Source organism: Callospermophilus lateralis, chromosome 18 (assembly GCF_048772815.1).
Source record: "Callospermophilus lateralis isolate mCalLat2 chromosome 18, mCalLat2.hap1, whole genome shotgun sequence".
Lineage (NCBI taxonomy): Eukaryota > Metazoa > Chordata > Mammalia > Rodentia > Sciuridae > Callospermophilus > Callospermophilus lateralis.
This window is the reverse complement of record NC_135322.1, coordinates 11,925,884-12,063,399: the sequence shown is the minus strand read 5'-3', so window position 1 is coordinate 12,063,399 and position 137,516 is coordinate 11,925,884. Positions and strand designations below refer to the sequence as shown.

The window sequence follows — 137,516 nt, the reverse complement described above, 5'->3', positions numbered from 1 at the left end:
CAGGCTGCATCCATCAGAAAGCTCCAGGGCAGGCTCTTTCCTTGCCTCTTCCAGCTTCCGGTGGCTCCAGGCATCCCTGGGCCTGTGGCTGACCCACTCTAACCTCATTGTCACATGGCCTTCTGCTCTTCTTCCGGTCCCTCTCCTCTGTTCTTTATCAGGACACGAATCAGGGTCTCTCCCTTCTCCCACTTTGCTTCCCAGCTCCCTGAACCTGGCAGTTTTCCTCTGCCACGCCCCTCTGCCACCGTGTTTCTGCCTTGGAGCAGGCGACCAAGGGCTGAAATCAGGAGCCAAAATAAACCCTTCCTCCTTTAAGTTGTTCTTTTCAGGTATTTTGGTCACAGCCATGAAAAGCTGACTAACATAGAAAATTGCTATCAATGGATTAATCACCGATGAGGTCAGAGCCCTCATGATCCAACTCCCTTCCCAAAGCCCCGCCTCTGGACATGTTCTCATTGGGGATCAAGCCTTTCATACGGGCCATCTTGGGGGATATTCCAGAGCCAAGCCAGAAGAGATCTTTTCCTAATAAGGTCATATTGGCAGATTCCAGGGTTAGGAAGCGTTCATAACTTTTGAGGAGGCCAACATAGCTGCTACAGGGGTGTCTGAGGCAGGCACCCTAAATTCCAAGTTTGGGTCTCTGATTTTTTTTTTAGTGTTGGGGATTAGTGGGTCTGATTATAGGGTTCCTAAAGTTTGGATTAGGATGACCGACACCTGATTTGGGGGTTCTTTTGACTTGCCTACTTTGATGGGTTACCATCAGGTTCTAATGGGATTCTAATGGGGTACCTGAAGTTTGGAGACCAGTGGGGGGTAGTCTGAAGATCACTGAGCTTCAGTGCCACTGAGTCCTAAATTTTGGGGGGTGTGTGAGTTGGGAAGCTAGATGCTGAATTTTGGGGTAATTTATTAAGTTCATAATTCATGAGTAGGAATCACTGAGGTAAAAGCTCAGATGTGGGGCTGGGGTTATGGCTCAGCAGTAGAGCGCTTACCTCATACGTGTGAGGCCCTGGGTTCAATCCTCAGCACCACATAAAAATAAATAAATAAAATATGGGGCTGGGTATATATCTTAGTTGGTAGAGTGCTTGTCTCACAAGCACAAGGCCCTGGGTTCAATCCCCAGCACCAAATAAATAAATAAAATAAAGATTGTGTCCATCTACAACTAAAAAATAAAAATAAAATTTAAAAAAAATCTCAGATATGAGGGCTGGGGTTATGGCTCAGTGGTTGAGTGCTCACCTAGCATGTGTGGGGCGCTGGGTTCCATCCTCAGCACCATATAAAAATAAAATAAAGGTATTGTGTCCAACTATAACTAAAAAATCCCCAAAGTATTAAACAAACAAACAAAAAAAGACCTAGATGACTAGTGTGAGGGAGGCTTGCTGGGGGGTTTCTGATCTTGGTTTAGTAGAAACAGACTGGGAGCCAGATGTCTAGTTTTGGGGAGACTTAAGCTGGGCGGGACCCAATTCCAATTTTGAATTGTCTGGACATCCAGTTGTCAAGCTTGAGGTCACTCAGTTTAAGGGTGACTGAGTTTCAATCCCATTTTCTAGTTTGAGAACAGAAGTCACATACTAAGTGGGGTGATGGGACCCATCTGTCCAGAACATGGACTATTTATCTTGAGGTCTTGATGTCCCTTTAGAGTTCAGTGAGGAACCTAGTTTAGCGGTGCCATCTTTGGGGCATCTGCTGCCTAATTTGGGGTTACTGCCTAGGTTAGGAGTGACTCATGAAGTTACTTGTACTTATTTTGAAATGGCTGAGTAAAGACCATTTCCGGTATCCTAAGGGTGTCTCGGCCTGGAGACCTTGTTTTGGGATGAATGGAACCAGAGTCCAGAATCTTCATCTGAGGGTACCTGGGGCGGGCTGGGGATACAGTCCTTGGGGTTTCTGAGTCTGGGTGTATTCATGTGACCCCAGTCGACCCAACTAGAAGCCCAGGCCTGATCTGACAGGATCCCGGGCTTTCCTATCCACGGGACTTCTGAGGGACAGTGCGGGTACACATGCCTGCTTTGTGGGTACCTAGACAGATGATTCCTTTAGGGAAACCTGATACTAGGACCCAGAGGTCCTTGAGACCTAGTACTTGCGCCTGGGTATGGTGTGGGAGGATTCTAGCTCCTGAACTGTCCAAGGCCAGGCTCCTCCTGGGGGTCGTCAGGGGAACTGGAATTTGGGGGTGACTCTGGGGGATCACACATCTGTAATTCGTGATCCTGGTGGGGATTGAGGGGGTCCGCACGGGTGAGGCGGGGACGCTGCGGCAGGGAGCAGGGCTGCGGCCCCGGGGGCTGGCTGCAGCGGAGGTTCCCGCGGGAAGCGGAGCGCGGCGGGGCAGCCGGCGGCGGGAGGGCGAGCGCCGGAGTGACAGGAGAGGAAGAAAAATGGGCAGAGAAATCAGAGTGGACGCGCGGGGGGCGCGAGTCCGGGAGCCAGCGGTGGCGGCGACTGGCGGGGGCCGCGCCTCTGCCTCGAGGGACGCTGCGGGCTCGCCTTCCCGGCCCCCGCCCCAGAGGCTGGCGGACGAGCCAACCCCCTCCCCAATCCCGATCCTGCGCCCCCCACCGTGTTCCAGGCCCCACCCTCATTCCAGAACCTCCGTCTCCTTCGGTAGCCCCCTCCGAGTTCCTTTTTCTCCAGGGAGTTCTATTTACTTTCCTCGGCTTCTGACCCCTCCCTGGGACGTTTTCTGCCCCCTCCGCCTGCGTTCTATCAGAGTCGCCTACGTTCTAAACTGTCTGGGCGCCCCAAGCCCTTCCTCTCCGCGCCCTCGGCCCCTCAACCAGTTCTAACTTCTCCAAGTCACCTTCCTGCAACTCCCCCCACCCCGGTTTCCCTTTAGGTGCCCCCCACCAAGTCCCTCGCTAAGGTTCGGAGCGGAAATGGGGCGCGCGGTGGCGGCGGGGGAGGGGTGGGGCGGGGGCGGCGGCCAATGGAGCGGGAAGCAGGACAAATGAGGCCCGGCCCGCGCGGCCGACAGGCCCCTCCATCTTCCCATTAGCGCCTAATGGCCCCCCCGCCGCCGCCTGATGAAGATTTATCGGCCCCGGAACCCCCGCCCCCGCCCCGGCCTCCCCGCGCCCGCGGCCGCCCCGCCCCCGCCGCGGACACCTGATGAAGCCGTCACCCGGCGGGAGGGGCGGCCCGACCCGCGAGGCCCGCAGACGGCGAGAGAAAGTTCTGAGAGCCGGAGGGAGCCCGGGCAACCCGGAGCCCCCGACAGGGTCGTCCTCAGCCCTGGGCCCCAGTGCCCGGGACGCGCGTGGGAGCGGGCTGTAGCCCAGGGTCGGGGTCTGGGTCGTGGCGCGAGGGGGACAAAGCTGGGCTCAAGAATTCGGGGCCTCGGCAGGAGGCTGGGGCCTGGGCCCGGGGTCCGAGGGAGGCGGGCTGGTCCTGCGGGGAAGGGAAGGCGGAGCCGGGACTCCTGGGCCCCAGGCCGGGAGCTGGTCAGGGGCGCGGGGCGGGGGAGCCGGGTTGGGAGCCCCTGATTGATTTCTGTTTACCGGCTGTCCCCGCAGGCGGAAGAGCGAATCGCGCCCCATCCATCAACAGGCTCGCAGCCTCCCTAATAAAAACATTTTACTCCTAAATGATCTCGAACTAATTAACTCAAAGTGTTAATTAAAGTTTGCGCAGACAGCATTGTCATCAGGGAGGGCGGTGGATCCATCTTCCTGAGAGAGAGACAGGGTTTGGGGGAGCATCTGAGAAGGGAGGGCTCCCCCTCTCCCTGCGGGCTGATCCCTGTCCACCACCCTGCCCCAGTGTCCACCCAGCTTCCCCTCGCTGCTGCTGTCTTTGCTTCTGCCCCTACTTTTTGAGTTTTCTCTTTTGTTCTTTATCAGTCTGTGTCTCTTAGGTCTCTGTCACTATGTCTTTCTATGGGTATGCTGTCACTGTCTCTGGCTTCTCTTGCCATTGTTCCTACCTCCCATTGACATGGAGCCTTTGTGTGTGCTCTGGGTTTTGAGTGGACACATGACTGTATGTCAGAGTTATATGTGGACACATGTCAGAGATATATGTGTCACAATTTGTGTGTGCACATGTGTGATTGAATCTAGGGTATTGGGACACACACACAAGCCCAGCAGTGTATGTGGACACATGTTGGCGTTGTGTGTGGGGTTTGTGTGGGCATAGGAATGTGAGCCCAGAGGTACCTGCATGGACATGCATGTGTCTGGATGTGGGTGACCAATGCCCACAAGCAGGGTATGGGACTCAACCTGTGAGGCCCCTTCTGTCTCCCTCCCAGCGTTGGCCTGGGGAAGTCAGGAGCATCAGCTGCAGATACACTAGATGAGTAAGCCTCCAAGTTCAAGTTCATGTGGCCCATCCCCTTCCCCCTCTACCACAGCCCACAGCCTGCAGGGCAAGGGAGCTGGGGCCAGGACAGGCCACTAGGCCATGGGCATCAGTGGGGTGGCTGGCTGGGCGGCCCCGGTGTGAGCTCATACATCAGGGCTGACAGGCTCCGAAAGCCCCGGAATTAAAACCTAAATCGAATATTGATCACCCGCTCCGGCCGTGGCGCCCACGATGCCCCCCCAGCTGCCTCGCGCTTGCTCCCTGCTCCCAGGCTCTCAGGCGTCACTGCTGTCCTGTCTTTCTCTCTGTCTTTCTCACCTCCTCTCTCCCCAGCGTCTTCCTACCCTGGCCTTCTGGTGACTCCTTCTCTGGCACCAGCAGATGCCCCGCTCAGCCAGAGACAGAGGAAGAGTCAGAGAGACCCACATGCACAGACTCTGACAAGGTAGTTAAAGACCTCTAAATAGACCCAAACAAGCAATGCAGAGACATAAACCCAGACAGACTGACAGACCCAGGCATGCGCAGTTGTACACGATCACACCCTGAAAGTCTCATTGATACAGACATCACATAAAAACCTACATAAGATGTACAGAGAGAAACTGACACTCAAGCAGGTGAGGTAGCGCACGCCAGTAATCCCAGCTAATCAGGAGGCTGAGGCAGGAGGACTGCAAGCTTGAGGCCAGCCAGGGCAACTTGGAACCTGTCTCAAGGAAAAAAAAAAAAAAAAAAAGGACTGGGGGTGTAGCTCAGTGGTAGAGCACTTGCTTAGCACACACAAGGCTCTGGGTTCCAGCCCCAGCCTACAAAAAAAAAAAAAAGAAAGAAAGAAAGAAAGTGAGACACAGAGAAAAACAGATACCCACAGGCCACAGAGTTACAGTCACACAAGATCACAAAGGCACAGAAGTAAAGACACAGGCAGTCACCAAGCAAGTTACACTCGCAAAGGCATGGAAAGACAGACAGAAATACACAGTCATCTATGCAGACAGACACACTGAGCTGAGCACAGAGGACGCACACTTCCTGTCCCCAGTCACACTCATCCTGACATGGTGGTCACCTCCCTCTGACTCATTCTCCAGGTACCACCCCTACTCCTGGGTTCCATAACCCAAAAAGACCCCCTGCACAGCGAGGAGGCTCCCAGACCTCACCCCCCAACGTTGGGCCCCTTCAATGCCCCCAAAGTCTCAGACTGGTCCAGGCAAAGAGCTAGAGAGGTGGACCCAGAGAGGGCCGCTAGGCTCATCATCCACAAGGAGGCAGGGACAGCACCAAGGTCATGCTGCACAGACTGGCCAGGAAGCTGGGGTGCCCTTCTTGGAGACCACCTGTGGGTAGAAGACAGGACTTCCCTGGGGGTGAGGTGAGGGCTGGGCTCAGCACAGTGGGCAGGGGTGCTACCCCAGCGCCACCCCCACCCCAGGCTTCCCGACTGGGGCGGGCAGCAGCGGAGGCGGGCAGTGGCGGCTGCCGGGGAGAAGATGAATCTTTCATGAGTGATTTGCGGCCGCCTCTTCTCGTCCCGTGTTGTTTAATGTTTCAATTTGGGCGAAAGCAAAACATTCAATCAGGCGGATTAAGTGCGTAATGCGTCTCATCGCTCAATCTGTCGCCTCCGCCGGGCAGCCCGCCGGGTGGGGGGGGTATTGGGCGGGGGTGGTAAGCAGAGACCCCAGCCCGGGGAGCCCTGTCCCCAGCTCTTCTCCCAAGCCTTGTCGCAGGAGCCCCTCAGCCTGGAGCCCCGCCAGGCCCCAGCCTGCTCCATCCAGGTCAGGCCTCACCCCATATATGGCTCCCTGCTGCATCTCTGGGTGTGCACTTGGCTTTGGCCCTGCTTCTCTGTGTCCCTCCGCCCACCTGCCTTGCTCTACCTGTCCCTCTGTGTCTGCTTGGCTCCACCTCTTGCCTTTCTTTTGGGGTTGGTCCATCTCTCTCCATGTCTGCCCTTCTCTGCCCTCCTGTACCTCCAGATCCCTGTCTGTCCTCTGATTCCTAGGTTTTTCTCTCTGTCTTCTTTTCTAGACCTATCCCTTAACCCTCTGTCACCCTAACTGTCCTGTCCACGTGACTCCCGTCTCTGTCTCCTACACTGTCTGCTCTGAGTCGCCCTAGCCCTGCCCCTGTCAGCCACCTCTATGGCCCTTACTCTCTGCCCAGCCCTGGGTGCTCCTCCTCTGCCCCGGGATTTCCCCTCCCTCTTTATGTCAGTCCAGGCGCCATGTCCTTGTCTGTCTCTCTTCTTTTTCCCCCAGGCTCTCAATCTTCTGTCTGACCCTGACTCTTTTCCCTATTCTCTGTTCCCTGTTCATCTCCGTCCCTGTGTCTTCCTGTCTCTCTGTCCGTTTCTCCCCATCCCTCTCCTCTCTCCATCCCTGGCTGCTGGTATCTGCTCCAACTTGGGTCAGTGCCTCTCAATTCCCTCCTGGGGTTCCTTGGCCCTGCCAGCTCCTTGTCCCTTGACTGGCCTGATCTCCATGACCGCTAGGGGGCAGCAGGTACAGGCTTTTCTGCTGGGGAGGCAGAGAGCGCTTGAGGGGCTTTCCTGCCACCACCTTTGCTTATGTGCAGACTACGCCATTCAGGCCACCTCCAGGCCCCAGTCCTCCTCCCTCAGACCCAGGGTCCAGGCCCCAGTCCTCCTCCCTCAGATCCAGGAGTCCTCTTCTGGAGCCTCCCTCCCCCCTCTCTCCTCTTCCCAGGCAGCCTGTGACCTGCTCAGGGATAAATGGAGATTTCAGCTGGGGGACTGACAGGCACTAACCAGAAATGTTGTCACCACTGGCTGCTGCTGAGGCCCATGGGGCTGCCAGGCCAGGGCCCCACAACTTGTGCATGCATGTGAATGGGACACACACACAGCCCAGTCAGGGTCCAGCAGCCCTGGATCAGACAGACTCCTCACCCTGCAGAGAAGCTGACAGACAGACAGACAGACACACACACACACACACACACACACACAGAGCACATGACTTTGGGGAAACAGAACAGGCAGGGCAGGAGGGTCTCTCCAGACCCCCAACTCTGCATTTGTCCTCAGCTCTGACCCCTGGGGCCTGGGGCCTCCTCCCTCCCTCTCCAGCCCTCTCTCTGTCCCCACCCCTTTCCTCTGGCCTTTCTCTCTTGTGGGGCTCGGGCACCCCTCAGTGTCCTCCCAGCACCCTCAGTTTCTCCTTCTTAGCCTCTGGCTCTCCTGTCTCTCCTGCCTCCTCTCCATCTGCCTCCTTCTCTGAATTCGTCTTTGTCCATTTCTGTGCACCTCTGTGGCAAGTCGCTCACATCCCGGTTTTTCTCTCTGAGACACTCATTTATCGCTGTGCTGCACAGAATCCGAGGTCTCTGTCTGTCTGTCTTATCTCTTGTCTCTGTCTCTGCCTCTCTGAATGTCTCTGTCTCCCTGTAACTCCAGGCTTCGCTGCCTCCAACTTTCTGCCTCCCTCTCCCCCTCCCTCCCCATCCCTGCCCTGCTCTCGGGGACCCTCTGTATCTCCCCGTCTCTGTCTCTCTGTCCATCCATCTCTTTCCCTCCCAGCCCCTCCCTCCCTCCCCCTCTCTCCCTCTCTGTCTCACTCTTCGCCTCTCTCTTTTCTCTCTCAAGTGTTTTCAATTTTATTCTGAGTGGAATTAACTACCCCTGATGTCAAATTGCCGCCGAAATCGATAATAATATCTTTACAAAAGAGGATATTCTTCTCTCGGAGAACGGCCTCTGAAAAATGGAAAATTTAGTCGAAATTGATTCATTACTTGACACTTTATAGAACGGCTGCGTATTGATCGCACCTGTCATGTCCCATCTCCCCTAATCGAAGCTGAAGGCCGGCTCCGATGCCTGCTATTTTTCATAATTCCACCGCAGCCGACAGCTCCACAAACACGGCCGCTCGCTCAGCCTCCGCCTCCCGAGCCGCCGCCACCGCGCGCCCCGGCCTGCCCCGGCCCCGCGGGCCGCGGAGCTGCGACCCTCCGTCCATCTGTCCACCAATTCCCGGGATGCCCTGTCTGTCCTCCCTCACCCAAGGCCACTCGCTCCTGCCATCTGTCTGTCCTCCCTGCCTCAACCCCCAGCCCTGTCTGTCTGTCCTTTCTCTGGGACCCCTCCCCATCTGTCTCATCTCCCTGACACCCTCACCCATCTTTCCCCTGGAGATGCCCCCCACGCACACTCCAGGCTTCCCTCTGTCCCAGTGGGCTGTCTGTCTGTCTTCCTCGAAGGAACTGCCCCCCCAGCCCCCCCACCATCTTCCAGGGGCCTCTCAGCCAGTCTCTTGGGCCCGGATGGGGGGGTGAGGGGGGTGAGGGGGATGCCCCTGCAGCTGCCCCACCCCCAGCAGACTCCACTCCCCCCTTCCCTCAAGTCCCCCCAACATCCATGGTCCAGCTTGGCCCACCCCTCACCCCACCCCAGGACCCCAGAGCTCTCTCCTCTCCTCCCTCCTCTCCTCCCTCCTCTCCTCCCTCCTGCCCTTGCTCTCTAGCACCCTCCTCCTCCCTCCCTGCTCCCCCCCCCCCCAGGCCCCGGTGGACCAGGCCTTGCCCTTGGTGGGGACTGAGAAGAGTCAGACACAGGCCCTGGCCTCGGGGAGCTCCCTGAGGTCAGACTCTGCTGGGGTGGGGTGGACCCTGTCCTGGGGTGGGGTGGACTCCGTCCTGGGGAGGGGTGGACTGTGTCCTGGGAGGTCGAGGCTGGAGGTGGTTTCCATCAGTGCAGGAATTGCAGAGCTGGTTCCTGTCGGGAGCCTGTGGCGTGAAGCTCCGGGGTGGGTGGGGTGGGGTGGGGGTCGGGCGTGCACAGCAGGTGGTGTACCTGGGTAGTTAAGGACACGGACCCTGCACCAGTCCACCCACTTCCAACACCAACTAGCTGTGTCGCAGTGAAAAAGTGACTTCTGTGCCTTGGTTTCCCCATTGGCAGAATGGGGACGCTAATAATGCCACCAACCTCCTAGGCTGTTGTGGGTTAAATCCTGCATGGTGTCCAGGCCAGTGCCGGCCAGGGATGCCAGGCAGTGCCCACGGGCGGCCCGCCCCCACCCTGTGCCTGTGTGGTTCCTGCAGCTGTAGGGGGATGGGGTTAGGCAGGGGGTCCTGGGGGTGAGAGGTCACCTCACCCCTTCCTAGCCTCACCCTCTATCTCTTTCGCGCTGTTCGCTACTCCTGGAGGCATCTTCCCAGGTATTAAAGGTACTCTTGGGGAGGCTGGCAGCCCTCACGAAGGGACCTCCCTCTCCCTGGGGGTTTGGATTCAAATGGATATTACAGACCCGAGATGTTGTCTCCTGCGTGGGTAATGAATTCAGTCCCTTGGGTGTTGCAGGCTGGTGAGGGTGTCTCCTTCCTCTCTTGCTCTCTCTCTTTCTCTCTTAGGGGGCATTAAATGCCCTGAGGGCGTCCTCTCTCCGCGGGGTATTAACTACAGTTTTCTGCTCCTGCAGCCTCCCTGGGGATGTTAAGTACAGCTTAATGATCCCCCTCCTGTGAGCCGCTTCCTTCAGTCAAGTGAGTGTTGGCAACACTGCTAACGAGTGAGCCTGCAATCCCCTCCCAAGAATGCTGCACAGCAAGAGCTCTTACTTTACTGAGCACCTACTATGTGCATTACAAGGCAGGATACACTCCAATATCTGCCTTTTCCTGCATCCTCTTGGCCCGAGGAGATTCAAAGAGGGAATGTAAATTGCCCAAAGGTGCACCGTGTGGAAGGTGCTACAAAAATCAAGCCCATGTGAGAGGCAACCAAGGGTATTCAGAACAATCAGATGGGCACTGGTCACACCCCTAGGTGTTGGTCACACCTGCACAAAGTACAGATTAATAAGTCTTGCCCCCAGGGCATCAGAGCGCTCCTTAGGGGTACCCCAGATGTGGGGTGGTAAGCTGCTTGAAGGTGCTCCATTCTGTTTCCAGCTCCCCCAGGGGTGGGGAGTTGACCTCTCGGGGGTGAAGGCTTAGGCACCGAGTGCTGAGCTCTTGACTGATGGTCTCCGCTGGGTATGGTGTCGCTAATATTCCAAAGGTGTTCTGCTTTCTGGAAGGGTGTGTGTACACTGTAATAAACTGTCTTCCCAGAGGGTGTTCTGTCTTACAGAAGGGTGTTATCTACAGTCAGACAGTGTTCTCTTTTCACATGCTTCTTCCCAGAGCGCAGTTCGTGGTCATAAAATACAGTCCAGCTGGTGCTCTGGCTGCCCTGATGGGGTCTCTAGCTTTTCTGAAGGGTGTAGACCGAGGAGTCACAGATACCCGGAGAGGCTATCTCTCTCCCCAAAGGTGTCTCTGTCCTACCCCACAGAGAGCATTCTAGAAGCTCTTCTGTGACATTCAGAGCCATGCCCTGGGAAGGTGCTGGGGGATACTGTCTAGCCATCTAGCTGGTGAGCTGTCTAAAAGGGCTGCTTACAGTCCAAGAGCTGGAACAGATACCCAGGGTCAGGGCTGCCCCGGTGTGGGGGCTTCCTGCTGGCTCCTAGAGTGTCCCAACCAGTCTAATGAGAAAAGGCAGAGGCAAGTGTCCAGATTCTTACTTTCCAGCAGAATTGCAGTGTCTCTAATGTGGTTATTTTGAAGTAGCAATGCCCGGGCAAAGGTGTACTAACTTGTGCTTGGTACCAACTGCTCCACACACGGTGTGCTGTTTTAGCCTCCCTGCAACTCTACCATGTACTTCTCATTGCTGCACCATTTTGCAGATGAGGAAACTGAGGCTCAGAGATGTCTAAGTAGGCGGTGAGTGGGAGCAGAGCTGGACGCCCCCTGTTCTGCAAGTTCTCTTCTAACTGCTCAGCACCCAGTGCCAGCGCCTGGGCCCTGTGGGGTTGGTGAGATCCCGCACAACTGTCCTGGCCAGGGCATATCCACTACTCGGGGGACTGCTGTCTTGCGGAGACAGACTTGCCCCTCCTGAGGCAGGTAGCTGCAGGGGCTGCCCCAGGGAGAAAGTCCCTACTCTGGAGGAAGTGGCACTGAAGCTCGTGGGTGGAGCCTGACCTGGCTGGGAATGGGAGAGCAAAGTGAGGGAGGGAGATGGAAAGGGGGATGGGGAGGAAGTGTGAGGGGAAAGGGGCAAAGGAGAGAGTGGGGTGGTGAACAGTGAGGGGCACGGTCAGGTTGGGCAAGGTTGGGCAAGGAGGTAGATGCGGAGGGGGGCAGCTCTCAGGGTCCAAAGGCCAGTCGATATTGACTTGTTATTTTAAGGGGAGCAAATCCAGCTGCGCTGTGCTAGGCCCTTCCCTGACACCATAGGTATGACTGTGAGTGGGCATATGAAAGGCGTATCAGTGTGCACGCCCTGGGTTCTGTGACAGTCGGTGTGTCAGTGGCATGTGTGGCCTGGGCTGGGGTGGGAAGGTGTATGTCACTGTGGATCTGTGTCCGTGCATCCAGTTGGTGGGGCAGTGGATCAGGAAGTGGTTGTGAGTCGAGGTAGATATGTGTGTGCAGGCTGTGTGTCCTGAGTGTGAATGGTCTCTGTGCTCAGCAGTGTCTTGATGCTTAGGTTGTTTTCGAATTCTTTATTAGCATGTCCGTGTGCACGGCCTGGATGGAGGGCAGGTCTGTGTATATGTGTGTCTGTGCCTGTCTACTGCGGGGAGCCCAGTGCGCTCACTAGGCGGTGTCCTGTGCGTGTGGCCGCACTGTGTCACTGAATCCATGCTCCCTACGACCTGTGCGTCTGCTATGCAGGTGGTGTGTCTGCGGTTCTCTGTTCCAGGTTGAGTCCAGCTTTGCGTGTCCAGCAGGGATCCTGGCCACATAGCTGCTACCTCAGCCTGGGGCCTGTCCTGTCCGTTTGTCCGCGCGTCCTCCTCGGCAGGGGTGGGGCGGGGGCGAAGGAGGGAGAAGCAAAGGGAGAGGAGGGGGTCTCCCGGCCTCCCCGCCCCCCACCCCCACTCGCTCAGTCCCGGGATCGAACCTTATTTAGAGTCGCGATTCGACATCTGTTTTCAAATTTGATCAGCTCTGAACTTTATTTTCCGAGTTTGAGGAAAATTATATTCCATCGATCGCGCTCCCGCCCCCTCCCCCGCACCGCCCGCCGCCGCCGCCGCCTCCATATATCTGCGCGCGGAGCCGGGCCGGGCGGCCGCGAGGGCGGGAGGCGCGCGGCGCGCCGCGGAGGAGCGAGGAGGAGGAGGAGGAGGAGGAGGAGGAGGAGGAGGAGGAAGAGGAGGAGGAGGCGGCGCAGGAGGTGGAGGAGGAGGCGCGGAGGCTGGGCCGCCCTCGCCCCGCGCCCCGCGCCGGCCCCGCCGGGTTCCCAGCTCCCCGCGTCTCCCTCTCTTTGCGCGTTTCGGTGGCGGCGTCTCTCTGTGCACCTCCCGGTCTCTGCTCGTCCCTGTTCTGCCTCCTTGACTCGGGGTCTCTCTCGGTTATGGTGTCTCAGTGACTCCCTGTCCTCCTCTCAGTCTCCCCCTGGCTCCGGGCATCTCCCCCACGCGGTCCCCGCCCGGGTGTCTCCTCCCCAGGACGCCGCGGGGCGATGGCTGCGGGATCCGAACTTTGAACACTTCTCCCCGGACGGAGCGGATGCGCAAGCCCCGGAAAGTGAGTGAGCGCCGCGGGACGGCGCAGGGGCGGGGAGGGGGCGGGGATTCCTGCCCGAGGCGGGGGCCGGGGCGCGGGAGGTGCTCCCCAGAGACCCCGGAGTCGGGCAGGGCAGCCCGAGGCGGGGCCGGCGGAGGGGGTCGCCAGCCGGGCACACTGCGCCTAACTCTGGGGAGGTGGGGGAGAGTGCAGGAGGTGCGGCCTCAGGACAGGGGTGCGACAATTCGGGCGCGGGAAGGAGGAGTGCGTGAGAGCGACTGAGATGGGGTAGGGAGAGACTGGGGTCTGAATGTTGGGGAGTAGGGGCTGGTGGGCAGGCCCGAGGGTGGGTCTGTATATTTGGGACTGAGGAGTCTGGATATTTGACGCTAGAGTCAGAGGGGGACTTAGGGGTCACCGTGAGGGCTTGACTATTTGGGACCTGGTGATTCCAAGGGAGGACCTAAATATTTGAAATTGGGAGCTGACTCTTTGGGGCTAGAGGTTAGGGCTGGGGGTGTGCATGTGTCCCGCTAAGGGTCAGAGTCAGGGTTTGCATTTAGGGGATCCATCGGGAGGTGTGAATTGGGGGCTGGAGTTCGAGGCTGAGGGGCTCCAGTTTGGGATATGGATACTTGGGGTCTGGATATTGGGCGTGGGGGGGCACAGGGTCTATAGGAAGGACATTTGGGACAATCCTGGGGTCTGCGCAGTTTGGGCAGGGAGTACAGGGGCCTGACCTTTGCCGGGGGCCTCTCTGGAAGGCTCCTTCAATCCACCGCTCCTTCCATCACAGTCACAGTGTCCCTGCTGGGCCACATCTGCCATCTCTTCTCTGGCTGGGTCTCTCCTTATTGTCTCTCTGTCTCTACCTCTGAACTCTCCCAGGATGTGTATCTCTGTCTCTGTCTTATCTCAGCATCTTTATCTCTTTGGGTTCAACTCTTAGACTATCTCTCCCCAAATCTCTGTGCCTGTCTCTCCTGTTATCTCTCTCTCTCCCTCATGAGCTCTCTGTCTTTCCGTCTCTGCCTCTCTGTCTCTTACTATCTCTGTCTCTGTCTCCCTCAGCATCTCTGTCTCTGTCTCCCCCTCGCTGGTTTCCGCTCAGATTAAGCCGGGGACCTAATTCCAGGCCCAGGATCGAATTTTCTGGCAACAAAGGGAAATAGCGAATCGATCGGTCGCTCCGGAGATTAAGAGACAAGCGGCGCGCGGATCTATCACGGCTAAACGGCCCCCCCGCCCGCTCCCCCCGCCCGGCCGGCCCGCCGAGGCCCAGACGCGCTCCGCATCGCCAAGCAGCCTCAGGAGCCCTGGCTGCCCCGCAGGCTGGGCCTCGCCAAGCCCAGAGCTTACTGCGTGCCCTGCCCAGGGCTGGAGCCATAGGAGGCACCTGAGAGCCGCAACTGGCTCCCAGGTCCGGGAGGAGAGGGGAGCAAGAGAAACTGAGGCAGCAAACAACCGGGCAGAGTCGGGCTGCACATACCTGTAGCCTCAGGTAACATCTTTTACCCACACCTATCAACACACCTGTCACATACATATTGCTCTTCATTTTCCGCATCTGGACTTTCAAATAGCATTAGTCTCAGGCCACCTGCCCTCTACAGGTAACACCTGTCCTCCACACCTGTTCCACTCACCTACTTCTGTAGGTAACACCCGTTTCCTCTCACCTGCCCTGCCAGGTAACATTTGTCCCCCTCAAACCTGCACCAGAGATGCTCGTAACATAATGTCTCTCAATTAATTCATATCCCCTCTTACCTGCCCCTCCAGGTAACATGTATTTTCCAAAATCTGCCCTTCCTCCTGAATCCCTGCATCTGTGTCATTTTTCATGTCACAATGTCCCCTTCATACCTGCACTGGCACCATCCCTCCTGTCCCCTAAAGCTCTAAATACATCTGTTTCTCATCCATTCATATTTTTACCTCTGCCTCCCTTTAAGCCGTACCTGTTCACACACACTCACACACACACACACGCGTGGGCACACACACCTTCCTTTGCACAGAACATTCACATGTGCAGCCTCCTAACCTGTGTCCCCCTGCCCACCCTCCTCAAGCACCCTCACACCTGTCTTCCAGCACACCTTGCCCTACGGGTGTTACCTGTGGCTGAGAAGCATATGTGCCTTCCACACCACTGGTTGTCAGTACCTCACACCCTCACACCCCACCCCCATCACTTTACACCAACACCTACTGCCACCTTAGTCCCCGTGCCTGTCTTTGCCACTTGTGGTCCCAGACTACATAGGCATGATTCCCACCTATCTCCTAGTTCCCAAAGCCACTGGAACGCTCATGCACACGGGTCCCAGCTATCACACATACACTCCTTCCTCAGGCCTGTGCCCTGCCACAGGGCCTCCCCCTAGAAGCTACACCTGTCCCACCTGCACACTTGCTGCTCACCTGCACCCCAACTCCTTCTGTGTCTCTTACCTCTGCCTTCTCCCAATCTCTCATAACATACAGCCCTTCACACTTACTCGCTTTTGTGGAGAGAATCTGTCCTTGGCCATGGGTATCCTCCTCACCTGAATACCTGGTCCTCACTCCTGTTCCTTTGGTACCACTTATCCATTTCCAATTTTTTACATTTCTCACTTCCTCTTCCCCTGCTGTACAAGTCACACCAGCTCCTCCATACATGTGCCTATTCCTTACCTGTTCACCTCAAGGATCACCTGCTCCAGCACCTTGAATGCAGGTCCTGTGATTTCAAGCCCCCCAATCTGTCCAGCACCTACTCACACTGATCTCTGCTATCCATCTCTTCCACTGGGTCTCTGCCACATTCCTGGTCTCCCCAACCTGTCCCCAAAGGGGACACCTACACCCTAACCCACAGACACACAAGTGGCTCCCCACCCTGGTCCCATGCCTCTCCTTTTCCTCCCCCTCATCTAGTAGCCCTCATCCCCTGCCGAACATGGTGAGCATCACGAACCCCCTGCACACCTCATTTTCGTCTTCACTACCTGCCCTAGGACCCGTGTCCACACCTTCAGGGACCAACCTTCAGGTCCCTTCTGCCTTCTCCAGCTGCCCCATCCCAGAGACGCCTGTCCCTTTTCATGGCACATATCTCCAAACAGCTGCCTCCTGGGAGACCATTATGCTGTGTTTCTTGGCACGTCAGCAGGGCCGGAAGCATTGGTTGGACACACAGCCCTGCTGTCTGTGCACCTCGCTCTCTGCACCCTTAAGTCTTTATGCATCAGACATTGGTCAGTGGGAGCCAATGTGTGAGCAGAGGGCTGCACCCAACACCTGACAGATTCCTGGGCCTCACACCAGGTTGGAGGAGCCGGCAGGTCTGCATTTCTAAGTCTCCAGGTACTGCTGCTGGTCCACCAGGTACCAGGCTTTGAGCAGCACTTATGCTTGTTCTCACCTATTTCATCTCACCTGCCCCCTCAGGCATAGTGATGGCCAGGATGATGATGATGATGATGATGATGATGATGATGATGATGATGGCAGCCACTGATTACTAAAGTCTCCTTGACATCCATTGTCTTCATTCATCATGGGGCCCTTAGGAGGTGGTTTCTTGACTCTTATCCCCATTTTACAGAAAAAAAAACTGAGCCCAGAAATAATTTCTTTGAGGCCCTAGATCCTGAAAACTATAGAACTGAGTCAAATAGAAGCCATCTGATTTCAGAGACTGCCCTTCTAGCAAGTGTCCTGCCTCCCACACCTGCCCATCAGGTGACCTCCTTCCTCCACAGACACACCTGTCTACCTGGTTGCCTTGGCAATACTGTTTCCCCACCTTCCCAGTCTTACCTGTGCCCCCTCCATGCCTACCCTCAGGTGAGCCCCTTTGCCCACACTCTTGGCTCCCACTGACCTTGACTCCAGAGGTCAAGGTTCCCGCATCCTCACCCCACTCCCCGCCCCGCACACACCTGCTGCCCCAGACACCCATTGGCATCCGGAACAACCCTTCTGCCTGCTCCTTTTTCAACATCTCCCTTTCATTTCCTTTCTCTGTGTCCACCTTTGTCTCCTTCTGCCCATTTCCCTGCCCTGTTGCCTTGGCCTCTCTCTGAGTCCAAGCCCCTGCCCGCCCTGTATGTAGCTCTGTCTCTGTTTCTTGGTCACTCTGTCCCTTTGTTCTCTATATTCCTCCATTTGTCTTTCTCCATGTGTCTGTATCTCTCCATACCTCTGTGTAGTCCTCTGACTCTGTGTCCTCCACTCTCTCTTTCTCTCTCTCCTCGTTTTTTAGGGGGCTCTATCTGTTTCTCTCTCCTCTGATAGTGGAGAGATTGAGGGGCTTGAAGTCACATGACCTGCATTCAAGTCTAGGCTTTGCCACTCACGGATGTGGGACTTTGGTAAAGTTGCTTTCCCTGTGTGAGCCTCAGTTTCCACATCTGTGAAATGGGCATCACGGCAGTTCCTACCTCACAGGTGGTGGTCAGGAGGAGGTACTGAGGAAAGTGAGGGTCTGGATCAGATAGGGGCTGGGCTTCTCACCACAGGTCCCCTTCTGGTACTGTCTCTTCCTTCCTTAGAACTGCCTTCTGGCCTGGCCACCAGCTGGAGTGAGTGTGTGGAGGGGAGAATGTGGGGGAGAGGTAGGCAGAGGCACCCCAGCCAGCGAGGCCTGGGCATGGGACCCGGTGTGGGGCTGGGGACAGGGATCGATCCGCCTCGGCGGCAGTGCGCGGGCCAGGATTGCATCTTGTCACAATAATTTATTGCTCTCATCCCGTCTGATCGATGGCGCTGAATTAGCACCGCGCCTGATGCCCCTGGAGCCCCGAGCCTCCTCCATCCCGGCCGGACCCTGCCCTCCTGGGATCCCCAGCAGCCAGGCACCCAGACCTAGCCGGCCCCGCCCCTCACCTCACCCAGGCATGGCCACTCTCCTCGTGCCTCTGGATCTCTCTCTCCGGTTCCACTCATTCGCCCTCCTGGGGCTTTGCCTCCGTTTCTCTCCTTGACCTCAGTCACCCACTTCTCCCCCTCTCCCTGTCCCTCTGGTGTTCTTGTGTCTAGTCCCTTTAACTCTCTGCTGTGTCCCTCATTCTTCCTCCCTCTGCCCTCTGTCCCTCTGCCCTTCCTGATCTCTGGCTTTGGGTCCTTCGACTCACCTCCCCCCACCCCATGCCCAGACCTTACTGCCTCAGCACAGACTCGGTGCAGGACACACTGAGCCCCTGGCCCCTGGTGACCCCTCTAGAAGGACACTCTCTTCAGCCTGTTCCTAACCCTCGGCCCTCCAGCACCACAGATGACAGCCTTTCCCCACAAGCCTGTCACTCTGTCTGCGCTGGAGACCAACAGGTCTAGCCAAGAAACCGGGCAGGGTCTGTTGGGGTGGAGCTGGGAAGAGGCTGGGGTTGAAGAGGTCCAGGTTGGAGCTGGGGACAGGGTGGATCAGATGGAGAGAGGTGAGGAGGAGGGTGGAGCCAGTTTGGGAGTTGGGGCACATCTGGCTCCCAGGGGACATCGACCCCCAGACTGAAGCAGACTGAAGTGGGCGACCATCCCAAGAGGCTGGGAATCTGCACTGCGCTGTGCCTCCTGGCTCCCCGCTGGCCGCCTGGCCTCTCTCATCCCCTCTTGCCTCTGCCCTAATCCCTCAATTTTCCGCATCTCTGCCCCCTCCTGCCTCCTCCCTGACCCGGGGTCCCCCACGACCTCCAGCTCTCTAATTTACTTTGTCTCTGCCTTTCTCCACTCACTCCCTCTTTCTGAATGTCTCTGATTCAGATCTCCCCCTGTCTTTGTCTCTTCCTTCTGTCCATGTCTGTCTGTCTCTTGCTCTCCTTCCTCTTCTCTTTGGGGACTCCCACTTTCTCTGGCCTAGGATCTCTGTCTCGCTCCATGCCATCCCCTGCATCTCCTCCCTCTCTGCATGCTTCCCCTTCCCCTCTCTGTTCTCCATCCCCCCACCCTCCCCTTCTGTGTTCCTCTCTCTGCCCTCCCCCTCCAGCCCCCCTCCCGGCCACCTTCATCTCTCTGGGTGTCTGCAGGGAGGGGCCGTGGGCGGGGAGCAGCGAGCTGGGGCGCAGGGCTGGTTGCCTCCCTTTCCCCTCCCCCAGAGCTGTTTGGTAGGCGGGGTGCGTGGCACTGCGGCTCCCACCTCCCCGGGGACGCTCCCTCCCCACCACCCCCACTGACACCGTTCCAAGCTCTGGCTGCAGCCCCAGGGACATCCGTGCAGAGACTGAGACCTAAGGAGAGACAGAGACATGGTCCCAGACAGAGACACCCAGTGAGAGGGGGACAGAGGAGGGAGGGGGTGGGTGTCCATCCCTGCCCTCCGCATCCACCGAGTCTCTGTGTCCCTGGCCTGTGCCTCCCAGCCACCCCAGACCTGGTCAGGCCCACTTCCTCCTGAACAGAAAGCCCTGCTCCTGTCCCTCTGTCTGTCCTGCCCAGTGCAGCCTTGGCAGGTGTTCCCACATGTGCTTCTGTGTGACTTGTGTCGCAGTGCGTGTAAACATGACGTGCATGTCCCCGGACACAAGGGGCTATGTGTGGGTGTGTGAGGCCATGAGCGTGTCTGTGGGTCGTGAGTGGCGCTCAGGTGTGCGTGTCTAGTGCAACTGTCAAGAAGTCCAGAGTTGTGCTGTGTCTGGTGTGTCCAGTCGTGTGGCCATGCAGGGTGTGCTGAGTGATTGAGTGACAGCTCCCTGTCCCAGGGCAAGGAGGAGAGGAGTCCAGGAGAAGCAAGGCGGAGGACCATGTAAGCACAAGCCGCGGGGCCCCAGGAGCCCAGCTGGGGACACACAGCCAGAAGGAGCCGTGGGAGGTGGCCAGTGAGCCCAAACCTCAGACACTGGCTGTGGGAGCTTGTGTGGCAGGGCGCTTGTGCTAAGGGCTTGCTGTGCCTCTCAGCCTGTGTCTGAGCCTGGGTTCAGGTGTGTGTGTGTGTGTGTGTGTGTGTGTGTGTGTGTGTACATGCACATGTGGTCACTTGGGGGAGCTGAATGGAGCAGGCTGGTGGAGTCTTGGCTCCTGGTGTGAGTGTGCACGACCACCCTGACCACCCTGAGGAACGGCGACGGCAGTGTGTACCTGTGATTCACGTGAGGCTGTCAGTGGCACACGTGTGTGCAACTTGCATGAATGTCCAGTTCCACGTGTGGGCTGTTTCTCTGATTACCTGTGAGCACTGATGTGTATTTGGTTCTTTGTGTGTTGTGTGGGCTGTGTGTGGTGGGGACTGTGCTTCCTGTGTTTTGTGTGTCCACGTGAGGATTACATGTGCAGCACTGAGAGAAGTAGCAAGGTGTGTGCAAGTGCATGTGGTGTGTGTTGTATGTGTGTGGTATCTGTGTGTGTGGTATGTGCTGGTGTGTGTGGCATGGCGTCGGTGTGGCATGGTGTCTATGTGGTATGAGTGTGGTGTGTGTGACATGTGTGATGTGTGGTATGCGTGTGATTTGGTGACTGTGTTGTGCAGTATGAACGTGGTGTGTATGTGACATGCAATGTAGTGTGTGGTGTTGTATGTGTGTCGGGGGGATGTGGTGTAGGTGTCTGTGTGGTGTGTGTACCCCAGCCACAGAATCACCCCCACCAGGGCAAGGCCAGAGCGTTTGGTTGATGTTGGCAGGGTGGGGACGGGGGTGACATCTGGGGTGAGGGTGGCAGGTACTGGCAGGAAAGCCCCTGTCCTGACCCCTTCCTCACCAGGACAGCCAAAGGGTCTCCTAGTGCCTGTGGTGGGACGGTCGCTGAGCCTGGCTGTGTGCACATGGACAAGGCCATAACCTGAAGGGACAGTGTGTGGGTACAGGCACTTGGTGTGTGACAGCAGGGAGTGGGGCCGTGTGCTTGGTGGGCAGCGTGCGTGGGCTTGTACTTGTGCAGACAGCGGGCCGGGCCGGGGCCTGGCCCCACAGCCAGGGGGTTGCCTGGCGTGGGTGCTGTGGGGCGTCCTGTGAGTCTCTGCTGTGTGCCCAGATGTGGCCTACATGGGTGCGTGGCATGGGAGGGTGTGTCCCCAGATTGTCTGGGCTTGTGGCCGTGGGTGCAGTCCGGGCATGTTGGGGGGGGCTGATGTGTGTGTGCACTGGTGTGTGTGTGTGCACTCGGGGGCAGTGGTGGGAGAAGGGTCTTGGGCCGCGTCCCTCTCCTCTTTAGACAGAGCCCTGGAGAAGATATGAAATTTAAAAAAAAAATCAATTTTCATTCCACTTGTGCAGATTGTGTTAAGGGGAGGTGGGGATGGGGGGGCCTGGGTGAGGGATGAAGGGGCTGGGGGGGGTGCGAGGCCCGAGGCAGCTCCCGAGGCGGCCAGCGCAGCTTAGAGAAATCAAAACAACTGGTTAAACCCCAGCCCAGGGGGCTGGGGTGATGGGGGCGAGGAGGCAGGAGGAGAGGCGGACAGAGCTGCCTGGAGACAGAGGGACAGACAGGAGCCCAGAGACACGAGAGAAGCAGAGACACTCTCGAAGATGGAGACATTTAGAGACAGAGGCATCAGAGAGACAAAGACCCTCAGTGAGAGACAGACAGACAGACACCGACACCCGGAGAGGTGCTGCAAGAGACAGAAGCAAGTCTGAGACAGTGCACATTTTACACAAACACACATGAGCGTGCAGGGTGTGCAAAAATATGCTTGAAAAGTCCACAGATGATGAATGGACAGATGGACAGGTGGCAGCAGGGGAGGCAGGGAGCCTGGGGTAGGTTACCTCTGAGCACACCTCCCCAAGCCAGCCTGTCCTGTGGGCTGAGTGTGATTGGGGCTGCAGCACAGGCTCCCTGCTGTGCGGGTCCTGAACTGTGATCTGTGTGTATGTGTGTGTGTGTGTGTGTGGTTGTGACTGTATCTGTGTGACTGTGTCTGTGAATGAACTGAGGCCACCAAGGTTGCTGTCTGGCTGTGGCTGTCTACTGGGGTGTGTGTGTCTGTCTCCATGCTTGACCAAGTGTGTGCATGTGTGGCCAGGGTCTCTGGTGCTGGCCTGTGACTCTGTGCTTTTGTGTCACTGGCTTGGCTGTGCTGCCATGTGTCTCCTGTGTCTCTGATTCTGTGTGACCTTATCTCAGTGTGATGGTGTGATTGTGAGTTTCTGTATGTGAGTGAGCCTAGATGTGTGATTACGTGTTTGTTAGTGTGTCCATCTGGGATTTGTGATTGTGTGTCTTTATTTCTGGGTGGGATTGAACTGATGTGTGCCATGTATGATTCTGTGTAAAACTGTGTCTGTTTCTGTGTAAATATGACTATGCTGATGTGTGTGTGATTGTGTCTGACTGTTTTGGTGTGTGTGACAGGCACCTAAATGATGTGAGTTGTTGGGGTGTGACAATGTGCCTGACTTTGTTGATGTGAGAATCTCTGTGATTGTGTTGTGTGACAGTGGGGGGACATCTGTGCGGCATGTGCCACTCTGTTGGTGTGTGTGTGTGTGTGTGTGTGTGCTGTGTCCTGTGTGAGGTGCCTGGGTAGGTGTGGGCTGTGCAGTTGTGCTTGGCAGGAGAGGAGGGAGCAGCCTCTGCCCGCCCAGCCCCACTGCACACAGCTGCCTCACACGCACACACTCGGTGCCATGGCTGCGGGCGGTAGAGATGGGGGCGAGGGGGGGTGGAGGAAGCAAAATAAAATTAAAAATTAAAGCTTGCCCGGAGTCCCCATCCGCACCATGCCGGCCGGCGGGGAGGGGCGGGGTTGGGGCTGCTGGCTGCTCCCCCTCTACAGCCACCAGGGCTGGGCGGTCTGTCCATCTGTCCAGCTGCCCTACCGGGCCCCTGCCTGCTCTACAGCCCCGGGGCCGCAGGCCCTGCTCCCTCCATGGGTCGATCAGCGATCAATGGGGCAGGGGGGCGCCAGGGGCAGGGCGAGATCAAAGGGGCCCCAAGAGAGGGACACTGGGACGAAACAGAGACGTAGAGATGGAGACGTGGAGACAGAGACATGGAGATGGAGTGTGGAGACAGAGACTAGGGGTCAGAGACAGAGACGTGGAGACCTGGACTTCGGAAGAAGTGGAGACAGAGACAGGGAGACAGAGAGGCAGAGAGGTGTGGAGACCCAGAGACGCGAGGACAGAGAGACAGAGAGAGACGTGGAGACCCAGAGATAAGAGACTGGGCAGAAACAGCAGGCTGGGCAGGCGGGCAGGGAAGGGGACCCAGCCGAGGGGTCAGGGGTCCAGGTCCCCAGGGACCTGACATGGGGCCGGGGGCGGGCCCAGAGACAGGGGGACGTGGCAGCAGAGACCTGGAGAAGGCAGAGACGAGGAGAGACGGCGGCGGGCGGGGGAGCGTGGGAGCAGGGCCCGGAGCGCCGATCCCACGGCTCCTCGTTATAACGTGTCCGGAGGAGGCGGCGGGGAGTTGAAAGCGTCGGGAAGAGAAATCAAAACCAACACGGAAATGAGAGGGGCCAATGGGGGGTGGGGCGGGGGAGGAGGGGGGCCCAGAGAGGCGGGAGCGAGTGGGGCGAGGTGGGCAGGGAGGGTGCGGGAGAGGGGCGTCCAGAGAGACGGGAGCGGGCGGTGGGGGCTGAGCGGAGAGGGCGAGGGTCGGATGCGGAGGGAGGAGGGAGGGAGGTGTGAGGTCTCTCAGAGACAGAGATGGACGCGGACCAGGGAGATAGAGGGAACGAGAAGAGGGCGCAGGGAGAGACGGGGAAAGAGAGGACGAGCGGGGCAGCAAGGAACCAAGAAAAGAGGGACAGAGGAAAGTGGTGGGGACCGAGGGAGGTGGCCAGGGCGACAGGGGGGACTCCAGGTGGAGGGGAGATGGAGGAGGGGTGTGGGGAGGGAGGCCGGGGGAGGAGACCGGGATGAGCTGTGAGAGGCAGAGGAATCAGGAGAGGGGCTGCAGGACAGGGAGACCCAGGAGGCAGGTGAGGGGGTGGTGGAGCTCAGGGGTCAGGATTGGGGCCTCTGGGGACATGGGTTATAGGAAACATCTTGCTCAGTGTCCAAGGGGTGAGGGGGCGCTCGTGGGGGAAGTGTCTGGGGTCTGAGGGGCTCCTGAGGGCACGGGGCTGCCTGAGAGCCATGGGTACCTGTGAGGGGTGGCCTGTCGGGTATCCAGGGGTGCGGTACCAGAGAGGGTGTCTAAGGAGGGAAAGGAGGACCAGAGGTGGGTCTGAGGGTGGGTGGGGTTCCTGAAAGTGCAGGATGTGTCCTGCCTGAGGGGGTGGTGTGTGCAGGGTGTGTGGGGAGCAGATGGTTGTGGATGTGGGGTGGGTGGCGAGGGGCCCGGGCTGAAGGGGAAAGTGTGAGGGAAAGAGGAGGGGATGGAGCATCTTAGGGCATGAGGCATCTGAAGGGGGCGTCTGGGGGGACGGGCCGAGGAGGAGGGGCCTGAGGGGGAGACTCAGTGGGAAAAGGTGTCTTTGGGGGGCTGAGGGGAGGCAGATCCAAGTGGCAAGAATCTTGGATGAGCAGCAGGTTTGAAGCAAGGGGGTCTTGGGATTCCTGGGGGCACCCTGTGCAGGGAGGGCAGGGGCTGGGCCAGCAGGTGCCCAGCTCTGCCAGCTCTGGGGTGACAGAGTGGGGGACAGCTGGCCCAGGTCAGCCAGGCAGGGCAAGTTTTGGAGCAAGATATATCTGGGGTAGCTGGAGAGACACAGAGGGAGAGGAGCCCCCCAAACGAAGGGACCAGCCCCAGAGGTCAGGCGAGAGACGGTGACAGGGACAGCAGCAGAGAAGGCACAGGCAGGCTGAGGGCGGGCGGGCTGGTGGGCTGCAAGAGCCAAGAGAGTGAGAGTGAGTGAGAGGCGCGGAGGGAGGAGGCTGAGCGGCTGGCGAGAGCTAGGCAGGGAGTGAGCGGGAGGCTGACGAAGGAGAGGCTGGCAGGGAAGGTCTGCGGTCCAGGCTGGAGGGGGTCTAGGGACAGAGGGACCTGTGGGAGGGAGCAGGAAGGGAAGAACTGGGGGGCAGAGGGGCGGGTACCAGGCAGATGCTGGGGACCTGGGAGAGGGAAAGCCCTGGCAGCACCCCGCTGCTGACCCCTGTCTGTCTCTCCCACTGTCCTCCATCCTGTCCCGTGTCTGTCCCAGACTCTGCAGGGTCAGCTCCGCCATGGACTGTAGCTGCGTCTCCGACCTTCTCTTCGCCCCGCCTGCCCTGCCGGCTCTCTGGACCCCTGGTAACTGGCCCGGACTTCTCCCACCCCACCCCCCAGCCCTCAGGCCTCCACGGGGCCACACCCCCTTCTGTCTCCCCCTCCTCTATCTGTGAGTCTGTCTCCCCTGGTTTCCATCGGAGTCCCCTGAATAAAACCCCTTATGAAAAACTTGGCTATAAACTTCGCAGCCAGCTTTCCCTGCCATCTGCCTGTGGGACGTGGGGGTCTTCTGGAGGGCAGGGGAAGCATGGGACGGGAGAGGGACGAGGTCCTGGAGTCTCTGCCCCGCACATCTCAGCCTGCACCTACCCGTGTGGCAGACAGCAGGCTGGGGGCTGGAGGAGAGGGACTAGGAGAGATGGGCAGAGGGCATGGCTCAGCCATCCAGAGCCCAGGGTGACAGGATAGCTTGCCCAGAAGCGGATGCTCAGACCTGAGGATGTGGACAGTGAGGCGGGCTCGGACCTGCATTTGAGCCCAAGTCACAGCCCCCCAGATGGCAGTGTGTGCCAGTGAGAGAGGGAGACTGAGGCTGTCTGGTTGTTTGAGGTCTCATTTGGAGTGTGTCCCTTTGTCACACTTCAGTGTTTCTGGAGAAAGTGGTCACACTAGGCAAGTGTCTGCATGCATCTCCCGTCTTTGTGTGAGCTTGGGTCCCTGCTTGTATGCACGTGGCGGAGGCCACCTCTGTCTCTGGACTGGCAGGCAGGTGGACATTTTAGGCTTGTGTGTGAGGGGGGCGTCTGCTGACCCGCCGAGTTGAGTGTCCCTCTGCCTCAGTGGGGTGAAGAGGCTTTGCCCATTTCCTGGGGTCTGTGGTATGCTCTGTGGCATTCCAGGGACATCTTGGTACATTTTGGGCTGTGTGGGTGGATGTGCCCCTGGGTCTATGTTCTGGCTGCGTCTCATTTTTAGCCCAGGGGTGTGTGTGACTGGATCCTGGGGTTGCCTGTCAGTGCATGTGCCTTTGACCACTGAGGTGGGATCCTCTAGCCATGTGTCATGTCTTGGTGGTGCATTGGAGGTTGCGGGTACAGGGCAGGTGGTCTTCGGGGTTGGGTTTTGCATTGTCATCTTGGGTTATATTGCTTCCCGGGTAGGATGTGCTCTGGTTGTGGAATGGGCTAGGGCTTTAGTCTTGACTGAGCCTGTCATCAAAGGTGACAAAGGAATTGGAAGGCCCCAAAAGAATTGGATAAAATTCTCCCCTCGGGGAGGGAGAAAAGTGCCTGGCCTTCCAGCAGGGGAGCCTCAGCCCCCATTTCAACACACCAGCCCCATGGGGCCCTGCTCCTCCTGCTTCCCGCCCTAGAACCTTAAGACAGCAAGAGCAAGGGTCTGCCCAGTGGCCACATAGCAAGTGGATAGGGGATCCGGTCTCGCAGCTTTGCAGGTTCCTGCCCCAACCCACAGGCCATTGCCCTCCCTCCCCAGCCTGCTCCTCCTTGCCTGGGTCTGGGGTCTCTGAGCAGAGAGGAAAGGGACAGAGAATACGGCATAGGAGTTGGCACAGAAGCTGGACTCAGGGCTTAGGACCTTCTGGTTGGGAGGTGAGATTTAGGGGTGGGCAAGAACCCCTCTTTGCACCCTTTCTGGGTGTATGTGGAGTGGGACCCAACCCCCGAGTGTGAGACCAGTGGCTCCGAGTGAGCTGTGGCAGGTGCTGACAGGTGGGTCCTGTGGGTGTGGGTTTGGAGGCTGCTCTGCTATGCAGTGTGGCTGTGTCCACCTGTCAGGCTGTGCATCTGAGGCCCCGGATGTCTTGATTCCATTTCCAACACTGCTTTTGTCATTGGGGCCTTTGGGTCCCTATGTCTCTTGTCACACGGTTGTTCGGGGGGTCCCAGTTCTGAGGCACCTGAGATGTGTAACTGTGTTGTGACAGGTGGGGTGTGCAGTGCTGGGTCGTTGGCATGACGCAGCCTTGTCTCGGGTAGCCATGTCTGGTGTGCCTGCATGGGTGGTCCTCGGCAGGAGTGTGGCACACTGGCGTGTCCACCTTCCCTGGTGTAGTGTATGTGATGTGCTGCAAGTGCGGGAACACACGGGCACACAAGATCACACAAGTGGACATGCAAGACCTGAGCATGGACACAGTGGGTGGGTGGGGACACAGGGACATGAAGAGTACACGCACTCAGGTAGGTGCAGAGACAGATATGCCAAGGCTTAGCCAGAGTGTGCCGGGAGCCTCGGGGAGTGGGGAGGAGCAGAGGGCAAGGGACTAGGCTACAGAAGACAGCAAGAGCTGAGCGCGTTTCAGGGTGCCAGAACGCCAGAAGCCTCCTGGGGCAGTAGGGAGAATGGCTACCACTGTGGAAGATGTCCGTCCCTGCTACTCCTCCCTGATCATGGAGGCAGGAAATCACATCCTTACCCCTTCCCCTGCTGAACCTGGGTAGTTGTGCCCAGGTAGAGGAGCAGGCTGGGAGGACCACTCAGGGCCCTCCCCCTTTGGGCAGCTGGGGGACTGGACACACCACCGGGGCAGGTCTGGAGGTGCCTGAGGCTGGGTGGCTGTTCCTTTGGCGTCAGAGCAGCACTGGTGGCCTCTCTGGTCGCTCAGTCCAGCCTGGAGCTTCTGACTTGGCGTCCCCATCCAGGCCACTCCCTGCCTCCCGTCCCCAGGGTTTGCCTTCCCGGATTGGGCCTACAAGCCGGAGTCATCCCCTGGCTCGAGGCAGATCCAGCTGTGGCACTTTATCCTGGAGCTGCTGCAGAAGGAGGAGTACCAGGGTGTCATCGCCTGGCAGGGGGACTACGGGGAGTTCGTCATCAAGGACCCTGATGAAGTGGCCCGGCTCTGGGGCATCCGCAAGTGCAAGCCCCACATGAATTATGACAAGCTGAGCCGGGCCCTGCGGTGAGGAGGGGCTGTGGGCCTGATTCCTATCTCACCAGCTTCTCCCCTCAATTTCCCTCAGGTCCCCACCCCCTGGGGGCTTTCCCTTCACATCCTGGGGCCAAATCCTGTTGGATCCCCAAATTCCTTGTGAGCAGAAGGGCAGCAAGGATCCCCAGCTCTGGACCCTGGAGCCATGCAGGACAAGATCCCAGCTCTGCCTCACCCTTCCTTGCCCCATGACCTTGGTTAGGGGACTTCTGTGAGCCTCAGTTTCTCCACTCTGTGGGCACAGAGCCTGTGCTAGAAAGCCCTAAAGGCCGCCTCCTCTCCCCACAGTTACTACTACAACAAGCGCATCCTCCACAAGACCAAAGGCAAGAGGTTCACCTACAAGTTCAACTTCAGCAAAGTCGTGCTAGTCAATTACCCACTGCTGGATGTAGCAGCTGCTGCCACTGGATCCCCACTCTTGTTGACCCCTGGTCCCTTTGCAGGGGGCCCTGGGCCAGATGCTCCTCCCCTCACCCCAGAGGTGAGTTTGGATAATGGGATCCCAGAACTGGAATGGGGATGTCTGGTGCCCCCTCTGCCATGAACCCCCTGGGAGGGGGCAGTCTGAGTGGTGCCACCTCCCCCTCCAGGCCCTGCAGACCCTCTTCTCTGCCCCACGCCTGGGAGAGCCGGGGGCTCGGACACCCCTGTTTACCCCAGAGACAGACAAACTGCGGCTGGACAGCCCTTTCCCGTTCCTGGGCTCTGGTAAGAGCCTCGGGGCCCTGGGGGAGATCTGCGCATGTATGAGGGAAGAGGAGCAAAGACCAGGAGAGCGGGTAGAGGGAGGAGGCGGGGGAGGCGGTGACAAGATAGGGGTCAAGGTGGGGGGAAAGGCTTCAGGGGTACTAAAGGGATGGGAAACAGTGCGAGAAGGGAGGAGGTGGAGAGGGAGGAAGCCTTGTGGAGTCAAGTGGGAGGACAAAAGCGAGAACGGGATGGATGTGGCGGGAAGTGGCACCCTTTACCAACTCCCATGCAGGCAGGCCCCAGGGGGAGTGGCCCGGCCTGACCCATCCCCTGTGCCCCCCAGGTACCACTGGCTATTCCAAGCCCCCCGGCCTGCTGGGTCCCTACAGCCGCGCCTTCCCTGAGTACCCCTGGAACTTTAACCCATACCTCACAGGCCCCTTCCCCAAGCTCTCCCCTTCTCTCTATCCCCCACATTTCTACCCCAACTCCCTGGCCAGTTCCCTGGGCCACCTGCCTTCCACAGGAGCAGGGGGAGGCCCCACAGCTGCACCCCTGCTGGCTGCGACTGGGGAGGGCCCGGGTCCTGAACGCCCCTCAGGGCTGGTGGCAGCCCCTCGCCTGGCACTGCCAGGAGCGGGGGGTCCAGAGACCACGCTGGGCAGAAAGGAAGACAGTGACTCAGAACTGGAGATTACTGATGTCAGCGGCTGCAGCTCTGACAGCGAGGGTGATGAGGGCCTCCAGGTGTCTCCCAAAGCCAAGGCAGGCAAAGGGGGGACCGGCAGCTGAGCCAGCGTGGGATGATGGATTCTGCCGAGGTGGGGACCAGGACAGCCACCCATGAAGCCTCTGCCATCTGGTCTGCCCTCGATGTCAGCCAAGGCCTAGGACCAGGCCCCGGCACCCTCCCAGAGCCCAGTCTCCCTCCCAACCCCAGAGTGGGGGTCTCGCCTTCCCCTCCATGGAGGGGGAGGGAAGAAAATGGCCTCCAGCCTCCTCCCCAGGCTCCAGTTTGAGGGGGGTCCCCGCCTGGCCCCACTCCCAAAGTGCAATACGGCGCCCAGCCTCCCCTGCCCACCCCTGTGCTGTGACCTGCGTGTTTGTGTGGCCGTGTCTCCAACCCCCTGTGCTGGCCCCCATCCTGATACCCTCACACAGGCCCCCCTGGGGACAGGGAGCTCAGAGCAATAACCCCGCCCCCAGCCCCTACCCAGGAGGGGCCCCCTCCCCACCAGCTCCCCATGACCTCCAGAGCCACCTACAGAGTTTACTACAAAAATAAAAGAACAGAGGGAGACCTGGGGTGCCCAGCATTCTGGATGAATGGGGGCTGGGAAGGGGGCAGGGGCCTTCCTCATATCGTGTGTGTGTGTGTGTGTGTGTGTGTATGAGAATTGTTAATGAGAAGGACTGAATGAACGACTCAAGGGCAGCAGGAGCCACGGCGGCGATGTGGTGGGTCAGACCCAGAAGTCGAGGTCGGAGGTCGGCAGTCACGGAGGGGCCCAGACGCTGCCACACTGGGCTCTGCCCACCCCTCACACGCACAGTTGTCTCCTTAGATAATATATATTAAAAAATAAACCTCCAATTCAGGATACAAAAACAGAGCAAAGGCACTTAGGGGTGGGGAATGGGGGGGTGGCCCCCACAGGCAATACTGAGATGGCCTGGGAAGTGGTGGGGGTCATGGTGGTGCCCCCAGAATGAAGCCCTGAGTCCCCTGACAAGGCAGGAGGGAGAGAAGGCCCAGGCCGGTGGGGAGACAGGGACCCCAGCCGGGCCCCTCCCAGGCATGGCTGGCAGCCCGCTCCCTCTCCTCAGGCCCTTGGGGGTGTGAGACGCTGCAGCAGCTGTGGGGTGGGCCCCCTCACGTCCTCTCCCCCATTCTCTCCTTCTTGCGAAAGGCCTGGGGGATGGAGGAGAAGGGAAACAGGGAGAGAATGGAGGGAGACAGCAAGAGATGGACAAAAGCAGAGGAGAGAAAAAGGGCTGAGCAAACAGAGAAGTAAACTGGGAGAAGTAGGGAGATGGAGGGGGTGGGAGGCGGAGGAGCAGGGAAGGGAGAGGAGACACTAGGGCTGCAGGGACCCCATGCTGCTCTAGCCCCTCTCAGGGTAGCACCCCGGCTCCGGGCTCCCCCGCTCACCTGCCTGGGCAGGGGCCTCAGGAGCAGCCAGGCTGGGGGACAGTATTCCCCCCGAGCTGAGACAGGAGAGGTCGCAGGCGGCACAGTTCCTCCTCCAATTCCTGAAGAAGGGTCGTCGGTGAAGGGGTGCCCTTCCTTCCCGAGCACACCCAGGTTCCCCCTCACCCGATGTACCTCTAGCTGCTTTATGGCCTCTTCCAGGCTGAGCAGGTTCTCTTGAATTTCCTGGGTCTGCGCTGGGTCCAGAGGGCTGCCACCTGGCACCTCATCCCCATTCCGAGGAGGCCCAGCCCCGTTGTCTTCCTCAGCAGGAAACAGGAGCTGCTTCAGGGACAGCACTGGAGCAGGGCCGGGGTGTGGGGGCACAGGGGACAGAGTCATGAGGGGCAGGGGCTCTGGGCTGAGCCTCAGGTGGGTGGGGAGGGCACAGGCCAAGGGCCTGCTGGGCTAAACAGATGGGGCTGGAGATTCAAGAGGGAACAGAGGTGAGGCTGGAGGTTGGGGCTGGAATGGGGTAGGAGGGTGCTGGGGAGGGAGCAGCTGAATTCAGGGTCAAGTGAGGATGGTGGCCTCAGGAGGACGAGGCACTCTGCCACCCAGGATGGTGGTGCAGGTTGGGTGGGTTGGTGCTTTTGTTTTCTAGCTGCTGGACATGGAAGAAATCTGAAAGGGGGAAGACTTTTTCTAGTTCCAACAGAGGTGCTATTCGGCTGGCTGGAGGCCACCCTGGAAAGGGCAGGGCTGGGCTACCTTTCTGAAGGGCTGTGGCAGCAAGCTGGCCCTCAGGGCCTGGTCGGCAGAAGGGCAGGAGGTCACTGAGGATTCTCTCAGTCCGGGCTGCGTGGGGGAAGGGAGGGTGTCAGACCCGGTCAGGCTCCCCTGGACACCTCCCATTACCCATGAAGCCCCTGGACACCTCCCATTACCCATGAAGCCCTGGTCTCACCGTCAGCTGGAGGCATCTCTCGGCTGCAGTTGCCATTCTCAGAGCTGCTGAGCAGGGGTTCCCGGGTGCTGTGGGGAGGAAGTACTGGGTGACCCCACACCCCTGTCCCTGGGGGGCAGCAGGGGCAGGGAACAGAAAGCTGAAGATGGGGAGGTCTGGAGATGGAGACAGAGAGACCTGGAAACAGGACACAGCCAGGTCGTGGCAGGACTGGTACACACATATGCACACTCGTACGCTCATGCTCGCACTTGCTGAGTCAGGGCTTGGGCCTGGGTTCTGGGGCTGCAAGGGAAGCCATTCTGTCCCTCCAGCTCCCTCTATGGCCCTCCTCACCTGCTTGGGCTGGGTCGGGGTTTAGGGCGGGAGGCAGGGGCAGGGACCTTCAGGGATCCAGCAGTCTCAGTAATGAGGGCACACCAGCTGGGGAGACAGGCCAAAGTCCAGGGCAGTCAGTGCCCCTAGACACTGAGCGATGCCTCCCATTCCCACACTGAACCCAGAGGCCCCCCTCTTACTTCTTCCGCTCTGACACGGTCTGTGCCACCAGCTCATATATTTGGGCCTCTCGGTCCCAGGTAAAAATGACGTAGAAGGCTTTGTGATCTGTAGGGGGGGAGGAGATAGGAGACAGTGCTCAGGGCCAGGGTCCCCATGTGCACCCCTCCCTCAGCACAGGCTGAAGGCTGGGAAGCCCTGTGCTGCAATGCACCCTCACTGTCCTGCAGATACCCAGGGCTACCCCCACCCTATCCCTTCGCTGTCCGCTGTCCCTAGCCCCTGATCTGACGCTGTGGCCGGTCCCTGGCCACTCCACCTATAGAAGCTCTCCAGCCACCCCTCAATCCTGCCACTCCCACCATCCAGGACCTCAGTGCAACTTCTTAGCAGTATATTTACAAATTCCTCCTCCCCGGGCTCCCTACAATTCCCATGCAGTCAGCCACAGTGTCTTGTCAAAATGCTGATCAGAGCGAGCGCACACGCCTGCGATCCCAGCAACTCAGGAGGCTAAAGCAAGAGAACTGTAAGTCCAAGGCCAGCTTCAGCAACTTCATGAGGCCCTAAGCAACTTAGTGAGAGCCTGTCTCTAAATAAAAAAGTATTTTGTGACTCAGTGGCAAAGTGCCCCTGGGTTTAATCTCCAGTACCAGGGGAAAAAAAATACCAATCAGGGCAGGCCAGGCACTGGGGGCAATTCCCCTCTATTTTAATATGCCCCTACCTGGCCTGCTTATCTCTGCCTCAGCCAGCCAATACCTTTTTATTTACTTACTTTATGTGGTGCTAAGGAGTGAAACCAGTGCCTCACATGTGCTAGGCAAGCACTCTGCCACTGGGCCCCAGGCCCAGCAGGCCTCTTCTTGACCGCTACAAAGATCAGAGTGGTCTCCCTGGCCCTCTAGAGGGTCCATGACTCACCCCATGGGGGACCTGCCCTGAGCTTATACCACTGCTACACTCACCGGTAGCCACCTCGCGGGTCATGGCGGAGGTGAGCCGCAGCACAGGCCGCAGCATGGTCTTGCCGTCAGGTGTGGGCGTGAGCGTCCGGCTATGGGACTTGAGCAGTAGCCTCTCGTCCTGGCGCTGGAGCAGTAGTAGTAGGTCGTCCAGCAGCAGCACGTGGACCTCTGTGGGGCAAGTCCAGCAGATGCTCACCCCAACCCCTCCACCCTGTTTACTAACCCCACCCCACTGCCACCTGGCACTCACCCACAGCTTTGTCCTTGGTCACCCGCCACGTCAATGGACCCTCGTGCACCAGCTTCTTCTTGGTGATGTCCAGGTTCTTGGGGCAGGAGAAAGAGTGAAGGTTGGTTAGGGAAATTGGGGAGGGGAGAGGAGAGTGGCCACTAGGATAGCCACAGGATCAAACGCAGGGGTCGACACAGGTGCCTGGTTGGAAATGAGGTGGGGGCAGAGGCGCACTGGGTACATGAACAGACGGGCAGGGTGGGCTGTGTGTCAGAGTATCCCGGGGGCAGCAGCCCTGGCTGAGCTACGGGGACGGGCAGACAGGCAGTGCCCACCTTGAACTCGCTCAGCATGGGGTCGCTGCTCTGCCGCAGGTGGGACAAGTCCAGGCGCCGCTGGTAATCCTTGAGCCTCTGGGGCAGAAATGAAGAATGTAATGGGGATAAGTTCTGGGGCTGACCCTCAGTGACCCCAAGGAGCTGAGAGGCAAGGCCAACCTGTGAGGGACAAGCTGAGCCAGGCCTGACCTCCATGGACCGGAGGGCAAGTCATGAGGGACAGTTTGGTCTGATCTTTGGACAAAATGAGGGTAGTCACATATACCACACCCCATTCTTGCTGGGGCCAGGCCAGGGCTCACCAGCAAGTCCTCCATGTCACGCACGGCTTGGTTGACATGGTGCAGAATCTCCCGGCAGCACTCGGCTGCCAGCTCCACTTTCTCCCGTTCCGTAGGCTCTTCTGTGGGCAAGGGACAGACTGGCTGCAGTGAACCCCAACCCTGGAAGCCCCCGGCTCAGCGGCCACTGCTGGAGAAGGGAAATTAGAACCCAGAGGCGTGGGCCCCCTGGCACCTGTGTTCTGCCCGATGCTCTGCAGGAGCAGGGGGTACTTGGTCAGCCGCTGCATCTCGGTGGGGATCATGTCCTTCAGTTGCAGGCGGCGGCACCGTGGGCGGCTCTCAGCATCCTGTGGGGAATCAGCGCTGGGTGGCCTGTGGTTTGGCTCATCCCAGGTGCACGAGGGTCCCCATCCTCCCCTGGGACCTGGAGTGCAGGTCCCACTTCACCTGCACGAAGGTACAGAATCGGGGCTCCTTGCGCTGTTTGGCCTTGAGCTGCTCTAAGGCAAATGACTGGCGGCTGCAGAAGCGGGAGGAGATTTTCTGGAACCAGGAGCCCTCGGCACCATCAAACTACAGCGAGATTCAGGCCAGGGAAGGTCTCAGGGGGGATGGGCAAAATAGGATCTCAAGCAGGATAGGAGTCTAAAGTAGGACAAGCCTGGGGACCAGACCCCTAGCTGGGATGAGGGACTGGGTAGGGCATTCTCACCCTGGCCAACAGCACGTCTCCAATCTCTTCAATGAGGTAGCCACTTTCCTGTCTCCGTTTCATCAGGCGATCGAGGAACAGGGCTGTGGGAGCAGTGAGGAAAGCAGGTGCTCCGTTAGGGCCTAGAAGGTTGTCTGTAGTACTCAGGTGGGAGTCAGCCACAGGTGTCTATGTCTGACCCTTGGGGCCTCTGTGAGCTTAAACAGAATGTCTGCTCCCCTGAGGTATGAGGTCTGGGGGCCCCAGACAGGTGGCCCCCAGCAGTAGCACAGAGGCTGTCCATGGTAGGGCTCAAGGAGAACAGGCTGAATTCCAGGTCTACAGAGGCCTCCAAGGAGGAAGACAGGTGGGGTGCAGGGGCTATGGCCTGACACTCACAGTGCACCTCGATGAGCTCATCCAGGCTGGGGAAGATGTTCTGCAGTTCCTCCAGCGGGAAGAAGCCCCCATCGGCCATGGGCTGGTAGAAGAGGTCATGCAACACCCGCAGCATGCGCACGTGGGCTGCCTCTGTCACCAGAAGCTCTGCAGGAGGGCCCCAAAGCAGGAGAGTGTGAACTCTGGGGGATGGCTTCAGAAGGGGCTGGGAGAAAGAACAGGGGAGGCCCGAGCCAGAGCGGGTAAGGAATGTTCCCGAGGAGTTGATGTAGGGGACACACTCTCTAGGTGGGGTCATCTGCCCCCTTAAACAGTCAAGGGGGACTCCTTGACCCACAGTGCCTTTCCCTTCTCCCAGCCAGAGTGAGCAGTGGTCCCAATTTGCTGGTCATGGGGCTTTCAGTAATAAAACTGGGGAAGTCAAGTGGGGGCTGTAGCTCAGTGGTCAAGTGCTGGCCTAATGTGCCTGAGGCCCTGGGTTCAATCCTTAGCATCGAAAATACACAACAAAACTGAGAAAGTCCTAGGCAAACCAGGATGAGTTGTATGCACCCACACCAGCAAGCCTGCAGCTGTGTATACTGTCCAACCGTCCAGCCATTTTCTCAGCCATGGTTTCTGGTACGATGGTTCCCTACCATTGGTAACTCAGATCCAGGGATCCCCCTAGAGGGTGCCTGCACAAATTCCAGGGCCCCCTGAAGTCTGCCGAAACTAAATGCACTATTTTGTGTGTTACGCATATTTTTCTGGTGAGAGAAATTACTATGCTGGCCAGTGGGGTAGCCACTAGCCTGATACATCTGTTTACATTTAAATTAATTAAAATGCAAATGAAACACAAGAATCCAGTTCTCAGTTGCATCTACCACATTTCAAGACATACATGTGGCTGGTCTTTCCATGTTGGACACGTAGATGAAGCACATTTCCCATCATGTCAGAGATTTCTATCACATAGTACTGTCTACATTTTTATCATCTTAGAAGGGCTTGTGATCCAAAAAGTGTTCACTTTGTATCTGAAAAATTCTTCAGGGTTTTGATTTTTGCCATGCAGTGGAATGAACCCAAGACTGCATACTAAGAAGTACCCTACCACCGAGCATACCCCCAACCTGTGCCCTAAAAACTCTGAATGAGCATCTTTCCTACTATTAAGTAACCTGTAAATAAACTTTCAAACAAGCTTCCAAATGTTTTCTACTTTTGCCACCCCTTCCCACACACAATCAGAAAGCACATGCACACACAAATCAAGACCAAGATTCACCCACATCTCCCCACCCAGAAGCAAGCCCTGTTAATACATCGATCATTTCCCCAAACTTTTCCCTGTGGGAACCTTTTCCCCCTAAGCCATTAAGATTGTACTAATAACAATAATCCCATTAAAATGCTCACCCCCCGTGCCCCGCACTACACAGAATGTTCTCAAGCTCATATCGTCTTCACGACAATCCTGAAGAAGGAAGTGTTAGAGCCCATGTTTCACAAATAAGGAAACAAAGGCTTACACTAGAAATGCAGTTTTATATACTGTTTCTGGCACTTTATTTTAGCAGTGCTGGGGATAAAGCCAGGCCTCACACACACTGAGCAAGAGCTGCCATGAGCTACATCTCAAGCCCCAAGCCCCAAATTCCCTGAAAACATAGCTTCGATAGCTGCATTCAAGTTCTATCAAGTGGCTGCTCTGTAATTCATGTAACCCGCTGTCCTGTGCTAGCAACGAGCTGCTCCCCAGCACTCCAGATGGTAAATGAAACTAAGACGGACATGCCACATGTCTCTGCCACAGGAGGACGGTCAAGGATGGCACTCACCGCTGATGACCTCCTGCCGCTTCACCTGGCTTTTGGGCAGGTTGAGGAGGATGTCCGGAGGGACAAGCTCCCGCCAGCCAGGAGGCTCTTCTGGTTCCAGCTCTAGTCCTGACCGCCCTGGCTCCCCCTCATCTCCAGGCTCAGGGCTGTGGGCAGAGGCCTTATAAGTCCCAGCCTGAGGCACCCCAGGAAGGAGTCTTTGACTCCTTAGTGTTCAACTTCCCTGTGCCCCTAGGGTGGTCCATGCTGCACAGCAGTCCCCAAAACTCCAGACAGAAATGACCCACCCACTCCTCCAAGGTCTGCGATCATAGCTGGCTTCCAGTGACCTCAGCATCTGCTGCCCACTATGACTGGCAACAACCCCCCCCTCTGACTCTCCGGGCTGCCTCAGTGGATGGGGAGAGAGACGTACGTGGCTCGTCGGGCAGGGCCAAGCACGGCCGTGGCGGAGCTGGGGTCCATGTCCACGTCGCTCCGGGAGCGGCCCCCACCCCGGCCCTTAGCCCCGAGGCTGCCCCGGGAAGGCCGGCGGCGGTCGCTCACCCGCAGGCTCTCTGAGCGCCCCAGACGCCCTGATAGCCTGGACCCCGAGGTCAAGGACAGAGTCAGGCAGAGGCCAGGACAGAGACGAGGACAGACCAGGACAAGAACAGAGACAGGGAGAGATCAGGACAGGGACAGAGGATCAAGACAGGACAGGAGGGACCAGGACAGGGGAGACCAGGACAGGACAGGGGAGACCAGGACAGGGACAGAGGAGACCAGGACAGGGACAAGGAGAGACCAGGACAGGGACAGAGGAGACCAGGACAGGATAGGGGAGACTAGGGCAGGGGAGACCAGGACAGGGACAGGGAGAGACCAGGACAGGAACAGAGGAGCACAGGACAAGGATAGAGGGGACAGGGACAGGGGAGATCAAGACAGGGACAGGACAAGGATGAGGAGAGAACAGGAGAGGGATCAAACATGCAACAGAAGAGAGAGCAGAGTTAGAAGTAGTGGGATCTGAGGTGCCAGGGCATGGAGGGTGGTGAGGAGTACTGAAATTTGATGGGGCAAGGGGGACCCAGTGTGGCACAAGGACTGACCCCCCCTTCCCTGAAGCAGGGGAATGGGGACAGAAGGGGAGAGAGGAAGATTTCAATACTTAGCTCTTCAACTGGGAAGGTGATGCTCCCACCCACCCCTCACAGGGGCTGAAGGGGAGAGGGTGGCCGAGGGGAGGGGACAGGGGCTGGGAGACATGGGGGAGGGGTTAGCCCTCCCCCACCAGGGCCCAGGCACCCACCTCTTCCACCTTCTGGGGAGAGAGGGGCACAGGGTCAGAGGTGGACCAGATGGACCCAACCCTCCTCCTCACACCCACCAAGGGGCCCCAAAGCAGCAGCACAAGGACAGGCAGGGGGCAGAGCCTGCCCCCCAACTGTGAGGGGGACAGGGCCCCCAGGGCACTGAGCATGGAGCATGGAGCACAAAGAGGGGTTGAAGGGCACCAGGAGCAGAAGCGAGGCTGGCAGGGGCCTAGAGATGAGGAGAGAAAGGGACGGAAATGAAAGGGGTGGGAGAGGAAGAGAAAGAAGGAGGGAGAAACCTGGCCAGAGGGAGGAGAGGAAAGAATGAAAGAGGGAGAAAGAGGAGAACCACAGCAAACAAGGAAGGAGAGGAAGGAGGGGAGGAAAGAGGGAAGAAAGGAAAATGGAGGGAGTGGAGGAAGACACAGAGAAAGCAGAAAAAGGGGTGCAGCTCGGAGCTAGCTCAGGAGACGCAGGTGCAAACGGCAGCGGCCCCCTCCCCCACCCCAGTAAGCTGACCCTGCCCTGGCAGCCCTCCTGGACCCAGTCAGGCACCTCTCCGTCTCAGCACTCTCCTCTGTGCTCTCTGGGGGCGCCGGGGGCTCCAAATTCACTGTGCCCTGTGGGGGTGGGTCCCCCAGGTCCAGGGGGGCATCCACACCTGCAGAGTGGAGGAGGGAGCTAAGCTGGCTAGAAGGCCCTGGGGTGGCAAGACTCTCCCTCTAGGGGCTCAGTCTCCCCTGCTGTGGAAGGGGGTGGGGGCTAAGGCTCCCAGTGCCTGGCAGACACGTGCCATAGCAAGGTGCCTCAAGGACAGACAGACGTTAAGAACGCTGAGCACATGTCAGGGGACAAGTGGGTGGTGATGCTTCAGGACTAGGGGGCCCCTGCACACATCCACCCAGCCAGACTGCAGTCCCCCAGGCAGGAGGGAACTAGAGACAGCAGGGCCTCTGCCTCCATTCCTCCTCCCAGCCCTTGTGGGCAGAGGGAGACCCCACGTGGAGGTGAGTGAACTGGGGTTCAGCAAGGGGACGAGCCAGACAGCACAGCACAGGTAAATTGCAGAGAGGGGACCTCATCGAGGCCAGGCCAAACAGCCACCTCAGGATCCAAGGTGCTGAGGGCCACACAGCCCTGAGGAACATGAAAAATGAAGTTACTGGGGCAGCTGGCCTCAAGGCTGATGGGGGATGGAGTGGTGCTCTGAGGTGGACTGCCTGGACTCAGACTGGTCCTGGGAGACACGGCCTGAGAATCATGGAAATGCTAGTCCAAAGAGGGGCAGACACAACACTGGGCCTAGAAGCAGGGAGAGCAGATGCCCAGAGCAAAGGGGAGGCCTCCCCAGGGACCAAGGCCTTCATCCTGAGCAGGCCCTACCCCAGCCCAGGAAACTCACCTAGTTCCCGGTCTGGGCTGTCTCCAGACAAAGGGTGCAGAGGGACTCCAGGGGTGTCCTGTCCAGAAGTCCCAACATTCCGGTCCCGAGAAGGTATTCCCAGGGCTCCCTTCCGGTCTGTAGGGCCTAGCTTTTCAGCTGGGGAGACATAGGGAGAAAGAAGGAAATGAGAGGGCAGCACCGCCAAGCCACAACTGCAGGGGACCCAGGACAGCTCTGCCCCTTCTCCCTTGTACAGGGAGACCTTCCTCCCCACTCAAGGACCAAGAGTCCTCCCTATCCACCGTCTCCTTCTCCAGACCCAGCCCTCCTCCCTGATACCAGTGGTCCAGGCCCCATCCCTCCTCCCTGAGACCCAGGATGGATACTCTGGCTATAGGTCCATTACCATCAACCTCGCTTTTGAGGTGTCGAAAATCTGGAGCTGAAACAAGAGAGTGGGACAGTGAGGTGGGGGTAGCCTGGAGGGGACAGGGTGGGGCTGAGGCCAAGACCACCTTACCCTGGGGCTCTCCCCGGTTCCAGCGAGCAGCATCCAGGATACTGCTCAGTCCTTTCTTGGTCTTAGGAGGCTCATCTGACCGCTTGTTCCCCATCATCTGCAGGAGGTTGGGGGGCAGAGGAGGTCAGCATTTCCAAGATGCAAGAAGGCAGAATAAGATCCCAGGTGTCAGGGTCTTGAGGGTCCCCCAGGGCATCTTTGGAAGTGAAAGGGCCAAGTTTGGCATCAGCACCTTTTTCCGGAAGAAGTTCCTCCCTGATTTCTTGTCCCCGCTCTTGGTCCGCACCCCAAGGTGGCGCATGTACAGGCTGATGGCAGTCACCACGGCAGCACTGTGGGGAGGGGACAGTGAGGGTCCCAAACCCAAACAGACAAGTGCACACTACTGTGCCAGGGCAGAGGCGTGGCCTTGCCTCCCCATCCCCTCAACCACTTCCTGAGTCTCTGAGGAGGAGGGGAGGGCTCAACAGGACAGGGCCAGGGATGCTGCTCATGCAGGACTGGGACCCAGGCCTCAGCCCCCTCCCGCAGGCCAGGGGGACCCGATGGGCTCTCTCTGCCATCCCCCCACCCCATTACCTCTTTTCTTCGTCGTTAGAGATGGTGTGCCTGTAGGGAGAAGAGAACAGTACTGTGGCAGAGTTGTGGAGCCTGGGATCCCTGCCAACCAGCACACACCTCCAGGCTGCTCGTGCTCTCTGGAGTAAGAAGGGCAACTGCCGAAGCACCGCCGGGGAGAAGGGAGGCTCTCTTCCAGGCGGATGGGAGTTGCCTAGACAGGGCTGAGCACAAGATCATGGACAAGACCAGAAACTGCAAAGGGACCCAAAGCCAAGGAGGGAAGATCCAGAGCCAGGATGAATGAAAAGGCCAGAGAGGGGAGCAGCCCACCTGCTAGGAAACAAGCCCTAGGGCTGAGGGGAGCCTGCAAATGGGGGCTGAGGAGCGCGCGGCCCACCGGCCCACTCACTGCATCTCCTCCAGGTGGGTCAGCAGTCGCTCGGCCACATGCCGTTCGCGGGCCTCGTAGCTGGCTCGGTCCCGCCCAACCCAGGCCTCCAGCTGGGCTAGCTCCTGCTCCCAGGGCGTCATGCCCATGAGCCGCTTGGAGCGGAAGTCCTCCAGCTGCCTGCCCACGGTTGCCTGCTGGTTCTGCACCACCTCCTGCATGAACCGCCGCTGGACATCCTCAGAGAGGAGGTCAGGCCGTGTGCGGTCTGTAGGGACACACACAGGCTGGGGGCCAAGTCTCCGAGCGGGGCTCCCCACTCCCTCAGACCACAGTCCCCACCCACCTGCAGACAGCCAAGCTTCCCTGGGCTGCCACTATCAAGGGATGAATGAATCATGACCTCTCTCCCCAGGTGTCCTGGGAGGCACTGTCCCTGCCACAGACCCTCCCTCAACCCTAAAACCTTCCTTCTCTCCTTACCAAGTTCAAAGGTGACGCTGGAAGGGGCTGGCACCCGTAGGACCTGCTCAGGAAGAGACTGGCGTGAGGGGGAGCTCTGGGAGCGATGGGGGTGCAGCCCCGGAGGCCTGGTAGGAACAAGAGTGCAAGGGAGGATGCTGGGGAGGGCCTGAGGGGGCAGGGGGCAGTACCCCAGGCCAGGCTGCCCTTCAAGCTGCCTTAGTGGGTGGAGGTAGGGAGGTGCATGGTGGCTCTCCAGGGCTCTCCAGGGCCAAGTGGGTGGGGATGGGTGGCTTGAAGGTGGCTCTCACCGCGGTCTTATCCAAGAAGCTGTGGCAGAAGTCGAGGAAGGCCTTCTTGGTCTCCTTGGGGCCCAGGGAGCCCAGCATGTCAGCATGCAGGCAGCAGAGCTGGGGAGGACACACAGTGTGACTTCTTCCCTCCCAGGCCCAACCACACCCCCACTTTGGATAGCCTAGGGGCTTCCCCGGCCCCCCCCAAGGGTTCTAATGCTACCTCCTGGGGAAGCACTCCCTGATCTCTATTTCTACCCCCCAAACCCTTGCCTCCCTTAGCCTCTCTGGGGGTGATCACCATGAGTACTTCCTAATTTTTTATCCTATATAATTCTTTGTGGTTCTGTCTCTTCTCCACTACTTCTAGTCATACCGAGGGCTCAGTGTATACCAGAGGTGGTTCTAAGTCTTTGTTGTGCATTCATTTATCTGTTCAATCACAGGGATCATCATTACCCCCATTTTTTTGTTTTGCCTTTTTTTAGAAGTACTGAGGATTGTACCAGGGCTCTTGCATGCTAGGCACATGCTCTACCACTGAGTTATATTCTCAATAGATTTTTATAATTTTATTTTGAGACAGAGTCTCACCAGGTTATCCAGACTAGTTTCCAACTTGCAATCCTCCTGCCTTAGCCTCTGCCCCAAGTAGCAAGTGTGCATTACGGATCCTGGCATTTATTACCCCCATTTTATAGACGGGAAGACTGAGTTTATGATGCCTACTCAAGGTCACACAGCTAGTAAGTGGCAAAGCTGGGATCTAAACGCAGAAAGCCTGACTGCCTCTACTGCTCCCCATTGTCTACAAGTTATTGTGAGCAACCTGAGAGTCTGTCTGTGGACACAGCAGTGGTAGGTGGGTTCTGATTCCTATGGCCCTGTGCACAGCAAGGGCTTCATAAATAAATGGGTAGAGGAGTTGGGCTCACTCAGCATCTCCTGAGGTTGCCTGGGTGCCAGCCCTGGGCTGGATGACTCTGGCAGTGCAGCAGGGAGTCCAACCTGTCCTGGCTCCCGGGGAAGTTCTCAACTGGCAAGTGACATGGCCTTAAGTGTGCTAAGGACTTACTCCAATGTGGGCAGACTCTCTGAACAACTTCAAGGAATCTACATCCACTCTCCTTACCTCCGCCCCTAAAGTACAGCCTGAGAAAGGCTATAAGAGGACAAATTTCAAAATGCCAGAGGCCATCTGCGGTCACTTCAGGCAAGCCTGGCCCTCTCTCACTCTCAGTTTCCACATCCATAAACATATGGCAGTTGGCACCATCCCTGTGCTTAGGTCTAGGAGGGATCCTTGTGTTCTAGAACCCCAGGACTTAGGCTGGACCTCTGTTGGAGGGCCACAGCATTAGGGGAAGGGCCGCCACTTTCTGGAGAAAGCAGACTGGGACGATACTGGCAATTTCCCAATTTTCTGCCAGTTTCTAAAGCTTTGGCATCAGAACACCCAGGCTTTGCTTTTGATGTCCCCTTCCTTCTACACCCCAAAGGGTTTCCTCCTTGCTATTTCTTTGTCTCCCAGTTTTCTGGAGAAAGCATCTGTGTTTCCACGCAGTGCATGCCCAGGGCTGTTTCCCAGCTGGCGGCCTGTACTGGGGTGCTCTGGGTCTTCTGGGATGAGACATTGTCTACAGACTCCCACTGGCCAGTGCTGTGGCTTTTCCTTCAAAAATCACCTCCTGAGTTTTCTAGACTGGAAAGCATGGTCCTGGATCCACAAATCCCAGGTAGCTTCGGCCTGGCGCAAGAGGTTTCTGGGTTAACAATTACGCCCTGTTCATGTAGTGGGCACTTGTGGTGGCTTCCTCATTTCAGGATCAGGGGCTGCAGTGTCATCTGGGCTGGGATGGCTAACAGCTTTCTCCCAGGTACCAATCCCGATGGTAACTGGTAACACCTGCAGAGGCCTAGTTCGGTCCTCCTCCAACAGCCATGGGAAGGGTGCTGTCAAGGATGGGGGACCCCGCTCCAGTCCCAGAAGACAAGCAGCAGGACGTGGTCTCTGCCAGGCTACAGGGTTCTCTGTGGTTCTATGCACGGCCTGCCATAGGTATACTCCAGGCCAGCGCTCATGGCCCATCGAGGTTTCTACGGGGTCCCCCAGTCTAGTCTAGACCACACAGTGTGCCTTCTCACTCTCAGCTGTGGTGCTAGTTCTAGATTCTGTGCTGTGTGCTCTGGGGCTGGTTCCCAGGCCCTCCTGGCTCATCTGCACTAGTCTAGCTCACGGACAGGCATGGCCTGCCCAACCTCACTCCCCCTCCCTCTGCAGTTGTGTCCTCACCAGAGGTCCTGGCTCAAACTGCAGGGCCACATGCTGCAGGAAGGCCATGAGGTGGGCCGGGCGCCTCTTCACCTGCTCCAGGCTCTGGAACTGGCTGTTTTGCTCCTCTGAGCTCTGGGGGTGGGAAAGAAGGTCGCTAAGTGCCATGGGGAGAGGTGAAGAGGCCTTGGTGGCCCCACCAGGTCCATGGCACCTCTCAATGGATCCTAGCTGGGAAGGAAGATGCTAGGAAGTTGGTGGTAGAGATGTGTCTCCACCAGAATGGTGACAGTAGGGGCAGAAGCGTGGAGAATGAATGAGATTTGATGTTCTATTGGTGAGTGACAAGAACAGAAATTAGGAGAGAAGGAATGGGACTCCATGGTGGGGGCAGTGATAAATTGGGGCCAGAGTAAGAAGTCTGTGCTGAATGGGGGCACTGATGGCTCAGGGAGGTGAGGAAAGTGGTATCGGGAAGAGGAAGAATAAGAGATGAGTAGAGGGCACAGCCCAGGATGGAGAACCGGCCCTATGGTGGAAGGGACATGGACTAAGGATGGGATGGAGATTTTCCACTCCATCTCCCACTCACAGCCTCCAGCTCATTCTCGAAATCCTCATCCTCAGCCCCGATGATGCTGATGGGCACCAGGCCAGGCCGAGGGGGCCCTGGAGCCTGTGGAAGGGGAGGCACGGCTTTAGCCCACAGGGCTCCCACATCGCAGCCCCCCAGTCCCCACACCCTCCCAGGCTCTCTTCACTCACCACCCCTCGGGCGATGTCTTCCATCTCCAAGGCTCTGTGGGGCAGGGAGAGGAGGGGCTGTGGTTAGGGGTGGGAGGAGGCAGCCCAGGGCGGTTACTCAGAGATTCCTGGCCCAGGTGTGAAGGTGAGTAAACAGCCTCCCCCCATCCCAGCCTCCGCAGCTCAATGGGGCCTCTGTGTGGCGACAAAGAGCTCTTCAGAGGCTGCCCAGGGGGCGGGGAGCCCAAGGACCAGAGGGGGGGCACAGGCTGGAGGCCCAGGAGCCTGGGTCCACAAAAGGACTGTGGGTATGAGCTGGCAAACTGGTCCCTAAAAGAGGAGGGACCAGAGGCCTGGGGGTTGGCCCCCAAGGAGGCAGGGCCTTTGGGAATGGAGTTAAAGGAAAGGTTGAGGGGAGGTAGGAAGGAGAGGACTGGGGTGTGGGGGGCTCTTCTCTGATCTGTGACAGGCCTAGGCCAGGATGTTGCCTGTGAACCCACCAGCCCCACTTCCTGTGACAGGAAGTCACAATGGCAACCCCCAACCCCCAACTCTCTCCACACAAGAAAACAAAACTCTGAACCTTCCTTTCTCAGGGACCCAGAGTCCCCAACCTAGAGGTTCTTCTTTCTTTCAGGAACCAACTATTTTTCCCAGCATTTGGTCCCAGAAAACGAGGGAGGGGGCCCTTGACAGCTCACCCCCAAGGTGTGAGTCTCCCTCTACATTATCTTGCGGAGCTCGGCCTGACTGTGTCTCCCTGGGATTTGTCTCCCATCTCTGTCCTTCCTTCTGCTTCCTGGGCTCTTTCTCCTCTTCCAGTCCTGTCTCCTCCTGCCTGGTCTCTGCCTGTCCACCCTCCTCCTCCCGACTTTCAGGGCTCCCAGCCTCTCTCCCTCTGTGTGCCTGTCCTTCCACAGTCAGTTTCTGAAGCCCCAAGTTGCTGTCTCATGTCCCTCCATCTCTCAATGTCTCCCCCAACTTTGTGTCCCCTTCTCCTTGAGTCTTCCAAAGATCTTTCTGGTGTCCCTAAATAGTTTGAATAATGCCAAAGGAGCTATGTCAGGGGGAGTGGGGGGTGCAGCTTCCTACACCCCAAAGCTATTTATTATCCTAGCCACCTGAGACCCACCCTTGCCCAAGACCCACCCTTTTCCCTCTTCCATGGCACCTGATAAAATGGTAGCTGAGATTTTGCTACAATGACTAAATAATGATGCTTTTGGTGGTGTCCAAATACCACCTTTAGGGTCTACCCAAGCAGGCATCATTTTTATAAAAAGTGTGTCTACCATTCAAGCTTAGGTAATTTCAAGATTTGAGCAGTTAAATGTTCACATAAATAAATTTGCAAACCAAGGCAGAAAAATAACAAGTAATTATCTATCATGAGAGCTACACTCACCTAGCACTTATATTGGGTACTGCTCTAAGGACTGCTCATGTATTAATTCAGTTAAACCCCACAAAAGTAAGCACCTTATGCTAGTCGCATTCCCAGGAGACACGGGGATGCCTTTACTAGGCCACCACCTGCAATTTCATACAGAATCCATGCTTATCTCACTCAGTGATGAGAAGTTCAACTGGAAAGAAGGTCACAAAGAAGGTCACAAAGGATGTAGCTCAAGGGGTAGGGCACTTGCCTAGCATGAATGAGGCCCTGAGTTCCAAATCCACAATGGAAAAAAAAAAAAAAAAAAAGCAGCAAAGGAGGGAAGGCATCTTATTATCTGAGCAATGTTCAGTGCCAGGCCTAAAGTCATGCACTTGACAAGCATTACCTCCTTATTCCTCATCATAATAATATGAAACAATAGCTAACACTTATGGTGCTCTTAGTATGTGCCCATTACAGCACACTGCATTACAGATGCTTACTCACTGAATCCTCTCCATAACCTCATGAGGCCAGCAATATTCTGATTTAATTTTTTTTGACCACTATTATTTTTGTCCCCATTTTACAGAGGAGGAAATTGAGGCACAGCTCATAAATGACAGAGCCAAGATTCAGAACCAGGTAGTCTGACTCCAGAGTAGATGAATTTAATAGACGGTGGTCCTTCAGAGCATGAGGATCCCCCATCACACCCTTAGGAAACTAAAATCTGAACCAAAGCTAATACACATTAAGTTTCCTTAGATGCCTGGGAAAGTCAGGGTTATGTAACTGCTGCAGCCTGGGCAGGAGTGCAGGTTGGACCTGACCTAGGGCTCAGGACTGGGAGTGGGGTGAGAGGGAGGGCTCAATGTTTAGGGCATAGGAGGGGAGGGGGTCCCCATAGAAGCTGGGGAATTATAGGTGAAGCTGTCCAAGGGAAAATGTGATCTACAGAAGATTGACAAGGCCTGGGATCCAGCAGAGGGAGCACTGTGTGCAGGAGGCTTTGGTCATCAGTACCGGTTGAGAAGGTTCATGGGGTGGGGATTCTAGAGGAAAGTGGCACACATGGACCCCTGGGTTCTCTGCAGGGCTCAGGGTATATAAGATATTGAGCAGATGATCTAGGTTCTCCAAGAATCCTTGGGAGCCTTGAAGAACCTCAAAGGGGCCCTTAGAATTTTTTCAGCCCCAGATTCTATTGACATATCTAAAGAATCTGGAGATCATATGGATTATGATTCCATAGGGAAAGCAGCCAGTCTACGAGAGTTATGGAGACTTAAAGAATTATAGGGGTGTGTGAAGGATCCTCAGGACCCAGCATCTATTTGGCCCCGGATTCTAGGGGATGTTATTGACCTATCAGAACCCCATGTTTACAAGAGTCCGGTTCTCCTCAAGGGAGGCCAGGCGGAACCTGGAGGGTCTGTAAGATTTTGTAACCTATATGGACGTGGCGGGTCTTCATGAGCCCCAAATCTTACATGGGACGTGGCGGGTTTACATGGGCCATAAATTCTACAGGGACTCAGAAGCATACACAGCCGGGGATGCCGGGTCGAAAGCACAGAGCCTGACGCCCACCAGGAGCCGCGTCCCTCACCTGCTAGGGTTGGAAAAGAAGTCACTGCAGCCGCCGAAACCGAAGCCTCCGCGCACGGACTTCGGGTTCCCCCACCCCTGCCGCCGAGCCGCTCTAGCCGCCCCCGAGTCCACTTTACGCCCACCTCCACTCCTCCCGCCGACCGCTCTAGCCAGGCTCCTATCAGGCTTCTGCCCCAGCGACTCTACTCCTCCGCCGGCCGCTCTAGCTTTCCGCTGCGCCACGCTGGCCAGATAGGGCCGCTCTGGCCTGCCTTGGAGGGCCGGCGTTTCCGTATCTCGACTGCCCCTGTCACTCTCTCGGGTCCCGCCCCCTGGCCGGAGGTAAGGGTGGTTCCAACTCCTGGCCAGAACTCAATCCCAGATTTACTGACTCACTTGGTCCCTAAATCTCCCGACCTTGCACAGAGGGTCCCCGCTTTATTTGCCTCCCCAGCACAAGAACCTGATGAATTCCCAAAGGTCAAACATCAATTCCCTCCGCAATCCCACCACCTCCTTCCGCGGGAGCTGCAGAGCTAAAACCTTGGGGTTGAGCATACTTTTCCTCTTGACATCAGGGTAACACTGAAAATGCAATTACTGTTTCCAAGCCTCAATCTTCCCATCTGTACAATGCGGGAAGTTTCCAGCTCTTTCCCCTACTCCCATCTCCCAGGGTATAATTAACGGCCCAAAGAGGAGCTTCCCGAAAACGCTTTCAAACGCGCTCTGCAACTCTCAGCTTCACAGCGGCCCGCGGCGTTATTGTTGTTGTTCTTTTGAGATGGCCCTAGAGCGTGCAGGGATGGAGGACGGCGCTTAGCGGGAAGCAACTTAGAATTCAAATCCCAACTGCACACTGTCTCACAGAGTGTGTCGCTGGCACGAGTCAGTTCGGTTCCCTGGGCCTCAGTTTCCCCACTGGTACAGTGGGTGTGATCCTAGGTCCTGAACAGTTGGGAGCCTTGAGCCCAGCTCACGGCTTTCATCCCCACCCAGTGGGCACTTGACAAGTCTTCGTGCGCTCTTTGTCCCCTTTGACAGATGGAAAAACTGAGGCCCCAGGAGGGCGGCCGCTGGTTGGGGAGCTCGGAGGAGGCCCCTCCGCTGCCGGAGCGCCCCAGCCCCCTCCCTCCTCCGCCCCACTTCCCCTGGCAGCCAAGGGGAGGAGGCCGGGCGGGGCCAGCGACGGTGTACCTGGTGTCCGCGCAGGGAGGTGACCGGCGGGGCGCCCGAGGTCGGGCTCGGAGATCCCGGGCCCTGCGTCCCGGCTCCCGCTTCCTGGCTCTGGCGGGGCAGGAAGTTGGGGCGTTTTTCCGGAGGCCCCCGCCCCGCTGCCCCTCCCCGCTTCCTGCCCGCGCCCCGCGCCCGCCCGGCACCTCCGCTTCCTTCCCCTTCTCGCAGCCCGCCCGGGCTCCTCCTTTCCCCTCCGGCACCGGCTCCGCCCGGCCCCGCCCGGCCCTCCCGGCTCTGACTCCCCGGTCCTCGCACCTCCTGCCGGGTCCCGCCTCGCCGCGCCCACGGGCGGGGGCCGGGATGAGGTCCGCGCCGGGGCAAGGGCAGCCTCCCCTGCTCTCAGTCTCCGTGTGCCCTTGCTCTTCCTCTTTCTTCGCCTCTCTGAGCGTCCGCCTTCTGTGTCCCTGTCCCCAGGTCCCAGTCGCTCACTTCTTCTCCTGTGGGGTCTTTCCCTCCCTGGCCTGTTGATTGACCCTACTGTTCCTCCTCTGTCCCTCTCCCCCTTATAGCCCTTCTCTCCCTCTCTCATCTTTCTGTATCGCTGTGTCTTACCCCCAATTTTCTTTGCTTTCGCTGACAGTCTCCCTGACCAGCCTCTCCGTGTCCTCCGTGTCCAGTTTGCGGCGAACCGAACCGTCTTTCCTTCTGTCTCTTCCTTGCTGTCTCTCTTGCCCCCTCCTTATGCCTGTGCCTTGGATTCCCTGGGTCCGAATCATCCCTTCTTCCCTCGCTGGCTCTCCTGACTGCCTCTGTACCTCTCTGCTTCTCTCCTTACTTCAGTGACTCGGTTTCACAGCCTGTCACTTCCCCCTGGGTTTCTTCCATGTCCTCCCTTCAGAACAAGCCCCACAGTATAGTCCACTCTTTCCAGAGCTTAAAAATAAAAAAATTTTTGGTGGCCATGATACCCCTTCCATTTACCCCCTTTGCTTGGGGACAGAGGGAGGGCTGAGGCACTACAGGGGGCCAAACCAGTCCTTCTGTTGGGGTGGGGGCTTTGCCAGGAGACTTCCTGTTCTGGGGGTAGGGGGGTGGCCAGGTCTGGCTACCTGGTCCAGGTGTAGAGTGGGCAGGGCATGGCTTGGGCCCAGAATACTGGGTCTGAAGGAGAAGGGGGCTTAGGCCTGGACTCCTGGGTCCCAAGGAAGGAGGGGGTGCATCCTCATGAGATCCATGACTCCTGCCAAGATCTGCAGTTGGGAAGGATTTATTATCACTAAGTGGCCATGACAGATCCGGGAGGAGGGGGTGACACTAACGAGGCTGTTGTAATCAGCTCCCCTAGAGGCAGCGATTAAGGGCTCATTACCCGCTGGGGAGGGAGCCTGGGAAAGGCAACAGGGGAGGGCTGGGTTAGTGGGGGAGGGCAGTCTCCAGGGAAGAGTGGGACACTCCAAGGGGGAAGATGACTCAGGAAGCTCCCAGGAAAGAGGAGAGAACATTCCAGGAGAGAAGCTGGAGTTGGCTGCTCAGAGCAGGCAGGATAGGTCTGGCAGGGTTCCTGTGTAGAGGGAGGAGTCAGGGCTTCTCCAGTTGGACATCTCCAATGTGGAGGCTGCCCACATCCTGGTAGGTACCCTGGAGGCCCCTGGAGATGTCCTCATACATGGAGCAGTCATCGATGTTCAGGCCCTGGAGGGACACCATGGGGCCAGGGACATCAGTACCCTGACACCTGGGATCCCTGCCTTTTGTCAACCCCAGGGAGGCACCCCTTGTAGGGATATGTTGGCAGGACCCCCAACATACGTATTCCTGCCCTGTCCCCACCGTCTACTTACTTCATAAAGATTTTCATCTTCGTAGTCATCCTGGGTGTCCACCCCAAACCTTTCATTCTGCCAGCGCTTCTGTGGGGTTTGAGTGGGTGGTAGGAGGAGTGAGTAGGAGGAGATGGTGAAGAATTTTTCAGACCCTCCTGGATGCCAATGGTATTTTTCCAGAAAGGGTATGGAACATGCCCAAGGCCATGTATAAGCTATGTGACAGGTCTCTCTGGGTTCAAAGCTAGTGTCCTTTTGACTGTCTCCACTGCATTATTATTCTTCAGGATTGATAACCACAACAATAATAGTAAATAATAATAGTTGTGCTGTGGCCTGCAGAGACGAAGTGGCAAGGACTGAGTGAGGACACAAGTCCTGTGTACCTTGCTGTGGGCTACATCTGCAGGGGACTGCACTTCTGGGTGCAGGCAGGAGGATGAGAGACCCTGGGTGAGTGAGCATCTCTCTAAGGAGGAACAGTGGGGACACAGTGAAAGGGGAACAATGAGAACGACCCTCTAGCCCACACCACTTAAAATGCTCTTGTTGTGTTAGTTCATTTAACCCCCATCTCCCCAGAGAGGTGCATGTTTTCATTGTCCCAGGCTTTGGGGGACAGAACCCTGGGGGTCTCACCCTGAACAACAGCAGTGTCCCCGGCACCACAGCACAGAACAGCAGGATGATGCCCTCGGCTGTGATGATGCGGTTCTTGGTGCCCTCTCCCATGTCCAGGAAGGGTCTGGGGGGTGGCTCTGTGAGGAGGGGTTGCTGCTTAGAGCCTTGGCACCTCCTGTTCCCCAGCTCCTTCCTGGTCCTCTCCCTCCCCCCGGCCAGGCCCAGAACCCCTGAGCCCCTGAACCGCAGGTGCCAACATCAGTCACTGTGTTCATCCAGTTCCAAGCCCATGACAAAGGCACTGGCTCTATCCCCACTTCACAGATGAGGAAAGTGGTGTCCTAGCTGGGTGGTGGGGGACAGGGCGAGGCTACTCACCTCGAATACGCAGGTAGGTACCGCAGGAAGACATTGATTTTCCATTATCTTCCACTCGGCACTGGTACACGCCCCCGTGGCTCTTGTTCACTTTTGGAATGGTCCACTCGCCCTTGGAGCCTTGGCCGGAGCCCAGGAACTGGGGCGGACAGGAGTGGTTGCCCTGGATGATGAGCCACCAGGTGACATTGGGCCTGGTGGCATTGTTCTTGCACTGGAGTCGGGCCTCATCCCCCAAGCTCACTGTCACAGATGGTGGGCCCCCATGCACCCACAGGGCCTGGCATCCAGGGCCTGCAGAGAGGCGGGTTGAGTCAGGGACTAGGGGTGGGGATGCAGGCCTCCAGGAAGCTCCAGCGCCCCTGGAGCACGGCCCCTCCCTGCTCACCCACTTTGTGCTTTGGCCTCTTCAAATTCTGACTTTTGAGTGTTTTGATTTCCTAGGACTAAAGTGTCCCTGCCTAGACAGCTCCTCCCAGAGTCAGTGCAGAGAGAAGCGCAGCCCAAGTCCTTCAGGTGCGTGTTCCCATCCACAGCCTCAGGCCAGCCCTGCGCCCAGCACTTCACCCAGGGTAACCCCATGGCAGAACCCATAGTCCTGGCTTCTACTCAATGTGTGGTGGGGGCGGCTGAGGCCGAGGAGCCAAGGGGGCTGCCCAGCATCAGCATGATTGGGCTGTTCGAGTGGCTCTGGGGCTCAGACTCCCGGTTCCCTAGGCCTGTCCCTGCCTGGCACCCAGCAAACAGTCTAGGCCTGCCTTGGCTTGTGAGCCTGGACCTGTCCCCAATTCTCTGTAACTTGAAAGTGTCAACCTAGGGGGCCTGGGTGGGTTTATTCCTTCCCCTGGGCCCAGGATTGGGAGGCGGGCATCCCAGGGTGGAGACAAAAGTGTCTCAGAGGGAGGCAGGGGTGGCCCAGTGGCCGTGGTGGTGTCTACTCTGGCCTCCTCTGGAAGTCCCAGCTCTCAGACTCCCCAGTTGGCTCCACTGGGCCAGCTCCCCATCTTCTGGAGGTAGGAGGAGGAAGGTGGGAAGTGGGGAAGACAGATGAGTTGGGGAAGGAGGTGAGCAACCTCATGGTCACAGGCTTCAGACTCAGACCGTGAGCTCCAGTCTTATATCTAGGGTCACTGGGGAGAGTGACCTTCCTCTCTGAACTCCTCAGTCAGTGTTCTCACAGCCCTTGCCAGCTGGCCTTGGGTGGGGGAGGGGAGGAAGGAGGGACTAGAGATGAGGCATGCCCTCCCCTCCCCCCACCCCACTTGCCCTCCCCCCCCGCCCCCCCTCACTGAGAGGGGGCTGCCTACACAGAGGGCAACTTTCATTTAGGGTAGAGGAGAAAATGTTTGCTCCCCTTTGGCTCTTAGTGCCACCCCCAAGTCCCCTTCCTGCCCCCAACTATGGTGTTCAATCAAGAGCCATCTTAGTTCCTCATTTTGATTTGTGGGGACAAGCAGGGGGAGGGGGCCTTCTAGGTCCTCCCTCCCTCCATGGGACTGTGGATGCCCAGTCCACTTCCGGAGCCTTCTCCAGGCTTACTGTGGTCCGGCTTCGATTGGTCAAACCAATAGCTGCGATTTCTGCAGGGGTCTTCCCCAGCTCCCCCTCCGCCGGCCCCCTCCCTGCCCCCACTACCTGCGCCTGTCCTCCCGCCCACTGGCCTCCTTCACCCCTTCGCACAGCACCTGCCCTTTGGCCACATACCCAGACAGGCTGCGGATAGCAAGAAGAGGCCGCAGATGGTGGCAGGCGGAGCTGGAAGGACTCCTGGACCCCCAAGCATCTTCTCCCAACTGGTAGGTGAGTTGTGCTGCAGCAGTTTGGGGTACCAGATTCCACTTCAAACCCCACCCCACTTCCTGCCCTACCCTGCCGGAGATGGGCTCCACTGGTCTTCACTTCTAGGCCTCTTGACTGCCGGCCTGGGGGCAGCCCCTGCTCCTTTGCTTCAGGCTGGTAGCAGCTGACCCAGAGTAGGCAGAAACTACTTTCTGCACCTGCAGTGGCCGCAGTTCCCCTGAGGCATGGCTGCTGGGTGGGGGCAGAGGCTGATTCAGGCCTGGCTCAGCACTGGGAGGTCTGGGGACAGAAGCTTGAGGGAGCCAGAGTTCAGGGAACCGGCTGCCAGTCTGTGTGGTGGTTCTGAGCTCCGCTTCTGTCTGCTCCTTGACCTTGGGCAAAACTTGTTCCCCTCTGAGCTTGTTTCCGTACTTCTCGGGGCTGGGAACGAGGATTTTCCCTCTTCTGAGTCTTGGCTATTTTTTTCAGTACTAGGGATCAAACTCAGGGCCTCGCTCATTCTACGCAAGAGCTCTACCACTGAATTGCACCTCCTGTAAATCCACAAGTTGAGGAGCAGAGGATCTCCTTGACATTGTGACATGAGACGCTGTGCTCAGCACCCAGGAGTTAGAACCATATGAGCACTTTACTAGAGTTCTTTTTTTTTGGAGGGGGGCGGGGGTGTACCAGGATTGAATTCAGGGACACTCGGTCACTGAGTCACATCCCAGCCCCATTTTGCATTTTATTTAGAGACAGGGTCTTACCGGTTGCTTAGCACCTCGCTTTTTTACTGGAGTTCTTTTACATGGGTCTTCCCACATGGGACAACATAGGTCATTCACCACTTTACAGAGGAGGAAACTGAGGTCCTGAGAAGGGAGGTTATCACTTTCCCGTTGTCATACAGTCTAGGAGTGACCTTGAGGGATTCAAAGGCATCTTTTTGTCCCAGGTTTTTTTGAGCCTATCATGCTTGGCCAGGGAAATGAGGTTTGAGTAGGGAACGGGGGAGTTGATGAGATACTTGTGAACAATTAGGGGACCCATGTATACACACACACACACACACACATACAAAGAGAGAGAGAGAGAGAGGGAGAGAGAGAGAAAATTCATGCTGGGTGCAGTGGTGCATACTTGTAATCCCCACAACTTTGGAGGCTAAGGTAGGAGGATCACAAGTTGGAGGCCAGCAGCCTGGGCAACTTTGCAAAAAAAAACAAAGTGGGAGCTGCGGATGGAGCTCAGTGGTCAGTGGTAGAGTACCCCAGATTCAATCTCCAGTGCTGAAAAGAGAAAAGATCATGGCAGGGAGATTTTTATTAGCAAAAGTCTAGAGGCAATCCAAAAAGTCATTTACAGGAGAGTGGATTCATGGGTTGTGACAGTCGACCAACCAAATACCACAGAATAGGGGAAGCGTCAATAGGCTGCCACTCAAATAATGCGAGGATGAGAAAAAAATCTAGCGCGATGCAGTTGACTTGTTTTCAAAAGGCAAAACAACACTGGGTACTACTTTAGGATACAAGCCTGTAATGGAGGTTTAGTCCCACATAAGGTGACAAATGCCCGGTTCTGAGAAGGGTCACTTCTCAGGGAAGAAAGGAGGACGGGGTTGGAGCACACAGAGGACTTGGCCAGTTTGGGTCTTATTCCTTGTGTTTCATTTTTGGTTTGTTTCTGTGATGCTGGGAGTGAACCCAGGGCCTTGTGCACACATGGCACGTGCTCTACCACTGACCTGCACTGCCAGACCCCCTTGTGTTGTCTCTTAAGCTGGGCGGTAGGTGTGTGGGTGGCTGTTATGTTGTTATGGATACTCTTTTGCATGCCTGAAGTATTTAATTTTTTAAAATATATTTTTTAGTTTTTGATAGACCTTTATTTTATTCATTTATATGCGGTGCTGAGAATCGAACCCAGTGCCTCACACATGCTAGGCAGGCGCTCTACCATTGAGCCATAACCCCAGCCCATATTTAATAATTTTTTAAAAAATGCAACTGTCACCCACAGAGGAGCATGGGCTTCAAGAATCCAGGATTCTGGAACTTGCATCCCAGTTCTGCCAACTCACTGGTCATTTGAGCCTAGTGTCTTCTCTTATAATATGGGTATAATTCCCTGTTTGTGAAAGTGCACGAATATTAGAATATTATGAAGGCAGCTCCTAGGACAAGGTTAGTTCCTTTCTGTTTCTAGAGACCTGCCCTCTTCCTTCCAGAGGCCCAGATGTTCTGTTGGACCCCTGCTGTCACTGAATAGAGGTTATCAGCTCCTCTGAGCCTCAGTCCCTCCTTCTAAGGCCTTCCCAGGAAGACTCATGGGTCCAGAACTGGAAGCCCTAGGAATTCACATTTTTCAGCGTCTTTCAGCAGCTGTTTCCAGGCCATTGGCTGCCCCCTAGCGGTTGGATAGGCAAAGCTGCAGGATTTCAGGTACATGGTCCAATTTACTTAGCACCTCTTTCTGGTGCCCCACCCTGTACAGACCAGATGCTTGGCATTGGGTCCTTATATTAGCTCTGGGAAGTGTTTTCATCCTTGGTGGGCAAAAACAAAAAACAAGATTCCAGAACTGGATGTTGACTGGTCTGGGGTCATGCCAGGGAGTGTTAACTTTTTTTTAAAGAGAGAGTGAGAATTTTTTTAATATAGTTTTTTTTTAGTTCTCGGTGGACACATCTTTGTTTGTATGTGGTGCTGAGGATCGAACCCGGGCTGCACGCATGGCAGGCGAGTGCGCTGCCGCTTGAGCCACATCCCCGGCTCTCAGTGTAAACTCTTGTACCTCATTTTCTCAGCTTTTTTTTTTTTCTGATAGTGCTGTAGCAGGATGGAGCTGGTAGTTTGGGTTCAAATGGCTCTGTCACCCTCTAGCCATAGGACATCTCACAAATTACCTAATCTGTGATTGACTTTTCCTGCCTCCAGTATATAGCACTTCGGTGTACAAAATATTCTGAAGTGCCTGGTGGTACATACTGTTTATTCAGTACCAATCTTTCAGCACTGACAACCTCCAAACTGGGAGGGGTGGCAGCTTCATCTCCCACATGGTGCAGGAGCTGTATGTTGTCCATCTTAAATGCAATGTCTACCAGGAATGCTGCCGAGTCAAAGCTTTATGTGATTATCTTGCTGAATCCCTTAGGGGTAAGTGGGAGAGAGAGAGGATTGCATGGGGAGTTATCTGCACAAAATCAGCAGGGATGCACTCTTTTCCCTCCCAGTGTTGGGGATGGAACCATCTTGCTCACGCTGGGCAAATCCTCCCCAGTCTATAGCTGCAACTTGTCCATCTCTCAAAACTCTCCCTCCATTCCAGGTTTTTGCTTTCAAATGGATCTGGGTTAAGTATTTTGGGGGCTGGGTACCAGGTGGTCCTAACTGCCCCACTAGGGACCTAACAGGGGTCTCTTCAGGTGTAAACTCCATGGGTCCAGCCCTGTGCAAAGCTCTAGTAGTTGGCTCCATCAACACTTCCTTCCCAAGGCTCTAGGGTTGGATTTGTTAGGGGGATAGGCCCAAGGCCACTACCCTAATATGAAAAGCAGAGGCTCAAGCAGGCTCACCCTGCCCGGCAGGCCCATAAATAGGTACCAGTCTGGAAAATCACCTTGGGCAGCAGTGTGCACCTGTAACCCCAGCAACTGCAGGAATGCAACCCAAGTAACTTGGTGAGACACTGCAGGGGGATGGGTCTGGGAATACAGTGCAGAGGCTAATTACTAAGGATTCTGTGCTCAGCAAAGCCCCCAGCAGTATGGCACCAGTTCTGCAGGTCCCTCTTCACTTCCTCCCAGGAAAGACACATGGGCTCTAGGACCATCCCTATTCTAACAGATGTCACCACTGCAACAAAGCATCAGATTTGTCACTGCTTAACCAGTCACCCTTTGTTTCTTGCTCCAGAGAATTGCAAACACAGGACATAGGGGAGGGATACAGTCCCCTCACCCACTGCAGGAAAATGTCCAGTTAGGGAGGTGTTTGAAGTGGGAAGACTGGCCTAGTGCTCTGCCAGCTACTGTTCAACATAACCATCCAGAGACCCCCGTCCCTAGGAATGTGCTTTCAGTCAATCAAAAGACCAGAATTACGAATGAGGCAATTTATTAATCCAGCATCCTTTTGTTCTAATGCTTCTTGTTGGCAGCTGCCACCTGTGGGAAAAGATGAAGAATTCAGATGAGTGGTGGGGTCTCTACTGTGCACTCCACTGGCTACAGTAATAAGCACACTGAATTCTAGATGCCAAATGTACTCATTTAATCTTCATAACTGAGGTCATCTCCCCATTTTACAGACATCGAGGGACTCAAGCAAATGGATGAGTCCAACTCTGCCCACTGCCCCATGAGGGGAATGCACCATCAGCACAGATGTTTGCACCAGGCTCTCTTCCAACTCCCAGAGGGCAGTCACCTTTCATTCTTTGTGACACCTGACTAAGTGACTACACATTTCAAGGCTTCTAGGAGGCCTGAGCCAATGATTAGGAACCAACACAGAGCTCATGCCAGGACCCCTTAGGTCTTGGGGCTCCTGCTGTACTGCAGCCTGTGGAACCCTCACCCCCAGTGGAGGCTGGTGACAGTGGGTCATTCCATGACAGGGAGACTATAGGGGTGAAGGGACTTTGCCTGAGTGTCATCCACCCAGGATCTGGGGCCTGACCCAACATGCTGAACCCACCTGCTGCCAAGTAAGCACAAGATATGGGAAATGGAACCACCAGTGTGTGGGGGCAAGATGTGCCTACAGAGGCCAAACATCACTCTGGCCTGGGCTTCCTCTATCCCAACACCCAAAATTTCAAACTTAAGCAGAAATGATCTTTTTTCTGCCCCTGGACAGCCCCTTCCTGAGATATGCCCTTCAGGGAAGGAAATAAGTCACATCTACATGACAACAGGTTCTGGAAATTGGGGGAGTAACTGAGGGTCCCACCCTGAACAAAGTCACATCTTACCTGTCCAGCGATTCTGTCCAGATCTCTCTGTCCCTGAGGTGTCAGCTTGCGGCCCCTGAAGGAGAAAAGAATCTCAGTCATTCCCTGTTGAGTACAGGCTCTCAGCCCCTTCCTCTTGGCCACAAGCCAGGCTTCCCAAGAAGGTACCTGGCTGAGGGACCACATACCAGCTCCAGCCAAGTCCTACCCAAGCCCTTGTCAGTTGCATTCCAACGAGCTGTGGGTAGGAGCACGAGCTCTCCCGGGAGCTGACTGGGTGTCGTTTGTGCAAGCATTAGATCAAAAGCCCCGAAAAATCAATTCGGAAAAGTTAACGAGCAGGCTAATGAAAGCGGACAGTCGCTAAATTACCTTCCTGGAGCCTGAGGAAGTCAGCCAGAGAGGTCGGGGTGAGCCCCCCTCACTGTTTTGCTTTTCTGTTGAATGCCCTGCCTGGCCCTGAGAGGAGGCAGGTGGGTGGCACCTGACAGTTTCAGTGTATGTGACCTATGGTACTGATAACCTGGCCCCCAGGTTCCCTTTCTGCTTACCCATCTTGGTCCTTTTCTACCATTTTCAGTCCCTCCAGGGCTTGGAGGACGCGGCGGGCCACACTCTTGGAGCCTCTGCTGAAGTGGCTGGGCATGACACCATTTCTTTGACGTCCCCCATAGATCTTGGTCATGGAGCCAACCCCAGCACCACCCCGGAGGTACAGATGCCGTGCTGTAGAAGCTGGAGGTGGAGTGAGAGGGAGCTGAGAACATTTCTTAGGCACATACAACAGTTCAGTGAGACAGCTAATCTTCACCATTTTAAGTGGAAGAAGTGGAAAACACAAATGATAACCACTTGATGTGCCCCCAACCAGCCCTCCCAGTTTGTCAAGTCACTATGCACTCTAGGCAAGAATCTGAGGCATGGCGAGGGTGGAGCCTAGTCAATGTTTTAAGAAACTGACCCTATCTATATGCCCAAGAGAGCCTGAGTAACAACAGGGAGAGGGCAGATACCCTATGCAGAGCATGCTCCCAATTTGGAACCCCCAGCATGCCCTCCAGGACACAAGAGTTCTTATCCCTGGACTGGCTTGATCAAGTCTCCCCCCTGGCCAGCCTCTATGTCTAAAAGGCAAGTTCTAGCAAAACCCAGAACTGTTGTGGAATGGGAACATAGGTCTGCTAGACCCTGTGCCAAATGCCCTGCACACAATCACTCATGCATTAAGATGGCCTCAGAAGCTGGACTGATATAGCCTTAGGCAAACCGCTTAACCTCACCAGGAGCAGCCAGTCCTCCAGCCATCATATGGCTCTACAAGCTGGGGAACACAAGGGCCAGAATCTGCTCAAGTGAGCTCTCTTCTGGTTCTGAAAATCAATAGGGTGAACCAGTGATTCAGTTAAAAAACTACTGACTCAGAGCCAGAGGCTAGGCAGTGTTCTCTGTGTACAACAAACCAAGTGACCAGGGTACTTAAAAAAAGTTCTCACTGTTTCTGGCCTCTGCTCACTTTAAAATCAATCCAGGGCTGGGGTTTTGGCTCAGTGGTACAGTGCTTGCCTAGCACACGCAAGCTCCTGGGTTTGATTCTCAGCCTGACATAAAAAATAAATAAATGACCACTTCACCCCTAGTCTTTAGAAAACGCCATCCCGGAATGAACAACCACCTCTGTCCATGGGCTTTCATCTGGTTGTGCCCTGCTTAGGAGACCTGCTCTTCTGCTAGGGCTTAAGGGCTGGGGAAAGAAGGATAACCTCAGGAAAGGTAAGAAGCTGTGTATCAGAAGTGGTACAGGCAACCTTGGTCTTGCTGAGCCAGGACCAGTGCCCAGAGCTCCGGGGTCTCAGCCTGGGCTCAATGTGCAAAACAGGTGGCCAAACACTGAGCTAACAGGCAGGTGGGAGACAATCTCAACGGGGCTCCTTATTAGTAGTGCCACAAAGTACATATATCCAGCTGTCAGGAGGTAGGTACAGCGGCACCAAAGGAGACCATTAAATTTAATCCCTAAATACAGTGACTGGTGGGAAATAAGCTCCATCAAAGCACACTAGTTCCTTCAATTGTGGCTCACAATGGAGAGATAGTACAAGGCCCTGCTACCCCAAGGCCCTGCTACCCCATTATTTTTGACCCATAAGAAGTGAAGAAAGGGATTTACTTCACTGGAGCTCTACTATAAAACACCAAGTTCTGGAAAGCACTGGCCTCTTTTCCACCCCCTTGAGACCTGGGCCCTACTGCCACACTTTGGTGGAATTGAAAAGGGGGAACAGCTGTGTGTTCCTGCTGGGCTGGAGGACAAAAGCACTCTGCACTTGAGACAAGCAACCCAGCTTTTCTGAGTCACCATAGCACCAACAGTTTATGCTAATAAGCACAGACAGGTGGTTGTATCCTGACCCTAGTCAAAAGTGTGGGTCTCTGCCCTGACCTTTCTCTGACAAACCAAGGAAAAAGTCACGTTCCTGATTCCCTTTAATTTTTTTGTGATGCTTCCTAAGCTTCATTTTTTCTACTAACCCAGCATGACTGAGTCCCTGACCCTGCACAAGAGTCAGAAGGACCAGCCTTTACCCTCTAAGCAATAAGCTATCTTCAAGTATTCTAATTGAGCATTCTCCCAGTCAATACCCACCAAGACATCACAGTGGATTCTCATTTCACTCCTAAGCAGGTTTTTCTGAGAAACAGGCCAAGAGACCTAACTAAGGTGACACCATCCTGCCCCTTAGGTCCACTGTAGTCTGTTCTTGAGCAATGGAGCCTCCCTTTAGAGATTATCTGTTCTCTATTTCCATCTCATTGCCTTGAAACTTGATCCCATAGTCCTGCCTCACATCCAGACCACTTTCTGCCACAAATTTCTTGATTTCCCACATCTGTATGTTTCTTCACTGTACTCCAGCCTCTACCTCCTGAGGGGGCAAAATAGGCCAGATCTCACTATCCAGAGAGAGAAAATACAGCCTAGAACCTACGGTTAGACACAACTGGCTTGCCAATGCCCCCAAAGCTGCTTGAAAAGTCACTCTACCTCTCTGTACCCACATTAGGTGAAAAGCACATTAGGTTTCAGAATAGACATCAGTAAGCAAGCATCTTTTGTAGTGGATTAGAAAATAACTCAGCTTCTGTTGCTGTAGCAGTGTAAAAAACAGGCACAACAGCACCCTGACTCCCTATATCATAGGGCCATTGGGAAAGTGAGGTCCAAAAGGGAGCTCTGGGAGCTCCAGCTCCACTGAAGAACACACACCCAGTGTGAGATGTCCAGGGAAAGGCCTGCTAAGCAAAGGGCTGCAACAACTGTATCATGACCAGCAGATTCATCTAGGTTCATCACCAGGGTCTTGATCCCATTTTTTAATCATTCCTCACCTTTAAAAAAAAAAAAATTGGTATTTTGGAGGAGTCCTTTCCAAGCAGTGTTAAGGGTATATTTTGATATCACTAACTGGCTGACCCTGGACATGTTACTCAACCCTTCTGAGATCAACTGTGAAGCAGGCAAAAGCAATTCTACTTCAGGTTTTTAGTACATGCAAATCATGCAAAATGTCTATGCACCTCAAATAATGGAAAAAGCTATTACATTGTTCTAAACTTAAATCCAAAGCTTCTTTAATCTCTCTTGAGGCATTGCCAAAAAACACTGAGGACATGTGTGTCATTCAGGTCTTGTCACTGTTGTGTGCCCAGGGAGCCAGCTTTCCTTCACTATCCCCACCTTCCCTTTTTGGTACTAGGGATTGAACCCAGAAGTTTTTAACACTGACCTTCATCCAAGTCCTTTTAGTTTTGATAGGGTTTTGCTAAGTTGCCCAGACTGGTTTCAAACTTGCAATCCTCCTGCCTCAGCACTCTGAATTGCTGGGATTATAGGCATGTACCATCCAACCCGACAACCCCCCCCCATTTTTTCTAAAACTATAGTGGTGGGTGGGTGGATATGCTACCCATCCTACCCACCTCACAGAGTTGATCTTTTAGTCCTCAGAGGTCAGAGGCTGTGATGAGTCATGTTGGTCCCCTGTGCCCAGTCCAAGGCCTGAAACAAAGTGGGCCCCGTGGACATTTGATGCATGAGTGCACAACAAGTCTACAATATGTTGTTAGAGCTAACCAACTTGTACCAAGGCTGAGGCCAACTGATCTCAGGGTCATTCCTAAAATCTGCCAAACTGTTTCCTATCTGATAATGACCTTTGCTAGTTTGGAGCCCCCACTTCACAAAGGGAGATCAAAGAGGTCAAGATCCCATAGAAGACCTGTGCAGAGGCTGCTACCTTAATACAACCCAGCACTGACCCCATCCCTGTAAGTTAGACCCATAGAAGAGTGCGTGACGTGTATACAGTCTAGAAATGTCAAAACAGGCAAGAACTAGCACTGTGAAGTTAGCAAATGTATTTATATTAAGATGAGAGCTGCCACGACAGCAGGGGGTGATCACAAGGTCAGGGTGTTTTCTTTACAGGCACTTAGAATTCTGTCAAGATTAGAGCAAGAAGTTGCCCAGATCCCAACCACGAAGTGAGAAACAACTTGCTAGAGATAGCAGGCTAACATGATGATCTGAATAACAGAAACAAGACAGCAGACTTTAATTACTGTGCAATGGGCACTTCTAAAATTTTGACTGCTTTAAATTCATTTAATCTTCATGATAATCCTGCAATAGTACCATCATTAGCTCCTCCATCATTTCGATTAGAAACTGAAAACATAGGCAAATTAAGCAATTTGTCCAAGGTTATGGTTAAGCAGTGGACATGAATCTGACTCCCTGAATGGAGAAGAGATGTTGCCTCTCTCAAGTGAAGAACTTCTAATTCAACACGACCACCAATTTGACACCAAGCTTTCCTCAAAGCTCTGTTAAAACCGCAGTTATTAAAGTCTCAAGTCACATAACATGTGACAACACAAAAGTCCCTCCTACTGCAACCTTGGGAAGGAGCAAAATGGGTTTGTGCATGGGGTCACCCAGCTTCCCACCCTTAGCCAAGGGCCCACACATATTCCTCACCAGCTCGTGTGTAGAACCAGTTCTCATCGTAGGGAGCAAGCTCTTTATGCTTGGCCAGCTTGACTGTGTCCACCCATTCGGGGACTTTCAGCTTGCCAGACCTAGGACAGAAACAGGAAGGAAAACACAATTCAGGAATCTCACTAACAATTTTACCCATATAACCCCTTCCTTTGAACACAACTTTATAAAGAGGTTCCAAGACACAAATAAACAGGCTGAAACGCAAAACCACCAACCCAGGCCTCATACCGAAAGTGCACTCTTCACATGGAAGTCCCACACAAATCTCCCCTCCCTCCCCGAACAGGGAGCCTGGCGCGCTCACGTGCCAACGGACAGTCGGACAGACTGCGTCCACTGACCTCAGCCCCCACACTCACTTTTTAAGGAAGGCTGCCAGAGCTCTGACGAACTCCTGCTGGTTTACGTCTTTTACAGTAACTCCAGGCATCTGTGAGAGAAAGTCCGACATGTGACCATAAGGTCTGGTGGAGGTCTGAACGAGGGCCCGGGCCCTGGAAGCCAACTCGGCTCCTCAGCGATCTAAACCGCAGCACCCGCGTTAACCCCCAAGGCCCACTTCAACTCTGGCCCTGGCTCCTGTGGATCCCACAGAACTTACTGGCGCTCGTCTCTGTGGGTCCCACCAGCCCGGCGTGGCCCCAGTTTGGGAGCTCCCTGCACAACGCCACCCTTCAGCCCCAGGATTCTGGATGCCCTTACGCACCCCTCAGCTGCCCGCCAGGCCCTCTCGGTTCCGGACCGCGCGGAGCAGGCATGTCCCGGCCTGCCGCTCGCACGTGGTCGCGGCTTCTGGGGGCGGGTCGGCCCCGCGCCGTGCTCACCGGGGCCATGAGGCACGCACTCCTGAGCCGGGAAATTCGGCCCCGAAGCCCCATGCCCAGCCCGTGCCGGAGCGCCAGCTTACCGTGCGGCCTCCGCGCTGCCAGCCAGGGGAAAGGGAGCGACGGGGTTTCCCGGGCGCACAAGTCGGGCGTCAAGTCTCGCGATACTTCAAAGTTCTCGCGATAACGGGGCTAGAGTAGGCGACTCCGCCTGTCTCAGGGCAAACGTGCCTTCATCTTCGCCCAGATGGGAGGGTGTATGATGAGGGATAGAGGAGCAACTGGAAATGCTGCTGGCGGGCGGGCGTGGGGGCCAGTGTTTCCTTCCAGCCTTTCCTTTTTTCGGAGAGGAGTTAAAGAAGAGGGAACTCCCGTCTGGAGCTGGGGGAACCTGGCTTTGTTGGCGTTGTAGTGGCCGGCAGGAAGTAGCGGTAGAAGATACTGAGGGCGGAAGCACGGGGGAAGTTGAGTGGGCAGGAAAGAAGACCTGGCCTCAATGGACGACCCTTTTTCCGGGTGGAAGTGACTTTTCCATGGCCGGAAGTGAGAGTAGTAAGGGCGGAACTGCGACAAGAAAACTAGGGGAAGGGCCAGAAAGAAATGAGGCCACTGCCTTTACTCCTTCCATCACCATCCTGCGAGAGCAGGAGCTGGAAGCTTCACCCTTCTTAGGGCGGAAATTGCTTCACCTCCTCCTTGGTGACCAGAGTGGGAATGGAGGCGGGGAGTTAAGGGCAGGGACAAAGAGGCAGAAGCGGGACCTTCGGAGAAGTTAGTTAGGTCTTCCTCTTAGTGCTGGAATCATTGCTCTACCCTTAGGCTCACTTGGCCCCTTTCTCGCCCCGCTCGCTGGCTTGTGTAATTAGGCAGAGCGCTTGCCTCCCCACCCCACCGCGTCCTGCGCCCCTGGGCTTCGGTCTCACTACTGTGACACACACCCCGAGGTCCCAATCTTTTACCTACTTTAAGTGACTGTTCTGGCACGTGGTGCGCCACATATTCCAGCAACAAATATTTTGAGTGCTTACTCTGTGCCAGGTACAAGTAAACATTTGGACATTTTTCTTGTGGCTTGTCCTGTAGTAGTACATACCTGATCTCACATGATCATTTTTATGAGGCCCAACCACCAGAGAACATGAAGAATAATTGTGGTCCAATAAAATTATGTTAGCTTACTGCAAAAAAGAAACACATGTATGTAGCCATTTTCTTATATTCAAAAGACATTTTAAAATATCAGTTTAAAAATATAAAAATTTCTCAAGTTGAGATACATACTGTATGCAAAAATGTCTGTTATTTATAAGCCGTTATACTAGTATCTATTAAAAAAGAAAAATCTTGGGCCTAGGAGAGTACCTTGGTGGTAGAGTGCTCGCCTAGCATGTAGGAAGCTTTCTTTGGGTTTGATCCCCAGGATTGAAGAAAAAATTAACTATGTTTCTAGCATGATAAGATCATGCATTTACTTATGCATTTAAATCTGGGTTTTACATGCTATTGAAACCCATTTCTCACACTTTGAAAACACAAGAATATTTTTAGTATCTTGGCTTTTTTCGTCCCAGAAAAAAAATATATCCTTGAATATGTATTGTTATGTATGCTTAACTGGAAATTTCCATTTACTTGGATAATTTGTTCACTTTTTATACATTTCTAATAACAGTTCTAAATCATTTAAGCTTAATTCATTGTGGCCAATTCATGGAATCATTCTCTATATCTCTTTTTAAAAAAGAGATCTCCAAAGTTAATGTGGAGTACCATACAGTACAAGAATGGCGTTAGTATAGGAATTTGGGAAGGGTGAAGCTTAGGTAAAATTTATGGTAAACAGAATTTTGATGAATTTAGGGCCCTATGCAATTGTTAGCATCTTGTCTGGTGGAGAAGCAGACTCACAGTGCTAATTCTGTGGAAATAAAGTGTTAGGATAAATGTGCATTGTTGTCTCTAGGAATCCTTTCTCTGAAGTTCTCATCTGGGTTGGAAACCATGACTGCTTCTCTGTATCAGAGTGACTTAGACCCTCCAGGTAAGCATGAGCTGCCCATTCTCGTTATTGCTATGCTTTTAAAGAGCTGACTTTCTTATAGTCTATGATTTCAGAGATCATGGCTTCTCAGCACTGTGTCCTTAATGTTAATTTTTATACCTGTTAGATTTTACAGATACATAATAAATAACCTTGCTTGGTGGTTATACAGTAGGCAAATGAGATTTAGTCCAGTCACTTAAACAGCCAGGCATGATGGCACAGGCCTGTAATCCCATCCCAGGAATCAGAAGGCTGTTAGGAGGATCCCAAGTTCAAGGACAGCCTCAGCAATTTAGTGAGGGCCTAAACAACTTAAAGAGACCCTATTTCAAAATTAAAAAGGGCTGGGGATTTGGCTCAGTAGTACAGTACCTGCTTAACATATATTAGGATCTTAGTATGATCCACAGCCCTCCCCCCAAAAAATAGATTTGAGGCTATGATACATATAGACAATGGAATATTATTACTACTAAAAATAAATCAGCTATTAAACTATGAAAAGACAGAAAGCCAGGCATGTTGGCACATGCTTGGAATCCCAGCAACTCAAGAGCAAGAAGCAATTTAGCAAGCCAGTCTCAGCAACTTTGTGAGACCCTGTCTTGAAATAAAAAGTAAAAAGAGCTAAGAATGTTGCTCAATGGTTAAGCATCCCTAGATTCAATAACCAGTGCCCCAGTCCCCAACCCTCCCCCCGAAAAAAAGACAGCACTCTAGAGAAAACTTTAATATGTATAATTTGATCAATCTGAAAAAGCCACATACTATATGATTTCACCTATATAGCATCCTGGAAAAAGGCAAAACTTCAGGGAGCTAACAAGATTAATGGTTGTCAATGTTTTGTTGGGGGGCAGGATGAATAGATGTTTCTCAGAGGAGTTTTAGGGTAGTGAAATTATTCTCTTTGATATTATAATATGTTGTTATGTTAGTCAGAACCCAAAAAATGCATACCACCAAGTGTGAACCCTAATGTAAGCTGTGGACATTGGGTGAGTTGTGCTAATGTAGACTCATCAGTTGTAAAAAAATATATCACTTTGTTGTAGGGTGTTGATAGAGATGGAAACAGTGGAGACTGTGTATGTAGGAAGAGAGTAGTGTATGTAAACACCACTTTCTTTCTTTTTTTTTTTTTAAAGAGAGAGAGAAGAGAGAATTTTTAAAATATTTATTATTTAGTTTTCGGCGGACACAACATCTTTGTTTGTATGGGGTGCTAAGGATAGAACCTGGGCCGCAGGCATGCCAGGCGAGCGCGCTATCGCCTGAGCCACATCCCCAGCCCCGTAAACACCACTTTCTACTTCATTTTGCTGTGAATCCAAAACTGCTCTAAAAAATAAACTACATTAAAAGAATGTAGGAAAAACAATTCCTAAGGTATTAGAAACACCTTTTTTAACCCATATATTCTGAAATCTCACAAAGAGGTACTGAAAACAGGCCTTGGCCTCTGGATTGTTTTAAATTTTTTTTTTTTGTTGTTGTTGTGCTGGGGATGGAACCCAGGACCTTGTTGGTACTAGGATAATACTCTGGGGGCATTGAGTTATACCCCAGCCTTAGGTGCTTTCCTCTGAGAATAGTTATTCTGGGCATACAGATGGACACAGATGGACACAGGCATAGTTTAAGATAATCAGGTCTGTTAAATAGGGGGCACGGACCCCTAAGAAACATAAGGACTCTGACTAATGGGTTCAATACAGATGAAAAGGATAATCTTGCTTTAGGGAAGAGCTTAGGATTTTCATGAGTCTATGTAGGACATGGGTTTTAAGGCTGTGTACATGTGAACATTTGTCATGAGCTGCAAAACCATCTACATAAGGTGTCATGGGTACAGAATGAGCCTATATGTTATAGTTTAGATGTGGTGTCCCCCAAAAGCTCACGTGTGAAACAATGCAAGATTTGGAGGAGAAATGATTGGGTTATAGACTTAACCCAATCTGTGAATTAATTCCTAATGGATTAAGTGGTAACTGGAATGTGGGTGTTGTTGCTGGAGGAAGTGGTTCATTGGGGGTGTGGCTATGGGGTATATTATATATTTTGTATCTGGAGAGTGGAGTTTTTCTCTCTGCTTCCTGATCACCACATGAGCTACTTCCCTCCACTACACTCTTCAACCATGATGTTGTGCCTCACTTGAGCCCCGAGGAATGGAGCTGCCCTTTTGTGGACTAAGATCTGTGAAACCGTGAGCCTCTAAATAAACCTTTTCTACTTTACAGTTGTTCTGGTTGGGGCTTTCAGTCACACAAGTGAAAAAGCTGACTAAAACAATACATGAGCCAGGAACGAGGGTCTGAGGATAACCTGGACAGGATAGGTGGTGTGATATCATGGCTACGTTGGACTAGAAATGTGGTCAGGAATGGATGAAGTTTGAGTAGGGCTGAATTGAAGGGAGCAGGAATTCTCAAATGGCAGAATTGTGAACTGTGCTCCTGAAATAAAACCTGGGTATAGCCCAGCATGGTGGCCCATACTCATAATCCCAGTTACTTGGGAGGCTGAGATGAAAGGATCACAAATAGAGTGCTTGCCTATATGCTTGATGCCCTGGGTTCACTGCAGAGTACTGCAAAACAAAATTAGCTTGGCATGGTTTCACATGCCTGTAACTCCAACAACTGGGGAGGCAGAAGCAGGAGGACTGCAAGTTCCAGGCCAGCCTCTGTAATTTATCAAGACTCTATCTCAAAGTAAAAGATGAAAAGGGCTGGGGATGCACAAAGTGTAGTGGTTCATTCCTATAATCCCAGCTACTTGGGAGGCTGAGGCAGGAGAATCTCAAGTTCAAGGCCAGCCTCAACAAGTTAGCAAGGCCCTAAGCAACTTGGTGAGACCTGTCTTAAAAAAAATAATCTTAAAAAAAGGTTTGGAGGGCCCTGGGGATTTAGCTAAGTGATAGAGCACCTTTGTATTGAGTTTCCAGTACTGCAAAATGAAAAACAAAATGTATATGGCTCTGGGGAAGGGTCTTGTGAGGAAAGAAAGGAGTGTAATGGTGCTTCATATTTGAAATCATTAGTTATTTCTAGAGTGTTGAGAGAGCATGTGAAGGGGAGAGACTTACTCAGTACTCCAGTGGACCATGGCAACACCATTCCCAACTTTGCAGTGGCAAGTGGGAAAGAGGGTTGTATAGGAAAAACAGTGCTCACAGTCCACTGGCTAAAATCTCGGAGGCTGGTTTCCTCAACTGTGGATGAAGAGTGCTGTACTCAAAGAGGTAGCAATGTGGAAGCATGAATAATTTTTTAAAATATATTTATTTTTTAGTTGTAATTGGACACAATACCTTTATTTTATTTATTTTTATGTGGTGCTGAGGATCGAACCCAGGACCTCACATGTGCTAGGCGAGTGCTCTACCACTGAGCCACAACCCCAGCCTGCATGAACAATTCTTAAATTTACCCCATTCCTAAGGCTGACCTCTTTCAGGAGATCTGCCCGACTCCTCCAGGCACCAATGAGAGGTACTAATGATTTGGAAAAATACTAGCATTGATGGGGAGGTGGGCTCCAGGGAAATGGAGGTCCCTTCTCATGCCATTCTTTTCCCAAAATTATACTCTCATTTTCTTCCCAAATGAGTGACCCTGGCATACTGGGGACCCTTGGTCAGCCCTGAGTAGCAAAGTCTTAGCATAGTCTGAGTAACAGTGATTCCCTGCTTTGTGACATCTGTCACTGGGAAAGCATGGCACAGCAAGGCTTAGGCAGGTCTATTAAAGGGCAATCATATATCTAAGTTATAACTAGGGAGTAAAGGAAGATGTCAAGTGGACTTCAGTTCTTTTGATATCTTGCAAGGTCTCCTGAGAAGTGTTGCAGGTTTGTCACTCTGTAATCTGTTAGGGGCCACCTTTGTAAGGCCCCAAATAAGAACAAAATGTAATTGGATATCATCACCACCAATAAATAAAAAGAGTAAAAAAGGGGCATAGATAACATCAGGAAAAACAGTCAGTGACCAGGCATGTCCTTTGAGCTTTCTGTCTGCCCCTTCTAAGGGTGGGTATGGATAGGGTCTCCAGGTCTGCATATCTTTAGAATAGCGTAGCTCATAGGTCTTCATAAGTTTGGAACATCTCAAGGAGACTCAACAGCAGAAGACTATGAAACAAATGTAGGTAAGCTCTTATTAATGATAGCTTGAGTAGAAAAAGCAAGACATTTTTGAAAAACTTTGATTCATGTCTATCCCCTGGAGATAAGACTCTGTGCTTTATAAAAATTATCTATTAATTCATTTGAGGACTGGCAAGGAGAAGGAATCCTCCCAAATATTGCTTAGAAAATTTCCCTAAAATTTCAAGCAAGTCACTTTACTTCTTTTAGCCTCTTCCTTTATTAATAAAATGGAAGTAATTCACAACTTATTGAGTTACTATTAAGATATACATGTATCAAATATAGTGAATACTTAATAAATGGTAATGATTGTTTGGAAGAATTCTTCCAAACTTAGACACAGAAACCTCCCTAGTTCAGGAAAAACTCTTTTTGATAAAGACTAACTTGATGCTTCCTGTCCTGATTGGCCTCAGCTTCTCCATCTGGAAAATGTCATCTTAGTTTAGCATCAAATTGACATTCCATTGACAAAGCTGGCCTTTGGGTATGTTTTATTTGGCCCACATAAGATGTAAAGCATGTATTTTCAGTTTGCCAGCCCTTACCTCCCCCTTTTAACTCGTTTATATGGTCTGCTCAATCCTGTAGGTATTTCAATTTGTGGCCCTCTGGATAGCAGGAAACTGTTATATGGTCATAATAAGAATTCCAAGTTTGTGCTTATTTGTGGTATTTTAAAAAAATATTTTTTAGTTGCCAGTGGACCTTTATTTATATGTGATGCTGAGAATCAAACCCAGGGCCTCACACATGCTAGGCAAGCACTCTACCACTGAGCCGCAACTTCAGTCCTTATTTGTGGTGTTTCTTCATGGTACTGGTGATATATCCAGAGCCTCAGGCATGCAAGGCTCAGTCCTTGTAGTAAATCTTAAATAACTGATTTTCATTATGAGAGGTGAATTGAACAAGTCCTTTCTGTCAGTCAGGATAGACAAGGTTAGGCTATAGTAACAGATAATCCCCAAATCTCAGTACTTAAAACAACAAATGTTTATTTTTTGCTTATTCACACAAACCTAGACACATAATGAAAGTACTCTCCTGTTTTCATATGCATGGAGCAGACATGAGTGCATAGGTATATACAGAACATGAACTCATGCAAAAAGTATTTAGATACTGGTCAGCTTAAACTGTACAACTCTTTGTTTCTTGGATATTTAAAAAGATCCTAAGACCCGAGGAAGGGTATGAAAATATCCATCTTTGGCCAAGGAAATGCCCACACTATAAAAGGAACTGAAAGCTAACAAAGCACCTGAAAGCTTAAAAAAAAAAATTCTGAAGCTTGTACTATATTAAATTCCATGCAAAAATCTGTAAGTAAAATACCAAATATGCAGTGCCTGTGGGCTATTGGTTTCCTGCCCCAGTGAGGCAGCCTCCACCTCTGGGCTTTTAACTCAGAAGGGAGATGGACCCCAGGCGTCCAATATGCAGAGATACTGAAGGAGCTGGGCTGGGTCGGAGAGAGGGGCCGACAGGTTGGAATCCTCTTCCTCCAGCAGGAGCTACAGGCAGGAAAAGGTAGAATCTGATCATATCCGTTTCCCCTCCCAGCAGATCTCTGTTTACCCCATCTGCTCCACCTCACCCTTGTTCACCTGCTAACTGCACAGACCTCCTCTTGCTGATGATTTCCTCACCTCCAATCTTGCCTTCTCTAGCCCCTCCATTAAAGGTACCATATTTTTCTTTCTCAAGCTCAGGCTCTCTGGGATATATCTTGCCAAGTTTAGAAACATTTCTTGGCTCCCCTTTGTGCACAGTTGTTTGTGTAAACTCTTAAACCCAGCTTGCTGTATCTCCACAATCAGAAGCCTATCTGGCTGCATCTCTCCCTATTGCAGCAATTCCTCTAAGCCAATCCACTATTGGAACAGAAAGGCTCTCAGCCTTCTCTCTCTTTTCACAAATTGAAACTGAGTGAGTGTTTCTCACTCCTTAAGAGTTCTATGGTCTCACCACTGAGCCTTGTGAAAGCATCCAGATTCCCTAAGCAGGAAGGAAACCCCTGGAAGGTAGTTATCACCTCTTCCCAGGTCAGACCCTGGTTACTTCTTCATTCCCTTTTCAGACTTCAGCAAGCAGCTAGGGTCTGGAGAGAGAACCTTGGGGCTGGAGTCAGGAGACATGCTTCCACACTGTCTGGCTATATGCCATTGGAAAAATCTCCACCTCTCTAATTTTCCTTGACATTGGAATACTAGATGATTGTTGTTGAGCACGAAACTGGTAAATGTGATTCACTGAATAAGCTTCAACTAAAAATCCCAGAGACCAGGCTGAGGAACTTGGGAGCCTGGATCTGAGGACATTCAACTTGTTAACCCCTTCCCTCACCTCCATCCCTGATCTCTGCTTGCTCTAGTGACCTCCATTTAGTGCCATTCTTATTCCATCCTCCCCTTTCAGGAAGCAGGTTACCTGGTGGGCCACAGGGGTGGAGCAGGGAGATCCAGGCAGGGTTGGGGGGGACAGAAGGGGTCAGGCGGGGAGCCTGGGATGAATCTTTCAGACCCACTAGGGCCTCAGCTGCCTCCCGCTGCAGCTGCCGCTCTGAGGGGGCAGATGTCCAGGCCAGGCGAGAGGCTCCAGGGGCCTGCAAAGGAAAGGGAAAGAAGCAGACTGGGAATCCCCACTTCTGCCCACCCTGCAGGTGTTCCTCTGCCCCTGATTCTTTTGTGGTTCCTTGCTTTTTCCTTCCCCAGGCTCAACCTCCTCCCTGGGTCTTGGATGCCACTTCTTTCCCAGGACCTGTGGCTGTAGCAGAAGAGAGTCTGGGGTGCCACAGGACTGGAGTATCAGAGTCGAGCATCTAGAAACAAGGAGAGATGCCAGGTCATATCAGTCACATAAACAGACATATATACATTTTGATCTGAGAGGCTGCTGGGCCACTGGACTTTGTGGGCCTGGTTAAATCCTGTTCACTGTCTTAGCCTCCTTTGTTTTCCATAAAATAAAAATTCCTGTCAGTTTTTCCTGCCCAGATTATAGGAAATCATTGGTGTCAGTTTTAAAAAATGGACAAAATACATAGAGGGACTGAGATTATGTCCCTGCCCTACCAGATTCTGGTTTCTCTCCCCCAGTTCCCCTATCCTACCTTCAAGAATTAGGTAGGATAGAATTAGCTTTCTCTAATGACCTCTGGCCTCTTTCCTTGGCCTCTAAGGTTCTTGTCATAGTGGCCTTCCATTTTGCAGGCAATCCTAATTCATCTTATCTGTTTAAGAGGATTTCATAGCTACTATTTGTTCAAGGTTTGGGGACCTGGGCTAGGTATATTACCTACATTATTGTTAATTATTATGACAACTGAAAGTAATAGCGTATCTTATTTGCCAATAGAAAAACAGGCTCAGAAAAATATAGACATTTATTCAAAGGTTCATAGCTAAGAAATACTAGAGTTAGGAGAACTCTGCCTCACCTATTAGCCTGAGACCTTTCTTTTTTTAAAATATTTTTTAGTTGTCAATGACCTTTATTTTATTTATTGATACATGGTGCTGAGAATCAAACCCAGTGCCTCACACATGCTAGGCAAGCGCTCTGCTACTGAGCCCCAGCCCCAGCCCGAGACCTTTCCTTTTTTATCATCCATCACAGAGTCAGGCTCAGAATAAATATACATCCTTCTTTCTCTACTCACGTGTGGGGCAGGCTAGGGGGCCCTTGGGGCTCTCCAGAAAGAGGAGCTGTCAGTACTGAGCGAGATCCTGGGAAGGTTGGGAGGGACCCGTGGGTGGGCAGCCGGAGGGAGGTGCCAGGGTCAAAGCCTAAGGTGGGTAAGAAAATGCAGAGCTCTTCCTTTTCTGATAGTGGCAAACTGGCACACAAGTATCTGTTGAATGAATGTTGAACTATCTTCCTACCAGGGAAGGGATGTAGAGGGACAGCAGGTTCTTGGCATAGCAAGCGGCATACCACTGGAGGTGGCATGGAGAGGCCTGGAGGCAGCCAGTGCCCTGGTCCCCAAGGGCCAGGAGGCACTGGAGTCCAGGGTAAGGGTAAGGCTTCTGGGGGACGGCTGAGCAGCAGAGGCCCACAGGAGTTCTCCTGCAAGGGCAGAGGGCATAGGTTAGAGTTAGGTACAAGGCTGGAGAAGGAATGGGTATATTCTGGGATGGTTGTAGGACCCCTAAACGGTGTGGGGGGGCACTTAAAAGTCCAGTACTGTCATTTTGCCCACAAAAGTGACTTGCCCATGATTACACAGTAAGTTAGGGTAGGGGCTAGTATCAGGTGTTGAGGGCACAGAGGAAGAGGTCTCTGCAGGACTTAGGCTGGGAGCTACTCTCTCAGGGCACAGGCTTTCCTTACCTTCCCAGGAGGTGTCAGTGCCAGTGGGACTGCCCCATGGGGGCTCTGAGGCTGGGGTGCTATGTTCTCCTTTCCAGCTGTGAGGGACCAGAGAGCTCTAGTGAGTCTTTTCTTTTGACCTCTGTTTTATCCCAGCCCCATCTGAGTTCATATGTCCCTCTGACCATGTTCTACCTGCAGATCTCACTGAATCCTCACAACATTTGATCACATTTTATAGTTGGGGTGACTTTGCCCAGGGTCAAATATCAATTCAGTGGCAGGACTCTCTTCTCCACTTATGCTTTCTATACCCAAATCCCTGTCTCATTCCCAGTCAGACACTCACAGGGGACCCCTGGTCGAGTGGCTCCTTTCTTGACACGGGTGGGAGCTTTGAGAGGGGCTGTTCCTCTCCTCATCAGTCCCTGAGCCAGATGCCTCTTTAGCTGTGCCTCTTGCTGCCTGCGCAAGGCGACCTGGGCAGCCATGACCCTTCGGCGCTCCCTAAAGTGTGTGTGGGGGTGCAAGTCAAAAGTCAGCCACCCTTTAGAGGAAGCCCATCCTCTTCCCCTTCCTTATACTCACAGGATAAGGACACATTTGTGACACTCGCAAGCCTGAAAGAGGCAGAGGCGCTTGTGGCCCTTGAGGTGGGCAGTGACACCATGGTTGCGGCAGCGGGCACAGGTTGGAGAGCGACTGACAGCTCTTCTGGGGATAAGCTCTGTGCTCTGGGGGGCTCTGGTCTCACCTCCCAGGACAGAGTCAGCAGGGCAGTGGTGTACAGCAGGTGTTTCACTGGGTTCCATGGATCTAGGGGCAGGAGTGGCAGTTCAGGATGGGCATGTAGTCCCTCCCCTAAGTAACCCTAACCTAACCCTTCTGCCTTGAAGAGGCCACACCATGATTCTTCAGCCTGACCGCTCTGGACTCAGCTTTCACCTCATGACCTTTCTCATGGATCTTCCTAAGAACCCCCTGCCCTGGCCTTTCTTAGGTATATGTTCAATGCAGACATCATTATCTTGCTCATCTGCACACTTTCCCATGACAGAACTCAGTCTGAGGCATATACATGTCCTCCCAGGATCCCCCTCAATGGTATCTGCACCCCCTTTCTACAAACATCCCGTTCCACCCAAGAATTCTTCCTGGCATCATTTTCAACAGTTGTCATCCTATGGCTTGCATTTATCTAATCCCTAAAAATATTTTTATGCCCTCCTCAATTCTTAGTCCCACCATACCCACAATTCAGAATTCAGTCTGCCCTTCACACTCCTGCAGTCCGATTTTGTTCTACATTATTTTAATGAATTCCTTGCCCTTCCTTCCTTTTTCCTTTTCTTTTTGAGCAGTGCTGGGGGATAGAACCCATGGCCTCATGGTTGGTAGGGAAGCCCTCTACCACTAAGCCACATTCCCACCCTGCTCCTTGTCCTACTTTCAATAGTTATTTTAATTCACGCATTCCTTCACTGGACAGGTTACTGAGTTCCAGCCATGTGCGAGGCCCTGATCAACACCAAAATTCTCCAACTAATGGCGTCAATTTCTCCACTGCATCTAGAAGGCATCCAGGCTTTCAGGCGAACCTGTGCAGTCGTGGCTGCACCCAGTGCTTATGCCCCTGTACCCACTAATAACAATTAATCTTATGCATTCTCCCCTCCTTATGCAACCATTTCTCTCATGCAACTCCTTCCAGCAGCCATCCCCCCAAACACTGGACTTGTGGCTCCGCCCCGCTCCAGAGTCCCTGGGAGGGGGCAGGGCACGAGAACGCGCCCAGGGGCCCGCGGGGTGGGGGAAGGGAGAAGAGAGGCACGAGGAGCGCGAGGGGAAGGGCGAGAGGATGCCTGTGGGGAGATCCAGTGCCAAGTGAGAGGGAGCAGAAGGAACAGGGAGGGGGGGTCGTGTTCGCGCCCCGGTCCGTGGTTACCACAGCCGCGAGAGCAGAGTCAGACTCAGACAGGAGGTGGCCAAGGGAAAGGACGAGAAAGTGGCTAGAGGAACTAGAGGAACGGCTGCTCTCGCGCTGGTTTTCCCGCCCCTTATTACAAGGGCCAATGAGCTTCAAGCACCGCCTACTGCTGTTCAGGCCGGTGGCCAATGTGCTTCGAGATCCGTACGTTGATGGCCCGCCCCTTCCCTCCTGCCCACTTCTCCGCGCGCCAGACCATCAGGCCAGCCAATAGCGCGTCGAGTTGAGTCTCGAGCCCCTTGCCCTTCCCCCCATGGCCTGCCTTCTTAGATTGTTCTTCCTCTTTTGGAGAAGGTGACCAATGGGGCGTCGAATACTGCCTCCCGGACCGAGGTTGGCCCACCCCCCGCCCCCAGGAACGGTAGGCTCGGCCCCGCCCCCAGGCGTTGACCAGACTGTGGGCGCATGCGCAGTCTCATTTCTGGCCTGCTCTCCGGGCTTTGCCTTCGCTGCTGGTCCTCGCTGCGTGAACTCGCTTGTTCTTTTTCACTTCTCTTCCGGTTTCCCAACCCCGAATCTATGCTTTGCCTCTGATGCATTTCCCCAACCTATGATTTCCCTGTTTCCTTCCAGGGTCTCACCTTCTCAAGTTGAACCCCTTGTCTCTCTGTCTGACCTTCTTTCTGCTTGTTTAACTTGCTGCTTTTTGGACCCATTTTCTTCTGGTTATTTATTCCCTGATAACCTGCGCCCCTTTCTTGCATTCTTTGCCTCCAGAGACGAGTCTGTACTTTTTCTTCGAGGCCCTCTGCCCTCTGCCTGCCTCTAGGGATTTCAACTGTTCCCAGGACTCTTAATGGTAGTCTTCCCCGTTTCCCTAACACCCATTTCACACTTTCCCTCCCCATCCTCTCTGTATGATCCCTTTTCTCTGTCCATCCCACCCTGTCTCCTTTTCTTTCATTCACTGTTTTGAGTGCCTCACTCCTTATTTCCTGCCTTTTTGCTGTGCTGTCCCTGCTGGTCCTTTGTCTCCCTGCAGGGTTCCAGTCCATCAGGTTGCTTCTCCTCTCTGTAGGTTTGTTTTGTCGTAGGGGTAGCATCCCCTCTGACCACTCCATCCTTTGTTCTTTTGGGTTTCATTTCAAGTCTGTTCTGATTGTGTCTCCACTTGTGCTTAGGTTGTTCTATCCTGTCGTTTTGCCTCAAGGGCTGGTGTGTGTGATTTTCTCTGGTTGGAATAACACCTCTGTGTAATCCTTTATTAGCCTTCATTTCCCCTTCCCATGTCCCTTCTTTTCTGTGGATCTTAGCCTCTTTGCTGCAGTATTCTGGGCCACAAACCCTGTGGATCTGTGGCATTCCAGGCTTGAAAAGTGACCTCCAGCTTGACTGCTGTGCAGGAAGCCATATTAGATACAATTGAAAGGTTGTTTGGGGTCAACTTGGGGGTGGTGAGGTGGGGGAAGGCTTGAATGCCAGCTGAACAACTTGAATTGGATCCTCTAAATGGAGAAGGGAGAGGGAGAGAGGAACCAACATTTATGGAGTTCAGCATTTGCCTGTGCTTTATATTAATACTCTTATTAACCTTCACAATAACCCTGTAAGATATATTATTAATACATTTTATTAATGAAAAAGCAGACTCAAGAATTCAACAAATTGTGGAAGATCGTGTAGCTGGTAAGTGGCAGGATAAAGATTCCAGCTTTGGTCTCTCTTTGCGTGCAAGACCTATGAACTTCATACCCCATCCTACATTGTTTTAGTTATTTCCACTAATCCTTATTCCCCCTTTCATTCCTTAACCTTCCTATATGCAGTCATTCTAAGGTGCTTAATGTGTATCTTTTGGTTTGTGTGGATTGTCCCAAAATTGTGTAGAGTTTTTTGCACATTTTCAAGTTTATGCCCATGATATTATTATTTACTACTTAAAATAATCACATCTGTACTTTTATGACCCATGCACATACACAAGTGTACATCTAATCAGTTGCCTCTAACTGCCATGATATTGTGTGGTGTATATCCCTTCATGTTATATGTTCAGTTGGTCTCAGGAAGGGATGTGCCTATTGCCTCTGCTTACCCATCACAATAATGCTTGCATCCTCAAAAACCCAAGGGTGGAAATTTTTGTATCGAGGATATACCAGACATACATATTTATATACCTAATATGATTAAATGTTGTCAGACTTCCTTCTGCAATGCTGTGTTGGGCCTGAAACACTGATCAGAACTCTCAACTCCTCTGTTCTTCAGGATCTGGAAAAGAACCCTATCCACCATCCCACCAACCATCACATGAACAGCAGTGCACAAGGACTCCTTTATCCCCACATTGCTGCCAAAACTTGTCTGTTTCCAGCTTCCTGATTATAGTTAGTCCAAGAGATGTACAGTTTGAGGAGGCTGCATTTCTCTGATTATTGCTAGGAGTGTTTGTTAGCCTTTCTTGCTTGCTTGTCTGAGGATTGCCTCTACATATACTCGGTCCATTTTCCTACAAGGTTGCTGTCTTTTTCTGGTTGATTTTCAGGAGGTCCTTGGCTATTCCTCCAGCCCCCCTTATTGGGGATTGAACCAGGGCCGTAAGTGTGCTAGGCAAGTGCTGTATTACTGAGCTGCACTCCCAGTGCTGCGTTATGTATATTCATATGCTAATTTTGGCATTTTCTATTATTTTAAAAGTTTATTCACTGCATCTGGGTTTTCAAATTTATCAATGTAGAGTTGTTAATGATACTTTTATTATTTATAAAACATCTGCTGTCACTTCCCATTTTTCATTCTTATTTTATTTGCATCTTTTCTCTTGAGCACATTTGCCAGATAATTATATTATTAATCTTTTCAAAGAATGAACATTAGGTTTTTTTTTTTATAATAATGTGTGTTGTTGTTTACTGTTTCATTGATTTCTGCCATCCTTTTTATTTCTATTCTTATTTTGGGAGTGTGTGCTTCATTTTTCCTTATACAACCTCTTGAGCTAATTCATGGACATATTTATTTTTCAATGTTTCTTTTTTCCTGATAAATTTATTTAAAAATATAGGTTTACTTGTAAATACTATTGTATCCTAAAATTTGTTATGTTGTTTTTTTTAAAAAAAACCCAAATCTCTCAATTGTGGAATGATTATTGGCTCATAGAAAGTTGCAAAAATAGTACTTGAAGTACCTTGAACCCTTCCTGTAGCTTCCCCATGGGGACATGTTATATAACTATAGCATATGAGTGAGAAATAGAAATTGGTACAATACTCTTAACTAGTCTACAGATGTTATTGAGTTTTCAGTGGATTTGGCATGTACTCGTGTGTGGTATGCATTATAATATTATTCAGTCATAAATATTTTCTAGTTTCTTTATTGAGCCAAGTGGTGTGTAGTAGTCTTTTGACTGACTTCCACTCAGGAATTGTGAGCTTTTCTGCTGTCATTGTGTCTGACTGGAGAACAGCCTGTGCAATAATGGTCCTTCAGATCCGACCAAGGCTAGTGGAGGACCTAGGTGGGAGAATTAGAGCTGTGCTTTGAGAAGCTGATGGTGGTGGGAATGGGTTAGATTGGAGGGGAGACCATGGAAATGGGGAGCCTGTGTTCCTGAAGTCCTCAAGTAACTGATGCAGTCAACTTTCTGCTCCAGAAACAGTGACCCAGAAGTGGGTGAACAGAGAATTTAGGGACTGCCAAGAACTGAATTTGGAACCCACGCTGAAGTTGGTTCCAGACTGACTTTTAGCATACAGGACCCAGACACAGGACCATGGGACCCCAGCATTTGAGACCTGTGCATCTGCTCTGCCTCCTAGGGGCCATCTCTTCTCTACCTTGTATGTCTTGGGGGGCTGAATGCTATTAAGACCTCAAAAGGTGGGAGGCTGGATTCATGTCACTTGGGGAAGGAGGGCTGGGTATCTAGGTCCAAGGCTGAATTCTTGGTTGGAACTCAGGGCCTGAGAAGGTGATGTGGGGCAGATGCCTGGAAGTTCATTCTCTTTTTAGGGGCTGATACTCTTTTGTGCTATGAAGCAAGAGCCTCAGCATTCAGAGCTGTTACCTTCCATAACTGGAGGTGGCTTCTGATGAGGAGCATGGTGTGTAAGCTGAGAGAAGGCTGTGAGGAAACACTAGTGCTCATTGAGTCAGGTGAAGTGGGGTGGGTTTAATAATCTCCTTCTGCTCACTCTTCTACCCCTAGCTCCAGTCCCAGCACTCAGGACTAGAGTTCCAGATATTGACGACATTGTATGTTTGGGAATATGGCAGGATACTGGCAAAAGCAGTGATGGTCCCAGCTGTTTGTAGTGTGGGCTGATTAACAGCACAAAATGGAGATGGGCGGATCTTGGAGGAGGGGGAAATATGGGGTAGAGAAAGGAATGGGACATGGGGAAGAGCAGAGGGACTCCTGTAGGGAGAAGGTTAAAGAGACAAAGATGGAGACCTCAGCATCTGAGCTTCATGCAGCTGCCGTGAGTGAACATGGGGAAGAAGCAAAGGTGTCAGGGTGGGCAGAGAGGGCACAGATGATGAGGGAGAAGGGTGGACTTTGGGTGAGGCCAATGACACTGATCAGAACTCTCTAATCCTCTGCTCCTCAGGGACCAGAAGGGGAGTTGTGGGGTTTAAAGGCTGCACTTCAAGCTTATCTTACCATCAGCAAGTCTCCTACCTTGTTTCACCTCCTGGAGTGTCCATTGCCTCCTATAGTCACGTTTGCCGGACCTTTCTCTGCAATAACCTCACCAACTTGCAGCCTTTTGTGAGGCTCAAGGCCAAATCTGCTAAGTCTACCTCAAGTTCTTCGAATACTTGCCCAACATGTGTGGGCAGGCACAATGAGGAGTGTCTTCCAAATTTTGTCTCCACTGAGACTTGTCCCTCTGTTGCCCATAGCTGTTTCAGTTCCACCTTCAAATTTCAGGCAGGTGAGAGGAGAGGAACTTTGTTTATCAAATGCTTGCTGTATGCCAGGTGCTGTTAATGACTTCAAACAAACCTCTGAGAGAGGCTGATGGGGTCTGGAGATAGGATTCTGGGTAGAGGGGACCAGTCACAAGAATTCCAAGGAGGAAGGGGTAAGGTGCCTGGTGTGTTAGTCTCTGGTGGGAAAAGGAGGTGTCCTGGTTTGTGAAGAGCTTCTAGATAATGGCTCTCTTGAAACGTCCCTGAATCTTCCCTTTCTTCCTTATAGGGACACTCAATACCACCTTCCTCATCTTGGGCTGTGCTCGTAAATATCAGAATCTCTTATCAGATTTTCATCATATTGGAAGTATCAAAGTGACTGAGGTCCTCAACATCATACAGAAGTCCCAGACTGTTGGTGCGGGGCCCTCTAGTCAAGATCCTTCTTGGGGCATTCTCTTAGGCCTCCTGCTTGTCTTCAGGTACTGACCATCCAGCTGTATCAAACACCCAGACCCCTTTGATTAACCAAATAAAGTTGTGGAGTTACCCTTGTGCTTTGTCCTGTGGTCCATGAGAGTATGGAGATGTGGAAGGTATGAGGAGGGCGAGCTATGTCTAGGGAGTGGACAGGTTGGCCTGATAAAATGGCAGTGTCATGCCCAGTTGCCGGGGGGAACATTTTTCTGGAATAAAGGGAAAATAAGGATATTCTTTGATGAAGACAATTATTACTGTCTTTAATGAATAGCTAAAAGGCCAGGTGCAGTGGTATATGCCTGTAATTCTAGTGATTTAGGAGGCCAAGGTAGGAGGATGTCAAGTTTGAGGCCAGCCTGGTGACTTAGTGAGACCCTGTCTCAAAAAAAAAAAAAAAGAAAAAAAACTGGGGACATAGCTCAGTGATAAAGAGCCCCTACCAGTTTCAATCCCTAGGTACCAAAATAAATAAATACATAAAAAATAACAGAAGACTGAAAACTTCAGAAGGAAAAAAAACAAGAGAATGGGTAAAAATAGAATTAATCATAATATACTGTCCTTTATCCATGAGTTTCTTTGATTATTGTATTATTGATGAAAAATTACAGTAATATCTAATACAGTGCTGAATACATGCAGTGGAAAAAAATTTAAGAATTGTTGAACATTTTCTCATTAATTTATAATAGCTTTGGGTTGGGGTTACAGCTCAGTGGTAAAGTGCTTGCTTAGAATGAGTGAGGTCCTGGGTTTGATTCTCAGCACCACATAAAAACAAATAAATGAAATAAAGATTAAATTTAAAAAAAAATTATAATAGCTTTATTGAGCTATAACACACATGCCATAAAAGCCACCTATTTTAAGTGTCTGACTCAATGGTTTTAGGTATACATAGAATTGTACACCACTACTAACATCCATTTTAAAAGTTTTATCAACTCCACAAGAAACTCTATATTCATTAGCAGTCACTCTCCCATTTCCCCCCAAATCCCATAATCCTAGAAAATCGCTAGTGTTTTCTGTCATATATATTTGCCTATTCTGGAAATATTAATCACATATAATTGAATCATATTAATCACATTAATCATATAATCTAATATAATTGTGAGAGGTTCTTGTGGTCCATCTGGTGGGTCCAGGTAGTCACAAGGTCCTTTCTTTGTGAGAGAGGGAGGCAGGACAGACAGAAGGAGCCAGAGGTGTGGGGCAGAAGCAGAGCAGAGAGCCTTCAGGGGCCACTTGCTTTCTTCAAAGACGGAGTCGGGCCCACAGGCCAGGGAAGCAGGCAGCAGCTACAAGCTGGAAAAGGTGAGGAAACTGACTCCTGTGGAGCCTCCAGAAGAATGCAGCTCATGGCCACCTTGGTATCTGCTGTTCGGAGCCACTGCGTGAGAGCCAGTCTGTGGCAGCAGCACCAGGAAACCAAGGCGACAGAAGTCACCGTGTGTGATCTGATGCTGTGTTCATGCAGAGGAGCCTCACTAGAGCTGAGTCATGGTGGACACTCCAAGGGTCTCTTCCTACTTCTCATCTCAGCACAGACCACTGTGAGGCATCAGGAGAGCGTCCCTGAACTTTAGTACATTGACCTCTTAATATCCAGAAAAGTGATGGCCTGATCCAAGTGAACCTACAGGAAAACGTCACCCTTCCCAGTCTTCAGGGAAGGAGTCAGCGCTGTGGCCCAGGTGTGTGGAGGAGGCTGCAGTGGACATCCTGGGCCCCAGGTCAGGGAGGAGACCCTCTGTCCCATCACCATGGAGCCTGGAGAGCCCCATGTGGGGAGCCCTGAGCCTCTGCCCTGGGTGCTGGAGTGTGGAGAGGAGGCTGGTCCCAGAGAGACCAGGCAGGGCAGAGGGGAAGGTGATGGGAGGGCAGGGCTGGAGCCTCGGGCAGTGCCTGAGGCCCTTGTTCAGGGCTGAGTCTGGGTCTGGCCCTGTCCCCTGATTACTCTGACAGTCCCATGTCCCAGCAGAGGTGAAGATGTCCTGAGTACTGGCCTTTGAGTGGGAAAGAAATCAGTGGCCACAGCTAGCCACCATGGGTCCCTGGAATGTGAGGGCCACTGAGTGCTCTGCTGGCTGCAGGGCCTTGGGACCCTCCTCCTTCCCTGTGGACAGACCCGACCTTTGCCCTGGCTCCACCTCCCAGCTCCTGTCTCCCAGGAAGAGAAACCCTGTGGGAACAACTTAGAGACCACGATTCCCCTGCATGACACAGGAGAGAGCTGACCTGGAACTTGAGGGGAGTGTCTGCCAAGAGACGTTCCCACAAGAACCAAAAGGACGGAAGAGGGTCTTTATTCAGTGCCTTTCCAGATGACCCACAGGGGCCCTTCCCTCTCCCTGAAGCCCCTGCTCCTGGGCACAGGCAGCCTGTTCTGGCCATTCAGAGCCCAGGGCAGCCTGCTCCAGGGCTCAGGCGCCACCATCTAGTGGGACCCTCCCTCAGCCCATATGGAGCATTGTCTGGTGGGAACTAAGAATCCACATGAGCTTGGCTATGGACCCAGCAGTAGATGTCCACGTCAGGGTTTAGTAATTCCTGAAAAAAACAGGAGTCCTCTGACCCTGTGTCCTGAGAACAGGGATCAGAGACTCCTAGGCCCTGGCCCCCCTGGAACTGCTCTGTGCCTGCTCCTGGCTGGGCTCAGTGGCTCCTGTTCCCAGGCCCCCCCTCCCCTGCTCACCACCCTGATCCTGTTTTGGCTGCTGTTTCCTGGAAATCTCGGGAAGGTGTGGAGAGGGGGCAGCTCCTGGGTCCCCGCTGGACTGTGGGCCAGGATCTTCATCACCCACACTCACCTGGTAGATGGGAACAGCATCTCTGAGGCTGGGGACAAGGGCCTGGGCAGGGGAGGGAGAGTGGACATCAGTGTCAGTGAGGGACAATCATCAAGGCTGAGACTCCAGTGAGCAGGTGCTGGATGGTACCTGGAATGTTCTGGTCTCTGACTGTCATGTTTCTTGTCAGGTCAGCGGCAGTGACTTAGAACAAAGCAGCCCGCGGAGGAAAGAAACATCAATCATGCCTGTCAATCAGCAGAACCCCTGGCCAATCCTGGATCTCAGCCAGCTCCCCAGACCAACTCCAGCGGGAGACAAGGGATCCTAAAAATCCCTTTTCCTGTTCCAAGCCCTTCCCTTCCTGCCGTGAGCCCTGTAAAATCCCAGTCCAGTGGAGTTCCCACACGGTTTCTCCTCAGCCCCTCCTCCTGTCCACTCTGTCGGTCTGATGGAGTTCCGTCTGGGAGTGAGTCTCAATAAAGCCTTGTTTGGTGGCCTTTTTAAATCTGCCTCCTTTGGTTGCTGCCCGCCTTGCCCGATCTTACATTTCTCACCACTAAAACACTCAGGGTCACTCCAGGTGACCTGGGCTGCATGAAATAATCACACAGAGACAGAGATACCTTTTCCTTTGGGTTCTGTGATGGCTCCTCTGACCTTAGGGGTCTGTGGGAAGAGAGAGAGCAAAGAGCACGTGCTGAACCCTTTTACTGGGAAGAAGCCATTCAAATGAGGCAAGGGGTCAGGTTTCAGGGGTTGAGTCTAGCTTCCTGACATCTGCTGTCAGCAGGTTGACTGACATCTAGGAAGACCATACCCAAAGGCAGAGCAAGAGAAGGGGACACAAAAAGGGAGTTTCCATGGAACATTCTATCCCAAACAGGGCAAAGGGGTAGGATTACAAAAGAATAGGTGAGTGTTGCTCAACCCAGGGTTATGCCTACTCAGAAGACTGGCTTTGCTATCCAAGTGGGGTGGGGAGTGAGGGGAGACCGAGTCATGAGTCACTACTGCATCAGAGTACGATGACCTTTGGATCACAGTGGTGCATCAGGACTGGAAGGCGTGGTAACTGAGTGCAGCTCCCCACATCTGACAGGCCAGAGCTTACTTCCCTGTGTCTGCTTTAGTCCCTTCTTCTCAGGAGTTACCAGCTCTGGGTCCTGAGCACCAGCCTCCACTTCTGGACAGACACCCCAGTTTCTGTCCAGACTCTGCTCCCCCCATCATTAACCCAGGACCACTGACAGATGCTCCCAGCATCCACTCTGCACCTGGTAGCCTCTAGGACTCCCCTGAGTCAGGAAAGCAGGGTGGGCTCAGGACAGTTATGAGTGGCCAAGCCACTGACCAGGGCCAGACTAACCTTGTCCTGGTCCAACATGAGAGGGGGTGTTTGTTTTGTGTTGGGGGTGAGATTGCCCCTGCCCTGAGCCTGCACAGCTGGGTCCCCTGTATGGAGGGTTGTTGGGGGTCTTGCCAGGGAGGTGGAGCTGGGGGCAGAGAATCAGCAGGAGGTGTGAGGAGGGCTGGGCCCCTGCTGCAGGAGGGGCTGAGGGTCCTCAGTTTTCAGAGTATCAGGGCAGACAACATGTCCTGGGAGAGACCATGTAGCCCTTTTAGTGGTCCAGGGAGTCAAGGAGCCTGAGGAGGTGAGCAGATGCCACCGGTGTAGATTGGCTTGGCCAGGTGGGTCCCCAGTCTTGAGTGTTTGATGACAGGGCTCTTCGAAGCCCCAGGAAAAGAATCCGACCCTGGAGGAGTGGTTGAGTGCAAGAGTGGATACTGTAGGGGCAGGCCTAGGGGCTCCCAGCCACCTGTGGGCTGAAGGGGCACTGACCAGGTGTTGATGCTGGGGTGTGGTGGCCTCTGAGGCCAAGCTAGACACTGGCCCTAGGAAAGGTCAGGGTGCCTGGGCACCCGCCTCCCCTGACCACCTCCTTACAGACCCAGGTCTTCCCTGTGGACGTTTCCCTGCTCTCTGCCCTCCTAGATCTACACAGCACCTGGCCTCACCTGCAGATCTCCCTCTGGCCTGGCCTCCTGCCCTCTAGAGAGGAAGCTCCAGGAGGCAGAGACTAGTCTGACCCTTGTTGTGGCCTAGGGCCTGGACCAGGCTCAGCCTCCTGTGGACAAATTATGGTGGTCCTGTCCCTGAGAGTGGCCAAGCCACTGGCCAGAGCCAGACTAACCTTATCCTGGTCCAACATGAAAGGGGGTGTTTGTGCTGGGTTGGGATTGAAAGTGCCTCTACCCTGAGCCAGCACAGCTGGGTCCCCTGTATGGAGGGTTGTTGGGGGTCTTGCCAGGGAGGTGAAGCAGTGTCCCTGCCCTGAGCATCCAGGTGTCTGTGCCAATGTCTGAGGCTGGTGGCTGCAGACAGTGTCCACTGCTCAAGTTGCCTTTCTGTTTGGAGAGTGGCCCTGACAGAGCTGTTAACACCGATTTTCAAAATACAATGTCCCCTGGTGAGTAACTTGGGGAAGAGAACCCCTGAGCTTTCCATCCCCCTCATCAACTCCAGGTCACTGAGAGTTTCCTGTTGGTGAGCTTCTGTCTTCTGTGTTCTGTTCCCATCAGGTTCCCAGTGAAGTCCTGTGTCCTCTGTGAGGGTCGTGTCCTCCCAGGGGGCAGCAGCAAGACTGTGCTCCACCTCCCACCCTCCTCAGGGAACTGTCCCCTCTTACCTGCCAGCAGGACCCCCTGCCAGGGGATGCCCCCTCTGCAGGGACAGGCTGAGGCGGGCTGCATGGTCCCTGCTGCTCTGTCCCCTCTGTGGAAGGAGCTCAGAGACCCGCTGGGAAGCCGAGGTCCAGGCCAGTCAGCCCTGCTGCCCTGCTCCTCTCTGAGCTCAGCCTCCTCCCAGGGCAGGAGCACTTTCCTGGGTCACAGGGCTGGGGGCGGGGTCTCTGTTGAGGAACCTCTCTGTCCCCTCCCTCTCAGTCCTGCCTCCTGTCCTTCTGCTTTCCCTGTTGGTTTCACTACTGCATGCCACACCCTGAGGAGCAAGGCAGGTGGGGACGCTGTCCCCTGAGAGAAGTGGCTCACCCAGCACTGGCCTCAGCTGTGACCTGGCCTCAGGGCTCTCAGCACCACCCAGGGAGCCCCTGGTGTCTCCAGCTTGGCCTCTGAGTGGCTATCTCAGGACTTCATAAGCTTTCTATTCTGGGAGGGGAGGACTGTGGTAGTGCACGTAGGTGACCGTAGGCTCTGTGGTCCTCAGGGAGTGATTTTAAAGAGACCCTCCCTCTCCATTTTTTTGGTAGAGCTGTGACTCGGGCCTGCCCATGCCTTCTTCGGGTGGCCTCTGTCCTCTATCTAGTGATTCTCCTGTGGTCACCCTGACTTTTTCTATGGGTGATGCCAGGAGGTAAGGGCTTCCTCAGAGACCTCTGGTAGCTCAGGGTCCTCACAGGCCCAGGAAGGAGTGGGGGTGGGAGCCGAGCAGGTTCGTGGGAGATACCCTGGTCTATTGGGGATGGAAATCAGGCCTCATTTCCACCTCCTGAGCCAAAGCCTGGTCCAAATGTCAGAATCCATTTGCTGAGTGTTGATTGTGAGTCCCACGTCGCCCCCTGGAGGTCATGAGGAGACCTGTGGCCAGTGTCAGGGACTGTAGCAGCCATGCTGCCCAGGGTCCAAATGGTGAGAGCTGGCCCTGACCCTGGTCACAGGTAGCTCTGACCTATAGGCTGCAGGGTGGGTCCTATTCACTGAGGGTCCCCAGCATTCCTGTCCAACACAGGGTGAGTCTAGTGAGAGGATGGGAGTTGTCCTGGGGACTCCTGCTCCAGAGTCGGGAGAACTGTGCACCAGGGGCTGGGCAGCCTCAGGAGGGGCATCTGTTCCTGAGCCTTCAAAGGAAGGGCCTCAGGAAGTGTCTCTTGAGGCTTTAGGGTGTAAGCACTGGCTTTGTGAGCAGGGTCTGAAATTGGCTGGTTTGTTTTTTGTCTTTAAATCTTTGGATCTTAGCCCAAAGGGCCTGCGGGGTTTTCATGTGAGTATTTTGAAGATTATTTGGCCAGATGCATGACACAGCCTCTCATCCCAGATGTTCAGGAGGCAGAGGCAGGAGGATCGCTAGTTTGAGGCCACCCTGGGCAACTTAGTGAGACCTTGTCTCAAAATAAAAAATGAAAGTCCAGTGGTAAAGTGCCCCTGGGGTCAAGCCCTAGTCCCGATACCTCTCTCTCTCTCTCTCTCTCTCTCTCTCTCTCTCTCTCTCTCACACACACACACACACACACACACACACCAAAAAAAAAAAAAATCTGAGCAGAATGGGTGTATTTTATACATCTCTCCTGAAGACTTTTTGTTGGGAAATATTTATAACAAAAATGTACTATATTAACCCTTTTATTTTTTTTTATAATTTTTTTTAAAGAGAGTGAGGGGGGGGAGAGAGAGAGAGAGAGAGAGAGAGAGAGAGAGAGAGAGAGAGAGAATTTTTAATATTTATTTTTTAGTTCTCGGCGGACACAACATCTTTGTATGTGGTGCTGAGGATCGAACCCAGGCCGCACGCACACCAGGCGAGCGCGTTACCGCTTGAGCCTCATCCCCAGCCCCTATTAACCCTTTTAAATGTGCAAATACATGCCACAATTCCATTCAAATATATAACAACTACTACTATTTCCAGGATTTTTTCATTACCTGCACTAAAACTCTACCCAATAAGCAATCAATTCTCAGGAACCCTAGCCTCATGTAACCCTGAATCTATTTCCTGTCTCTATGAATTTGCCTATTCCAGATATTTCATATAAATGAAATTATACAACCACATACCATTTTTCTTCTTGTTTAGTCATGTTTTCAGGTTTACCTAGATTGTAATGTGCATCAGAACTTTATTTTTCATGGATAATTAATAATCCAACATATTTGTGAGCCATGTTTATTTATGCGTTCCTCTGTTGATGGACACAGGGTTGTTTCCACACCCGCCTGTTGTGAAGAATGGTGTGGCGAGCCTTAGCCTGCAGGGAGCTATTGGAGTCCCTGTTTCCCATCCTGTGGGCACGTGCCCAGCTGTGGGAGTGCTGGGTGGATGGGCTTCTGCCTAGCTCTGGCAGGAAGTGCCCAAGTGTTCTCCACAGCACTTCAGAGTCCCTGGGCTAATGTAGGAAGGTGTGGAGTCATTGTGATTTTGTCAGATGTCATTGTGATTTTGATTTGTTTCTATAGTGACTAATGACACTCAGCATCTTGTCATGTGCTTATTGGCCACTGGAACATCTATCCAAGCTCTTTGCCGTCCCCCTTCTTTTTTACTACCGGGGATTGTTTTGAGGGGCACTGTACCTCTGAGCTACACCCGCAACCCTTTACATGTATTTATTTATTTTTCTTTTGAGACAATTGCCCAGGCTGGCTTCAAACTTGTGAATCTTGTGTCTGACTCCTGAGATTACAGATGCCCAATACGTGGCTCCTTGGCCTCTTTTAAACTTAGGCTATGCTTTGGTTACAGATTTGTATTTGTTCTTTATATATTCTAGCATGAAACCCATATCACATATATGATTTGTAAATAATTTGTTCCATTCTGTCATTTCAAATTTTTAACTTATTCCCTTGTTATTTTATTAGTAATTTTGTTTCAAGCCTATGGGTCAATACTTATTTACAAAAACAAGTTCAGTCTTTTATGGTAAATACTTTTAGACTTTTATTTTATTTTTTTAAAAGTTGTTTGTGGTGCTGGGGATGGATCCTAGCGTCTTGTGCATGTGAGGTAAGCACTCTGCCAACTGAGCTATATCCCCAGCCCACTTTTAGGGTTTTAAATATTAAATTCATTGTCACATTTGAACGTCTTTACAAGTGAGGATCCATTGCCCTCTGCCTCCTGCTTCCTGGAAGGAGCTGTTGAGGTGGGTCTGTTGGGGATTCTTCTCCCCCTGCTCGGCCTCTCCCTCTCTCTCTCTTTCCAGAAGCAGAGGATTTTGTGTCCTGGGCATTTTTCTTTCTCTCCCAACAGCTCAGAGGACTGGGGCAGCTTATCTTCCTGCAGTTGTTCTTCTCTGTGCAGAGTTTCTGCTAAACCTGCTCTTCTTGGAGTTGCTGCTACTCTGTCCCTCGAGCACATGGACAAGCTGGTCACTGTCACTAAAGCAGTTGTGTTGGCAGAGTTTGTGCAAAACCTTTAGAGTTCTGAATACTAAGCCTGAGAGGAGTGCCAGCCGCTGTCCTTACTTTCACAGATTCTGATCCCACGTTACCACCAAATCATGATGAGGATTTCCCTGTCCAAACACAAGAGTGGACATTCTGATGTACTCGTGACATTCTTGGAATGGAGACAATTTCAGACATGGTCTTCCTGTATCATTAGTTTTGCTCCATGGAAGTCCTTCCCAGTGTCTCTCCTATGGCATACATTTGGGGGTACCCAGTTGCATAACCCTCATAATGTAGTGGGGCAGCTGCTCTCACAGCTGGATGTGGCCCCAAGGAGCTCACTGGGACCAGGCAGTGCCCAACTGACGTGAGCATAGGTGGCTGCTTTCCAATGGGGGTTCAACTTCCAGAAGTTCCCAGTACCTGTGAGCAGAGTCAGAGGCAAAGAAGGTAGGACTCTAGCGAGAATTGGAATTGTAGGAAAAAAGACAAAAAAGAGTGTGAGTCTCTCCACATCCAGCCCCTCAGCCACCAGTCAGGGACCCTGTGGACACAGAGATAGTCCAGGCTCAAGGAAAGCCCTGGGGAGTGCCTAGCTGCAGTGGGTGGCACTGTTGGCCCTGGAGTGGGTAGGAGCTGCATTTAGTAATGTAACAATTTCAGAGAGGAAGAGCATAGTCATTTCCACCAGAACACAACATTATGGATGGTATGTGAGCAGGAAAGCCTCCCTCCGATCACCTTAAAAATGAGCACTTGTAAGGAAAATAGTGCCATTATTGGTACTGTGATGCGTGTTCTGTTCTTCTAGAAGCCTGTGAATGCACATTTTGCAATTGTCTCTTAAGGAGCTGGGAGAGCTGTCCACACGATGTGGATTTAAGTGACTGTGCTGTCCATGTAGCTGCCATATATTCATGTGGCTCACCCCTCTGCACAGCAATCAGGTGCTCTGTGTCCATGTCCACTGGTGACCCCTGCACACAGTGGAAGGAGGCTCACACTCCCCCAAGAGCTGGAAAGTGTCTTGGTTCCCCTTCATCCCACCACCCAGAATGGTCCAAATTCTGCAGGTCACAATGTTGGGACCCCAGGTGGAAGTCTGTTCAGGGTCATATGAAGGGAACAGTCCCTGAGAATGTGTCCCTTCAGATCACATGCAGAGGGCACCTTGGGCCTGTGATGATGTCAAGATGAGTGAGAGGAGCAGAGGTCAGGAACAAGGACATTGAATCCAAGAGTGGACAACAGAATCGCCCAGAGCCTGAGAGGTGACAGGTGAATGGTGAGGACCCTAAAGGTTCCCCTGTCACCTGCCCCCTGAAGAAGAGCAGCGAAGGCCCCTGTGGTTCCGAGTGGGCCCAGGGTTGGGGCAGCAGAGTGCTGCAGGCCCAGGGGGTGGCGTGAGACCCCAGCTCTGTCCAGCCACTTGGTCTGTTTGGGGTTAAGTCAACTTAATGAATGATCCGCAGTCTACAATTTTGCATATGAAGAGAAATTCCTGTGCTGTCTTTTTCTTCTTAGTAAGGCGTTTCTTCCTAACTTAGAACCGAGTTTGCCTTCTTTGCTTAGAGGCCTCCTGAGGTGGTGAGAGTGGCCCAGGGACTGTCCACTAGGTGTGGGCTCAGATCACGGGCTTCCTCTTCTCAGTGTGCACAGAGCTCCCCACGTCCATGATGTCATGGACCCCGCAGGTGTCACTGAGGTGTGGCTACAGACCCTTGGGAAGCCCACAGTGCTGTGGAGGTTCAGGCAGCCGTGTGGCCATCACCTAGAAACATGTCTTCTCCAGGGACTTCAAGTGATTGACAGTGACCAGCACCAGTCAGTCTCTGCCCCCTTACACTCAGGTCTCCTGCCAATTGGGGAGGATTTCATCCGCTGAGTAGTCACTGGAGGTTGGTGTAGACCAGTGAGTCTCAGCCAAGGGCCATGTTGCCATCCAGGGGACATCTGGCAGCGTTTGGAGACACTTTTGATAGTCGCAGGTGGAGGAGGGAGTTCTACTGAACTTAGGAGGTAGAATCCCAGATGGAGCTCAACACCCCACAGCACACAGCCCCCCAAGGATGACCAGCCCCAGTGTCAGTGGAGAGGAGAGGGGAGCCCTGCTCTGCGCCCTTCGTGACCTCCCCAGAGCCTCCCCTCACCCAGCTCCTTCTCACTCCTCTCCGTACCTCAGCCCCCTCCCCACTCCCCACGTTCGCCCCATCTCAGGCCCCTCCCCTTTCATCTTCAGTTTCATTCTCTGAAGGTGCCCCTTGCCCAAGGTTAGCCCTCACCTGCCCTCTCAGGGGACCCCTGTGCGCTTCTGGCAGAAAGTGACCACTAGAGGGCGTGCGCGCTCTTCCTGGAGCTAAGGTGAGCCTCTTTGTCCTCTGAGACCAGTGCAGCTGCCTTTCCTGCTCTAGCCCCAGTCCTGCAGATTATCCGAGGAGGAAATCCCTGGGACAGGCACCAGAGACTCCAGGGAAGAAGCTCCTACAGGAGGCGGACAACGTGAACTGGTGAACCTGGAACCAACGCGGGAACCATCGCCAGTGCCCAGGTTAATGGGGAGGGGGAGGGTCCCAGACTTAGTGGCTGGACACTCAGGGCCCTGATGCGTGGCCACTGGGGGAAATGGCTGTAAGCCTGTGTCCCTAAAGGCTGTGTCACCTAAGATTTGTGTAAATAGGTGTCAGCAGGGCTGCTGTGGAACATTCTAGACTAGAACTTCTACAATGGGAGATGGGTCTTCCCAGGTATGTTCACTTGGAAGAATCAGGAGGGATGTGACAGTCACCAAAATTGATGAAGGTGCCTGAGGGAGCAGAAGGTATCTGGACCTCATTGTCACCCCTGAGTGGGGACCAGGGTGTGTGGTCCTGCCCACTAACCTCAGCAGGAGCCATTGCTGGTTGTCTGTAGGGGACTGGGCTTCCCACCACCCCCTTGCAGGGCAGAGGAGGATCTGGAACCTTCTCCTAGAGTCAGACAGTGGAGGAAGCAGGTGAGTTAGGAGATGAGGTGGGAGCTCTTGGTTGATGGGCAGCCAGGAGGTGCCCAGGCTCTGAGTGCTGCAGCTGACAGTGGTCAGAGTGGTCCTCTGGGAATCCAGCCTTGTCCCTGCAAATGTTCATGAACTTCCCACCTCTGTGCTCCTCAGTTCCCTTCCTGAGCTCCTAGCTACAGCCACCCTCACAGCTGAGACCCTTTGTCCCCATCTCACTGTGCAGCTCTGTGTGGCTGCCCACCTCTCTACTAACCCCAAGGTCTTCTGAGTGGCTGTCCTTACACCCCTGTCCCCACCAGAGTAAATGGCCAGCTGAAGGCAGAGTCCTTCTTCCTGGTAGGTTGTGAAACTGGCACTGGGGCCCCTGAGTCCTGATTATCAGTGAGTTCCCAGGAGGTGGCAGCAGCTGAGCAGAGCTGGGGAGCCAGGGACTGGGGTGGGTGGGACCCAGGAATGACTGATCTTGCTAGTGCAGATGGCAGGTGGCTTGTGCTGTGGGAACAGGGAATTTAATGGGAAATGAGGTGTTTTCTTATTTCTTAGTTTTGGGGGTTTGGAGCTGCAGGTGCCCCTGAATGTCCCTGTCAACCTCAGTGCTATGCATGCACAGCACAGACTTCAGATTCCACACTCTGATGCAGGTTGGTACTGGGAGCACCATCAGCCTGGCCCAGGGACCCTCTGCATGTGCAGCTGTGCAGACAGCTGTGCTCTCTGTTGGGAATAGTGCTCCTTCCTCCCTGGGGGTCAGAACTTGGGTCTGTGTTGCCCAACCCTCCCAGCAGACCCGCACGTCTCCCCCTCTCAGTCCTCACAGAGGTCCATGAGCTGACTGCCCAGGGGCATTGTACCTGTCATTTGCTGTGTGCTTCTGATACCTTCCTGGCACAAGATACTGCAGGTACCCTGAGGGGAGGGTGTGTGTGTGTGTGTGTGCGTGTGTGTGTGTGTGTGTGTGTGTGTGTTTGGCCCCTGCACAGGAGTGTGCCATCAGTGTGTGGGAATTTTAAAATCATTCAAAATACATTTGTTTTTTTTTTCAAAATGTCAACAGTTTTTAGTAAGCAAATAAATATAGTTATTTATGTATATTTATTAATCAAATAATATAATTGATACAGAAATATTTTAAAATTAATTTTGATAAGCTTAATAGAAATAATTTGGTTTTTCAAAGTTAAAAAATGTTTGAGTGTTCCACATGCAAGGATTCAAGGAGCAGGACTCGTACTTAGAATGAATGGTGGTTCCTGCGGTAGGTGGACTCGTGTTCTGCACTGCCCATTCCTTCTCTGCCTTTTGCCACTGAGCACACTGTTCCATCTATTGGGAGTGTGTTCCCCTTCCTCCTATTCTGGGCTTGGCCATGAGACTTGCTGAGGCTGATGGGCTCCCGGGAGAGATGATCATGCCCCTCCTGTGGGCTGAGCCTGTGTTTTCCCCTAGTGCCCCATGAGTCTGGCAGATCAGAGAAGGGCAAAGACAGGTTTCATCTCTGAAACAGAAAGTCCAAGCCTCAGGGACCTGCATCCTGAAGAACAGGCAGGCGCTGCTCCCCCTTGTCCTCGTCTCCCGAGAAAAGAGCAACAGCCTCCCCTGGACACAGGCTTCAGGATGTGCTGACGCTGCAGGGCCTGGTCCCCAGGTCTGGATCCAGGGTGACTAGGCTGGGTCTTCTGCACAGGGATGGATCTGGCAGTCATCATGGGAAACTGAGGTTGGCACCTCCTGTCATACATGGAAGAGCAGGCCTCATCCCCTGTCTCCAGTCCTGGGGACCAGGGATATTCCTGATGCATCTCTCAGACATGTGAATTAGGAGGTGGAGGTGGGAGCAATTGGTAATGGACAGCCAGGAGCACACAGCACTCAGAGGCTCAGCTTCTCCTGTCACATCTCATAGAGGACATGGCCGCTCTAGGGCTGTTCAGGGGCACTTGGAGGAGGACCAGGGAGTGGTCTGGGCAGGGAGAGGGGAATGGGCACACAGGTCCAGCTGAACAAAGATGTCTCCTCTTGGTCAGCAACCCCAGAATATGCCCCGAGAGGGCCCTGGAGCCCCACTTTTCTCAGAGTCCACTGTCCCCATGGTCCTCTCTGGGGAGAGGGCAGCTTCTTTGACTGGCTTCTCCCATTCTGGCTTCTGTGCTTTCCTCAGGCCCAGGACGTGCCCTTCACCAGGACTCTCTCGCCCAGCCTCCCCTCCCACCAAGCACATCCCACGGTCCCCTCCCAGCACCACAATCAGGTGACCACACACACACTCCCCAGAGTCCCCCTTGCATGTGATCAGAGTCCTGAGTGCTCAGGGGGCCTGAGGGACACATAAGAGCTCAGCTCAAGGGGCCTACCTGCTCGTCATCAGTCACCTGCCTAGGTGAGAGTGCTGGGGTGTTCATCTCTGGGGGTCCTGAGTCCTGTCACCAGCCCGCCATGGGCTGTGTGCGTGAGCTATGTGCATTTGAGCGTCTGAGGGGACTGGCCTGACGTTACTGCCTGATTGAGCTGTGGACGTATGTGTGCCTTTTCTCTCGCTCTGCCTGGGATCCCACACAGCACCTGAGGTGGGTGTGGCTTTCCAAGATGTCAGTCAATCTGCTGACCACAAGACATCACCAAGCAAGACTGCACCCTTCGAAACCCAATCCCTTGCCTTATGTAGATGGAACTTTCTCGAATGTCTTTTCCCCAATAAATAGACGGTTTTGGGTGTGCTCTCCTCTTGCTCCTTCCAGCACTGAAGCTGACCCTTGGGGTCGCTGAGCCATCCTGCCTTAGAAACTTATGTTCATGTGCTGCGTGGTTTCTTCGCCATTTTCATAGTTATTGATCCAGCAGCTCCTTTGAACCCAGCTCATATCGCCAGCCTGGCCAGTTGGTGACATTCTCCCTTCCCTTGAGCCCCCTTTAGCCATCTCAACGGGGTGGGACCCATTCCTATGCTCCCGACAGAGAAACTGAAGTGGTCATATGCTCCCTGTTGACAGGTGTGGAGGGAGGGCATGGAGGTCACCAGACTGGCCATGTGGTTGAGGATCTGAAGCCTGGGGAGTAAAGAGTGTCTACCTACCATTCAGGGCAGGGAACATAGAGGCAGCTTCATATCAACTGGAGCTCAAGGGTACAAGTTCCCGGAACCCTTGTGGGGAGAGAGATCCCAGAGGGAGAGCCCTGGGCCCTAGGGAGGACTGAGGCTGGGCCCTCTGTGGATTACTTGTGGTCCCTCTATCTTAGTGAGTGAAGACACTTCCTTTTTTTTTTTTTTTTTGGCACCAGGGATTGAACCCAGAGGCGCTCAACCACTGAGCCACATCCTCAGCCCTTTTTAATGTCTTTTTATTTAGAGACAGGGTCTCACTGAGTTGCTGAGAGCCTCACTAAATTGCTGAGGCTGGTTTTGAACTCATTCCTCCTGCCTCAGCCTCCTGAGCTGCTGGGATTACAGGTGTTAACCACCACACCCAGCTCAGTGCAGGTCTTGATAGGATTTTCCATTTTATTGTCCTGACTATTCACAATAGTTTTATAAAAGCAAGAGAGTTATAACCATTGTTTTTTATAAGGAGAACATTTTTATTTCTGATTTAATTCATAGCAGGGGATAAAGCTAGTTTAAGAGGGCCACTCCTGGTGGAACTGGCGGGGTTGGAGGCCTCACACTGATACTCCCCGGCATCCTCCTGTCTGACGGGGTCTATGCTGAGGGTCCTGTGGTCCGGGGACAGCTGCATCCTGTCTGTGAGCTGCAGAGTCTGGCTATTGAGGATCCATGTGATGGAGATTCCAGGGTCACCTGAGAGGCAGCTCATGGCCACAGGGCCCTCTTCTGTGATGCTGACATTGCTGGCCAGGATGGAAGGCTTTGTCACAGACTCTGTGAGTAAACTGAGGAGAGGACCCACTGATAGTGGGCCTGTGGCCTGTGGCCTGGGCCAGGCTCTTTGCTCAGAGACCTCAGCCAGCTCTGGTGCCCACAGTGAGCTGTGTAAGGTTGGCCAGACAGTGGCCCTGACCCTCTGCAGAGGTTGAGTGTCTTTGTTCAGGTGATTATCTGTAAGGAGAGGGCAGCCCCTCCTTCTGATCCCAGATCAACCAGGGTGACTCATGTCTGGACCCCTGAACATCTTTGTAGAATCTGCACCAGGACCCTCTTCTCAGTCCATGTGCCCAGCAACCTCATCATCAGGTAGAATTCTTTCCCTATAAACTCCTGTTTGACCTTTTTGTGATTTTCTCAGGTCCTGTTCCTTATTTGAATTGGGGTGTATTTTGAGGAGATCCGGTTTGGCAGCCCTATCCTTTCTCTGGGGCCAGGAAAGTTTTACATGAAATACAATGGCATTTACTTTTTCTAAAATCATCTGTTCGAGAACAAAGATGGCCCAGAATAGTCTCATGACTGCAGAGTTGGAGAAGTTCCAATCTAAAGGATTTCTCCACCTAAGAGGACTTTGACTTCCTGGCCTGTGGATTGAATGTCACAATGAAGGAACTCTTTAGTGGGAAATCGTCATGGTTTGAACAAAAGATTGGCACTCTTAGGAAGAGAGGGAAATCACCTTCATGTAATGAAGGCCACATGTGAAAATCTCACATACTACTCAGTGGGGAAATACTGAGAGTCTGGACACTAAGACCAGGAACAAGAAAAGGCTGTCCCTTGTGTTTCACCACTTCTCTTCAGTGTAACTGTGGCACAATTAGACAAAGAAAACAAAGCCATTTTAATTTATGGGAAGAAAATAATCTTTGTACACAGGTCACTTAATGTAGGTGGGGTTTGGGCATCTCTGCTCTGCAGACCACAGAGAGAAGATTGCCTTGTGGTACCTTTGGTTCCTGCAAAGGCGTCTTTCCACTTGAGCTGGCCTCTCTCACTTCCCACCAACCCGAGTCCTCAAGAACCAGGCAGGAGTGGGTATCCTGGGCAGATGCAGGAGGATCTGAGGGCTCAGAGGATGTGGGGCTGCCGGGGCTGTGTCTGGGAGAAGCACAGAGTTTCTGACATGTGACTTTAGTTGCAGTATTTGGTCATGGACAGACCTGGCACAGGAAGTCAGAGCCCCTGCACCTCCTGATCCTCACTGACTGGCTGCCTACCTGGCCTTGAATCGTGGTGCTGAGTCCCTCCAACTGCACAGACTCCCCTGTGTAGCCTTTTCAAAGCTGCCCTAGAGGTGGGTCATGATGGAGACCGGGAGTTAAAGGAGAAATAGCACATGGGACACCAGGCACAGGTCTGGAAGTCTGGTAAATACCAAGGCCACAGGACCTTGAGCAGGGGCAGTTCTACCCAGGTTTTGAATAGTGGCTGACCCATGAAAAATAGAGCAGACTCCAAGGAATGTTCTAGAAAGAGAGAGGGGGCAGGCAGGCAACACTGGCTGGCTTTGGAGCAGAACCATGTTCTCTGTCCTTGGTCTTTAATGTCCCTTCTCTCATTGCAGAATATTGTGGGGCTGCCAATGCCTCACCAGGGTGATTTTTCCTGCTTGGGGAGAATAAGCCACTTGAGAAAATAAACTGTGAAGTAAAGTGAAGAAATAGAAGCAAAGTTTAAAAATAGGTTTTAAAAGTAGAGTGCCTGATAGGATCTTCTAGTCCTTCTAGGAGCTGGAACAGAACTATTGAAAAATGGTTCTGATGATTTATTTAAGGGGGCACATCAAAGGCAGGGATAAGGTTTCAGGGTTGGAGTCTTGCTTCATGGTGTCTTGCAGTCAACAGGTTGATTGGCATCTTGGCATGCTACATCCACCTCTGAGAGGCTGTCTGGCTACAGCAGGTGACCCCATCTCTGGTGCTGTGTGGGACCTGGCAGAAGTGAACAGGACTCACATATATCTGGGTGATCTTACCAGCTGGATTGCCCCTGGAAGTTCCCAAATACCAGATTTTCCTGCTCAGTGGCCTTCCATGCCTATTTAGTCCACAGATGGCTCTCGACAGTGGAGGGCAGGTGAGAACCTTGTGGATCTTACCTGAAATATAGGTGAATGTTTTCAGACACAGAAGAATGAACCGATGGAAATCTGGCCCTGATGGGCCACATGTGTTTGTCAGATATGGGACAGAAATTTGAGGAGCAGCTAAATTTTTTTTTTCCATTTGTGAAAATCATTGTCAATACCCAAGGGTCTGACTTATTGGAAGGATATTTCTTTAGAAAATAGCAAAAGCTTCGAGGCCTGGGTCTTGGCCCCTGGGAGGAACATGGAATTTATACAATGGTCAGGAATTTGCATCCCGATCCTAGTCTCTGAAGGGATTGTGGATCATTGGCTCATTCCTATCTCCAGCAGCTATTGAAGTTGGTAACATTTGGACCTTGTGCTGAGTGCAGGGTGTAGAGTAGGCAGCGAGAAAATAAAGTTCTCTCCTTTATACCATAAAGCTGTGGTGGCCTATTAAGAAATGATCAAGAAAAGATCAAGGACTGGTCTTGGGGTCCATGGCCACCTAATAAGGGCTCAAGTGTGGAGGGGAGGATGGAGCTGTGGCTGCACCCAGACCTGGTATGACTCTGACCTACCAGTCTTGGTCTATGTGACTCTAATTTAGTAACTTGAGTCCTGTGCCCAAGTTTTCCCTCAATAAGGTAGGATAAATGATATTTGACTTCAGATTGTCTTTGAGTTGGCCTTAAAATATTCATAGCACCTGACTTAAATAGATAATAATAATAATAGATTTCATTTATTTCACAAATAAATGGAATCTATTATTATGAGATTCCAAGAAAGAGGGTTCCTATGCATGATCCTGCAAAAGAGCCTGTCAGGGCAACCGCTTGCCTCTGCTCATCCCCCTAGAGATGCTGACCTCTCCAGAGCGTCCCCTAAGTCCCCTAGGTCAGTCTTCTAGTGGCTGAGAAGACTCGACATTGCTTTTGCTCAGGTGTGGCTCTTGGGGCTGAGCCCTGGCTGGTAATCAGCTCAGTAATCCTGGGACTCTGTAAGATGTAAATGGTTGCTCCTCGTCAACTCTGTCCAGGAGGTCCTGGCCCCCGGAACTACGCTTCTCTGTGAGGGCCACAGGCAGCCCCTCAGGGGATTAACTCAGCACTGACTCAGTCTTTCTCAGAGCCATGTCCACGGGGAGAGGCCAGGGAGGCTGGACTGAGACTGAGCTTCACCTGCCGAGTCACCTGGCAGCCTGTCCATTCTGCATCGAGTGTCTGCAGGGTGGATTCAGAGAGAGGAATCCAATCTATTGAAGTTTGTCTCCACTGTGTGTGTCCTGCACTAAAAGCTCAAACCACAGCAAAGGCACACAACATAGAGGAAGAAGTAGGCCCGAACTGACAGTCTTGTGTGTGTGTGTGTGTGTGTATAGTGGACACCCCCAGGGGTCACAGAAAACCACTCACAGTATGCATAGAACTGTCCAGATGCTTCCATAGAGAGTCATTCACGATATACACAGATGTGTCCAGATGCTTTTTCAGCCTGAAGATCGCTACTTATGGTTTGCAGAGTGTAGAATCCCGTGTCCTCCAAGGTGACCTTCTGGAACAGCAGAGATCCATTGGGGTATACCGTCTCTCGACCACTGTAGGCAGGCCCTGGGATAATTCCTTGAGTGGCTGTTAGGTATATTGCGATTTGATGGCTGTCGATGCCCCTTTCCCCTTTGTACCAGGTGTAGCCTTTGACGTTCTCTGACACATTGTGGGCAAGTAGAAGAACATCGGTCCCTTCGGCAGCAGTGAAGGGCACAGATTCAATAGCAAGTTGGGCAGTGGTGGGCAGGTTCCAGAAGGTTAAAGGTGAGACCAGAACTGAGGGGAGAGAAATCCATCAGTTTTTGGTGGGAAAATGGAGCTCTGGGTCCTTAGCAGGTGTCTTCATCCCTCAGCCTCAGAACCTGGAGTGAGAGTGTGTGTGTGTGTGTGTGTGTGTGTGTGTGTATGTGTGTGTGTGTGTGTGTGTATCAAGGTCAGCAGTGTGACTCATTTCTTAAGCACCCCTGAACTTGTCATTTCCTTTGGAATGGTATTCCTGGGTGTCTGCAAGGCTGGCCCCTCAGTGCCTGCAGATCCCTGCTCACCCTCAGGCTGTCCTGGGCACCGGCCTCCCCTGACCATCTCCTTGCAGACCCTGGGTCTTCCCTTTTGACATTTCCCAGCTCTCTGCCCTGTGTGCCTCTTTTCAGCCTCTCCTCCATCTCTTTGCTGGCCTGTCTTCCTGCCCACTGGAAGGAGACGCCATGACACGGGGACTAATCTGATTTTGTTGTGGCCCTAGTGCCTGGAACAGGCTCAGACACCTAAGCAGTATCCCAGCCCTGAGTGTCCAGGTGTTTGCCAGTCTCTGAGGTTGGTGCCTACAGACAGTGTTCGTGCCCTGACACAGTTGTTAGTATCAATTTTCAAAATATATTGGCCAGTGATGATTGAATTGGGAAAGAATAATAGAACTTATTTTCCCCCTTCCTCAGTTCCGGGTGACAGAGTTTCCCGTTGCTGGGGCTTCTGTTCTGCTGTTTTGTTCTCTCTCCTCAGGCTCCAAACAGAAGCCCATGTCCCTGTGAGGTCCTCGTCCTCCCCAGGAGACCTGGGCCAGTCTCTGCTCCTGTCTCCCCCCTACTCCCAGGGAATCATCTCTTTACCTGCCAGCAGAAGCCCCTGCCAGGGGACATGTCCTCTGAGGGGAGAGGCTGAGGGGGGCTCCATGGTCTCTGCTGCCTGCTCTGTCCTCCCTGTGTGGGTTTCCAGACCTGTTCCCAAGCAGGCTGCTCAGGCCACTCAGCTCTGCTGTCCTCTCTGGCTGAGCCTCCTCCCAGGGCAGGAGCACTTCCCAGGGTCACATGGGCTGGGGGTGGGACTCTGTCTAGGAGGCCTCTCTGTCCCCTCCCTGGTGAAGGTGATCCCCCACTCACTGTCTTGACAGGGTCACGGTGAGGATGGATGCTGGCAAAGCCACGCTGGTTGGTGGGAAACCGATACCATGAGACCCTTTTTTATGTAATTGGGACTTTGCATTTTCATGCTTATGTTCCTGACAGGAGGCATGAGTATGTTAAATGCCAAACAAATTAAATTTCAGATGGCTAGAACACAACAGGTAGCTCATGCCTTGGAGGCTGTTCTACTACCCCTCAGCATATCAAGGACAAAGTAGAAGGCTGTTCTTCTATCTCAGTACATTGTGGACAAACCTGATAACGGACAACAATCATCCTTTGAAAGGTCATGAGAATTGTAGGCACCACATTGATTGTATCAACTAGAACCCAAGCCCATATTTCCGGCCTCTTAGAAAATCTAATCATGATGCTTATTTTACAAAGTTCACCACGTGTAGTCTCATTTTTGATTAAGGAAAGTTATATTATACACTTAGGAAAGTTAAAACATATAAAGATATATTCTTCTCTTTTTATTAACCCTTTCTTACTTTGCATAGGGATATATGATGAGCATAGTTAATATTGGTGGAAAGTGGACTGATGTTTAGAACTTACTTTCTATTGAGAAAGATTATAAAGATATGAGAACTAGTGCACCTTGACTGAGGAACAAAGAAATTCTTTGAGAAAGCAGCTCAACCAGTTTTATGAGAATAAATTTAGGAATTAATTAAAACAGCTTTATAAGACACAGTTTTAGAATAATGTTAGAAATATTATTTTATTTAGATTCTTAAGTTTAGAAATTCTTAAGTTTGTAGTTGTATAGGTTTCTGATATGTTTTAAGAATGATTTATAAACTTTAGGATGTTTTAAGTATAAGACTTAAGGGAACTTTTTTAGATGGCAATTTTAGATTAGAAATAAAGTACAAGTGTGCTTTAGGTTAATGATTGGTTAGGAGACTTAGAGTCTGGTTACGTAGTTTGGCATGAGTTAATAAGAAAATAACATATCTTGGGAAAAATAGTAAATCTTGGGAAAATCTGAAAAATGTAAATTAGGGATGTATTTTATTAGTGATTCTGTACTTTTAATAATTACATAACTGAAGGTCATATCCTGGAAAAATGTAAATTAATGTTACATTTTTTGTACCCCCCATCATGGTTAAGGAAATGTCATGTCTTGGCAAAGTTTTAAATTATATAATCAATGACGTATTCTGAATCTATAATGATGAGAAAAATTGTAATAAAAGATGACCCAGAGAAAGCTGCATTAGCTCTCTCTCTCTCTCTGGAGATTGCTCCAACGGAACGACTCCTGTCTCATCTTTTCGCCAACGCCACTCATCCTTCAGGACTCCCTGGACCCCTTTCAGTGTTGCCTCTTCAAGTGTCAGTACCCCAGACCCCAGACCACACTTGAAGAAGCAAGGCTGATGGAGACCTTGTTCCCTGAGAGAAACCCTGGCTCAACCTGACCTGACCTCTGCTGTGCCATGGCCTTGGGGCTGTGAACACCACACAGGGGACCCCTAATGGTGGTTGATTTTTCTCTGTGACACAGAAAAAAACCTATTTGCTTATGTCCATCTTTGCAGTTCTAGTTGATACAATCAATGTGGTGCCTACAATTCTCTTATGTCACTTCAAGACTTACTATAAAGCTATAATAATCAAGAGAGTGTGACACTGGTATAAAAATTATCAAAAGGGTCAATGGAACAGAATAGAGTCCACACATAGATCCACATGTGGCTAAGTCCCCCTCTCTGGTCGTCACCAGGAGGGCCCATTCTAACGACCGGAGAGGGGGGCTTAGCCACATGTGGATCTATGTGTGGACTCTATTCTGTTCCATTGACCCTTTTGATAATTTTTATACCAGTGTCACACTCTCTTGATTATTATAGCTTTATAGTAAGTCTTGAAGTGACATAATTTAGTCTTCCAAATTATCTGTTATTTCGGAGTTGTCTTGGTATGTGGGTCCTTTGTATTGCCAGGTGAATGTTATAATTAGCTTGTCAATTCCTTTCTTTATTTTTAAAGGCTCCTGGGACATGGATAGGGATTGCATCAAATCTATAGACCAATTTGGGGACTATTGGCATCTCAGTGTTAGGGGACAGACAGATGAGGAGGATGGTGGATGGTGGTTCTTTGCCACACAGGGAGGACAGAGCAGGCAGCATGGAGCCCCCTCAGCCTCTCCCCTCAGAGGACATGTCCCCTGGCAGGGGCTTCTGCTGGCAGGTAAAGAGATGATTCCCTGGGAGTAGGGGGAAGACAGGAGCAGAGACTGGCCCAGGTCTCCTGGGGAGGACGAGGACCTCACAGGGACGCGGGGCTTCTGTTTGGAGCCTGAGGAGAGAGAACAAAACAGCAGAACAGAAGCCCCAGCAACGGGAAACTCTGTCACCCGGAACTGAGGAAGGGGGAAAATAAGTTCTATTATTCTTTCCCAATTCAGTCATCACTGGCCAATACATTTTGAAAATTGATACTAACAACTGTGTCAGGGCACGAACACTGTCTGTAGGCACCAACCTCAGGGCATAGTTCTATAAATTGGGCCCACTCTGCTGACCCCCACACGCTTTCTTTTCCCAGAAGCAATTTCCCTGCAGCCCTGCCTAAGTGGACAGGCTGTGCCACATTCCTCAGCAAGCTACCTGCTGTCTGCTGGAGAAACGCAGGCCTGAAAAAATGTCCACAAGAGGAACCCAAGTTACACTGCAGGGGGAGATTTTTGTGACCCTTTCCACAGACCAGATGCCCAGATTCAGGGAGATAAGGATAATTCCTCTTAATCATGAAATCTGTAAGATTCATGATTAAGAATCCAATTAGAACTGGTCAGCATGGGCCTCGGTGACCTAGCGTTGTTATGACAATGGGGACTTGAAAGTCTGATGTCATCTTGATGTCAGACACTTGAGGTGAACATGGGCGGGACTCTATGGGATCCCCCATAAAACTGGAGGCACCTTGTCCCTCTCCTCCCTAAGAGGACACTGTCTCCCTCGAGAGTGTCCCCTTTCCCTTTTTCTATCCCTTCCATAACTCATGCCTGTTACTCCGAGCAACATGTCTGAGATCTTTCACTCCTGATCGCAAGAATCGAGGTTAAAGGGGGTCTTCACGCTGCCTCAGTTTCTCGGAAGGCCCCAGCTCCGTAACAACCCTGAGCAAGGCATAATCCTCCCAAGTAAAATTCCTCTCAGCTTTTCATCAGTGTTTTGTAGTTTTCAGTACCCAGGTTTTGGACATATTTTTTTTTTTTTTTAAAGAGAGAGAGAGAGAGAGAATTTTAATATTTATTTTTTAGTTTTCGGCGGACACAACATCTTTGTTTTGTATGTGGTGCTGAGGATCGAACCCGGGCCGCACGCATGCCAGGCAAGCGCGCTACCACTTGAGCCACATCCCCTTGGACATATTTTTAAAATGAGATTTATCCCTGTACGTTTCATTTTTAAATTTTTTAAGTTTTTTATATTTTTTTAAGTGAAAGAGGAGAAAGGGGAGAGAGAGAGAGAGAGAGAGAGAGAGAGAGAGAGAGAGAGAGAATCTTTTTTAAAAAAAATATTTATTTTTTAGGTGTAGATGGACACAACACAATGCTTTTATTTTTATGTGGTGCTGAGGATCGAACCCGGTCCCGCCCGTATTAGGTGAGCGCTCTACCACTGAGCCACAATCCCAGCCCACATTTCATTTTTTTTTAATGATAAAGGTGGAGAATTTATAATATGAAAATCGACATCAGAAGTGCTTCAAAGTCTGAAACTTTTTGAACACTAGCTTTTCAAATTTCAGTCATTGGGGCATTTTGAAATTTTGACTTTCTAATTAGGGATGCTCAATTGGCAAAGTTTAAGCAAATATTTAAAAATCTAAAAAATTGCAAAATCTGAAAACATTTAAAAGGGACATTCAACCTGTATTGTATAATATGATGAGTTAAGGTCTTATTTATAATGATATTGTATTCATGATATAATATTGCTTTTTAGCTTTCTATTTCTGATTATTTGTTACTAGAGTAGAAACACATTGATTCTTGTATACTGATCTTGTATTCTGTTACCTCAACTACACCTATCAATTTGAATAGTTTTTTTTAAACAATTTTGTAGGATTTTCTGTCATGTTTGAGAAGAAAGAAACGTCTACTCTTTCCTTTCTAATCTGGATGCTTTTACATTTTTTCCTTGGCTTTTTGCCCTGGTAAGTGTCTCCCATCCTGCACCAATGAGAACTGTAAATGGTCCAAACACAACTGGACAAGAGCCATGCTCCTGACTGTATTAGAAAGCTTCCCATTTTGCACCATCCAGTATGGTCCCATCTGTGGGGTCTCTGTAGATGTTTTTCATTAAGTGAATTCCTTTCTGTTGAGAGTTTTTGTTTTATCAGAAATTAATTTGAATTTAGTCAAATGCTTTTTCTACTTATATTGAGATAATCACATGGTCTTTCATATATATATATATATATATATATATATATATATATATATTAATAGTTGGACACGATACCTTTATTTTATTTATTTACTTTTATATGGTGTTAAGGATTGAACCCAGCGCCTTGCTTGTGCTAAGTGAGTGCTCTACCACCGAGCCACAACCCCAGTCCCTAGTCTTTCTTTTGTACTTGTTAATACAGTAAATTAACATTGGTTGATTCTCTAAAGTTAAACCAATTTTGAGTGCCTGGGATGGATAATCTCCAAATGGCCATGAGGTCGTATCCTTATTGGATTCAATTTTGTTAAGAAATGTTACATCTGTGAATATGAGGGACATTGGAGAGCAGTTTTGTTTGTTTGTTTGTTTGTTCGTAGAGTCTTTTTCAAGGTCAACATCCAGAAAAGAGAGGTTGATCTTTAGTTTCCACCTCAATTGCTCATTCAGTTTCTACTTCTTTTATCTCCGACTCCAATTTTCTTTTGATCCTATTTTTTTCACTTCTCTCTCTTCCTCTTCCTCTTTTCTCTTCCCTCTTCTCTTCTAATTCATTTCTCCTTACCTTGGCAAATCCCATTAGTAGATTTTTTGCGGGAGGTGGGTACCAGGGGTTGAACCCAGCGGGTGCTTTATCACTGAGCAACATCTCCAGCCACCTGCCCGCTTTTATTTCTTTTTCTTTTTGAGACAAGGTCTTGCTAAATTGCTGTGTCTGGCTTTGAACTTGTGATCCTCCTGCCTCAGCCTCCTGAGCTCCTGGAATTATAGGCATGTGCCACTGGGCCTGGCACATTAGTAGATTTTAAACAGCTTTAAAAATTGGTTCTTTGCTGTCTGAAATTGGCATTAGCCCCAAAATTTATATAAGAACTCAAGTGAGCACTGGGAATGTAGTTCAGTGACAGAGCATATGCTCAGCATGCACAAGACCCTGGGTTCAAAAAAAATTAAATAAGAACTAAGGTGGTTAATATCTCTGCAAACAAACAAATAAATTCTACATTCCAATACTTTCTTCTTCTAGAGTAGCTCACGGTTTATTTATTTACTTATGCAATGGATAAGTCCATTGCAATAGATTTTTTTTTTTAATCTTGTAACTTGGTTACACAAATACAATGGGGCAAAAGCCCTTCTTCCTGTAAGAGGAAATCAGACTTGACTAATCCCTAGATTGGTTCAGAAGAAGTCAAATCAGGTGTTGATAAATGCTGATATATTACATATCAGGGTAGAGACAGTAAATAACAGACCATATAGGAGATATTCACAAACTGTAAAGAGAACAAATTATTTGATTCAGAATAGAATTACACCAGAAATTAACCACAGCACTCTCCACCAAAATCTTCCTGTTGGAAGGGTTGTGGTAGTGGTAAAGCACTTGTCTAGCATGTGTGAGGCACTGGCTTCGATCCTCATCACCACATAAAAACAAACAAATAAATAAAGGTATTGTGTCCAGTTAGAAATACAAGATATTTTTTTCTTTCTTTCTTTCTTTCTTTCTTTCTTTCTTTCTTTCTTTCTTTCTTTCTTTCTTTCTTCCTTCCTTCCTTCCTTCCTTCCTTCCTTCCTTTCTTTCTTTCTTTCTTTCTTTTTCTTTCTGTACTGGGGATCCAACCTAGGGTGTTCTAACACTGAGTTTCACCCCTGTCCTTTTTATTTTTTAAATTTTGGATAGCATCTCCCTTAATTGCCCAGTCTGGCCTCGAACTTGTGATCCTCCTGCATCAGCCTCCCCAGTCACTAGGATTACAGGTGTGCATTCTTCTAAATAACTTCTGAGGGAGTGCATTTTAGAATTTAATTAAAGTGTCTATGTTTCACATTTCTTTTCTTTTTGGGGGGAAGGGGAAGGTACTGGGGATTTAACCCAGGAGCCACTGAGCCAGATCCCTAGCCCTATTTGGTATTTTATTCAGAGACAGGGTCTCACTTAGCACCTTGTTTTTGCTGAGGCTGGCTTTGAACTCATGATGCTCCCCGCTCAGCCTCCTGAGCCCCTGGGATTATAGGCGTGAGCCACTGTGCCAGGATCACATTTCTTTTTAAATGGAGCCTCTTACAAGCTCTATTAGGAGATCTGCAGTGGAGAACTGCAGGTCTTGGAGAAAATCTACGCCTCCTCCTGCGGAAACTATTCCCCATTAGGAAAGTAGCTCCCGGATGTTTCTAGGCCCCGTGGAATCTGAACGCTTGACCATGGGACACCAAGGGCCTGTGACTTGAGCTGAACATCACAGTCCAGGTGCTGTCTGAGTGGCCAAACCGTGACACTGGTTGTGCACAGCGTCCATCATTTTTGGGAAAGGTCAAGAGGTCAGAGGGCACAGGTGAATGCCTGGCAGGTGGCCCAAACTCCCATGGCGCCTGTTCCTCCTGTCTCTCCCTCTACCACATCTATGGGCTCGTGGGAAACTCCTGTGACCACTTTCCAGAGCAAAGACCAGTTTTACACTGACACCAAGCACACGTGGATGGCCGCTGCATTGGCTGTCTGTTCAGAGGTGGCCCTGAGGGAGGGGCCTACTTGTGTGGACGGAGAGAAGACCTTAGTCCACTTCTGCATGGATCCAAAGTGGGTCACATGGTCAACGATCTGAAAAGAATAAAAATTTAAAATGGGGACAGGGAGGTATGTGAATGGTCCTCTGAGATGTGCACAGAGTGCTATCCACTCTCTGAGTGCTGAGTGGACAGTGTCAGCAAACGTCTTTCCCCATCCAACTGTCCTCCCTGAGCCGTGGACAGATAAAGTGTATCATGGGATGAGGGCTCACTCTAACAATGTCACATTGTCCTCTTGAGAGGCCTGTCCTGTAACCCACCAGGGATATTTTTCTGGCAGATCTTCCAAAATTAAACAAGAGGAAGAAAGGACCACAAGGTAGATCTCTAGACAACACTCCTGCCACTGCAGAGTCGGCCTGAGGACTGAGATACCGTATCTCCTGGCCTACCCTGAGGAAAATGACTCCATTTGAAAGTCTGAGCCTCATTTGAAAATGGTGATAATTCCTTCCTTGCAGGCAGGTGATTAAGTTTAAAAGGAATATAAAGGAAGTATGTATGGCCAAGCCAGGCTGACTTGGGTTTAAGACCTGTCTTGTCATTCAGGGATTATATAACTAAGAAGTGGGGGCTGAGGTTGAGTTGGGTGCTTATTGTCATCCATCTATTCTGACATCTTGACCTCCATAGTCTTTATATTATCTTTCTTGGACCATCAAAACAAAGTTGTCACAGACAGGGCAGTTTGTTTAAGCAACAGAAGTTAATTTTCACACGGTTCTGGAGACTGGAAGTCCAAAAACAGAGCATTGGCAGATTAGGTTCTCTTGGGGCTTCTCTTCTTGACTCACAGACACTGTCTTCTCCCTGTGTCCTCATGTCATCTTTCCTCTGTGCACCCTTGACCCAGGTGTTTCCTTGTGTGTTTAAATTTCCTCTTCTTAATGTGGTACATATACACAATGGAATATTACTCAGCCATAAAGAAGAATGAAATGATAGCATTTGCTGGTAAATGGATGAAACTGGAGACTATCATGCTAAGTGAAATAAGCCAGTCCCAAAAAAACCAAAAGCTGAATGTTCTCTCTGATATGCAGATGCTAACTTGTAATAAGCAGCGGGTGGGGAAGGGAAGAACAGAAAATCACTGGATTAGATAAAGGGGAATGAAGGAAAGGAAGGGGGGATGAGAATGGGAAAGACAGTAGAATCGGACATAACTTTCCTATTTTCATATATGAATACTCAACCAGTGTAACTGCCCCTCATGTACAACCACAAGAATGGGGAGTTTTCGTCCATGTGTGTATGATATGTCAATATACATTCTACTGTCAGATATAACTAAAAAGAACAAATAAAGTTTTAAAAACACACACACACACAAAATTTCCTTTTCTTACCAGAATACCAGTCAGTTTAGATTGTTTCCCGCCAATGACCTTTTTAAAGACCCTGTCTCCAAACATAGTCACATTCTGAGGTATTGGGGGGTTAGTGCTTCAATGTGTAAATTTGGGGGAGACACGTTCAGTCCTCTCTCCTCCAAAGAGCAGATGGCAACACCCAAAGTCAGAATCTCATCAGGGACACAAAGCACGTCTCTCAGAATATCTCTGGTAGTTCCCCAGATCACTCAGAATAAAGCTGGAGTTCTCTGTTCTCTTAGAAAGGGCTGTGACAGAATTGAACAGAGAAAAGGGGCATCTTGTCTTCACCTTTGTGATTCAGATATAGGGAGTTAGGGGAATAGAAAGAATTTACATAAAAGATCTTGGGGAAGCACTTTCATGCTTAACTTCATTTAACTCCAAAAACACCCACGGGGCAAATCTTCTGGAGGTCCCGATGCAATGTACAAAAAGAAATGTATTTCTAAGTGCTTCTGAAGCCATGGCAACTTTGTGAGTCTCTGCAACAGAAAACACTACCACGTGGGGTGTCCAGGGAATCGCCCAACTGTCCGTTTCTTGATCCCAGTAATGAGTCGTGGGCTCCCACTATGTACCAGGCACCGAGCCCACAGCAAGAACAACAAAATGAATGTCATCATTGACCTCCAGCTGTTTACTCGACACCTACTATCTAAAAGGCATTCTGAGATGGTCTAGGATTTCTGATCCCAAACCCAGTTTCTCATCTCAGTGTGTTCCTGACACTTCTCTTTCTCTCATGTCCAGTCCTTCAGCAAATCCGCTGAACTCCACTGTCAAAACACACCCCACCACCCACCCTGTCCATCGCTTCTCACCTGGGTTCCTGCGGTCACCTCCTCCCTGGGTTCCCTTTTCTCAACCCATCAGCTTGGTGGGATGCTGACTCAGGAGACCAGCTGGCATCCCTGCTCTGCTCGGAACTTTCCAGTAGTTCCCCAGATCACTCAGAATTCAGCTGGAGTCCTCAGCTGAGGATGTCCTCAGGATGTGGCTTCTCCCTCTCTGACTCCTCCTCTCTCCCCCTCCCCCTCTGCTCCAGCCGGCCTCCTCTGGTTGCTCAGACAGCAGATAGCCCCAGGCCAGCTCCCCCACCACCCCCAGGTCCAGTTTAACCTTCGCCTTCTCAGGGAGAACTCCCCTGATGACCATCTTTTAAGTTTAATCAAAGAAAAACAAAACAAAGCCAAGCATGCTTTGTTTTATTTTAACCCACTCAGCCACTTTGTTGTTATTATAATTGTTGGTGCTTTTTGGTTTATTGTGTCTTCCCCATTGACTCACAAGTCAGCTCCACTGGGGCTGGGATTTTCTTTTTCCTTTTTAGTTTTAAAGCTGTATCCCCAGTGTTTAGAAGAGTGACGGACAGTAGGTGGTTGGTTGGAAATTTTGAGTGAATATGCAATTACATATTGTGGTCAAAAGAGAGAAATAGGGAGCCTTCTAATAATGCATAACTTGGGCTTCTGACTTACACCAATTTTCTTTCCTGAGTTAACCTAGAGCTCACCAAGGGGCAGGGGTGAGAGTTCTAGCAGGGGGACATGACATGGGCAAAGACTAGCGGGTGTAACCTCTTAAAGGCCCATAGCCCTTCCCCTGAGACCAAGCACTTAATATATGGGCCTTCTGGGGACACTTATCTAAACCATAGCTAATGTACATCCTCCTCCAAAAAATTGAAAACTGGAACTCAAATACATGTGCACACACATTTTAGCAGTACAATTAACAACAGCCAAAAGATGGAAAAAACCTGATTATTTTGTTTATTAATAGATGAATGGATAATTGTGAGATGCATACCTCTGTCTACTTATCTGCGTGCGCGCGCGCGCGCACACACACACACACACACACACACACAAAGGGAATATTATTCAAACAAAAAAGAATGAAGTCCTGATACATGCTATAGTATGGATGAACTTCAAAGTCATGCTAATGCCATTTTTAGGTTAATGCTGTGGCATGTATTAATAGCTCGTTTCTATGTATGTCTCGATAGTATCTTCTTGTAAGGTCACACCATGGTTTCCCAGTTTGGACGTATGTACATTCATGTTTAGGTCTGCATGTGGACATATGCATTCACTTACTAGGGGAAATATCTGCAAAACATCTCTCCAACAAAGGACTTGTAACTGAAATGCTTATAACTCAGCAATAAGAAGATTACAATAAGAAATGGGCAAAAGATTTGAGCAAACACTTCACCAGAGAAGATATTGGATGGGAAATAAGCAGAAAAAGATGGTCAACATCATGGGCTGTTAGAAAAATACAGAATGCAAACACAAGTAGATGCCACTACTATTAAAATGGCTAAATCAACAAGGTGACTATTTGAACTGTTAGCAAAGATGAGGAGGAAGGTGAACCCACACTCTGCTGGTAGGAATGTGAAATGGAATAACCACTTTGGAAAACCATCTGGCGGCTACTTTAAAATTCAAACCATGCCACTCAGCAGCTTTATTCCATTGCTACATCAATCTTATTAAGGGGAAATCAAGTGGAATTATCTTGGAAGGTGTTTGCCTGACAAATAGACCTTATTGATGAAGGATAGGTAGAGTAGTGACACTTTCAAGTCAGTCTGCTGCGGTTACCGTCCCCTGGTGGCTCTCAGCAAACATGGCTCTATCCATGGTGCTAAGTTCCCTCTCTTCACTGACATGAAGATGGCAGTCCTGGCACTACCAGCATTAAACTTTACCTTTTTCTTCTTCTTTTTCCTGTCTGGTGAAAAGATTATAAATCATGTCTCTTCAGGTCTGATGGTGAATGCCTGTAATCCCAGCAGTTTTGGAGGCTGAGACAGGAGGATTGCAAGTATGAGGCAAGCCTCAGCAATGTAGTGAGACTTTGTCTCAAAATTAACTGGAACTCAAATACATGTGCACACACATTTTAGCAGTACAATTAACAATAGCCAAATAAGGGTTGGAGATGTAGCTCAGTGGTAGAGTCCTCCTGGGTTCAATCTCCAGTATCAATAAAATAACATAAAATAAAATAAAACATGTTTCATTTTACTTGGGGGAAGATTGAAGGTTAAAAAGAGGAAATAAATTGTACAACTCAGAGTAAAACTAGGACAGGTCTAGAATCTCTTCTGAAAGCCTGCAATTTCCAAATAACACAGCTTCTCCTCTTCTTTCACACTTAAGGGAATTTTTTTCCCCCAAAACGGAGCTCCAGGTCAAAGGTTTTGGTGTTTTAATGTCAGAGGTTAATTTAATCTCCAGTGTGACTGCATTCAAGAATATTGGCACATGGCAATGCCGGTTTCATCTTTCGTTCCTTTTCTTGATGGGTGCGGGTACTGGGGATTGAACACAGGGTGCTTAACCACCGAGTCATGATCCCAGCCCTTTTAATTTTTTATTTTGAGACAGGGTCTCACTAAATTGCTTAGGGCCTCGCTAGGTTGCAGCTTTGAATTCACGATCCTCCTGCCTTGGCCTCTGGAGCCGCTGGGATTACAGGCGTGCACCACCGCGCCCAGCTCATGTTTCATTCTTATTTGTCTCCACATCTTTGGTGAGTGTCTTAAGGCCTGGAAAGATAGCATGACTTTTCATTAAATGATCTAGACTCCTGCTCTTTGTAATACAAAATCTTGTAACCTGAATACAAATCTGTTTGCCAAGTCAATAATTTTGTTTACTGGAGAACACTGGGTGCCTTGGAAATGAATCGTTTGGACGACTTGCGTATCTTTGGTGGTGAGCAGTGGTTGGCAGGAAAGACAGATTGCAGGCCGTGTTGAAGGGCTGGGTTCCTGCCTGTGGCCACTATTTCCTGGTTTTGTAATCCAAGTTTTTACTTCTCCTTTCCAGGGCTCAACTTCTCAGTCCCTGAAGTGCGTCAACAGAACCAGTTCTGAGAATGAGCCCCCCAGGTGGAAGGGCCACAATGACCATGGGGAGGAGTGGACCACAGTGTTGGGTGATTTGTTTTGATAAAGGAAGGTCTTCTGGAAGTCATGTGGACGTGATGCGTGAAAGGAGGTAGATAAATCTTGTGGTGGGAAATAGGATGTCCACAGTCTCAATGGTTCACCTCGAGTGCTTGCTTTGCTACCTGAGAATTCAACTAACAGGTCTTAAGGGCCTCCTGATGGGACTCATGGGTGACACAGAATATTACCAAAAACAATTAAAATGACTCTAATCATACAGAAGCCATCAGACAGGTCCATATTGGGTAAGATGCCACAGTACAGTGGCGATTAAGATGACTACAGAGACAAGACGATCTGTGTTTGATCCTGGAATATCTCTCTGATGCTGTGAAGGATGTTATTGAGATAACAGAGGATAATTGAAAAATGGTTTATTTATTAGACACAATATAGTAGTAATGTACACTGCTTGGGTATGATAATGGTCGTGTGGTTAAATAGAACAAATCATTATTACTATTATTATTATTATTTGGTACCTGGTATTAAACCCAGGGGCGCTTAACCACTGAGCCATATCCCCAGTCCTCCTTTATATTTTATTTAGAGACAGGGTCTCGCTGAGTTGCTTAGGGAGTTGCTAAGTTGCTGAGGCTGTCTTTGAACTTATGATCCTCTTGCCTCAGCCTCCCATACAGTTGGTATTATAGGCTTGCGCCACTGCACTTGGCTAAAGTCATTATTGGTAAAGAGGTTCTTGCTGAAGCACTTAGTGGTGAAAGTCACAAGGTCTAAAATTTATTTAAAACAAATTTTTTTAGTTGTAGTTGGACACAATACTTTTATTTTATTTATTTATTTTTATGTGGTTCTGCGGATTGAACCCAGCGCTTCACCCTTGCTAGGAGAGCACTCCACTGCTGAACCACAACCCCAGCCCAAAATTTTAATTTTTTTATTTTAAAAATAAATTTTATGTATGAAATATGATATGTCAAGAGCTTTGTAATGTTTTGAACAACCAATTAAAAAAATAAACATTATTCTAAAAAAAAAATAAATAAATAAAAATAAATTTTAGGGGCTGGGGTTGTGGCTCAGCAGTAGAGCGCTTACCTCCAACACATGAGGTACTGGGTTTGGTCCTTAGCACTATATAAAAATAAATAAAGATTAAAAAAAATTAAGATTTTGTGTTGTAGGTATATAAACAGCAAAATGTTAATTGTCGGTGAATCTAGGTGAAGAGTATACACCTGATCATTGTTTGTCTGTTTAGTGGTGCTGGGGCTTGAACCCAGGACTCATATATGCTAGGCAAGCGCTGAACCGCTGAGCCACACCCCCAGGCCTCTGGTCATTATTCTATCCTTGCAATTTTTCAATAGGTCTGAAAACTTTCAAAATAAAATTAGGGAACAAAAAAAAAAAAAGAAAAAGAAATAGAGAACACTTGGGCAGCTTTGGAGCCAGGTGAGATCGAAGGTTTCCGACATTATGGTGCATGGAGCAAGCCCTGTGTGGGGCTGCGCTCAGGAATGACAGATGGGGAGACCACTGGGGAAAGACAGCCACGGCACAGGTGATCAGGCAGGGGCAGAGGGAGGGGCTGGAGCTGGGGAAGCCCACGGGGGAAATACTTCTTTCTCGCATCACTGAGCAAGTCTCAGAGGAGTAAAAATGTGTTTTCTGGAAGGTTTATCACCATGAAAGAAGTACTTATACTTCACAGTGTGGTATTTGTCTCCACGGAGGATGCCCCACCCAAGTGCTAAAAGATCTGGCTTAACCCTCCGTTGGTAAATATCCAGAGAAAGTCCTGTCATGATCTGGGCTTCTTGTAACCCATGAACCCATCATCCAGGCAAAAAGGAGAACAAAAGCAGAATGAGTTCGCTGAACTGTGGTCTGAGGGGCCCAGGATTGATTATCTAGATTGGCCACAGCTTATTTAGAAGACTTGGAGAAGGCCCTTTCCTTCGCTCTTCCATAAGACAAGAAAGATTTGTAATTGTTGCATCTAACAGCAACCCACCCCAAAAATGAAACAAACAAAAACAAACCCAGTAGTGTCAGTGCTGCAGATGAACTCCTTAGAACTCTTTATGCCACTGTATGGCACTGACAGTAAATGACAGCGTTTGTCATTATTTTAATATATATGCTCTTATTATGAAGTAGGAATTCATAGAAATCCACTGACACCCCTGCATCCCACATGGTGTAGCGGTCAAGAACTGGCTCCTGGGATTGCACCTGTGTCCAGCACTGGAGTGGATATGGTACCTCTCATCTAGATTCCCTTGGCCGGCTGACGTCAGCTAATGATGTCTCACCGTTTCCCTTTCTCTGGAGAACGATTTTTTTAAAAGAATTCTCTGTAGTTGGACATACTAACTTTATTTATTTTGGGGTAGTGCTGAAGATTGAACCCAGTGCCTCACACGTGCTAGGCAAGCCCTGCCACAGAGCCACAACCCCAACCCTGGAGAATGATTCTTGCCCAGTGAAAGCCCCTGACCAAGAAGGCTACACGCCTTTCACGCTCTCAGCTCAGGGGAAGGCCTCAGTCAAGGACTGGTTGGAACGGGAATGCAAATGGTAGCCTGCTTCACGGGGGTCCACTTTGTGGTGCAATGTGTGGAGTCTGACCTCAGTGAGTCTCTAGGCAAGATGCATCCTTTCTCTGTCTTTCTCCTCTCCTCTCCCCTCCTGCTTTCCCCACTCTTCTCCTCACACCTATCCCTCAATAAAACACTTGAGACAGAATCCCTGACATGGGCTCTGCTTCTAGGATACCCAACCCAAGAAAAATATTTCCTAACAGTGGAGATTAGACACCCTAGCTGCTGTACCATAGTAGAGGTTTGGTTTTAACTTGCATGGCGTCCACTTGACAGAGTACTGGGGGAAGGTGTTCTCTGCTTTCCTCAGACTTACACCGACTGAGGCAGGGGGAGGTGCTGTTGCCTCCGTGTGCATCCAGGATGTCCCTGATGTCAACGTCTAGCTGATAAATGGTGGAAAGAGAAGGTATTCCCGCTTCTCAATCATTCGGATTCAGCCATAACAGAAGTAATTTCTGCCCATGGTGGACACTAGGCACATGGTCCAACCTCGAGGCAAGGGGAGCTGGGACCCTGTCTGGACGGTCACCCCTTAGCAATGTCTCAATACCGTAGAAGGGGAGCGAGGATCTCTGCTGGCTAGTTATGTCTGCCACACGACATGGCCTTGGGTCAATTATTTAGCTTCTCTAGGGATCTGTTTCTGTACCTATAAAATTGAGCCATTAATAGAGTCTCCCTTGAAGTTGTGGTCTATGATCACATAACTGCTTAGGTTGGAACAAAATAAGGACCCACTCATTGTGTTAACTATCTTACCATTTGTGGAGAAACCGACTTGGTTTATATAGAGATCTTAATCCTTATCACAACCCATCAGTGCAGATGACCATGGCACCTACTTTATGGAAGAGAACCACGAAGTTTGGACAAGTCAATGATCGAAGGCAACTGAGAAGAGCCCATAGTAAGCAGTTTTAGAGACCAAGGGTGGACAGACGTGGAGTTAAACAGCTCCACCCCAGCTTTTGCCTTTGCCCCTTGAGATAGGCAAGAAGGCTGGTTGATATCCTGGCTCAGGCCTGCAGCTCCAGGCCCCGCCAGCCTTTCGGTTCTCATTCCAGTTGCTCTCACCCACGACAGTCCAGCCACCTGCTTTCTGTCTAACCCTTGTGAAGGCCAAGCTTGATCCCATCTTGGGCCCTTTGTACCTGCTCTTCCCTCTGCCTGGAATGCTTCTCCCGCATGTCTTTCCATGCCTGGCTCTTGCTTTTCATTCTTTTCCCACTCAAACATCAACCACCTCCTCAGGAAGACCCTCCCCGGAGCAGTCAGCTCAGTCACTTTCATGTCCCCCGGTTTTCACTCTTTGCCTAGCACCCAGAACCATCTAGTATTTTCCATGCCCAGGCATTTGTTTAGTGTCTGTCTCTCTTCCTAGGCTACAAGCTCAAAGAGAGCCATGGTCTCATTTGCCTTGACTTCCTGGTATTCTCCAGCAACGAAGATGTTGCCTGGCACAAAGTCAAACCTCAGCCCCTATTTAGTGATTCATGCAAGACGTTTACTTGAATACCTCTGACCCTATTTGACACTTTGCCCACCCTTCCCTTCTCTCATCCTCCTGGGACACTGCTTTAGGCCATGCACGGTTCCAGAAGGCCCGATTCACACGGGAACAATGTGGATCCCTGAGAGGGATCCATGTGACAGCAGGCAACTCGACCAAGGTGGTGATAGTGCCGTAGCCGTCTTTCCTTTCTCATTCATTGATTCAGTCAGTAAATATTTGTGCAGCATCCATGGTATGTAGGGGATGCAAACACAGCAGGAGAGGAGAAAACATGTCTCTGCCTGTGCAGAAAATGTGAAATTTGCAAACAGAAAAATAGAATGCATAGAGATGGCAAAAACAAATGTGGAGTTGCAAGTTACATATTCATTCTACTTTCTCCTCTGTTCCTGTTCTTGCCCTCTTCTGCCTCTCTGTTCCATTTCACAATATCTGCATAGAGCTTCTGCAGTCACTGATTGAAGCCCCTACTCTCTCCTGTTTTGCTCCTACCTGGGGTGAAGGTTTGCATGGGCTTGCTAGAATAAATGGTTAAATAGGCAGAAGTTTGGGGATCAGGCTGTCAAACTTTTGGTAACAATATCAGATGTGGCAGGAGCATCTGCACTGCAAAAATGGTCAATATTTGTGGATGTTGTCTTTCTGGAAAGTTGAATTTCTAGCATTCCACCTCTCCCTTCTGTTTGTGGGGAAGAAACTTTACAATGACAAGGAGTGTCTTAACTCTTCATAGACATTCAGCCCTTCCATACCATCCCTTCCATACCATTCCATCTTCCATCTTCCGTCTTCCACTCCTTCCCAGGTGGCAGGGAAATGAGGACTCCAGGGCCTCTGCTGTCCTATGAAGGGAGATCAGAAGAGAAAACCTAAAGGTTATGAAAATAGGAATAAAAAGGAAAGCAAGCCAAGTGCAGTGGCGCACGCCTACAATCCCAGCATCTTGAGAGGCTGAGGCAGGAGGATCACAAGTTCAAAGCCAGCCTCAGCAACTTAGTGAGGCCCTAAGCAACTCAGGGAGACCCTCTCTCTAAATAAACTATTAAAATGGGATGGGGATGTGGCTCAGAGGTTAAGGGCCCCCTGTGTTCAATCTCCAGGACCAAAATAAATAAATAAAGCAAAATAGGAAGGAAAGAAAGAAGTAAGAGGGTAAACTGTGGGGGGCAAAGGCTGGGGCAGGGGACATGAGGACCTGCACACTGCACAGTGTCCTCACAGGCAGTTCAGCCATCCTGCCACCTGGGCTCAGAAGTGGGCCAGGGAGGAGTTGGAGCTGGTTTCTTAGGTCTGAGGGAAGAGTAGCCACACAGATATCTGGGCCTTTAGAGGGTGGGGCCCAGGATCCATTTAGCAATGCCCTGCCCTCTCTGGCGTTTCCTGTGATGCCTTAGGTAACATGAGATATATAAGGTCTGTACTTCTGGTTAAAGAGCGTAAAGGGGATTTGCAGCCACAGATTAGTAATGAGCTCCACATCACTGCTGGCCCTGCTGGGGGTCACCTTCTTGCTGCCCTGTGAGTGAAGAACCTAACCTGGAAGTAGATTTCCATGGAGGTCAACTAGGAAGCTATTAAGATGGATTTGCTCCCCCTCTCCCAGGTGTGCACTCTTTGGACTGTCAGTGGGCGGCCATAGAGACTGTGTTGAACACATCACAGATGCCCGTGGAGTGGACAAATGGCAAGAAAACCTGTGACTTCGGCGATGGTTGCCAAGACACGTTAATGCTCATAGAGAATGGTGAGAAGAGACCCTGAGTCCTCAGACCCATCCCTCCCGGTCAGCCCAGTCCCTTCCTTTCCGGTACCTCACCTACTTCGCCATGAACGACCTCTCTCTAGGATGGAGTTATGATGGCCACCTTCACCCACCTGCCCCTTTCTTTTCAGGACCCCAAGTGAACTTGGTGCTCACAAAGGGCTGCACTTCAGAAGAGGATCACGAGGTCCAAGTCACTGAGCACAGGACAGGCCCTGGGCTCTCTGTCATCTCCTACACTCATGTGTGCCGTCATAGAGACCTCTGCAATGACCTGTCCACCTCCGTCCCTCTCTGGTCCCTGCATACTGAAAAAGGTGCCGGGGGAGTTGGGAGCTCAGGAGGAGGAGAGGGAAGGGACTGTTTGGAGCAAGGAGCACAGGGCTGAGGGCTGACCTCAGCACACAGGGTGAGGCTGGTATTTACAGACTCCCCTTTGCTGGATCCCTCCCTTGGAAGCTCCCTGCTCCCTCCCTGGTGCCTGGCTCTCCATCTCTTCCCCTGGCTTCCCCTCCCTCCCACTGCTCCACCCACAAACAGCTCAGGACTCCCTGGCCCACTTCCTCCAACAGTCCTGCAGCACCCACTGGGCCCATTCTCTGAGGCAAAACCACCAGGACTGGTCAGCCTGCTCAGTCCTCCCTTCCATGCTGCTAGGTTGACTTCACTACGTTTTCTTCTGGGCTTTTGACATTTCCACTTCCTGAGTAAGAGTGGCCTGTAACTTTGCACTGTCCTCACCTGGTGCTGTAAACAGTTTGGAGTGATGTCTTGCTTTTCCAAACTCTGGAATATTTTGTGACCAGGGCATCATGCCTTCCTTGGCTGGATGGTAGAACTTGTGGGTGAAGCTTCTGGTGCCTTCCAGGCACCCCCCCTTCCTTAACCAAGTCTGTATCTGAGTCCAGTCCTAGGAGGCCCCTCATCTGCCTCAGCTGGGGCCCAGAGTCCCTCCTGTGCCCAGCCCAGGTTCCTTGCAGAGCCCCATGCCCTCTGGTGCTGAGAGGAGCCTGAGGAGGGCATGTTGGGGTGACTGGGCAGGCTGATTCTTGGGCCAGCACAGTGGGGTGGAGAGAAGGCATCTGTCTTCTCAGTGCCCCTCATCTGTCTGTCCTGCCCCAACCCCACCAGTCCTAGGGACCCTGCAGTGCCCAGTCTGCTTTTCCAGATACAACTGTCCAGAGAAGGCTTCACAGCAGTTCTGCCCTGTGGGACAGACTCACTGCTACAATGGAGTCCTCAAACTCAGGGGAGGTAAGCCTGGACATTGGGGTCCCTGCAGAGACCGACAGGGGAGGACTGGGGTGTGGGATCTGAGTCTCTGGGGAATAAGGGTAAGCTGAGGCAGGGTGAGGGACCCAGGAGAGGGTGGGGCTGAACTTCCCTCTGAGGGTTGGGTGACTCTGTGTCTCCCTCTCCTCTTCTCCCCTCAGGGGGAATTGCCACCAATCTGAGAGTACAGGGGTGCATGCCCAAACCAGGCTGTGATCTGCTCAATGGGACCCAGAAAATCGGCCCCATTGCTGTGAGTGAGAACTGCAATCCCAAGTCAGGTGAGTCTCCCATGGACCAAGGCTGTGCCCTGTGCTGTAGCCTTGGGGCAAAGTGATCCCTATAAGGTCCAGGACAGGCAAAGGCGTCACAGAAAAGCCCAGGTAATTTAGGTGTTGATCACTCCCCATGAGCAAGGGTGAGGGGACTGTCCAGGCTGGAGGTCCTTTGATAGAAGGTGGAATGATAGCAAGAAGTGCTCAGCTGAAGGAGAGGGAGGGCGTCTGCCCTAGGGAACAGGATCCCGTTGAGGGGAGCTTTCAATGACGCTGGGCCAAGGAGGTCAGGGTGGCCCTTTCAGGTGGGAGGAGATGGGATGGGGAAGGAGGTGCAGGGTGGCTCTGCCTGTGAATGTGTGCAGCAGCCAGTGCAGAACCACCTGCTGGCTGTGGTGCTGGGAGGGACTGGTTGTCCCCAGTTCTGTTTCCTGCCCCCTACCTTGGGCCGCCCTGGCTCTCCCACTTCCCGGGGCCATCTCCATGCACCTCAGCCAGCCCCAGCCAAGGAACTGCAGCTCTCCAGTCGTCTTGCTGCACAGGAAAGAAAATCAGAGAGAAACCTGAGGCTGCTTTGGGTGTGACAGGGAAGGAAGTGCTAAACGGGGACACTGGGAGAGTCCCCACTCACCCACTTAGATGCAGCCAGACTGGTGACACCTGACAGGTAGAGAGGATGCTGGAGTGGCTCAGGAAGAAGAGTAGCAGGGCAAAAGGAAGCCGTGGTGGGGACAGGAGATGGGATGGGAGTCTGGCTTCCCTGGGCGCATGGTGGTCCCTGTCACCTCCTCAGGTCACCAAACCCTTAGATCTTCAAGGAGAGAGCTGAGTGTGTCCAGAGGACTTTGCTCTGTGTTTCAATCAGTCTCTCTGACTAGACTGGGAGCCTTGTGGACACGGGCTGGCTGTCACTGACACCAAGATTTCCAGCCTCAGTGCAGCACAGAGTCAAGGGCTAGCACAGGGCAGGCGTCAACTGGTTGCTGCCTGTGAATGAGGACCCAACTTGCAAATGGTTTTCGCTGGAGACTGGGCAGAGGAACCTGCTAAAATAGATTTGCGCTTTCAATCCCAGGTGCGCAGGCCCTGGAATGCAAGTGGGGGGCAATCGAGGCCGTAAGGAATGTGTCAGAGCTGCCCCTCCAGTGGACAACTGGCTGGGAATCCTGCGCCCAAGGCCAGGGTTGCCAGGAAACGGTGATCCTCATGGTGAATGGTAAGGACGCCCCTCCCACTCAGCCCCGCCCTCAGCGCCCTGGGAGGAAGGCCCCGCCCCCAGTCCCTGGAGGCCTGTCCACTCCTCAGCAGCTGCAACGTATTCGGTGCCAGGTCCTCTTCCCTGCAGCATGTCATCCCTCTAGGACGCTGAAGTTCTGATCCCCACCCCCACTTGCCCCTCTCTCTCCTTCCAGGACCCCTCGTGAATGTGGTGCTCACAAAGGGCTGCACTGAGGCAGAGGATCAAGAAGGCCGCGTCAGTGAGCTCAGGAAGGGCCCCGGACTCACCATCATCTCCTACACGCGCGTGTGCCGCCATAAAGACTTCTGCAACGACCTGTCCTCCACCGATGCCTTCTGGACCCCGCCCCCTGCTGCAGGTGTCAGGGGGAGTTGGGAGCTCAGGAGGAGGAGAGGGAAGGGGCTGTCTGGAGCACAGGGCTGAGGGCTGACCTTAGCACCCAGGGTGAGGCTGGTATTTGCAGACTCCCCTTTGCTGGATCCCTCCCTCGGATGCCCCCTGCTCCCTCCCTGGTCCCTGGCTCTCCATCTCTTCCCCCTGCTTCCCCTCCCTCCCACTGCTCCACCCATAAGCAGCTCAGGACTCCCTGGCCCACTTCCTCCAACATCCTGCAGCACCCAACTGGGTCCATTCTCTGAGGCTAAACCACCAACATCAGGCTGACCTTGCTCCTCAGCTGGTCAGCCGGCTCAATCCTCCCTTCCATGCTCAGTCCTCCCTTCCATAAGTTGACTTCACTACTTTCTCTTCTGGGCTTTTGCCATTTCCTCTTCTTGAGTAAGAGTGGCCTGTAACTTTGCACTGTCCTCACCTGGTGCTGTAAACAGTTTGGAGTGATGTCTTGCTTTTCCAAACTCTGGAATATTTTGTGACCAGGGCATCATGCCTTCCTTGGCTGGATGGTAGAACTTGTGGGTGAAGCTTCTGGTGCCTTCCAGGCACCCCCCCTTCCTTAACCAAGTCTGTATCTGAGTCCAGTCCTAGGAGGCCCCTCATCTGCCTCAGCTGGGGCCCAGAGTCCCTCCTGTGCCCAGCCCAGGTTCCTTGCAGAGCCCCCATGCCCTCTGGTGCTGAGAGGAGCCTGAGGAGGGCATGTTGGGGTGACTGGGCAGGCTGATTCTTGGGCCAGCACAGTGGGGTGGAGAGAAGGCATCTGTCTTCTCAGTGCCCCTCATCTGTCTGTCCTGCCCCAACCCCACCAGTCCTAGGGACCCTGCAGTGCCCAGTCTGCTTTTCCAGATACAACTGTCCAGAGAAGGCTTCACAGCAGTTCTGCCCTGTGGGACAGACTCACTGCTACAATGGAGTCCTCAAACTCAGGGGAGGTAAGCCTGGACATTGGGTAAGGCATAAGGGTGAGCCTAGGCAGGGCAGGGGACCCAGGAGAGGGTGGGGCTGAACTTCCCTCTGAGGGTTGGGTGACTCTGTGTCTCCCTCTCCTCTTCTCCCCTCAGGGGGAATCACCTCTAATCTGAGAGTACAGGGGTGCTCGCCCAAACCAGGCTGTGACCTGCTCAATGGGACCCAGAAAATCGGCCCCATTGCTGTGAGTGAGAACTGCAATCCCAAGTCAGGTGAGTCTCCCATGGATACCAAGGCTGTGCCCTGTGCTGTAGCCTTGGGGCAAAGTGATCCCTATAAGGTCCAGGACAGGCAAAGGCGTCACAGAAAAGCCCAGGTAATTTAGGTGTTGATCACTCCCCATGAGCAAGGGTGAAGGGACTGTCCAGGCTGGAGGTCCTTTGATAGAAGGTGGAATGATAGCAAGAAGTGCTCAGCTGAAGGAGAGGGAGGGCGTCTGCCCTAGGGAACAGGATCCCTTTGAGGGGAGCTTTCAATGACGCTGGGCCAAGGAGGTCAGGGTGGCCCTTTCAGGTGGGAGGAGATGGGATGGGGAAGGAGGTGCAGGGTGGCTCTGCTTGTGAATGTGTGCAGCAGCCAGTGCAGAACCACCTGCTGGTTGTGGTGCTGGGAGGGACTGGTTGTCCCCAGTTCTGTTTCCTGCCCCCTACCTTGGGCCGCCCTGGCTCTCCCACTTCCCGGGGCCATCTCCATGCACCTCAGCCAGCCCCAGCCAAGGAACTGCAGCTCTCCAGTCGTCTTGCTGCACAGGAAAGAAAATCAGAGAGAAACCTGAGGCTGCTTTGGGTGTGACAGGGAAGGAAGTGCTAAACGGGGACACTGGGAGAGTCCCCACTCACCCACTTAGATGCAGCCAGACTGGTGACACCTGATAGGCGGAGAGGATGCTGGAGTGGCTCAGGAAGAAGAGTAGCAGGGCAAAAGGAAGCCGTGGTGGGGACAGGAGATGGGATGGGAGTCTGGCTTCCCTGGGCGCATGGTGGTCCCTGTCACCTCCTCAGGTCACCAAACCCTTAGATCTTCAAGGAGAGAGCTGAGTGTGTCCAGAGGACTTTGCTCTGTGTTTCAATCAGTCTCTCTGACTAGACTGGGAGCCTTGTGGACACGGGCTGGCTGTCACTGACACCAAGATTTCCAGCTTCGCTCAGCATAAGAGCTGGCTCAGGGCAGGAGCTCAGGATCTATATGCTGAAATGAGGTCACAAAGGATTCCATGGTTTCCTGTGGTATCTTTAGATACCAGACTCTGGGCCTGCCTAGAAGGCTTCTGGACATGGGTGGCAGTACACCTCACTTGGGTTGATCAGCGCTGGGGCAGAGGAGAATATGAGGAGAGGAAGATACGAATGTCCTTGTGGTGGTGGTATCAAAGAGGGCTTCCCAAAAGAGGTGACTTTCAAGCTGAGCTGTGTCTTAATGATGAGCTGCAATTTCTCAGTAGAAGAGGAAAAGCTATTGACAGGGACCTGAGTGGATCCAGGAGGCAGCTACTTCCTTTAAGAAGGTTTCCTCACCTGTGCCTGAGAGGGACTCAACAAGAGGTTGGGGTGCAGATGAGATGGTGTAGAGGATGGGAGAGAGCTATCACAAGCAGAAGGGGCCAGCTAGGGTTAAGCCCAGGGGTCAGGTGGGAATGGATACTGGTAGGAAGCTGGGAAGTAGGAGGTAGAGGGCTGATCAAGCACTTGCAGAGCCAGGCTTGAGGTGGGGGACTCTCTGGAGAGTGGGGAGCTATGGAAGGCTGTCCAGGAAGAAGGGACAGAGTCTGAGCCAGTTTTCTTTCCTTTGGATTAAGGTTGGTTTTAATGGTCTGGTCCTTGTCTCTGGGACTAAGTCACATTCATAATCTAGAAGGTATTTAGCAACACATAGATCCTCAACACCCAAAGCAGAGAAACACAGAACACACAGCATGCCAAGCATGCAAACCCAACGCCTACCACAGAGTATGTCACATGCCCAGGGCATCAGTACATCCCCCTGCCACGCAAGCACCCCTCACAGCCCACACATGGTACTCTCGCGAGTGTATACACAAACCACAAGCCATGTGCCGGGTAAGATGGAGCTGTAATGCTACAAATAAATATTCTTCATATACACCCATATTCTGTCAGCTTTCAACACTGGAGTCAAATCTTGGAGGATGCTTTTCTTGCGTGGTTAAGTTCAATTCCATTTAGCAAATATTTATTGAGCATCTGCCAAATCAGGTGTCAGAAGCTAGATGTACAAGATGTCAGGGAAAAAGTGAAAGGAGAAGGACATTTCAGGGTGACAGAACAGTTCCATGCAGAGGCACAGGGGTGAGACAGGGTGGGGGGCCAGAGTACAGATTGCCCAATATGGGCCATGGCAGCCGCATGTTTTGAAGGTAAATCCAGGAGCTTGGACCACGTAAGCCCTTGTCTGCCCTCCTAAGGAACTGGGCAGTGGTCCCAGGGAGAGAAGGTTAAGAGCCTAATGTCTGAATCGGAGAGATGTGGGTTCCAGTCCCCCCTCTGCCAGTGAACCAGTTTTTGAGTATCAATACCATTTGAGTGTCAAAAGTCCCTAAAATGCTCTCCTTCTTTCCATTTGCTCCCTGACATTTTGTCGTACCCGGGCCTAGAGGACCATGTGAGTGGGGCGGTGATGGAGAGTAGAGCAGCCATGTGAATGGAGAGGTAGGGCGAGGCCAGGTCAGGCAGGGCCTCAAGGGTCATTTTCAGGACTCAGAATTCTGAGTGGGAAGAGGGACCTACTGGAGTCTTCTGTGCAGAAGAGTGACATGGTTGACCTTCCTTTAATGAGATCCCTCTGGCTGTCAGGTAGAGAACAGGGTGGGGGAGTAGGGGTGGTGCGCATGGCGGCCCATGAGGAGGCAGGAGAGTCATGGGGTCATGGGCCTGGCTGGACACAGCAGAGGTGGTTAGGTTCTGGAGACATTTTGTACCTTAAACCTGCAGGATTTCCTTATGGATGCAACATGGGGTGTGAGACAAAGAATGACCAAGAATGACTGCAAGGTTTCAGCTTAAGCAATTAGAGGAAAGCAACTGCCATTGACCGAGATGGGGAACTTTGTTGGGGAGGGGAGCAGAGAGAATGAGGATATGACTTGGAGGAAGAGGGGAGCCGGACTTGCAATTTTGTCACCTGTGAAATGGGGAAACGGACAGCTCTCCATCACGGGACAGTTGTGAAGGTTACACGTGTTTGCACATGCTGAGCTCTAGGACCATGAGCTTCTGTGTCCTGAGACATTGCTGATCACGTATGAACTGATGATAGGGCCCAAGCTCATAGTTGTCAAACTAGACTCCTGGGGGCCACTGAAGTCAAGATAGGTACCTGTTGAACCAATCACCCACTCCAACCCTGACCATAAGGAACCAGAAAGCCTGAGTTCCTAGCCCAGCTCTGCCGCTTACTGGCTATGTGACATCGGGTGAGATATTCACTAAATCTCCGGCCTCTTTTCCTGTCTTGAAAACAGAGGTGATGATGATGATGATGATGATGATGATGATAATGTCACTGACTTTGGGGGTTGCAGTGAAGAAAGGAGACAATCAAGCCAAAGGTGAAGATGAAATGAGTTAATTCATAGAAAGCAATTATAGTGGCCAGGCACTAAGCAAGGGCTCAGTACACACTAGGCATTTGAATGTTTTTGTTTGGAACATAGGATTTCTCAGTTAAAAAGGGGGTGTAGCTAAGAGATAGAGTACTTACCTAGCATGCATAAGGCCCTGGGTTCTAGGAGCAGTACCATTTTTTTTTTCTTTTTTGCAGTGGCACACACTTATAATCCCAGTGATTTAGGAGGCTGAGGCAGGAAGATTGCAAATTCAAGGTCAACCTTGGCAATTTAGGGAGACTCTGACTCAAAATTTTAAAAATTTAAAGGACTGGGAATGTAGGTCAGTGGTAAAGCACCCCTGAGTTTAATCCCCAGTATTGCAAAAAAAAAAAAAAAAAGAAAGAAAGAAAGAAAGAAAGAAAAAGAAAAAAAAAAGAAATATATGGTCTCAAGCTACTTTCCTCATTGTCCAAATGAGGACTTTGAAGCCTAGTCAGGGAAGTAGAGAGAGGCTGAGGGTAAGAACCAGCCATCTATAGCTTTCACATCCAAAGGAGAAGAGACACCTTCCTCCAAGGGTCACAAGAGGAGGGTTCCTACAGGTGTCCCCCAGGTAATGGGGTCAGGAGGCTTAGATTTCCAGGTGCATTCTAAGCCTGAAATTGAGGGATTCCATAGCCAGGTCAGCCATAGTGTGATTCCAAATATGATCACCTTTCAGAATATGGGACCTGGAGGAACGGACAGGGCGGGTTCCCTGGCTCATGCAAACCCTGGTGATTTTCTGTCCCCAGATACTCTGACCTGTAACCGGGGTGTCATGTTGCAGATGGGGAGAAAGTTGGCTCAAGATCCTGTTGAATGGACCTCATCCACGAACCAGATGTGTGATCCTGAGGAGGTGTGTCAGGAGACACTGATGCTCATAGACGTAGGTGCGTGGGCTGAGCAAGACAGGGCCAAGTCCCTGCACTATGGCCAGTGCCTGCCCACCTTGCACTCCATCCCCTAAATGTCCTGCCCACTTCCACTCACATCTAGAGATCTCAGTCCAGCACTCTGCTCTTGGTTTCCCCTGATGAAAACTGGGGGGCCAAGTATTGATAAGTATAGTGCCTACCTTGCTGGGTAGCCATGAGGATACGGTGGCCTCCATGCAGAGGACTGAGCACAGCGCTGGCACAGAGGCACCTCAATGACTTCATTCATTGGAAAAATGTATATTGAGCACCTGTGTTAGGTACTGCAGAGCCATTGATCGCAACTGCCTTGATTGCAGTTTTATACTCTAGTGGGGAAATGAAAAGAAAAACAGACAAAAAAGAGCAAATTATGGGTCTGAAGACAAGAGCCCTGGAGAGAAACCCAGCAGGAAGAAAGGAGATACGGAAAGTGAGACGAAGGTTGCAATTACAGGTGCTCAGGGCAGGCTTTATGGAGAAGGTGACATTTGAACAATACCTGGGAGGTGGCAGAACATGAGGGAGAACCCAGTTTCTGGCCCCAGTCTTTACTGGACACTAGGATGACCTGTACTAGTATAACCCAGGATTGTGTTCACCCTCTGTCTGGGGAGCACCATGAAGCCAGAGTTGCTGCCCATCCTCTCCCCAGACCAGCTCTCACTCTCTTACCTCCTCAGGACACAGATCTCTCCTAATGGGGAGCAAAGGCTGCAGCAAGGCTGGGGCACAGAACTCTCAGGCTGTCTCCTTACACTCCCAGCTGCCTGGAGTGCTGGTTGCCTCCTATGTCCGGGTCTGCTCCTCTGATTTGTGCAACAATGCTGGCAGCAGCAGTGTCCTGCTGACCTCCCTTCCTAAGCCAGGTATGGCATCCTTGAATGACCCAGATACTCCATGCTCCAGCAGGTGGCTGCAGGTGGGAGCAGAGCTGTGCACGCGCAAACTTGTCTCTGCTCCCCAGCTGCTCCTGCCCCAGGAGGCCTGCAGTGTCCTGCCTGTGTACAGTTTCTTGGATCCTGCGCACAAAGCTCCAACTTAGTTACCTGCCCTAGTGGTGTCACTCAGTGTTATGATGGTAACATTGCTGTCAACGGAGGTGAGTACTGAATGCTGAGTTCCAAAGATAAAGGGAATGAAGACTCAGACCCCTGAGTCTGAGGGAGGAGGGCTGGGGCCTGGACTCCTGGGACTTTACATGTGGTGCCTTGTGTATCTCCTGACTGGGTCTTTACCCTCCAGGTGGGTTGTCTGCCACATTGAGCATTCAAGGTTGCATGGCCCCAGCTTCCAAATACTTGCTGAACCACACACAGAATGTTGGGATCTTCTCTGTACGTGAGAACTTTGAAGATGATAACAAGGAGCAAAACCGTATAGCCCCAAGTGGAGTAGCCCGGGCCACATACCTGCTCTGGGTGATGGGGATGGGGCTATTCCTAGCCCTTTGGAATGGGGACTTTACCCTCTCTGCTCAATCCGTCTCCCCATGATTCTTAACCTTTCCTGTCACCTAAACCCAACAATTGACCTCACAATCTAATGGCCTTGGACACTGAATTATTTTCCCATCCTCACTCTGTCACCTGGTAATAACATGGTGGGTGGGGCAGGGAGCAGCTGAACTTACCCTGTAGGAGAGGGGACATGCAAGTACTTGGCCACATGCATCTTATAATAAAGACACCCTGTCCTTTCTCCTAATACTGGTATTTCTCTATGTAAGGGGAGGGAAGGGTATGGGACAGGGAAGGATAATGGGGGAGGAATCACCATCCAAGCACATACTTCTTTGTTCTGGTTCATATCTTCATTCCAACTTGGGTGTTAGCAGAGCCTTCAGGGTGTCGCAGACCCAAGTATTAGGGCATCAACATGGCTTAAGGGGGGAAGGAGCACTCGAGCCATTGACACTTCTTCCTTGTCAGCCGTGGTCCCAGTGCTCACCCATTTGAGTAATTGGAGAAGTTGGTAATGGGATAATTGACATAAGAGGTTGAGAGGAGTTGACATCAAAAGGGTTTCAGTTCCCCCGGGGTTGTTACCACTGGGTCTTTGTTACCATCCTAGGCCTGAAAGGGTGAATAGGAGCCATTGCTGGAAAGAAAGAGGTACGGGGGAGGGTGGGCTCTCTAGCCCAGTGTCACTATAGGGATGGAACTGGGGAATTAATATTTGAACCTCACCTAGTGTCCTCCCTCTGGTCTCTAGTTAGAGCTCCCCATTGGTTGAATTCAGCTGGAAGCCATAAGGCAGGAGATCCCATTGATGCATAGATCTGCCACTCACAGTATAGAGTAGGAGAAAGAAGGGGAGGAAGCAAAGTGTCCATCACAGTCCACAACCTTCTCCCTCAACATCCACCCTTTTCCCTTCTCCAGATGAAAGTTGGAGTCCTCCATACTAGAAGACACACAATTCCCATGAGTCTTTGTAACATTATATGATAATGATAGTGAAGTCCTCTTTCTGCTGTTAGACCACCAGCACTTCATATTCCATGGTGAGAGAGCCATGGGGGAGGAGATAACAAAATAGCTGTTAAGGTCCTGAGTGTGTAGCTGGTGGCAATAAGAGCTTCCTTCTTCCACCACTCACTCCACATTCCCTTACCTCCCACCAACACCTTGTTTGAACAGTCTTTATTCCTATGGGGAGTGAGTCTTGAATGATTCTGTCTTTACTGAGTTTCTGCCTTTTTCCATGGAATCTGACCCTGGCCAAAGAAATATTCCCCCAATGTCTTGCCTGCCTTCCAGACAATCTCCTTGGCCCATCAACTCAACCTCCTTCTGGAAATCAGCTTTGTCACCCTGACTGGCAGAGCACCTCTATTTGCTAATTGATTCAGCAGATGAGGAGCCCACATGGCCTGGAAAGCTCATGGCTTTCTATTGATTAGAACTATGTGATTCTTTGACCACATCAGGCCAGGGTCACAGGGACAAGAAGCAAAATTCTTTCAGTAGGTTTTTAGATCCAATAATGGGAGGGACACTCCCTTATCCTTCCCTTATGTCTTAGACCCGTGTTTTGGCCATGGAGGAAGAAGGACAGTATGCTGGCCATTAGTTTAACATGTGCAACATTTCCTATTGGATTTCTGGCTATGATCTCTTACTTGGCGTCTTAATAAGCCATGCATAGGCCATTCCAAGATTCTAATAAGCCAACTGTTGCTGCATAGTGGGGTGACTGGGAAAGTCAGAGAGTTCCAGGATGTGACTTTACCTCACCTCCTTTGCCTTAAGGTACATCCTCTAGTCAGAAGTCATACTGCACGGGACACCAGAATTCTCTAAGTCCCTAAATGGCAGTGTCTGTAGAAGCACTGAGTAAGAAACAGAGAGAGAAAACTGGAACCCACTGAATGTGTCCATTCCTGTGAGATAAAACACAGTCGTCTTAATGATGGTATGTCCTGTGTGATCAGCCTACCCCCAGAGGCCACAAAGTCCTGCTGTAGAATAATGCTATAACAGGGTCTTGACCTTGGCTTCTGTCTATGCTGGACTGGGCACCAGGGACAGTCAGCCAGGTCAGCCTTGAGGAGAGTTGGCCCATTTGTCATAACCACGTATGGATTCATCCCTGCCCACATGGTCATTTGCATGCACATGGACCTATTGAGCAAGCGCTGACACCGTCCACTCAACACTAAGTTACTCCTGATCAGTAAATGGACTTTAGTGGGTAAATGTACGCAGCATGGATAGCACATACTCTGCGCACATCCCAGAGGACCATTCACATGGCTCCCTGTCCCCATTTTATATTTCTATTATTTTCAAGTCCTTGACCATGTGGCTCAACCTGGATCTATGCAGGAATGGAGCTAAGGCTTTCTTTCCCTCTACTAAGTGGACTCCTCCCTCAGGGCCACCTCTGAATGGGGAGTGAAGGCAGCACCATCGGCGTCTGCCTGGTGTTGGCTCACCGTGACAATCCATGTATTATCCTGGTATTCACTTTCCTTACTCTGTAAGGATGTCACAGAGGATTCCCATGAGCCCATAGATGTGGTAGAGGTGGAAGCAGAAGGAGCAGGTGCCATGGAAGTTTGAGCCACATGCAAAGCATTCACCTGTGCCCTTGGACCTGCTTGAACCTGATCCCATAACACCTTTTCCATGGACGAAGGATGCTTCTATGCAACCTAATGTCAAGATTTAATAGCACAGACAGCACTTGGGACATGACATTCAGTTCAAGTCACTATACCCTTCGTGTCCTATGGCCAAGCATTCAGATTCCACAGGGGATAGTTATCTGCAGAAGGAAACATGTCTTTGATCCCAGTTTGGAAGCTACATTGGGACACGTCCCAGATCTATAGGAATTTCACCAGTAGAAGGAAGGAGAGGCTGGATATTTGCAGTTTATCTCCTGCCCTGTGGCTCATTTGTGTCTTGTTCACTGTGTCCAGTGAAATTAATATCATGTCATGAATGAAGTAAATTAGTTTGATCCATAAAAAAAGCAGGGGATCAAGGTCCCTTTGGACCATAAGAGAGAACACGAGAGCTAATAAAATCACAAGGCCACAAAGTTAGGGTGAGTGCTTGTACCTGAAATATGAATGGAAATCCTTCTGATTATCTCTGCCAAAAAATTCAGAAAAGTCCCACTGGTAGATCTTTAAGGAGCCACAGCCAGACCTGCTGCTGCTGCTACCATTGCTACCTTCATGCGCCACAACCTGTCATCACCCTCCTGATCCTTTTGCAGTGACCAAATAGGCATGCTAAATGCTTTAATGTTGCCATAAGTCTCAGGAATTCCCCTGAGATGCATTATTGTTTCTAATTTATTGTTTTGGCAGGGCTGATGATGGCAGTGGATTTTTCTACCAGAGTGGCTCTCACTGCATGAATCAGGAAGACTCATAGGGGATTTTCCAAGTTACCTATACAATGATACATTCTGAGACAACCTGAATCACAGAGAATGGGTCTATCTATCCCCTGGCATGGTTCATGGTGCATCCGTGTTTACAAATAATTCCTTGGACCCTCCCTTTGATCAGTGTCCTACTCTCCCAGCCAAATGGCCCCAGGTCCCTCTGTGTGGGGGATGTTTCACTATTGACACCCTTCGCCTCATTTCAGGGTCCTTCTCAAACAGACTCAGCCTCTTTTCACTCATAGGAGTCTGGAGACTAAGTCTGGAGACTAAGAGGTCATTGTGGTGACTCATGTTAGATTTCTCCACATGAGAGCAAGAAAATTTCCAACTTATCAAGTAATACCTATGTTGACAGAAAAAGTCATTTAGCTTCACTTTAGACCCCTGCTTGTGAAACCACTCTGATGGCCTTTTCACCCTGTGCATCAGGGCACCTTGTCTCTGAATGGTTAGTGTCACTGCTTGGCCACTCCAAGATCTCTCTTTTTTTTCCCCACTGAGATCGGTGAACCCAACCCCATTACATCATTTCCCATAAGCATCTTCTGCCTCAGAGGTGAGTCACCATTTGTGGAGTCTCTGCCTCATGGCTGTATTTCCTGTGCAAAGATGCAGGTCAAGATTGCCCAGTTGCTATAGTGATGGCTGGCCTGAGAAGGCTGTGTGTAAAGGCACGGAGCTATCTCAGTCTGGACCTTGAACTCAGGCACCAGCTGCTGGAGATAGAGAATTCTGGGCATGATAAGATAACCACAATGTCTCACAAGTGTCATGACCTTCAAGTCCATCTGCTTTGTAGAAACTTTCCCACAAATAACATTTTGATGATAAAACCTACATAAGAAACCTGTGGTAATAGCTTTGGGCCACTGTTCCTCCATCAGAGGATGGTGTCCCACCAGGTCCCAGATTTCTCCCTGTAAGTGTTTTTGTTTCTTTCTTAATCCCCTATCTCCCCTTGCTGGTTTCCAAGGTTTGGGGCATGCCTGTCACGCCAACCGCAGAGCTCTTGAGATCCCCTTCTCCATGTATTTCTTAATCCCCCAATGGAGGCTGTGGTGAGTTGCAGATGCAGGAATTTGTAGGCAGTCAGCTGTTCCATTCATTCCATCTTTTCAAGCTTGGAACTCTCTCTCTCCAGAATGCAAGCGAAGTCCCATCATTGACTCCAGATATTAATTTACTACCCTAGCAGATTAGGAATGACATTCCCAAGTGCTTGAGCCAACACCTCAAATCCCAAATCCCATGTGAAAGAATTGGCTCTATCAAGTCTCCTTCTTCATTAGATTTGTTCTTACACTCATAGAATCTATATCTGCCAGGGTCCAAGTGGAAATCAGGTACCACACGCTAAGCTTAATATGTAAAACTTATAAAGAATCATTAATTAGTAGAGGGGATTGGCTACTAAAGAGTAAAGAGAATTCTAAAGAAAAGAGGCACATTTTTCAAGAATCAGATGGCTGTGTGGTTTTTGTCTCTGTAACTTCTCTTCTATTCCATTGGTCTATATGTGTCTGTTTTTATGCCAGTACCATGCTGTTTTTGTTACTATGGCTCTGCCGTATAATTTGGAAACTGGTATTGTGATACCTCCATCATTGCTCTTTTTGCTCAGGATTGCTTTGGCTATTTTGGATCTTTTCTTCTTCCATATGAATTTTTTAAGATTACTCTTTTCTAGTTCTGTGAAGAATATCATTGATATTCTTTGCTGGGGATTGCATTGAACCTATAGATTGCTTTTGACAATATGGCACAATAAGGGAAAGGTGAGAGGGAGGGTAAGGGGAGGTATCGGGAGTGAAGTTGATCAAATTGTTACAGAATATTTCACAATGAAACCTACTAATCTATATAATTAATATACGCCAATAGAAAAATAGTAGGGGCAGATGGCAGGTAGAAGATTCCCCCTCTACCCTAGGGATGGAAGAGAAGCCCTTTTTCTTCAGCGTTCCTCTAGCACCCTCTACTGGCAAAGTCTTATACTTACAATGTGAAATACTTGTAAGCCGGGCTCCAGCTGTATCACAAACGAGGTTATGAAAAGTGGATCTGGAGCTTAGAGGCAATAAATGGATAATTGGCTCCAAACCTCTTTACACATGTTACAGGATTTAGGCTAGCTCAGATTGGTGTCCTATAATCCTCTCAGTGTATGGTTGACTCTCCCCAGATCAGGCCTGCTGCTCTTCCTGTGTTGGAACCTCACTCTTGGAGGTATGGAGCAAAGCCAGCCTTCCTTCTGAGGTTGCTGTCCCAGACACCATCCCTGGCAGGATTTTGTGCAGAGGTAAACAGAGGAGGGGAAGACATCTTCACTGGCAATCAATGTGCAGGAGACTGGTCTGTCCAAAGTCCCTGTCCCATGTCTGAGGGCCACGCTCCTTCTCCACCAGTGCATTTATCTTTCCACAGTTTGGTGGAAGTTGAATACCCTTAAAAAGTAAACTGAGGCACAGTGCAATTTTAAAGAGTTTATTTGAGCAATCTGTGATTCACAAATTGAACGGCTCTGAACCCAAAGCATTTTGGAAGCTCCATCAAGCCGGCACAAGGAGGAAGCTTCTATAGGTCACTCCTTATATGTGGCAGCAATCTAATTCCAGAATCCAGCTTTAATGGTCTTTTACCTGGTGTCACTCCTGATTCTAAAGGATAGAC

The 137,516-nt window shown here is 51.7% G+C and overlaps 8 protein-coding genes and 1 long non-coding RNA gene across 17 annotated transcripts; 3 read left to right on the top strand and 6 right to left on the bottom strand.

Annotated features, from left to right (window-relative positions):
• The first annotated feature begins 24,917 nt into the window (after window positions 1-24,917).
• Window positions 24,918-29,371, top strand: Erfl (ETS repressor factor like). The gene is made up of 5 exons (XM_076839172.1): window positions 24,918-24,984; window positions 27,592-27,826; window positions 28,145-28,340; window positions 28,450-28,567; window positions 28,893-29,371. Exons 1-5 carry the CDS (start codon window positions 24,918-24,920, stop codon window positions 29,339-29,341), a joined length of 1,065 nt encoding a protein of 354 aa, XP_076695287.1. The 3' UTR covers window positions 29,342-29,371.
• A 731-nt stretch (window positions 29,372-30,102) lies between these two features.
• Window positions 30,103-49,063, bottom strand: Arhgef1 (Rho guanine nucleotide exchange factor 1). 5 transcript variants are annotated; one of them, XM_076839492.2, is made up of 30 exons: window positions 48,974-49,063; window positions 44,827-44,860; window positions 44,654-44,737; window positions 44,083-44,196; window positions 41,808-41,906; window positions 41,518-41,560; window positions 41,056-41,302; window positions 40,665-40,694; window positions 40,318-40,417; window positions 40,086-40,182; window positions 39,972-40,007; window positions 39,584-39,721; window positions 38,737-38,842; window positions 37,299-37,466; window positions 36,884-37,029; window positions 35,058-35,204; window positions 34,680-34,762; window positions 34,415-34,540; window positions 34,200-34,314; window positions 33,986-34,086; window positions 33,681-33,758; window positions 33,364-33,439; window positions 33,114-33,281; window positions 32,166-32,253; window positions 31,984-32,070; window positions 31,648-31,715; window positions 31,452-31,538; window positions 30,876-31,039; window positions 30,702-30,802; window positions 30,103-30,461 (listed from the first exon to the last, which is right to left on the bottom strand). In XM_076839492.2, exons 2-29 carry the CDS (start codon window positions 44,848-44,850, stop codon window positions 30,719-30,721), a joined length of 2,904 nt encoding a protein of 967 aa, XP_076695607.2. In that variant the 5' UTR covers window positions 44,851-44,860; window positions 48,974-49,063; the 3' UTR covers window positions 30,103-30,461; window positions 30,702-30,718. The 5 variants fall into 5 exon arrangements, with proteins under 5 accessions (XP_076695607.2, XP_076961929.1, XP_076695610.2 ...); XM_077105814.1 differs by lacking the exon at window positions 48,974-49,063 and adding an exon at window positions 46,285-46,604; XM_076839495.2 differs by lacking the exon at window positions 37,299-37,466.
• Window positions 49,064-50,214: 1,151 nt separating this feature from the next.
• Window positions 50,215-53,579, bottom strand: Cd79a (CD79a molecule). 2 transcript variants are annotated; one of them, XM_076839066.1, is made up of 5 exons: window positions 53,479-53,579; window positions 51,775-52,068; window positions 51,415-51,533; window positions 50,794-50,862; window positions 50,215-50,513 (listed from the first exon to the last, which is right to left on the bottom strand). In XM_076839066.1, exons 1-5 carry the CDS (start codon window positions 53,555-53,557, stop codon window positions 50,307-50,309), a joined length of 768 nt encoding a protein of 255 aa, XP_076695181.1. In that variant the 5' UTR covers window positions 53,558-53,579; the 3' UTR covers window positions 50,215-50,306. The 2 variants fall into 2 exon arrangements, with proteins under 2 accessions (XP_076695181.1, XP_076695182.1); XM_076839067.1 differs by having other exon boundaries at window positions 50,421-50,644.
• A 4,081-nt stretch (window positions 53,580-57,660) lies between these two features.
• On the bottom strand, window positions 57,661-64,531 carry Rps19 (ribosomal protein S19). The gene is made up of 6 exons (XM_076838830.1): window positions 64,485-64,531; window positions 63,937-64,007; window positions 63,554-63,654; window positions 59,067-59,250; window positions 58,537-58,591; window positions 57,661-57,727 (listed from the first exon to the last, which is right to left on the bottom strand). Exons 2-6 carry the CDS (start codon window positions 64,005-64,007, stop codon window positions 57,701-57,703), a joined length of 438 nt encoding a protein of 145 aa, XP_076694945.1. The 5' UTR covers window positions 64,485-64,531; the 3' UTR covers window positions 57,661-57,700.
• Window positions 64,532-71,581: 7,050 nt separating this feature from the next.
• On the bottom strand, window positions 71,582-75,729 carry Dmrtc2 (DMRT like family C2). The gene is made up of 8 exons (XM_076838979.1): window positions 75,506-75,729; window positions 75,267-75,424; window positions 74,939-75,015; window positions 74,491-74,671; window positions 74,268-74,394; window positions 73,367-73,427; window positions 73,037-73,211; window positions 71,582-72,120 (listed from the first exon to the last, which is right to left on the bottom strand). The coding sequence occupies exons 1-8, from the start codon at window positions 75,727-75,729 to the stop codon at window positions 72,008-72,010; spliced, it is 1,116 nt and encodes a 371-aa protein (XP_076695094.1). The 3' UTR covers window positions 71,582-72,007.
• A 4,896-nt stretch (window positions 75,730-80,625) lies between these two features.
• On the top strand, window positions 80,626-82,259 carry Lypd4 (LY6/PLAUR domain containing 4). The gene is made up of 4 exons (XM_076837905.1): window positions 80,626-80,692; window positions 80,865-81,008; window positions 81,464-81,790; window positions 82,057-82,259. Exons 1-4 carry the CDS (start codon window positions 80,626-80,628, stop codon window positions 82,257-82,259), a joined length of 741 nt encoding a protein of 246 aa, XP_076694020.1.
• A 793-nt stretch (window positions 82,260-83,052) lies between these two features.
• On the bottom strand, window positions 83,053-87,913 carry LOC143383407 (uncharacterized). Of its 4 annotated transcripts, XR_013089144.2 has the most exons (3): window positions 87,736-87,913; window positions 85,672-85,714; window positions 83,053-85,249 (listed from the first exon to the last, which is right to left on the bottom strand). It is a non-coding gene; the product is annotated as an uncharacterized LOC143383407 (long non-coding RNA). The 4 variants fall into 4 exon arrangements; XR_013089143.2 differs by having other exon boundaries at window positions 83,053-86,802; XR_013089142.2 differs by having other exon boundaries at window positions 83,053-85,714.
• A 9,843-nt stretch (window positions 87,914-97,756) lies between these two features.
• Window positions 97,757-102,846, bottom strand: LOC143383158 (cell adhesion molecule CEACAM21-like). Its single transcript, XM_076837512.1, has 3 exons — window positions 102,783-102,846; window positions 101,587-101,952; window positions 97,757-98,046 (listed from the first exon to the last, which is right to left on the bottom strand). Exons 1-3 carry the CDS (start codon window positions 102,844-102,846, stop codon window positions 97,757-97,759), a joined length of 720 nt encoding a protein of 239 aa, XP_076693627.1.
• An 18,123-nt stretch (window positions 102,847-120,969) lies between these two features.
• Cd177 (CD177 molecule) lies at window positions 120,970-131,484 on the top strand. The gene is given in 15 exon segments (XM_076837511.2): window positions 120,970-121,021; window positions 121,083-121,247; window positions 121,397-121,582; window positions 122,397-122,519; window positions 122,699-122,813; window positions 122,973-122,979; window positions 123,896-124,028; window positions 124,225-124,410; window positions 125,255-125,377; window positions 125,507-125,626; window positions 129,774-129,914; window positions 130,622-130,807; window positions 130,906-131,040; window positions 131,184-131,369; window positions 131,372-131,484. Coding segments are annotated over 15 exon segments (1,971 nt in total).
• Window positions 131,485-137,516: the final 6,032 nt, after the last annotated feature.

Coding starts and splice junctions, on each gene's coding strand:
- Erfl (XM_076839172.1), top strand. CDS start 24,918: ATGGACTGTAGCTGCGTCTCCGACCTTCTCTTCGCCCCGCCTGCCCTG. Junction 24,985..27,591: donor GCCGGCTCTCTGGACCCCTG/GTAACTGGCCCG, acceptor TCCCGTCCCCAG/GGTTTGCCTTCCCGGATTGG. Junction 28,568..28,892: donor TTTCCCGTTCCTGGGCTCTG/GTAAGAGCCTCG, acceptor TGTGCCCCCCAG/GTACCACTGGCTATTCCAAG.
- Arhgef1 (XM_076839492.2), bottom strand. CDS start 44,850: ATGGAAGACATCGCCCGAGGGGTG. Junction 40,695..41,055: donor ACCCACCTGGAGGAGATGCA/GTGAGTGGGCCG, acceptor TTCTCCCTACAG/GCACACCATCTCTAACGACG. Junction 38,843..39,583: donor CAGCCCAGACCGGGAACTAG/GTGAGTTTCCTG, acceptor TCCACTCTGCAG/GTGTGGATGCCCCCCTGGAC.
- Cd79a (XM_076839066.1), bottom strand. CDS start 53,557: ATGCTTGGGGGTCCAGGAGTCCTTCCAGCTCCGCCTGCCACCATCTGC. Junction 52,069..53,478: donor GCTATCCGCAGCCTGTCTGG/GTATGTGGCCAA, acceptor GCCTCTCTGCAG/GCCCTGGATGCCAGGCCCTG. Junction 51,534..51,774: donor TACCTACCTGCGTATTCGAG/GTGAGTAGCCTC, acceptor CCCTCCTCACAG/AGCCACCCCCCAGACCCTTC.
- Rps19 (XM_076838830.1), bottom strand. CDS start 64,007: ATGCCTGGAGTTACTGTAAAAGACGTAAACCAGCAGGAGTTCGTCAGA. Junction 59,251..63,553: donor CTGGTTCTACACACGAGCTG/GTGAGGAATATG, acceptor CTCCACCTCCAG/CTTCTACAGCACGGCATCTG. Junction 58,592..59,066: donor GTAGAAAAGGACCAAGATGG/GTAAGCAGAAAG, acceptor TTTCTCCTTCAG/GGGCCGCAAGCTGACACCTC.
- Dmrtc2 (XM_076838979.1), bottom strand. CDS start 75,729: ATGGAACCCAGTGAAACACCTGCTGTACACCACTGCCCTGCTGACTCT. Junction 74,672..74,938: donor CACTGACACCTCCTGGGAAG/GTAAGGAAAGCC, acceptor CCCTTGCAGGAG/AACTCCTGTGGGCCTCTGCT. Junction 72,121..73,036: donor CCACCCCTGTGGCCCACCAG/GTAACCTGCTTC, acceptor TCCTGCCTGTAG/CTCCTGCTGGAGGAAGAGGA.
- Lypd4 (XM_076837905.1), top strand. CDS start 80,626: ATGGGACCCCAGCATTTGAGACCTGTGCATCTGCTCTGCCTCCTAGGG. Junction 80,693..80,864: donor GGCCATCTCTTCTCTACCTT/GTATGTCTTGGG, acceptor TTCTCTTTTTAG/GGGCTGATACTCTTTTGTGC. Junction 81,791..82,056: donor CACCTTCAAATTTCAGGCAG/GTGAGAGGAGAG, acceptor TCTTCCTTATAG/GGACACTCAATACCACCTTC.
- LOC143383158 (XM_076837512.1), bottom strand. CDS start 102,846: ATGGAGCCCCCCTCAGCCTCTCCCCTCAGAGGACATGTCCCCTGGCAG. Junction 101,953..102,782: donor GCAGGGGCTTCTGCTGGCAG/GTAAAGAGATGA, acceptor CTCTCCCCTCAG/TTCTGGTCTCACCTTTAACC. Junction 98,047..101,586: donor TGGACACATCTGTGTATATC/GTGAATGACTCT, acceptor GTTTACTCACAG/AGTCTGTGACAAAGCCTTCC.